The sequence below is a fragment of the Garra rufa genome, chromosome 8, assembly GCF_049309525.1.
Source record: "Garra rufa chromosome 8, GarRuf1.0, whole genome shotgun sequence".
Taxonomy (NCBI): Eukaryota; Metazoa; Chordata; class Actinopteri; order Cypriniformes; family Cyprinidae; genus Garra; species Garra rufa.
Window position 1 is genome coordinate 41,154,430 of NC_133368.1, and position 144,179 is coordinate 41,298,608.

At 36.3% G+C, this 144,179-nt stretch overlaps 7 protein-coding genes and 1 pseudogene across 9 annotated transcripts; 2 read left to right on the forward strand and 6 right to left on the reverse strand.

Moving 5' to 3' along the window:
* Nucleotides 1–932: 932 nt before the first annotated feature.
* On the reverse strand, nt 933–22,126 carry dnajc10 (DnaJ (Hsp40) homolog, subfamily C, member 10). Its single transcript, XM_073845835.1, has 23 exons — nt 22,031–22,126; nt 21,044–21,313; nt 20,802–20,967; nt 20,635–20,685; nt 19,283–19,365; nt 19,052–19,183; nt 18,869–18,962; nt 18,069–18,146; nt 17,905–17,948; nt 17,664–17,795; nt 15,185–15,274; nt 14,823–14,933; nt 14,227–14,341; nt 12,060–12,187; nt 11,689–11,805; nt 10,340–10,441; nt 10,094–10,249; nt 6,697–6,830; nt 6,557–6,610; nt 6,124–6,271; nt 3,580–3,702; nt 3,369–3,479; nt 933–1,772 (listed from the first exon to the last, which is right to left on the reverse strand). The coding sequence occupies exons 2-23, from the start codon at nt 21,242–21,244 to the stop codon at nt 1,761–1,763; spliced, it is 2,382 nt and encodes a 793-aa protein (XP_073701936.1). The 5' UTR covers nt 21,245–21,313; nt 22,031–22,126; the 3' UTR covers nt 933–1,760.
* Nucleotides 22,127–31,076: 8,950 nt separating this feature from the next.
* LOC141340184 (spermine oxidase-like) lies at nt 31,077–34,864 on the reverse strand. Its single transcript, XM_073845111.1, has 4 exons — nt 34,860–34,864; nt 33,530–34,732; nt 31,686–31,869; nt 31,077–31,196 (listed from the first exon to the last, which is right to left on the reverse strand). The coding sequence occupies exons 1-4, from the start codon at nt 34,862–34,864 to the stop codon at nt 31,077–31,079; spliced, it is 1,512 nt and encodes a 503-aa protein (XP_073701212.1).
* Nucleotides 34,865–47,206: 12,342 nt separating this feature from the next.
* Nucleotides 47,207–54,994, reverse strand: LOC141340186 (spermine oxidase-like; annotated as a pseudogene).
* Nucleotides 54,995–55,687: 693 nt separating this feature from the next.
* LOC141340659 (spermine oxidase-like) lies at nt 55,688–60,147 on the reverse strand. Of its 2 annotated transcripts, none has more exons than XM_073845714.1 (3): nt 58,781–60,147; nt 56,765–56,948; nt 55,688–56,617 (listed from the first exon to the last, which is right to left on the reverse strand). In XM_073845714.1, exons 1-3 carry the CDS (start codon nt 59,956–59,958, stop codon nt 56,498–56,500), a joined length of 1,482 nt encoding a protein of 493 aa, XP_073701815.1. In that variant the 5' UTR covers nt 59,959–60,147; the 3' UTR covers nt 55,688–56,497. The 2 variants fall into 2 exon arrangements, with proteins under 2 accessions (XP_073701815.1, XP_073701816.1); XM_073845715.1 differs by lacking the exon at nt 55,688–56,617 and adding an exon at nt 58,110–58,194 and having other exon boundaries at nt 56,811–56,948.
* Nucleotides 60,148–62,368: 2,221 nt separating this feature from the next.
* Nucleotides 62,369–90,282, reverse strand: vil1 (villin 1). Of its 2 annotated transcripts, none has more exons than XM_073845336.1 (20): nt 90,130–90,282; nt 79,402–79,507; nt 79,219–79,293; nt 78,944–79,140; nt 76,671–76,779; nt 75,801–75,911; nt 74,847–75,049; nt 74,701–74,779; nt 72,202–72,300; nt 71,050–71,203; nt 69,335–69,435; nt 69,118–69,255; nt 67,657–67,815; nt 67,021–67,200; nt 66,782–66,927; nt 64,490–64,634; nt 64,219–64,407; nt 64,070–64,138; nt 63,711–63,875; nt 62,369–63,062 (listed from the first exon to the last, which is right to left on the reverse strand). In XM_073845336.1, the coding sequence occupies exons 2-20, from the start codon at nt 79,477–79,479 to the stop codon at nt 62,949–62,951; spliced, it is 2,511 nt and encodes an 836-aa protein (XP_073701437.1). In that variant the 5' UTR covers nt 79,480–79,507; nt 90,130–90,282; the 3' UTR covers nt 62,369–62,948. The 2 variants fall into 2 exon arrangements, with proteins under 2 accessions (XP_073701437.1, XP_073701438.1); XM_073845337.1 differs by lacking the exon at nt 90,130–90,282 and adding an exon at nt 85,253–85,389.
* Nucleotides 90,283–91,919: 1,637 nt separating this feature from the next.
* Nucleotides 91,920–107,567, reverse strand: itgb2 (integrin, beta 2). Its single transcript, XM_073845767.1, has 16 exons — nt 107,163–107,567; nt 106,244–106,301; nt 104,136–104,227; nt 102,396–102,588; nt 102,106–102,276; nt 101,755–101,996; nt 100,277–100,432; nt 98,820–98,915; nt 98,567–98,656; nt 98,322–98,456; nt 98,001–98,188; nt 96,064–96,296; nt 95,758–95,974; nt 93,879–94,084; nt 92,840–93,003; nt 91,920–92,719 (listed from the first exon to the last, which is right to left on the reverse strand). Exons 2-16 carry the CDS (start codon nt 106,296–106,298, stop codon nt 92,654–92,656), a joined length of 2,304 nt encoding a protein of 767 aa, XP_073701868.1. The 5' UTR covers nt 106,299–106,301; nt 107,163–107,567; the 3' UTR covers nt 91,920–92,653.
* A 6,100-nt stretch (nt 107,568–113,667) lies between these two features.
* On the forward strand, nt 113,668–116,392 carry LOC141340187 (inactive all-trans-retinol 13,14-reductase-like). The gene is made up of 11 exons (XM_073845112.1): nt 113,668–113,827; nt 113,909–114,091; nt 114,185–114,426; nt 114,511–114,706; nt 114,776–114,973; nt 115,085–115,204; nt 115,316–115,454; nt 115,532–115,641; nt 115,728–115,894; nt 115,998–116,148; nt 116,238–116,392. The coding sequence occupies exons 1-11, from the start codon at nt 113,668–113,670 to the stop codon at nt 116,390–116,392; spliced, it is 1,821 nt and encodes a 606-aa protein (XP_073701213.1).
* Nucleotides 116,393–118,842: 2,450 nt separating this feature from the next.
* Nucleotides 118,843–121,811, forward strand: LOC141340268 (inactive all-trans-retinol 13,14-reductase-like). The gene is made up of 11 exons (XM_073845188.1): nt 118,843–119,002; nt 119,085–119,267; nt 119,364–119,605; nt 119,689–119,884; nt 119,958–120,155; nt 120,514–120,633; nt 120,749–120,887; nt 120,965–121,074; nt 121,161–121,327; nt 121,424–121,580; nt 121,666–121,811. Exons 1-11 carry the CDS (start codon nt 118,843–118,845, stop codon nt 121,809–121,811), a joined length of 1,818 nt encoding a protein of 605 aa, XP_073701289.1.
* Nucleotides 121,812–144,179: the final 22,368 nt, after the last annotated feature.

The following is a 144,179-nucleotide window of genomic DNA, read 5'->3' on the forward strand; positions in this document are numbered from 1 at the left end:
TTTTCAGCAGTCATTACTTCTGTATTAATATAAATTTTTCTAGAAATTTTGTTACATTTTTCTGATTGTTTGATAAATTCAGAAGAACACACACACACACACACACACACACACACACACACACACACACACACACACACACACACATATATATATATGAATGTTTTACTGTCATGATTGATTAACCTAGTATACATTTCTAATAATTTAGTTTTTACAAATGAACTTTTCAACCCTGATAATAAGAAGAAATTTTTCTTAAACACCAAATAAGCATATTAGAATGACTTCTGAAGGATCATGTGACACTGGAATAAGGGCTACTGAAAATGTAGATTTGCCATAACATGAATAAATTACATTTTAAAATATGTTCAAATAGAAAATAGTTCTTTTAAATTGTAATAATATTTCAAAATATTATTGTTTTTGATCAGATAAATGCAGCCTTGGTGAGCAGAAGAGTTTCCTTTTTAAACAACATTAAAACATCTTAATTATTTAAATAATAATAAAAATTACAAAGGTACTTTTGAATTGCTGTCAATAGAGAAAGATAATTTTTAGCTGTATTATACTTATTTTATGTAAACTAAATTATGCTAACAAGCCAAACATTGACCCCTTCCTGTTTCATATACAATTTATATACAAATAATCTATTTAAATAAATCATAAAAAGGAAAATGTGCAAAAACAAGGGGTCATGTTCTTACAAATTATGTTCTAACCTTATAAGCTGACCCACTTCACATACAACTTAAAATAATCATTTGAAAACTATTTATAGTCAATTTTTTAAGGATTACTTTAAATTGTATGTGTGGTTTATAGCACTTGTCATTGAACCCTGTATAAATATATAATAAATTCCATATTGTGACAACTTGAAAGTCAATAACAAAATATCAGAAAGCACTCTTCAGCATAAACAGGATTTGTGTCAAGTTTAATAGCTGTTGTTTCTACAAAACAATAATGAAAATCCACCACATTGACTGCCAACATGTAATTTCACAGGCTAATGAGGACTTGAAGCCATTGATGTTAAATCACTGCCTCCTAGTGGCCACCTGGAGAACATTCACATCTTTAAAACAGAAATATCAGTAAACAAATAAAAAAACAAAGAAAACATTCTACAACGAATCTCTGTGAGCAAATATAGCTGTTGGAAACTAAAACCGTTAAAAGAGAACAAATAAAACGTAACAAAAACAAGTTCAACTACAGATTTCATCTATAGCCAGTAGTTTTATGCTTCTAAAATAATTTGGTTTGATAACAAACATGATAGTTTTGGCAACTTTGAAGCACAAAAATAAAAATCTTCAAAAATGGTTTCCCGAAATGCAAATGTACCAAGTAAAATACAATTCCTTTGTATTTAACCGGAGCATTTAATCACAGAAATAATGGAGCAGCTGTGAGAAAATACATCATTATTTAGGGTCATAAATACACTGTGTGAGGAAATGAAGACACTACTTGACAGTACGTTCATAGATTACAGAAAGTCATAAATAATTGCACTGTGGTGACCTCTTCTGCATCAGTAACACATTCAGAGGTGTTCATTGAGTCCTGTTTCCTCCTCTAAAGCAGTCGAGGTGAGGCCGCTCCTTCCTACAGTCCATTTGGCAGTAAACAAACTCAAACAAATCTCTCACGCTCATCAAAATGAGTTTTTGAGTGTGCGTTTTCTCCCATCGCTCTCACCGCTTCACATACAACAGCTTCGGTGTATCGCAAGAGGTGTCCTATAGTTCATCCTGTATGGATGTAAACAAAGAAATGCTATTAACAAAAATGCTTTCAATTAGGCCTGTTGATTAATTTTATGTCCAATTAGGATTCTGGCTTCTAACAAATATATATATATATATATAAAAAAAAAAAATTGTTTGCAAGTTTGTTACATTTAATGTAAACCAAGCTGCTCTAAGCTGGATTTACAGTAAAGGCAGCAAACTTAATATATTAATTAATCTCATCTTTTACATTTATATTTTAATAGTTTTTTTGTAGTAGAACTATATTTAAAGTTCAAGAAAAAAGATTTTTTAAGATATTTTCCAATATTGTGCATTTATTGTAGACATTTTCACAAAAAAAGCTGATTTTAGCATCTATTATAATAATATGAACCATTATTACAAATTAAGTACCAATAATAATTGATAATTAAGCATCAACTGAGCACACTAGAATGATTTCTGAAGTATCATGTGACAGTGAAGACTAAACAAAAAAAATATGCAGAAAAATTCAGTATTTCCTTTCCAGATGTTAATCACATTTTAATATATACACTACCTGTCAAAGGTTTTTGGACAGTAAGATTTTACAATGTTTTTTAACATCTTTTCTGCTCATCAGGCCTGTATTTATTTGATCCAAAATACAGCAAAAGCAGTAATACTGTAAAATATTTTTACTATTTAAAATAACGGTTTTCTATTTGAATATATTTTAAAAATGTAATTTATTGCTGAGATCAAAGCTACATTTTCAGCATTATTACTCCGGTCTTCAGTGTGACATGATCCTTCAGAAATCATTCTAATGTGCTGATTTGCAGTTCAAGAAACATTTATTATTATTATTATTATTATTATTATTAATAATTAAAACTGTTGAAAAGATTTTTATCAGGATTCTTTGATAAATAGAAAGATCCAAAGATCGGCATTTATCTTAAATAAAAAGCTTTTATAACATTATACACTATACCATTCAAAAGCTTGGAGTCAGTATAATTATTTTTATTAATTTAATTTGAAAAAGAAATGATAGAAATTAATGCTTTATTCAGCAAGGATGCTTTAAATTGATCAAAAGTGATGATAAAGACATTTATAATGTTACAAAATATTTCTATTTCAGATAAATGCTGTTCTCTTGAACTTTGTATTCATCAAAAAAGCCTGAAAAAATTCTACTCAGCTGTTTTCAACACAATAATAGTAAATGTTTTTGAGCAGCAGATCAGAATAATTAGAATGATTTCTGATGGATCATGTGACTGGAGTAATGATGCTAAAAATTCAGCTTTCAACACAGGAATAAATTACTTTTTAAAATATATTCAAATAGAAAACAGTTATTTTAAATAGTAAAAATACTTCACAAATTACTACTTTTGCTGTATTTTGTATCAAAATAAACGCAGGCTTGGTGAGCAGAAAAAGAAACATCTTTAAAAAAAAATAAAAATGTAAATCTTACGGTCCAAAAACTTTTGAGTAGTAGTGTATATAAAAAATGGAAAACAGTCATTTTAAATGTAATAATACCTTAAAATATTACAGCTTTACTGTCATTTTAATGGTGCCTTGGTTAGCAAAAAAGACCTCTTTCAAACTTACTTTAAATTTGGATGACTTTCCCTGTAACGCTAGCTGTTGGAGTCGCTGTCTGAGAATATCTGCGATGACTGTAGCGTCTCTACTGTTAATATGTTCTCCTCCTTGATCACGCTAGATCAGGTTGGGACATTAAGGTATCAGTTAGAATCGTTACAGAGGAACAATAATATGAGCAGCTGGAAAAATATGATTGGCAGCTCGTATGTCGTACCCGTGTGGTGCCCAGGCTGGGGTAAAACCGGACACTGGGGTAAGCTTTGATCCCGGCATTCTGGCAGGTCTGGTAGTGTTCTTGACAGTCTACTTTGCCAGCTCGCACTGTTCCCTTCATCATCTGCAGGAAAAGGAACAGATGACTGATGCTGCTGAATTATTCATGATCACAGCACTTGCACTGACTAAAACCAGTCGGGAACCAGTGCAAATATTCATGTGCTGCTTTTTTATTACAACTGCATTACAAATTGCATGTTTAACCTGATGAACATTGGATCATTCTCAAATCATGCTGGAGAAGATGATCACGAGTCAGAATAAGTTTTTTTTTTATTTTCAATCCTAGACGGCATAAAACAAAACAACGCTCCTTCAGGATCATGGTTATACATAAAAACAACATCAGACTACAAGACCGGACATAACACAGATTAAAAATGAGACGAAACAGATTACTAAAATGTAAATAAAAACTAGAAGTATAAATTAAATAACTAAGATAAGAACAGATAAGATTACACAGATACACAGGACTACAAAAATGCGTATGTGCAAACAAGTACAGACTATTTTCCAAGTATTTTGCCAATTATTTTGTCCATAGGGATTGGGGAACCATAAACCAAAATCATCAACTGTGAGGTGAAACACATTACAAACTTTCACAAGAAGCAAAACGTGTTTGAAAATTGGACAAAAAAAACAACTGTGTACTTCAAGAACATGAAGCACTGCGATTGATATACACTACTTGTCAAAAGTTTTTGAACAGTAAGATTTTTGTTTTTAAGTTTCTTCCGCTCACCAAGTTTGCGTTTATTTGATCCAAAGCAAAGCAAAAACAAAAGTTTGAAATATTTTTACTATTTAAAATAACTGTTTTCTTTGAATATATTTTAAAATGGAATTCATTCCTATGATTTCAAAGCTGAATTTTTACTATCGTTACTCAAGTCACATGCTCCCTCAGAAATCATTGTAATATTCTGATTTGCTGTTAAAAAATCATTATTATTATTATTATTATTATGTTGAAAACAGCTGAGTAAAATATTTAAGTTTCTTTGATGAATAGAAAGTTAGAAGAACTGCATTTATCTGAAATATAAATCTTTTGTAACATCATAATTGTCATTATCATCACTTTTGTTTTGATCAATTTAAATCATCCTTGCTACATAAAAATATACATTTATATCATTTCTTTCCAAAAAATAAAAATAAATACTGACTCCAAGCTTTTGAATAGTATAGTGCAGGGATCCTCAAATCTTACCCTGGAGGTCCAATGCACTGCAGAGTTTAGCTCTAACCCTAAGCAAACACACCTGAGAATGCTAATCAAGGTCTTCAGGATCATTAGAGAATCACAGGTAGGTGAGTTTCATCAGGGTTGGAGCTAAACTCTGCAGCGCATTGGACCTCCAGGGTAAGATTTGAGGAGCCCTGGTATAGTGTATAATAGTATAGTGTAGTATATAAAAAAAGTTTCTTGAACAGCAAATCAGCATATGTGACCCTGGACCACAAAACCAGTCATAAGGTACAGTTTACAAAACTGAGATATATACATCATATGAAAGCTCAATAAATAAGCTTTCTATTGATGTATGGTTTGTTAGGATAGGACAATATTTGGCTGAGATACATCTATTTGAAAATCTGAAATCTAAGGGTGCAAAAAATCAAAATACTGAGAAAAACACCTTTAAAGTTGTCCAAATTAAGTTCATAACAATGCATATTACTAATCAAAAATTACATTTGGATAGGTTTACAGTAGGAATTTTACAAAAAATCTTTATGGAACATGATCTTTACTTAATTTCCCAATAATTTTGACCCATACAATGTATTTTTGGCTATTGCTACAAATATACCCCAGCGACTTAAGACTGGTTTTGTGGTCCAGGGTCACATATTAGAATGATGTCTGAAGGAACATGTGACACTAAAGACTGGAGTAATGATGCTGAAAATTTTGCTTTAATTAAAATATAATCAAATAGAAAACTTATTTTAAATATTAAATAGTAATATTACTGTTTTGCTGTACTTTGGATAAAATAAATGCAGGCTTGGTAAGCAGAAAATCCTACTGTGCAAAACTTTAGTGTATTCTCTTTTTTTATTGATATTAGGAGCCACTATTATGTAATTTTATGAGTAGGAGGTTACATAAATGTTTTGTCAGGATTTGTTTGCCACAATCCTCCAAATGGTGTTTTTTCTTTGCAGAATCATAGGTAATGTAGTTTTCCACCAGATATTCTGCTATTTAACATGATTATTTATAGCAGACTGATAGTAAAACTGCTTGGCAGCACTGAAAAGGAAACAAGGTATGTGATTGGGTGAAGCACTGCATACACTCCTCTCATTGCTCCAGGTGTTAAAAGAGCATTTGCAGCTATATTTGCATTTCCTGAAGGTAATGCCAATGCTTGCAAAGCAGCAAAAACCTTTGAGAAAATAAAGTTAGAAACATTGCCAACATCAGCTGATGTCTTTACAAATTTGTCCTAATGAACATTCTTACCCTGGCAAGAACTTCAAACTCAGGGGCAAACTGCTGGCATGGGCCACACCATGGGGCGTAGAAATCCAACACCCAGTGATCCTTCCCTCCTAAAACCTTTCTCTTAAAGTCCTCAGGCGACAGATCCACTGAGGCACGAGGGAGAGAGCTATGAACAGATGAGTCCCAGGGTTACAGGGTACAACATGTAAAACAGCTCTGCCTACATAAACTGCATCCTAAAGAAATGAAACCAAAACTGACTGATTTGTAACACTACAGGTGGGAAGAGTTTGACAATTTAACAACACAACACAACTTTCCACACAAGTCTCATCTTTTAGTCAAGTCTCTTGTGTGTTTTGTCTGAAGGGAGCTATTTGCATGATGCAAATACATTAATCTATTATTAAAACATTTCAAATAATACTTTGTGAGAATTATTTTAGCTTACCTCAAGGCCCAAGACTTGAGTGAAAAGGCATCTCGGTGCCATCCATTGTAGCTTCTGTTAACAATACAAAGAGAAATACAAAACTTGTTGAACCAGTGTAGATCATTTTGTATGTGGTACAGAATGCAAGGCATACTAACTGGTATTGGTCTCTGCGGTTGCTGTTCTGAGGAAACAGGCGGATCTCTGGGTAAGCACGCACATTCTCGCCCTGGCAGAACGAGTGGTGTTTCTGGCAGTCAACCGTCCCCACATTTACAATCCCACTCAGCATCTAGAACAGTCACAGAAAGTGTCACGATCATGACATTTCTGCAAGCAATTAAGTGTCTACTGATAAATTATTTAACTGTCTTTTCTTCTCCTGAAGTATAAGCTTAATACAGATTCACAAAGAAATTGGAAACATTTAAAGGGAACCCTGGGTATTAAAGGGGGGTTACTCCACCCCATAATGAAAATTTTAGAAAATTTTGTCATCAATCACTTACCCTCATGTCGTTCCAAACCTGTAAAAGCTTTGTTCATTATCGGAACACAATTTAAGATATTTTGGATGAAAACTGGGAGCTTTGTGACTGTCCCATTGGCTGCTTTCTGGGCCTTGATAGTGTTATTTATTTGGTAGTCCATGGGTCATTTATGGACTGCGCTGCGTCCGAAATTGCATGCTTCCCTTCTATATAGTATGTGAAAAACAGTATGCGAGGCGAGTACTGTGTCCGAATTCGACGTCATATTCGAAAAATGGCGGCAAGTGGAGACGCGGCAGATGTAGTACGTCCGAATTCCATTCATACTACCCATATTTATACTATATAGAACGTACTTTTTAACGGTCAGGAAGTATGTTTACATTTAAATGTAGTACCTACTGAAGCAGTATGCGATTTCGGACGCAGCACGGGTTTATCAAAAATATCTTAAATTGTTCCGAAGACGAACAAAGCTTTCACAGGTTTGGAACGACATGGGGGTAAGTGATCGATGACAAAATTTTAATTTTGGGGTGGAGCAAACCTTTAAGACTTATATGACTTAATATAATGTAAATGATGTCTCTTACTGACATATGTAGTAGAAAACCCATGGAAGATTTATGCATGTATTACGTATTTTAAAAATCTAAAAACATCGTTTTATACATATTTTTGGAGTTTTTGTGCCTTTATTTTGATCACGTCAAATGGTTGCACTTGGCAAGTCATGACCTGTTACTATTTTTAGTACAGCAACACAACTCAGAAAATAAAACACTGATGGTGTGGCTTTTGGTTGTAATTTTCATTCAAAGGGCAACAAGAGAATCAATGCAAGTCTTCACTGCTTTTCCTAGCAATAAGAAGAGGAGAAATGAATGGTAAGATGCCTGCGGACGAATAAAACCTAAAGACCCATGTCTTTGTTTTCTCCACTTTAGCCCTAATGCCTTTGAGGCTTTTAGAAGACCACAGCTACTGAAAAAGAGCTTACAAATGGCAGAGACAAGAAATGCTAGATGCCATCCTGGCAGGATGTAAACATCTTGACACTTGTCATGACGCTGCAACCCCTGAAGGAAGTTTCTCAGCACAGATTCAGGGTTTCTGCAGATATGAACAAGTGAAATTTAAGACTTTTTAAGACCTTTTTAATACCACCTTATATGAAATTTAAGACCGAACCTGTAATGGAAATAGATATTATATTACATGCATACATGTAATATTTAATGTGTTTAATGTAAAAAGTAAACACAATTTCATGGCTGTCATAAATTAAATTTATTACTACGATATACAGTGAACTTTTCATATCAGCAGATACTATTCCACACAAAATATCCCCATAAAAGTACCACTAGAAATATCTGATGTAAAAAAAAAAATATATTTTCATCAGTGCTCTATTAGCTTTTACATCTTAAATCTGCATATTTGATTTACCTTTATAAAGGCCTTTTTTTTTTTTACTTTTGAAATGTATGCATTACCTTTGAAATTTATTTTATGAATTTATCAATAAATTCTAAATGGCTGTTAGCAGTGAGATTACATAATTTACACTGCAAAATTAAAAGTGAGATTAATGTTTTAAATACATTTATTGATTTATAAATATATACATTAGAAATGTTGGGTGTGGAGGCATACTTTTAAACACCCTAAACTACCAGCAGGTGGCGGTAAGTCACTTCATGAGCGAGTTATTTCAACTGATTCGAGCAAAACGCTGAATTATAGCAAAACGTTGCTAGGAGAATGCTTCTGCTAATGTTGCATATTGTCTAATTGACTAACTACTTTTTTATTGAGCTAAAATTAATGCAACATTTGTAATTGTGAGAATTTTCAGCAAAAAAGCTCACTTGGTATATTACTGAACTATTTCATGTTACTATACATTTGAAATTTTTACCTCAGGGTGTTTCTTTAGAGTGCTGTTACATTCATTTGTTTTAAAGTATGTCACAAATAGACCAGGAATACACTATCCATTATCAATTTCTGTTTACGTTGAATGTATTAAAATATGAATCTTTCTTGCCTTTCGATGCTTCGCTAGTGGTTTTTGTCACTTAAGTTTTAATCAGGCGGTTTGTTCGGTCGGGCAAGTAAAAAAAAAAAAACATTTTAAAAGTATTTCGAAGGCTGGCGGTCAGCTAGCTCGACCTATATTTATTATTATTATTGATAACATTATATACAGAAAAAGGTCGTTTGACCTGTATTCTGCTACTGCGATTCTGAAGACGCAGTAACTTCCACAGAGGGAGAAAAAAATCTAGTTGTTAGCAACTGGCCTTAGCCAAGCCCTATATTCAGCTTTTTCAAGCTAAGTGTCGCTAAACTTGCAGTTCCCCATAGCTAAAAAGTTAAATCCATTTTACTTCTGCGGTACAATCCGAGAGAGACTCGCGGCAATAACAGAAAGCTGATTGGCTATTGCATGCTGGTCTCATTTGTAGTTTAAATACAGCAAATTATATTTGGAATTGTGAAATAAAGAACTACAACACCACGAAAACAACAAAAAGAGAATTTAAATGAGCATTAGAGGTAGCGTTACATGGACATCTGAAAAATAAGACCTGTGTAAAATTATTTAAGACCTAGAACAGCGAATTTAAGACTTTTTAAGGCCTAAAATTTAGATTTTTGAATTTTAGACTTTTTAAGACTTTTTAAGACCCCGCGGAAACCCTGAGATTTCACTCGATATATCTGGTGGCATTTAGACTCCTTGTGAAAAAAAATCAATGGTACGATATTTGGCTTAAGCCTACGCTCATATCCATCATATCTGTATTTTATTTAACAAGTTGTGTTGGGGTAGAAATAGCAACAGGTAGCGCAAGTAGCCCACTGAGTGCAACTATTTGACTTTATCCAAATAATGGCACCCCCATAGTCCAAAATATAAAACAATGTTGATTTTTTCAAAAACACAAATCTTTCATGGGTTTTCTACTACATATTTTAGTAGGTAATAACAAGGAAAAAAGGTGCTTCTTTAGCATTGAGATGGAGTGTCAGTGTAATATATAAGAGCAGATACCCGTGCCATTCTCCTCCACTCTGGCAGCAGGGCTTGGCAGGGGCCACACCACGGAGCGTAGAAATCCACCATCCACGTGTCTGAGGACTTGCGTCTCTTTACCAGCTCCTGAAATGACTCTGGGGTCATAGTCACCACCACAGGGTTCACCAGGTCCTACCGAAGACATATAATCCATTACATCTAAACAGGTACATAATTGATACTGTATAGATTATGAATATGTGTAACTAATTTGTGCCTCACCTCTATAAACTCCAGAATGCCATCTGCGGAGTGATGGCCTTCATACTCATGGATGCTGGACTTGTTGAAGATTACTGTTGTTGGATATGCATGGATGTTGTACTGAAAAAGGGAAAGTATTTTATAATATTAATAGTGATGTTAATATATAACAATTTTAATATAATCAAATAAGAATTATAATTAGTTTATCAATTATTATTATCATAATATCATAAACATTTTTTATAATTTTTGCTGCAGAAATGACACATTTCGCCTAAGCAATATGAAGAGAAAGAAAGATTACAAATGCTGTGGGGTTTCCTGTGGCATAAGGTTATGATACTTCTGTACAAAGATCCGTACACAGTTACAAGTAATTACTGTAAGAGTAAAAATAATACATTATTATTTATTATCAGTCAATTATTTTAACAATTTTAATACTACACGATAATTATAAAATATAATCATTATTATTACAATATGATTATATTATTATAAAAATCAATTATCATTATTTTGTTAATTTTGCTGTCAGAAATGACACCACTTTTAAGCCATGTAATGAGAATGAGAAGTTTTTGAACAAAGATTTTTCATGTTTTTTTTTTTAAAAAGAAGTCTCTTTTGCTCACCAAACCTGCATTTGTTTGATCCAAAGTACAGCAAAACCAGTAAAATTTTGAAATATTTTTACCATTTATAATAACTGTTTTCTATTTGAATAATATTTAAAATGTAATTTATTCATGTGATCAAAGCTACATTTTTAGCATCATTACTCCAGTCTTCAGCATCACACGTTATTTCAGGAATAATTCTAATATGCTGATTTGCTGTTCAAGAAACATTTATTATTATTATTATTATTATCAATATTTAAAACAGTTGATGAATAGAAAGATCCAAAGATCAGCATTTATCTGAAATAAAAAGCTATATACATTATACTATCCAAAAGCTTGGGGGTATTAGATATTAGAGAATATTAGAATGATTTCTGAACGATCATGTGACGGGAGTAATGATGCTTAAAATTTCTGTTTTTGCTGTACTTTGGATCAAATAAATGCTTCTTTAAAAAAAAAAACAAAAAAAAAACTTTTGACTGGTAGTGTAAGTCAGATGCTGTGGTTTCCTGTGGCAAAGATTCAGAAGGTGTTACGATGATTCTATAAACAGCTCTGGTAACTAAGACAGGAAGCTAATGAGGATCTGAATCCTATTAAGAACACACTCTACAGGAAACCACATTCAAATGCTAAATATTAAAGCATATAATACCATCAGCTTCAAATCTTAGTCATCATGCCCAATCAACTGTCAATTCAGCCACATTTGAGCTAGAGTGAATATCTCAGTACCATATTGCAGAGCCTCTCATGCACGGTACAATCCAGAGTCCCAAATTTCAGCTGTCCAAAGAGCTGGATGGAAGCTTTTCTCAGCTCAGGGAGAAGAGCTCGACATGGCGGACACCACTGCAGAACAAAATAATTACCCATAGTGATTTTTAAAGAAACCACAGATGCAAATTGTCATTTTAATTACTGTGGCAGTAATGTTCACTGTGCTTGCCTCCGCAGATCATTTCTCACCCAAATGAGCTTGATGAATCAACCATTGGCAGGAAGTTACCATGGCAATGTAAGTACGTGCTCAGCAGATAATCATTAGGGTTCAAATAGAGGCTTCAGCAGAGGTTTAAGAGAAAGATTTAGATGAAATGACTCACTGGAGCAAAGAAATCAACCAGCCAGGCCTCTTTCTCATGGCTGGGGAAGTTCTCAGGCCTCAGTGTGGTGACATGGGCATTGACACTCTCTTTTGCAAAAGCCACAACATTGTACAGGGCATCCTTACCTGGAGATTGAACACAAAATAACCGGCATCAGAATGCATTTTAGACCAATACCAAACAATTTCACCATTTTAGATTTTGTAGTGTTACTGGCCAACCCAAAAATTTCTTTAACCCTGATGCAGGTTTCATACAGAGAAACTTGAAAAGCCATTTTTGACCATTCAAGGTGTGAAGGACTACATTTGACCTTTACTTACAGTGGTGGCCAAAATTATTAGAACACTACTATTTTCACCAGCTAAAACATGGTTTTAAGTCAGTTATTTCTATCTTTTGTTGTAGTGTGTTAGTATGAAATATCAGTTTACATTTCCAAACATTAATTTTCCCATTAATTTTAATAATGGAGTTTGATTTTTGTTTGCACAAGGAGTCTGACAACAGCCAGTGCTCCACACAGAGATCTGATCACAGAAACAGAACTAACACAGACTAAATCCAGAAGAACTGTGGCAACGTCTCCAAGATGCTTCAAGAGACCTACCTGCAAAGCTACCTGAAAAACTAAAGCAGCAAAAGCTGCTTTAAATGCCAAGGTTGCTCACACCAAATGTTGATTAAATTTAGTTAATAGAAGTTAATTGAAAGAAAATCTATTTTTGACAGTATTCTCATTTTACAGCATTTTAACACAAGTGCCTAAAACTTTTAACAGTACTGTAGCTTTGCAGGTAGGTTTCTGGAAGCATCTTAGAGACATTGCCACAGTTCGTCTGGATTTAGTCTGTCTCAGTTTGTTGTTTCTTCATGTAATTCCAAACAGAATGGATGATAATGAAATACGATCATTTTGTGAAGCACTGGCTGTTGTCATACCCCTTGTACAAACAAAAATCTCACTTGATTATTTAAATAAATGGGAAAATGAATGTTTGGGAATGTAAACTGATATTTCCTACTAACACACTACAACAAAAGATAGAAATAACTAAAAATCATTGTTTTAGCTGGTGAAAATACTACTGTAGTTTGGGTTCAGAAATACTCATTGAGAAATTATGCAATAAATTTATCAAAAGTGACAGTAAAAACATTTATAATGTTACAAGACGTTACACTTCATAATGAACTGCAATTATACAGCATTTATTAATCTTTGTTAATGTTAATTTCAACATTTACTAATACGTTATTAAAATCTTGTTAACATTATTTAATGCAGTGTGAACTAACATGAACAAACAATGAACAAAAGTATTTTCGTTAACTAACGTTAATGAAGATTAGTAAATACAATAACAAATCTATTGCTCATGGTTAGTTCATGTTAGTTAGTACATTAATTATTGTGTAACTAATGAACCTTATTGTAAAGTGTTACCGAAATTTTGTAATTCTTGTCACCAGTGTCAATATTACAAAAAAAAAGTACAACACTATTCAAAAGTTTTCTCTTTCTACTAACCTAAATTTAAAAAAAAAGGAAAAAGAAAAACCTCAAGCTCACTGACAAGTAAAGTCAATTATTTAAAGCAGAATAGGAAACTTATTACAAGCAATAGGCCAAAAAACTACAGTAGAACAAAAAGAAATGCTACACACATTGGATAAAGTAATCAAATTTATAAAAACTAAAAGAAAACTAAATTAAATGTAGATTTCTTATTAAAGTTACAAAAGTGATTTAGTCAAGAGCAGTGAGAGATTTTCTCTATTTTGCTATTTTGTTGTCTGATTAACATGAATGAAAGACAGCAGGCATATTAGACTGCTGTCACTTTAAGAGCTGCCCGGATCCAATATACTGTTACACGTTTTCCTTCTCAGCTGTTTGCTTTCACTTAAAATCTAAGTGTTTATGCGGATACTTGCAAAGATGGGCATTTTGACACATAAGTGTGTATTTAACTGTTAATGGCCTATAAAGCGTCAAAAACAACGCAGTTCAGTACTCCTGCACTCTATGAGAAATTATTTGCATTTCAATGGCTTTTCAAAGGCAAAATCTCTACTGGTTGACAATTTTCTACAGGTTAGAAATCATGTCCACAGGTATATTGCCCACCCCTAAGTCTTACTAAAGCTCTTCCAAACTCACCATGGTGAATCTCAAAATCATGAGTTCCAACTCCTTTAAAAACAGCCACGCAGGGCTTCTGTATATATAGAGAAGCACACAGCTCTGAATCTGACACGCAGTCCACCTTTCCCACCTGTGCAAACAGATAAACGCAATTAAGCCAACACAACAGCACAATACACCAGAAGTCATATGGCCTATGTGCTTGGTAAAACAAGATTATAAATGCAAAAGTTGTCGTTTTACACACTTGTCATGTTGGCCTCAAAAAACAGGCAAAAGCACTATGAAATTACAATAAAGCAGTCCATACAACTTTACAAAAGTTGTCTGAAGCCATAAGAAAACTTTGTGTCAGAAACAAAGTAAATCTTATATCTTACAGCTTCAAAATATCTGGAATATTGCACACAAATCATATAAACTACTTTTATGGTGCTTTTTCAGCTTGAAATGGTAACTAGCAGCATGACTACTCAAAATGCCTCCTTTAGTGTTTTATTGGAAAGTCAGGCTTAAGGGTTTGGAACAACATGAGGGTGAGTAAATTAAATCCTTTTTTATATTTTGAGTGAACTAAAAATCAGGGACATAAAAAAGTAAAAATCAAGAACCTGTATGTCAGAGTCCTTCAGAAGAGCTTTGAGTTTTTTATACTCATGTGATGCCAAATCATTGTGTCCAAAGGAGAAACTGATGAGCCATCTGTGATGAGCCAATTTATGCTGAAATGACAAAGTCAAAAAAAAAAAAAAAAAAAAACATACATCATTAAAAATAAGTAGGGTATCTTTCATGACATTTTCAAACATGATGCAATCATATTTCAGCCAGCATGTCAGTTACTGTGTAAACAGTGGTATTGCAGGTAGTGCTGGGTGCGGTACAGGACTGCGGTCGGTTCAGTGCTAACAAATTATTTTTGTGCAGCGTTTCCTTGTTCTTAAGTTCATGGTAAGGTCACTTGGACTCTTACCTCGAAGCTGCTCTTTGTAAGAATCTCCAGGTCAGGCAGATGCTGCAACACTTGTGCATATATTTCCTTAGTATCCAAACTCTGGATAAACTGCAAAAAAAAAATAAAAAATCTAAATTAAAACCAGCCCATTAAAGGAACACTCCACTTTTTTTGGAAATAGGCTCATTCTCCAACTCCCCCCGAGTTAATAAGTTGAGTTTTACCGTTTTGAAATCCATTCAGCAGTTCTCCTGTTCTGGCAATATCACTTTTAGCATAGCTTAGCATAGATCATTGAATCCTATTAGACCAATAGCTGTTTATAGACCAATAGCATCGAAGCAGGTGCAGTAATATCACGCAGCACAACGTGACCAACTGCATCCACAGGGAGCGTTCCTCATTGGAAGTTACCTAGCTGGGAACTAATTTCAGGCGCTGCGTGATATTACTGCGCCTGCTGCGTCCATATTACGGCAGCAAACTTCCTTTACTATTACGCGGGAATGGGAGTGTAGTTCCTAATCTTATCAGCCTAGAAAATTGAAGCTTTACATTTTCCGCCGGTTTTAGCACACGATATAACTGCAGAAGAGTTTAACTGAAGAAAAGTTTTAAATAAGACAAATACCGAAACTCGTTGGTCATTTTTGAACGTGATGCTATTGGTCTAATAGGATTCAATGATCTATGCTAAGCTATGCTAAAAGTGATATCACCAGAACAGGAGAACGGCTGAATGGATTTCAAAATGGTAAAAAAATCAACTTATTAACTCCGGGGGAGTTGGAGAATGAAAAAAAATAATAATAATAATACCTTTAAGATTGGCTCTATTTAAAAGAATAGCTCATCCCCCCAAAAATTTGCTAAGGATTTACTCAACCCTCAGGCCAACCAAAATGTAAATTTGTGAAAATTAACATTACATTACTTGCTCAGCAATGAATTTTCTGCAGTGAATGCGTGCCATCAGAATGAAAGTCCAAACAGCTGATAAAACAATTCACAAGTAATCCACAATAATTCACAAGTAATCCACATGACTCCAGTCCATCAGTTTAATGTCTTGTGAAGTGAAAAAGCTGTGTTTGTAAGAAACAAATCCATCAAAGGATTTTTAACTTTAAAGGAACACTCCACTTTTTTTGGAAATAGGCTCATTCTCCAACTCCCCCCGAGTTAATAAGTTGAGTTTTACCGTTTTGAAATCCATTCAGCCGTTCTCCCGTTCTGGCGATATCACTTTTAGCATAGCTTAGCATAAATCATTGAATCCTATTAGACCAATAGCATCGCGTTCAAAAATGTCCAACGAGTTTCCATATTTGTTGTATTTAAAACTTGACTCTTCTGTAGTTATATCGTGTACTAAGACCAGCGGAAATGTAAAGCTTCAATTTTCTAGGCTGATAAGATTAGGAACTACACTTCCATTCCGGCGTAATAGTCAAGGAAGTTTGCTGCCGTAATATGGCCGAAGCAGGAGCAGTAATACCACGCAGCACATGTGCAAATGCTAAACTAGCTGGGAACTCATTTCTGATAATACTCCGCCTGCTTCGGCCATATTACGGCAGCAAACTTCCTTGACTATTACGCCGGAATGGAAGTGTAGTTCCTAATCTTATCAGCCTAGAAACTCGCAGCTTTGCATTTCCACCGGTCTTAGTACACAATATAACTACAGAAGAGTCAAGTTTTAAATACAACAAATATGGAAACTCGTTGGTCATTTTTGAACGTGATGCTATTGGTCTAATAGGATTCAATGATCTATGCTAAGCTATGCTAAAAGTGATATCGCCAGAACAGGAGAACGGCTGAATGGATTTCAAAACGGTAAAACTCAACTTATTAACTCGGGGGGAGTTGGAGAATGAGTCTATTTCCAAAAAAAGTGGAGTGTTCCTTTAAACCACTCATTCTAACCATTAGTCCATAATCCATAACAAAACTTCCTCCAGTTAAAAAAAAATCAATTTTCTTTTGTCCTCTCACATCAAAATCCAGACATATTTGTTTAGAATGGTTTTTACTTGTAAACATGCTGAATCTAAGCATATTTCTCTCCTGATTCAGACAAGATGACTTTTTTCTTCTGCCGAAAGCAATATTATGGATAGAGGGCTCGTATTTAAGTTTGAAGAATGTCTAGTTTCAACGTCTTGATGGATTTCTTTATTTGAACATGCAGCTTTTAGCTATACAAGATGTTAATTGTTGGACTGGAGTGGTATAGATTACTTGTGGATTGTGATATTTTTATCAGCTGTTTGGACTCTCATTCTGACAGAACCCATTCACTATAGAGGATTCATTGGTAAGTGATGTAAAGCTAAATTTCTTCAAATCTATTTGCGAAGAAGACACAAATTCATTTACATCTTGAACGGCCTGACGGTGAGTACAATTTCAGCAAATTTTCACTTTCGGGTAAACTATTCCTTTAAGAACTATTACAACTGGACAGGATGCATTTTTTTAAGGCCCCTACCAATACAGTGCCTTTCTGAGCAAGAGAACTGCCAGGAGGAAAGAGTGCAGTAGTGCTAGTGGTGATCTCAAAGCTGTCACACAGATCTCCCTGTTTGGAGCAATCCATCCATCCTACATTGATCAGACCATCCTGTAGGGAGAAACAAGGAGAGGATAGGTTACAATGTTCATTCATGCTCACAATAACATCCGTTATTAAATCCTCCGGAATTTATTTTTGTGAAACATGATCTCCTTACCAACATTCCAGCAAGCTTCCGCCTTGTCTGAGGTTCCAGGCAATCTGAAAAAAAAAAAAATAATAATAATAATAATAATAATAAAATAAAAAGACTTTTTAGGGGAAAAACAAGTGTGATTTAGGGTTTTCATTTCTAACATTAAACTTCAGTAGTAATCTTACCTCCAGTGTCTGCACAGAAAGTTATCAACCAACCGATTCTGTCAGCAAACGCTCGTTCAATCTCACTGAAAATGTTCCCTAAAAAATTTAAATTCATTTTACATACAATTTTCATAAATCAAAGGCAGTACGATGTAAAACACTTTATAAAATTGCTATGTTATAAATTGCATTACTATAACAAGAATTGTGAGGAAACATGCTTAAACGTTTATGAAAATGTCAAAATGAATTGTTACACCAAATTACACAAAACAAAATTAACATACATTTATTAAAACAAACAATTTGAAAACAAATATAACCCAAACAGCTGGGCCCAAAGAATAAGTAATTAATTAATAAATACACCACTTTTCAGAATTCAAATTATAGGTAACACTTTACAATAAGGTGTCTTTTGGTAACATTAGTAGCAAACAAACAATGAACAATACATTTATTACACTATTTATTATTCTTTGTTAATGTTAGGTAATAAAATTACAGTTGTTTATTGTTAGTTTATGTTAGTTCACAGTGCATTAACTAATGTTAACAAACGCAACTTGTGATTTTAATAATGCATTAGTATATTTTGAAATTAACATTAAGATTAATAAATGCTGTAGAAGTATTATTAATTCTTAATTTGTGTTAGCTAATGAACCATATTGTCAAAAGCAACCAAATTATATTTTCATAATTTGAGTAAAGAGTTGGACTGAAATATTAGAATTAATTCTTATTAAGTTAGTACATCCACCTTTTGCTTTATTGACAGCAGCATTTAAGTTGTATAAACTCAAAAAATGCAATACCTTGCCATAGTTCTGTCACTTTGCTCTCCACAAACTGCATTGCAAATGTAGTAAGGCTCGATTTTGTTCTGTCACCATAGAATTTCTCTGGCTTCTGTTGGCGTGATTACATTTGTATTTTAGGTTGACTACAGATGATAAACATTTGCATTCATTATGCTGATAAAGGCAGAAAGTTCTCACCATTCCCGCTCTGAACACATAGAGGCTGGGGTAGCTGTTGATGCCTTTACTACGGCACAACATGCCATTATCACCGCAGTTCACAGCACCGATTCGAATCACACCGTCCATTTCCTTAGCAAACTCCCGCCACTGTGGGGTGCATCACACGTCAGTCAAATAGCCTATGGTAACTTTAACAATCCTACCATGTGTGAAGAGTAAATGACAGGAGAATAGAGTGTTACGTACCGTGGGGGCAAGATCGTGGCAGTGCGAGCAGCGCGGAAAATAGAAATTCACAAACCAGACCTCTCCAGAATTTACAGCTGCATCTGTGGATAAAGACAAAATGAGTGTCACAACACTTAACCATTGAGGAAAAAAAACAAAAAAACAAGTTAGACCTCATGTGAATACTACAAGATCAGCTAAAAACAGGCAATTGGTAGATTTAATGAAACCTGACTAGAAATGTTCATTTCTTGTTTCACCCCAAATGTAAAACAACTAAATAAATAAATAAAATATTTTTGTTTTAGGAAAACAGAGCCTGTATTTTTCTGCATTATTTTTAGAAGCATTGAGCTTGTTTCCCCATCCAACAAAAAAAAAAAAATCTAAAATATTTTTTACTATTAAAATAACTATTTTCTATTTGAATATATTTTAAAATCTAATTTATTCCTGTGATTTCAAAGCAGAATTTTTAGCATCATTACTCCACTCACACCATCCTTTATGAATCATTCTAATATTTTGATTCGCGGCTCAAAAAACATTTATTATTATGAAAAAAAGCTGAGTAGAATTTTTCAGGTTTCTTTGATAAATATAGAAAGTTCAGAAGAACAGTTTTTATCTGAAATAGAAATCTTTTGTAACATTATAAATGTCTTTATCAACACTTTTGAACAATTTAAAGCACCCTTGCTAAATAAAAGTATTAATTTCTATAATTTCTTTTCCAAAAAAAAAAAATTATACTGTCTCCAAGCTTTTGAATAGTATAGTGTATAATGTTACAAAGCTTTTTATTTCATATACATGTTGATCTTTGGGTCCTTTTTTATTTATCAAAGAATCCGGAAATGCACTCAACCGAAACACTGAAAATATATTCAAATAGAAACCAGTTATTTTAAATATTACAAATATTTCACAATATTACTGCTTTTACTGTATTTTGGATCAAATAGGTGCATATATATTAGAATTATTATTTAAATTATTTGAACTATTAGTGTACTTTTCTTTTGCTAAATTAACTGTCTCTGTAATAAAGTAAAATGTTTTTCTATTTTAATAATCATAATCTAATAGCAACCCAAAAAACATAAAATATAGCTAATGTCTCTATGCATAATTCGAAAAAGTCTTGACTTAAACATAACTTGGAAAATGCATATGTTTTCATGAAAACATTACAATGCAAAAATAGTAATAATAATAATAATTTAATTCATGCTAAATATAATGCATGTCTTTTGATTTCAGGGTGAAATATAACCTACACATATTAGTGAGATTCAATCCAGCATACAAAATGCTTCAGTTTGTCTAGAAATAATGCATAATCTGAGTGATATAAAATCATAACTTACCAAAGTCCCCTCTGTCTAGTGTAGTAATTTCTGGATCATCATCATAAATCCCTGTTACAAAAACACAGTTGCAAGGTTTTTCTCCAGTATAAAGACAAGTACAACTTGTCTTCCTACTTATTTTGTGTTGTATTGTATAATATCCACATAACAGAGAAATGAATTACCAAAATCATATCTGTAATAGTTCCAGCTTTCATATCTTCCTCCTTGCTGTTCATCCTGCAGGCCCTTCTCTCCATACTTGTCATATTTCTTCCTCAAGTCCTCATCCTTCAACACCTCGTAGGCCCGATTGATCGTCAAGAACTTCTCGTGGGCCGTCGCATCGTTCTAAGAAGACAATCGCAGCATTATCAGACCGTCACAAATGAAGGAAGACATACATGCCATCATAAAAGTTACTCACTGGGTTTTTATCTGGATGCATTGTGAGAGCAAGCTTTTTAAAAGCCTGTCGAATCTCACGAGTACTGGCCTCCCTTGAGATACCTAGCAGCTTGTAGTAATCTTCATCAGAGGAAATGGTAACAAAAAGCCATACTGCAATGAAAGCAAACAGAAACAACTTCCTAGAAGATCTCTGATGATTCTGGAACATCTCCATCATTGAAAGTTGTTAGTGCAGATGTTCAGCTTTTCAAGGTTGGAGTGTGATGATCATCTTCAATGAAGACACCTTGTAAGTGAAAACAAGAGAAGATATCTCAACTCGGGGGCTGTTGGAAATGAACACGTAGGTGTTTACAAAGGGCGGAGCTTATTTCTAATGCCATGATCTTTGATGTAAGTAACATCACTTTAATCATTTATGTATTTTCAAGAATTATCTTTATTCTTATATTCATTACTTATTTAAATTGTCAATATTATCTTAGTCACTTTAATAGCACATACTACAATATATACAGTATAAAGGAAACTCAACAAACAGTACAATTATGCAGATTTTTACCAACTTAAACTATATAACAATTACACTAGCAAACGTGTTTAGCCCTGATGAACACAAATATATAAAACACAGATTGCTAATATAATACCTTTTTCGCAAATAATCTGAAAAGCTTTAGTAACGTTAGTGAGTGTAAATTAATAAGATCAGATCGGGTTAGTTGTGCAAAGCTAAAAATGCAAACTAGTAACGTTACGAGACTCGTTGGTTTAGTATAACAGCTCAGTTTACATTTAGATCCAAAGTTACATACTTTGAATCCATTTGTGTTTGTTAGTGAATGTTAAATCTGAGATAGACACAAGCTGTTCGACCATCCGGCTAATTATTGCATTCCAGTCAAAAACTTTTGATTGAAATCCACAAGTTATTCACGGAGAGAAATGTAAGTAACGTTAGCTTTAGCAGATTTATTATGAAACTGTGTGTATATTGTCTCACCTTGTGTTAAGTATTCTTTATTACTCCTTCAGCTCTCCCCTAATTCATGATCTTGTTCCCCCGAATCACCGGTATCTGCAGCGGTGTGAAGCTAGCGGACGAAAGAAACAATAAACTCCCGGAAGTAAGCCTTTTTTCAAAATAAAAGTTTTACTTGTTGTTGAGCTTAACGTTTAAACGTTTGAACTTGGTTTTGCTGACAAATTTAAATTGTGTCTATGTATACATGTATTTACAAGACTTAAATTAAACTCTAAATCTTGAGTCAATAGAGAAAGGAGCCAACAGTGTCTAGCAAATGACGGAGAAATACTTTGAATCAATTGAATCAATTTGAATCAAACTTCGCAAAACGATTCACTGTTTCGAAGCGCTTGAAACGCCACTGGTGACGCCTGCTGGTGTGAACGGTGTAAATGCAACGAAAATGGGCTCAAACTCATTTTACAAGCCAATTGTGAATGTTTTATTCCTCGGCTGGGATTGTTTAGAGCCATTTGAAGCTGCATTTAAACTGCATTTTGAAAGTTCAAACTCGGGGGCTCCATAGAAGTCCATTGTATGGCGAGAAATCCTGAAATGTTTTCCTCAAAAGCAATTTTTTTCCGACTGAAGAAAGAAAAACATGAACATCTTGGATGACAAGGAGGTGAGCACATAATCTGATCTGTAAATTTTTGTTCTAAAAGTGAACTACTCCTTTAATTGCATTTGATAGATTTCACTTTGTTTGGTCAGAACTCCCGTTATGAAGTAGATTTTTGAGGTGCACTCTAGTCATAAATTAATCTATTATTTTCCCTACATAATTGGTAACACACACAAAAAAATTACAATATCTATTTAGGAGCCTGAGAGCTTTCCAGTGATATACAGTTATCAAAAACAGCCACGAACAGTAAATGAGGGAGAAAAAAAAAAAAAAAATCTGATGCTGCACAAAAACTAATAATGCATGAAAGCCATTGTTGTTACTAATCTTTCACATGTCCAAGACTGTGATAAAAGGTAAAAAAAAAATCCAGTCCACAATCACCTTTTATATTGAAAATAAGTCATTTTGTGTGTGTTTTTCTCCAAATCAGTGACACCATTTATGAACTTGGCAATTAAAGAGTCAAAATTGTTTGTGACTAATAATGCTCACCCTCTTGTCATCCAAGATGTTCTGGTTTTACTTTCTTCAGTCATAAAGAAATAGTTTTTTTAGGAAAATATTTCAGGATTTCCTGCCATATAGTGGACTTCTATGGTGCCCCCGAGTTTGAACTTCCAAAATGCAGTTTAAATGCAGCTTCGAAGGGCTCTAAACGATTCCAGCCAAGGAAGAAGAGTCTTAAGCGGTTTTTTTCTTTTTTACAATTTATATACTTTTTAATATCAACACACAGAGTACACACAGAGCTAGACAAGATGAGCATTTGAGGTTAAAAAGAATATAAATTATAATTTTTTTTTTTTTTTAGAAAATAACCAATAACCAATTTTTTTTTGCTGGATAAGACCCTTCTTTCCTCGGCTGTGATCGTTTAGAGCCCTTTGAAGCTGCATTTTGGACGTTCAAACTCAGGGGCACCATAGAAGTCCATTATATGGAGAGAAATCCTGAAATGTTTTCCTCAAAAAACAATTTCCTTACGACTGAAGAAAGAAAGACATGAACATCTTGGATGACAAGGGGTGAGTACATTATCTGTACATTTTTGTTCTGAAAGTGAACTACTCCTTTAACAACTCATTTAATATCACAAAGAAGCTTATATATAAAAGAACTTTAATTTGTTTAACCCTTGTGCATTGTTCGGGTTGTTGTTATGTTTGGGATGAAAACATCCACTAAATTAAACTGCTGTAAAAAAGTATCAGATAAATATTTTTTCAATTGTTTTTGCATAAATCTATTAATCAACCTCAGTTCTGATAAAAACTACTAAATGTTTTGAAAAAATGCAGGATTTTGACTCTTTAATTGCCAATTATGCCAATTATGTCACTGATTTGGAGAAAAACACACACAAAATGACTTATTTTTAATATAAAAGATAATTGTGGACTGTTTTTTTTACCTTTTATCACAGTTTTGGACATGTGAAGGATTAATAACAACAATGGCTTTCATGCATTATTAGTTTTTGTGCAGCATCAGATTTTCATTTTTTCTCCCTCATTTACTGTTCGTGGCTGTTTTTGGTAACTGTACACTTTTAACCCCTTAACTGTCACCGTCCCCTCTGTGGAACGTCCAAGTTTACTTCACCATTTTAAAAATAAATCCTAATCTAATCATAGCAAACTATATCACTGGAAAGGTCACAGGCTCCTAAATAGATACTGTACATTTTTTGTGTGTTACAAATTATGTAGGAAATATAATAGATTAATTTATGACTAGAGTGCACCTAAAAAATCTACTTCATAACAGTAGTCATAAACAGACATCCTTGTTTTCCCTATAACACTTTAGAAATTATAAGAAATTATATATCAGTTGAAAATTTAAAATCTCCAATCCATTTTAAAATCAGACATTGCATTAACATGGAAAATAGCCTACATGAAAAAAATGGGAGTGACAGTTAAAAGGGGTTAATGTCATGTGACCCTGTAATTTTGGTTTTTGGGAAGGTTACCATTTTGGAGTTTAATATTGTTTCAGAAATGAAAACAATTAAAGATTGATATTTAAACTTTATTTGGTTGGTTTAATGTTAAGTTAGCTTTAAGAAAAGAAATATGGCTGTTTGTAAAATGATATTTGATTATTAAATTAGCTTTTAAAAAAGGTAAATTATCTTTAAAATATGTGACCCTGGACCACAAAACCAGTCATAAGGGTCATTTCTGAAATCTATACATCATCTGAAACCATACATTGATGTATGGTTTGTTTATGGCTGAGATACAACTATTTGAAATTCTGGAATCTGAGGGTGCAAAAAATCTAAATACTGAGAAAATCATCTTTAAAGTTGTTCAAATGAAGTTCTTAGCAATGCATATTACTAATCCAAAATTAAGTTTTGATATTTATGGTAGGAGGTTTACAAAATATCCTCATGGAACATGATCTTGAAAAACTATCAAAAATTTGACTTTTTTCAAAGTCTCCTATTCTCAGCAAGGCTGCATTCAGATGATCAAAAATACAGAAAAACAGTAATAATGTGAACTATTTTTGCAATTTAAAATACCAGTTTTCTATTTTAATGTACTTTAAAATATAATTTATTTCTGTGATGGAAAGCTGAATTTTCAGCATCATTCCTCCATTCTTCAGTGTCACATAATCCTTCAGAAATCATTCTAATATGCTAAATTATTATCAATGTTGGAAACAGTTGTACTGCTTAATATTTTCTTGGAACCTGTGATACGTTGTTCAAAATTCTTTAATCAATAAAAAGTTAAAAACAACAGCATTTATTCAAAATATAAATCTTTTCTAAAAATATCAATTTAACACATCCTAAAAAGTATTAATTTCTAGAAGAATAAACATTTACTGACAAACTTTTGAATGGTAGTGTATACTGTCAGAAAAGATTTCTATTTTAAATAAATGCTGTTCTTTTAAAATTTTTATTCATCAAAGAATCCTGAAAAATCATTACAGGTTAAAAAAAAAAGAAAACAACTGTTTCTGTTGTGGCGAGGCGTCTGCCCGCCCCCCTAATTTTCATCACCACCCCGTCCCGTATTCGCCGCCCTTCTCCAGGCTCCCGACGGGAGTGGGTGTGTAGGGGAGAGGAGGGGCGTGTAATCGGCTCGGGCTGGCGGCGTGTGATGGGGACACCTGATGTAAATGAAGCCTCATCACCGCCGCTGTTTAAATCCCGAGCGCGCCTCTCCTCGGGAGACCGGTCTCTTTCCCCCGTGCATGCACGCTGGTGTCCTCGCGGGTCCAGGAGGGGGTGAAGAGGGAATCCCGCGCCACAAGAGTTTGGAGAGCCGCCGGACCCGCGGTCCGGTTGAGGCCGCCAGAAGCCGCCGCCCCAGCGCCGGACAGCTCGAGAGGGATGAGCCTGCCGGAGATGCCGCCGCCCTAGCACCCCGGCGCTAGTATGGAAAGCGCCCGCGGCCGCCGGACTCCGCCCCTCTCCTGGACCCTTCCCCTCTGAACACTACCGTTCCGTCACGCTGCCCCAGCACCCGAGGACACCAGATTCCCCTTTTATTTTGGACACTGTTTTACTTTATGGACTCACTTTCCCTTACTTTCTGTTTAATAAAAGCCTCTCCGAGGCCTGACGCCACACCCACTGTGTCTGTCGTGCGCCCCTCCCGCCACAGTGGTGGAGAATGCGGGCAAGGCGGGGCTTAGACAGCGCAGTGGGCAACACCTGATGACGTCATCCCCTCTCGCTCGCCAAAGCTCGTGAAGACCCGGACGGGGACGGAGAACTACGGAGACGGCCTCCCAGCCGCAAGAAGGGTAAGTGATGTTTCAGTTAGTCACTTATCCTGCGGTTGGTTGAGGCTGTCGACTAATACCGGTTTTTCTGTCCCTGTTCCGGTACGCGGCGAGAGGGAGCGTTGCCTTGGAGAGGAATCCCCGCCCACTCCGACCGCTGGAGCCTGGATGAGGAAGGTAGCACTCCTGCGTGGGCGGCGACCTTAGGACGGGGATGTCGCTTGGGGGGGGGAATGTGGCGAGGCGTCTGCCCGCCCCCCTAATTTTCATCACCACCCCGTCCCGTATTCGCCGCCCTTCTCCAGGCTCCCGACGGGAGTGGGTGTGTAGGGGAGAGGAGGGGCGTGTAATCGGCTCGGGCTGGCGGCGTGTGATGGGGACACCTGATGTAAATGAAGCCTCATCACCGCCGCTGTTTAAATCCCGAGCGCGCCTCTCCTCGGGAGACCGGTCTCTTTCCCCCGTGCATGCACGCTGGTGTCCTCGCGGGTCCAGGAGGGGGTGAAGAGGGAATCCCGCGCCACAAGAGTTTGGAGAGCCGCCGGACCCGCGGTCCGGTTGAGGCCGCCAGAAGCCGCCGCCCCAGCGCCGGACAGCTCGAGAGGGATGAGCCTGCCGGAGATGCCGCCGCCCTAGCACCCCGGCGCTAGTATGGAAAGCGCCCGCGGCCGCCGGACTCCGCCCCTCTCCTGGACCCTTCCCCTCTGAACACTACCGTTCCGTCACGCTGCCCCAGCACCCGAGGACACCAGATTCCCCTTTTATTTTGGACACTGTTTTACTTTATGGACTCACTTTCCCTTACTTTCTGTTTAATAAAAGCCTCTCCGAGGCCTGACGCCACACCCACTGTGTCTGTCGTGCGCCCCTCCCGCCACACTGTTGATGTATGATTTGTTATTTGACTGAGATACAACTATTTGAAAATCTGGAATCTGAGGGTGCAAAAAAATAACAGTATTAAAGTTGCCTAATTTTTCCTTATCTTGAGGACCCCATTAGTAAAACATGGCTCATCTTACCCCACTCTCCCCTGTGTTATTTCATAGTTTTGATGACTTTTCTAAAAAACAAAAAAACAAACGGAAAATATTAATAATAAGGAAAAAGAAAGAATGTCCAAATGTTTGATTGGCAGTAGTTTATTCATTTAAATGATCAAATATAGAGATTCCCAGATTAACAATTCATTTAACCCTCTGGTTGTGTCTGGGTCCGGGTCCACATTTTGGACTCAAACTTACTGACTTTGTTTACACAGTCAGTTAATTTTCGTAATTTTTGTTTTAATTTTACTTAGTCACAAACTGACCAGACTCCAAACTATTGCTTATAAATCTCTCATTATGTTATATTATTACCAAATATTCGATTAATTCTTTTTGTCAGCTTGTTTTCTTTCATTTTCATTTCATTGCATCTGATTAATCATAGGCCTCATTTATCTGAGATTAGGTACTTCATTTTTTGGAGTGAAAAATATTAAATATACTAATAATATTAAATATTAAACAACTAATTATTAAAAAATGCATTAATAATTTTGTACAAAGTTGCAAAAAGTCACACTGGGTCAAAAATGTCCGGACTCCAAAACTTTCCTTGTAAATTTCTTATTTTGCTATATTATCACCAAATATTGAATTCCTTTCTTTTTGTCAATTTGTTTTCTTTCATTTAGGACTGGTTTTGTGTTTCTATTTGCATCTGATTAATCGTAGGCCTCATTTATCTGAAAGTAGGCATAATTTTTTGAGTGAAAAAAGCAGTTTTATGAATAATTTTCACAATTTGAGATAAAAAAATTATGAAAATGTAGTGTAACTAGTGTTTCTCACACTAGTGTGCTTTAATGTTTAATCAGGAAGTTTTCTTTTAATTTATACAAAATTCCACAAAGTCACACTGCCAAAATGGGCGGCCTTCGAAAATGAATGGGGAAAAATTAAAGTAAGAAACAATTAGTATTCAGGAGCATGTTGTGCTCCTGAACACTCAAAACATTATGACAGTAGGTTTTGTGAGTAAAGGAAAAGATGTGAAAACATCTATAGTCTGTTGCAAATGGAGAGCAAACATTTGCAAATTTCATTTGTGAGTCATATGAATAAGTTCACAAAATGACCATTTGCAAGACACATAGAAATGCTAGTGTCAGTTCTTTTTATTTTCTGAAAAGGGGCACAAAGTAACACTTATGCTGTTCTCTGTTAGAAAGAACACATTAAGATTATTTACATTATAACATTTCATGGAACAACAAACCAAAACTCTTATATTTCAGTTACATATACTGTATCCTGCAAAGCGACACTGTCAAACAGAGACAATATCATGGAACAACAAAACTGACTATTGTGACAGAAAAAAAAAACACATTAGCATTGCCATATAGAGAACCACATCATTGTTTATTGAACTCATGCATGTGACTGACGCTAGCATTATGTGTCTTGCAAATGGTCATTTTGTGAACTTATTCACATGATTCACAAATAAATTTGGCAAATGTTTGCTCTCCATTTGCAACAGACTATAGATGTTTTTACATCTCTCAAAAACTATTAACATAATGTTTTGAGTTTTCAGGAGCAAAACAGGAGCAAAACATGCTTCTGAACACTAATTTTTCTCTTACTTTAATTTTTTCCCATTCACTTTCGATGGCCGACCGTTTTTGTCAAGTGTGACTATGGAATTTTGTACAAAATAAAAGCAATTAAAAGCAAACTTCCTGATTAAACATTAAAGCACACTAGTGTGAGAGACACTTTCAGATAAATCAGGCTTACAGTTAAACAGCTGCAAAACAAGTTGACAAAAAGATTGAATCCAATATTTGTTGAAAATCTAGCATAATGAGTGATTTATAAGCAATTGTTCGGAGTCTGGTCATTTTTGACCATGAACACCACAAGTGTGACAGGGATCCGAATACAACCAGAGGGTTTTAAATCAAGGCACCATGTCATAGCAAACAATTGCGAAACAAAATCAAAAGTCCTTTACATTTTACATTGATCAGTATTAAATTGTCATAAAGCATGCTAAATAATCCCTGAGAGCACTGTATGCATACTGCAGATTAAGAACCACACACATTAGCCATTTAATTAATCTGCTTCAGTAAATGCAACCATCTTCGATTTTTATAAAATATTATATGACATAGCTTGGTAATTAGGAAAGAATATTTCTCCATCTGTACTACACGTACTACATGGAGATGTTTAAGAAATTAACAAGACAGAGATATGCATGGTGTGACCAGCTGGATGTAAAAACTCAAGGCAGCTGTAAACTACCTATGTTTGAGTTTGGTGTGAGAGGAAGTCTAGAAATTGTTATCAATTTGAAAAATGTTATCTATATATCGAAACCAAAATATTTTCCTCTCTTTGGGACTGTACAGTCGTGGCCAAAAGTTTTGAGAATGACACAAATATTAGTTTTCACAAAGTTTGCTGCTAAACTGCTTTTAGATCTTTGTTTCAGTTGTTTCTGTGATGTACTGAAATGTAATTACAAGCACTTCATACGTTTCAAAGGCTTTTATCGACAATTACATGACATTTATGCAAAGAGTCAGTATTTGCTGTGTTGGCCCTTCTTTTTCAGGACCTCTGCAATTCGACTGGGCATGCTCTCAATCAACTTCTGGGCCAAATCCTGACTGATAGCAACCCATTCTTTCATAATCACTTCTTGGAGTTTGTCAGAATCAGTGGGTTTTTGTTTGTCCACCCGCCTCTTGAGGATTGACCACAAGTTTTAAGATTTGGGGAGTTTCCAGGCCATGGACCCAAAATTTCAACGTTTTGGTCCCTGAGCCACTTAGTTATCACTTTTGCCTTATGGCACGGTGCTCCATCGTGCTGGAAAATGCATTGTTCTTCACCAAACTGTTGTTGGATTGTTGGAAGAAGTTGCTGTTGGAGGGTGTTTTGGTACCATTCTTTATTCATGTCTGTGTTTTTGGGCAAATTTGTGAGTGAGCCCACTCCCTTGGATGAGAAGCAACCCCACACATGAATGGTCTCAGGATGCTTTACTGTTGGCATGACACAGGACTGATGGTAGCGCTCACCTTTTCTTCTCCGGACAAGCCTTTTTCCAGATGCCCCAAACAATCGGAAAGAGGCTTCATCGGAGAATATGACTTTGCCCCAGTCCTCAGCAGTCCATTCGCCATACTTTTTGCAGAAGATCAATCTGTCCCTGATGTTTTTTTTGGAGAGAAGTGGCTTCTTTGCTGCCCTTCTTGACACCAGGCCATCTTCCAAAAGTCTTGGCCTCACTGTGCGTGCAGATGCGCTCACACCTGCCTGCTGCCATTCCTGAGCAAGCTCTGCACTGGTGGCACTCCGATCCCGCAGCTGAATCCTCTTTAGGAGACCATCCTGGCGCTTGCTGGACTTTCTCGGACGCCCTGAAGCCTTCTTAACAATGCAGTGGAAAGTTTTTTTCGGGATTAAGTTAATTTTCATGGCAAAGAAGGACTATGCAATTCATCTGATCACTCTTCATAACATTCTGGAGTATATGCAAATTGCTATTATAAAAACTTAAGCAGCAACTTTTCCAATTTCCAATATTTATGTAATTCTCAAAACTTTTGGCCACGACTGTATGTGCCTAAACGGTGTAATAGCTTTTGAGACGTTCTGCTTCTCTGATCCCTGTGAGATACGCTCCATGGGTCGTGGTGTAAAAGTTCACATGCGTAGCTTCACCAGCAAACAACACCTGGAGTTGCTTCAAAAACAAAGAGAAAATCATTTTGTTATAAATTTCATCTCTGCTTGATTTTGTAAAATGCAGTCTTTTTCACTATTGCAATTTACATCAAAATATCAGTTATTGTTAAAACTAAGATAATAAAAATATATTTCATTAATTGAAATAAAGCTGAAATTAAAAAAAAGTGAATGAAAATTAAAAATGTCGCCTTGGCGGTACAATTACTAAAACTTAAATAATAAAAATAAAGCTAAATAGAATACATACATTGCTGTTCAAAAGTTTGGGATCGTAAGATTTTGAATGTTTTTTAAAGAAGTCTCTTATGCTCATCAAGGCTGCATTTATTTGATTATTTAAAATATCTGTATTTTTAATCAAACAAATGCAGCCTTCATGAGCAGAAAAGACGTTAAAAATCTCACTGATTTCAAACTTTTGAATGGCAATGTATTTAAATAATAATAAACAATTAAACACTTGTATAAGTTATTAACAGGTTACCCTCTTTCCAATGGATGCATCTTTAGGTGGAAGAGGTGACGCTAATGCCTTGTGTGCCGCCACTCCATCAACACCATCAGGAACAAACGTGTAGGAGCCACGGATGTGAGAATCAGAACCCCATCTGGAGATCAGCATCTTTGAGACCGCCGGCACTGACCAGCCTGTGAAAGACCTGAGCAACCTTCAATGGCAAGAACAGAGTTTGTCAGCATTTTGAGATTATTACTCTTATTATGTACCGATAACCATATATTTTAAATGAAATTATATAGCTTTCAACCTTCTTAAAATAGATTCATACAACATTTGAATAGTCTACAGTAGAATGTCAGAACAATCAGATCATTGCCCAAATGCTGCAGAGATGTTGGATTTAATGGTAATAGGTTCTTTGAGGTGAAAATTTATTATCACTTAGCATTAGTTGTTATTTGGACTCAATCCTTTCTAGAGACTGACACTCCCTATTAATGCATGTTTGGTTTTCACCCACTATTGTTCTTTGCTAATGAAATCATGTCATTATTTTTATATGCGGTCATAAATGTAAAGACTGTTGCTCTTAACACCAAACAATTGGGCAAACTGGGCTAAAGTTGCAGATGCTCCTGCTTAACAGGCTCCTATGATTTGCCATTTTTTGGAAGTCTGACATATCACCCATTTCACTCAGCACTTATTATTTATTGCTGAACACACCTTACATTATAATGCATATACTATAGGATATAGACAATGAAATAATACCAGATAATTGCAATGTACGTTTTTACACTATAGCCTACTCAATCTATATTAACCCCTAAATAATGGGTGGGATGATGGGTGTTCACATTATTAGATATATACAGGGTAAAATAATGTAAACACCTTTCTATAATAGTTTACTGACACCTTGGTTAAATATTTCATAACATTTATTTAATAAAGCCTGCACTTATTTAGTGGAGTACAGCAAAAACAGTAACATTTTAAAATATTTTTACTATTTAAAATAACTTTTCTATTTTAATATATTTTAAAATATAATTTATACCTGAGACTTCAAAGCTTAATTTTTAGCATCATTACTCCAGTCACATGATCTTTCAGAAATCATTTTAATATTCTGATTTGTTGCTGTTTTTTGAGCATTGTTGATTTTTTTCAGGTTTCTTTGATGAATAGAAAGTTCTGAAGAACAGGATTTATCTGAAATAGAAATATTTTGTATATTATAAATGTATTTATCATCAATTTGAAGCATCCTTGCTAAATAAAAGTACTAATTTCTAGCACCCCCCTCCTCAAAACAAAAAAAAACAAAAAAACATATTGACTCCAAGCTTTTGAATGGTATAGTGTATAATGTTACAAAAGCTTTTTTTTATTTCAGATAAATGCTGATTGGTGAATCTTTCCATTAATCAAAGAGTCCTGAAAACATTTACTCAACTGTTTTAAATATTTATAATAATAATAAATGTTTCTTGAGCAGCAAATCAGCATATTAGAGTGATTTCTGAAGGATCATGTGACACTGAGACTGGAGTAATGATGCGGAAAATGTAGCGTAGATCACAGGAATAAATTACACTTTAGAATATATTCAAATACAAAACAGCCATTTTAAATAGTAAAAATATTTCTAATATTTTACATTTTTTACTGTTTTGCTGTACTTTGAATAAAAATAAATGCAGGCTTGGTGAGCAGAAAATAATTCTTTAAAAACATTAAAACTTTTGAATGGTAGTGTATAGATTATATGGTTTATATGGTTTTTAGTGGATTAGTCTATTAAACAGCAATATTTGACCATGGTAAAATTATTATATATCATATAATTTATGATACCATACCTCAAACAGGTATCTCGGATTTCACTGTCCTGAAGTTTCTCCATATGCAGTGCTTCTCTACCTGTGATCCAGCCACACAGAGCCGTGGGATGACGGGCCACCGTATCAAAACCGGTGATCTTCTTAAACCACGTCGTCTTCCAGGCATCTCCTTCAGAGAGAGCCTCATAAACATCTTTATTTTCAGGCCCCTCTTTCCACAACATCTGAACCCCGGCACAGTCGGTTGGCCAGAAACTCTTCTCAAAATACAGGAAAATTTTATCTACTACCCCAAAGCCGAGATTCTTAATTGCGTTCAGTTTATTTACCGGTAAGCCTGGTGTGAACAAGGTTGTGGCTTTTTCTTTGAGAACCCCCAGAGATACAGTGACAATCACATGGTCTGCTTCAAAGCTCTGTCCATTTTCACAAATGACCTGGACAGGATACCTTTGGTCTTGACAATTGCCTTCTTTGGCCAAGTCCCATCGGATGCTCTTGACAGGTGAACTATACTTGATAGCTCCTGATGGCACATCTTTCAGGAGAACATCTAAGATTGCTCGATAGCCACCCGGTCCCAAAGTGTTAAAAAAATCCCCCTCTAAAGTAGTGTAATTGCTCATCTGAGAAGCAGACACCTCGTACAGGCTAGAGCAAGCTTCATCTGTGCATTCGTTCCTCTTGCACCATTCAAAAACTTGCCGACCATCTTCTGTCGCCGCTAGAGGAGATGTTCCAAAGGCATCATCTAGATAAGCACCCATAGTTAGATCTTGGTGCTCTGGGGCAAGTGCATCATGAGAAGCTTTGTCGGTGAGGTTGCTAAAGAGCGTATTCACCTGATCTACGATCGTATTGGGGACCGGCTTTCCATCTTCTTTGAAAAAGTAATCTTCAGAGGATTCAGAACTGGGCAGTCCCTCAGATAGCAGGTTCTTCTCTTTCGCTATCTTGAACAGGGGGTTTCCTATTTGTCCGTGGATCCAGTTTGCTCCAACTTCAATTACATTCTCGGTGAAGGGTTTAGTGGTGTTCGCTCGACCACCAATTCTGTCCTTTGCCTCAAGAACCAGGACATTTTTAAATCCTCCCTTCACCAATGTAGATGCAGCAGCCAACCCTGCAAAACCTGAACCTATAATCACAACTTTAGCACCTTCTCGTCCAGAACATGCACTCATTTTTGCTGCTTTGTTGAGCTGTTTAGAAAGAGAAAAGCTGGAAATAATGTATAAATGTAGCTTTAGAAACAAATACCAACTCTCGCACAGAACAGCGCAGGTGCTTGCACAGGTGATAAGAAAGTAGTGCACTATGCACTAAGAGGCTCTTTTATGTAGCCTACCCCATGCTTAGAAACCGGTAAAACCTGTAAAACATTTGTAGCCCACACATTTCATTATTTACATAATCTGGGTTATAGGACATCCAATAGCAGAAGAAGATTTGCATTCTATAGTAGCCTATGCAGCAAGACGTTCTCTCGTTGGCACTTTAAAGACTGCATGATGAAAAAAATGTTATGCTACCAAAACTACATGAACGAACATTGTTGTTTTCACACGGTAGTTGTGACAATATGAAGACAGCGACGTTAATGTTTTTAGCAAAGCTGAACTTCAAAATAAGTGAAAAAATAAAAAGAAATATATAAACATTTTTTAAAACAAACAAACTATAACTTTAATAAATTAAACAAATAAATTTACTCTTATAAAATAATACTCATACTTTTCTTATTTTTATGTAATATGTACATTCACTGTAGTATTTCTGTAGTGCAAAAGCGTTTGTGAATGGAAAAACAACTATTGAGTATGTGTTTGTGATTTGTCACATATGCAATCTGCCACAGGGATTTAAATGCTTTTTATGTAAAATTCCAAACGCAAGTCCTTCATAAAAGACATTATACTTTTTAACAAGCATAAGAAACGATTTTTAGCGATGTAAATGTTTTAGTGAACTGCGTGGAGATGGCGCTAATAATCTATCCTTGTCACCTGCGTGTCCTGAGGTAAGGTCAGGTGATTTCACTCTTATTAAATTAGGCTACTACATACTTAGAAACACTTTAAATAACTGTAACATCTCTAACCAGAAAAAACAACGCAAGCGTTAAATTAAATGAAAATAATACACCTTACACACGACGCCACAAAAGACTAAAATACACATCGCCTGTACTTACCTCAAAAACGCCATCTAAAGTTTGCTGCAGCCATTACAACCACCTCAAGGTTGGTATTTGCACTTGTTTGCACTGTTTCTCACGGATAAATCATCTTTAAATTTGTTCAAATTAAGTTCTTAGCAATGTATATTACTATTCAAAAATTAAGTTTTGATATATTTATGGTAGAAAGTTTACAAAATATCCTCATGAAACATAATCTTGAAAAACTATCAAAAATGTGGCTTTTTTAAAGAAGTTATGTAGCCTATGCTCGTCAAGGCTGTATTTATATGATCAAAAATACAGAAAAAACAGTGATACTGTGAAAAATTATTGCAAATTAAGAATATTGGTTTTCTATTTTAATGTACTTTAAAATAGAATTTTTTTCTAAGCTGAATTTTCAGCATCATTCCTCCAGTCTTCTGTGTCACATGATCCTTCAGAAATCGTTTTGATTTGCTAAATTGTTATCAATGTTGGAAACAGTTTTATTCAATAAAATTAACTTTTTTATTTAATAAAAAGTTAAAAAGAAACACCAATTAATCAAAATATAACTTTTTTCTAACAATATAAATTGAATAAATGTATTAATTTCTGGAAAAAAAAGAATAAACATTTACTGACCACAAACCTTTGAACTGTAGTGTATACCTTTAAAAAAATTATATTTTAAATAAATGCTGTTCTTTTTAACTTTTGATTCATCAAAGAATCCTGAAACATCATCACAGGTTAAAAAAACCCCGTTTCCATTGATGTATGATTTGTTAGGACAATATTTGGCTGAGATACAACTATTTGAAAATCTGGAATCTGAGGGTGCAAAAAATAACAATATTAAAGTTGTAGCGAAATGGAAGAGGTCCATTTCAGCTTTTCATTTTTTCTAATGGGCGGAAACAAACCAATGAGGAAATTGAATATAAAAGAGCGCTAGAAACGGAAGTGAGGGAGCGAGTAAAAACAAAACACGTGTAGGTTGTTATTGGAGTGGGACACACGCTACCTGAAGCTGAAGGTCGTAGGCTACTATTCTTTGCTGGAATCTCTGTGCATGCGCTGACTGGGTGCGATCGCCAAAGTGACGGAGAAATTGCTCTACTGCGTCTGCATGGTTCGTTCGCCTGCCTGGTGCAACATAATCCAGCCTGGTTTGCTCGCCTGCCTCAGGTACTAGTGATGATGTCCATCATCTTTTAACCTCACGTTAAGTCTCCAAACTCTTTCTCCGGCCCGGGATTTGCGGCCGCTACACAGACTGCTTCACGCAGCCCCCACCACACACACACATACACGCTCATTGCACACGCACACACCCTGGCGCGGATTAACGCACAGGCTTACATAGGCTGCAGCCTAGGGGCCTCACGTGTTCAGGGGGCCTCGGATTGGCCAGACAATTTTTTTTTTTTTTTATACTTAAGTGCGAACCAGGCACGGCACGGCGCAGGCAGGGACACCAGTTTGGATGGGCCAGACCAATTGTGAACGTTAAATTAAAAACGTTATCTAATCACTGTTTAACCTAATAAAAATTACTGACTAATATACTGTTAAATTATCTGTGACTATACATAATATACATTTTAATAGCTTGCTCTTTAAATATTTTGTTGCATTGTAAAAAAGTTTCGGTGCATAGGACGGACTTCGCGATCGCTCTCCGTGGTTCTGACCAAAGAAGAGTGCTTTGGAATCTCCATTAGGTATCATAAGCATCATTCCTGGGCTGCGGGGGGCACCAAAAAATCTGGGTCGTGAAAAATCATCACGACAGGCTACTAGTATAAATAACAAATAAAATATGTCTAAAGCATGTTGATATACAAAAGCAATATAAAGGTAATATAGGCCTAGACCAAATTAACGGAGAAAAGGTGATCTCCTGTGCGGCCCTCTCTCCAGTCTCCCTTCCCCACCAGTGATGCGCGGGTTGATCCAAAATGAGCGGGAGGCTGCGGTTACCCGCGGTTACGAGTCATCCAAAAATATTTCTAATGTTATTCGGGTCGCGGTCGGTCGGGTCGTTTGAAATAAAGATGCCAATTAACCCTTTGTAATTCATATTGTACTAGACACAATTTTCTTTGAAATACACAGACCTATTTAACTTTTGAATGTTAAGCGTTATTAACTGTTGAATAAAGCTGAGGCGGAACAAAATGCCCGATTCCCAACACGCTTAACTGAGCAATGCCATTGTACCATTTTATAGGCTACTTTTAAATGTATATAGCTCAGTAATGTTAGTTTTATGTATTTTCTGAGAGGGGGTGGGATTTTTGTTGGGAAAGACGGGTTAGAGACGATTAGACTGGATAAACACATGCAGCACCTTAATTCTTAAGAAAATGGTTTTCCTAATAAATATTTTGATTATGTCCAATGCTTCTCTTTCTTTTTGGAATTATTAGACACATGTCTTTTCAAATGCCTAGGTCTGTTTAATTTCCTTAATTATACAATTTCTAGCACTATTTTTAAACGTTTATTCAAGCAATAATATATAAATTATCTCAAATATATGCTTGTTTAAAACCAGGGATTGAAAACGAATTCAAAGGGTATTTTTCTTTACATTTCCAGAGAGCTAAACGAACGAAATTAAACATTACTTAATAAATGTAAAGCACTATAAATTCGTTTAAAACAACTATTAATATATGTAAAATAATATTATTTGAAAACTTCGTTTTGAAGTGCATTCGTTATGTTTGTATAAGAAAATTCGTTAACCTAGCCTATTAAGTTGATTTAATATTCTTTATAATTTTTTAGAAAAAGTTAAAAGTTAAGAAAAAAGGAGTTCGCTTGTAGTGTATATATATATATATATATATTTAGGGCTATAGGCTAATCTTTTTCTCAACTTTTATTACACTGTAGATCGAAATAAAATAATTCTTGATCATATTTAACATCGGAGAATCACTGACATAATTTAGAGTAGCCTACTTCGAAAACGAAACTATTTAAATCTGTATAAAGGAAAGACAAAATAAACCACAACAAGAAAAAATCTGTATTTTTCTTGTAATCAAGAACATTTCTTTTGACAAAATAGGGCTGGGTTGGAAAATATGTGACATCATTATGTTTTTTTAATTTAATCAATGTTGATTATGAAAGTGAGCATGCAGTGAGCATGCAGCATGAGAAAGATATGATACATCATGAGATGTGCAATATGTCTGGAGACATGGGTAAAACATTTTGACCACTTCATTAAGTTTTGTTTTGTAGTCTCTTTTTTAAAAGATTTTCGTTTTGTATGAATTGTATCTTAATTTTGATGTTTTATCAACCAATTGCCTGTGTTTAATAAATAACAAGCAAATATATAGCAGACAATGTAATAAGGCGCCGACACGATCAGTTGCATTGCATGTGAACTGGAGGGCGCCGAAACTCAGCTTGTGCCTCACAGATTTGAGAAATATAGGCTATCTATTATAGAAAGTTTGAAATGTCTACTTTTAAACGAAAATATTCAAAACTAAAATAAATAGGCTAGCCTTCTCTCTGAATATGTAATCATATGAAATGTGCGTTTCTCTCTGGCGTTCATGGCGAGACCACATCGTCAACTTCATTTAGCTCACACATAGATCAGCCTAGGGGCCCCTGACAACCTTAATCCGCCCCTGCACACACCCATACACAAACACTCGTTTGGATTATTTATTTTTCTTTGTGGTTGTTTTTTACATGTTTCTTTTTGTTGAAAACTGAACACTAAAAACTGAGTTTGAAAAAAAAAGAAAAGAACGAACTTTAAGACATTACAGTGAATCAAGGACTCTCATGGTTTTGTTGTTGATTGTGTGTGAAATCTTGAACTGAAATTGAACGGCAATCTACTTGCTGTCTGTTTACTTTAGTTTTTTTATTTTTCATGTGAAGAAAAGGAAAAAAGAAATAAACTCTGTGAAAATTTAACTTTGTAAAATTCTTTTTTGTGTGTGTTTGAAAAATGATTTCCTAAAATATATATATATTTTTTTTGACCAAACCCTTCAATCTCTGAATGTGTCATTTAAGCACTGTTCTATATTAATGTGGGTATTTGAAGGAATTTATTTTCATTTTTTTTGTGTAACCGTGGTTTGAGTTATCTTCGGGGAAATTGAACTTCATTATATGTAATTTTTTTTACTTGACAAGTTTTACTTGTCTGGCGCCCGAACAATTAAAAATTAAATTTATTTAGTCAAATTTGATTTGGGGGCAGCCACCGTTACATAAGTGGCGCCCAAACAGGGACCTGAAACTTAAACACTTAAACCTTGATGACCTGAAACTTAAACACTTAAACCTTGATGACTTGAAACTTAAATAAACCTTGACAATTTGAAACTTAAAATATTTAAGCACGTAAACCGTGACCACTTAAACTGGTCATTTGAACTTTGAATTTGAGTTTCCCTAAAGGATTACTTAAAGGTTACTTAAAGGTTGGTTGTCACTTGAAACTGCCTATATTATTTTTGTTTGTGAAAGTGTGGTGTGTGTGTGTATATATATATATATATATACATATACATACTGAACTGAAACTGTTTTTCTTCTTTACTGAAAGGTTTTGTGGGAAGATACTTTTTGTTTGTGAACTTGCACGTTGTTAAATATAGAATTGTGTTACCCCTTAGTTGTCTTGCTGCCAAACTGACCCAATTATGTGAAAGTTGTGGAAACAACCATTTGTGTTATTGAAATCTAATTATTGATTTGTGAAGTTAAGTGAATTGTAGTGTGAATTGGTGAATCGGACAATTGGACAGACATTTCACACTGAACTGTTAAGAGTATTCTGCTGCAATTTATTTTTTTCAAACATTTATACATTGTTTTTTTTTTCCCCCCCAACTTGCATTTCACTACATTTTTACACTGACTGACTACACATACACTGACAATCAAACATGGCTGCCACTCCTCTCTCTCCATCCACTTTCGTGGAGATGGAACCACCCGCACCAGATGTTGCTACCCCAGTCTGGCCTCCAGCACCCCGTCCTCTACTTTCTTCAACTGGACCTCTTCGTGCTCCTTTCCACTTCACTCCTACTCCAGCCAGCACCACTGACTTCCCAGGAACCCATGTGCGGTTTGCTACTTCACCACTAGCTGGCAGCACTCCTGTTCAACCCTTCACCTGGGAACAGGAACCGAATGGCGACTCCATGCGGATATGTACATCACCTGGGCCTTCATCTTTATCTTCAGTGGTACAGCAGGACTTGCCTGGCATCCTGTCAACTCCTGGAAAAGGAATGCATCAACTCACTCAAGTTAAAGGAAACTGGGACACGTTGACACAGCATATGCAAACCCATGAGAAAACCATTGGTGAACTTGCCAAAGAACTTAAAACCATGACTGCACATCACGACAGCCTGATTTCTAACCTTGCTGATAAACTCAAGCAAAACCAACAAGAAGTGCTCACCCACATTTCTGAAAGTAAGAAGCATGTGAAGGAAGAGACTGATCAACTCACTAAGTCACTTAAAGTCATGATTCCTGATGAACTTCACAAAGCTAAGACTACATATGTGTCTGAAGTGCGGTTCATGATTGACCAACTTCAAGTGGAGCTTCAGCAAGACATCAAAACCTACCTGGTAACCCATCAACGAAATTATGACCAGTTGTCAACAGAGCTCACCCAGTGCACCCAAACCACCAACACACTGGGTGAAACTGTAAAAAGCTTACAAACTGAACTTGAGAAAAGATTCGAAAAGCAAGAGAAACAAATGACTGACCTTCAGACAAGAGATTACTCACCTTTACCTCTCAATGCTCCAGTTTCATCTGTATCACCAGTGACTGCTCCTTTGCTTCATGCTCCTGTTGTAAAGAGTGATCATCTTAAGATTACATTTCCTACTTTTGGGAGACAGTCAGATGATGTGGACCCCTTGCTCTATCTAACTCGATGTCAGGATTTCTTGGCGTTACATCCTCTTACTAATGCTGACATCCTGGCCACTTTTCGCACTGTCCTTTACGGTACTGCCCGGGACTGGTGGGAAGTTGCACGATCTTCAATAACCACGTGGCAAGAGTTTGAAGCTGCTTTTCTCTCTGCTTTCCTCTCAGAGGATTATGAAGACGAGCTAGCTGAAAGGGTAAGGACAAGAACACAGGGAGAAAGAGAGAGCATTAGAGACTTTGCATTTACATACAGAGCTCTCTGCAAAAGGTGGAAGCCCACCTTGACGGACAGTGAGTTGGTGAAAATGATGTTGAAAAATATGAATCCCTACCTTGCAAGCCAGATTCGCAGTCGGGTGAACACAGTCGATGAACTTGTGAAATTGGGCCAACAGCTGGAAAAAGACTACGAACAACAACTGCAATATGAAAAACGTGTGAGTTCTAAGCAACCCCTATCCATGCCTCAAAGACCTATTCCCAACCGCCCGCCAGAGAAGCCCTTAGTGCAATGCTGGCGATGTAAAGGCCATCACTCACCTGGCAGCTGTCCTCACTTTGTCTCTTCTCAGTCCCAGTCACCTCAGTCCACCAGTCAACACCCTTCCTCCAATAGCAAGCGGACAACATTTCCATCTACTAAAGGTACTACTGGTCCACCTGGCAATCGCTCTGTGTCTGCCACCTTTCCCCACAAGTCACCAACAACTGATAAGAAACCACCACCTACTGCAATTGTTCCACAACAATTAGTGATACCACTTTGCATTGGTACCTGGAAGGGAAAAGCCATTGTTGATACTGGGGCTAGCTACACCCTTCTACATGAGAATCTCTGGAAGGAGCTCACTTCACAAAAACTCCATCCATGGACCCAGGGTCCGCTCTACCTAGCAAATGGGGAAGCAGAAATTCCTTTAGGTTGGATAAACATGCCAATCACCCTACATCAACAAGTATTCACCATACCTGCTGTTGTTCTATCAGCCAAAGCCCTGGCCTATGCAGTCGTATTAGGACTGGACTTCATCTTCTCCAGCGGGCTGCAGATCAATGTGGCAGATCAGAAGTATTCTTTTCAGTCCAATCCTAAAGAGTATTATCCTTTCCAGCCAACAAATGCCAGTGTACCAGTTATCAGTTCCCAACATCCAAGGGGAAAGATGGGAAATAAAAATCCCAACAGCCTCTCCTTACTATCTTCTGTTCCTCCTCCTCAACTTAACATGTTTCAACCAGCCTACCTGGATGAAAGGACACTAATTGACACTGCTGTACAGGATGCCCACTTACCTCCGGAAGGCAAGCAACAGCTACGGCAGATCCTCGAGTCAAACCCTCAAGTTTGTACCCTTCGTCCAGGACGTACTGAAGTTACAAAGCATCACATATATACTACCCACCAAGTACCTATAAAACAAAGACCGTACCGCACAACACCTGCCAAACAAGCCGTCATTACAGAGCAACTGGAAGAGATGTTGACTGCCGGAATCGTAGAACCATCACACTCTGGATGGGCCTCACCTGTTGTCTTGGTCCCTAAAAAAGACGGAAGCCTTAGGTTTTGTGTGGACTACAGAAAAGTTAATGCCATTACAGAGAACGATGCTTACCCATTACCCAACATCACTGAGATCTTGGAGTCACTATCTGGAGCGGCCATCTTTTCCACCATTGACCTAAACAGTGGCTACTGGCAAGTGAACATGGATCAAGAAAGTAAACCAAAGACTGCTTTCACAACTTCATCAGGACTGTTTCAGTTTAATGTTATGCCATTTGGGTTAAAAAATGCCCCAGCAACATTCCAAAGACTAATGGAGAACGTTCTAGGAGAATTGCGTGGAAACATCTGCTTTGTCTACATTGACGACATCATTATTTACTCACCATCTGTAGCCCAGCACTTCTCCGACCTCCAGGCTGTTCTTTACAAGCTGCAAATGGCTGGCCTCACCATTAATTTAAAAAAAAAGCAAGTTCTGTCTTCAGAAAATAACTTTTCTTGGACATGTTGTCAGCGTCCAAGGCATAGCTGCAGATCCAAGCAAAGTGGAGGCTATACATGAATACCCTGTTCCCACCAACATCAAGGAGGTCCAGCGCTTCCTGGGGTTAGCCGGGTGGTACCACCGGTTTGTACCAAACTTCTCCAGGATCGCTGAACCCATCAATGCACTGAAAAAAAAAGGATGTTCATTCCTCTGGTCACAACAATGTCAACAAGCCTTTGAACATTTAAAATGCTGTCTTACCTCTCCACCCATTCTTGGCCATCCTGACCTTCAACTGCCTTTTACCGTCTATACGGATGCCAGTAACACTGGTCTGGGTGCTGTGCTGACCCAGCGCAAGGAACAGGGATTGGAACAAGTTATTGCTTATGCCAGCAGAACCCTGAACAAAGCAGAGACCAATTACACAGCCACCGAAAAAGAGTGTTTGGCTGTAATTTGGGCCCTGGAAAAATGGCAGCACTACTTAGAGCACAAACTGTTCACTGTCATCACAGATCACTCAGCGTTACAATGGGTAATGTCTTCCACAAAAACCACAAGTCGCCTCATCCGGTGGGCCTTGCGACTACAGAGATTTGATTTCATCATTGAATATCGCAAAGGAAAACTAAATATGGCACCTGATGCTCTGTCTCGGATTCACGCCAGTTGTAACCTGTACACCAACCAACACCAACAGGAGAATGCTGAGTTTCCGATGTCTCCAGCCACAATCTGGGAAGAACAGCACAAAGACCCTGTCATCACCAACACACTTCAAGCCCTTGCCGAAAATGATTCCTCTCTAAAAGATCAGTATGAGATAGTGGAAGATAAACTCTATCACAAAACTCACCTGCCGAACAATCAAGTTCATTACAGAGTCTACATTCCTACCAGCCTTGTGTCATCCGTTCTACACCACTACCACTCTAATCCCTGGAGCGGTCATGTAGGTATTTATAAGACCTACAAGCGTATCCATGATGTTGCATTCTGGCCTGGAATGTGGAATGACATAAAACACCACGTTAAAAAATGTGTCAAATGCCAGACTCTTAAGGGAGAAAATCAGAAACCTGTGGGCAAACTACAACAAGTCACCACCACCCGTCCCAACGAAATGCTTGGAGTGGACATTATGGGGCCAATGCCACGCAGCACACAGCAAAATGAGTACCTCTTAGTCTTTGTAGATTACTACTCCCGGTGGGTGGAATTTTTCCCCATGCGCAACGCTAAAGCTGAGACGGTTGCATTACTTCTTCGGAAGGAAATTCTAACCCGTTGGGGAGTGCCAGACTTCATTCTGTCGGATAGAGGTACACAATTTGTGTCATCACTGTTCAGAGAACTCTGTCAAAAGTGGAGTATCAAACCTAAATTGACAACATCATACCATCCACAAACAAATATGACAGAGAGGGTTAATCGTACGCTCAAATGCATGATTTCTGCCTATGTGGACAACAATCATAAAAAATGGGACCAATACTTACCGGAACTCCGTTTCGCTATTAATTCAGCTGTCCAGGAAACGATTGGGATGACCCCTGCAGAGCTTCATTTAGGGAGGAAACTGCAAAGTCCCATGGACAAGGTGTTACATGGCAAGAATCTAACTCCAGTCTGCACATCTTACGATACAGTCCATCACCTAACTGAGCTTCAGACCAAAGCCATGGAATGCTGTAAAAAAGCACAAAAGAGACAGCTTCGGAATTATAATAAAAGAAGACGAGATGTCACATACAAGGAAAAGGATCGTGTGTGGATGAGAACCTTTCCCCAGTCTAGTGCACAACATCACTTCACTGCAAAATTGGCTCAAAAATGGAAAGGCCCTTACCGTGTCATAAAACAGGTGGGTCCATTGAACTATCGAATAGCGCTAGAGACCACTGGCGAAGATGTTCGCATAGTACATGTGTGCAACCTGAAACCATGCTTTCCCACGGCTGAAGAGCTAGAATGCCAGGAGAAGAAAAGGCTCTGCCAAATATTCAATGAATCTTCTGATGAAGAGGAATTCATGGGATTTTAATTATGATTCACATTTCCACAACCATAGGTTGTTTTCTCCAGGGAGGGAGAGTGTAGCGAAATGGAAGAGGTCCATTTCAGCTTTTCATTTTTTCTAATGGGCGGAAACAAACCAATGAGGAAATTGAATATAAAAGAGCGCTAGAAACGGAAGTGAGGGAGCGAGTAAAAACAAAACACGTGTAGGTTGTTATTGGAGTGGGACACACGCTACCTGAAGCTGAAGGTCGTAGGCTACTATTCTTTGCTGGAATCTCTGTGCATGCGCTGACTGGGTGCGATCGCCAAAGTGACGGAGAAATTGCTCTACTGCGTCTGCATGGTTCGTTCGCCTGCCTGGTGCAACATAATCCAGCCTGGTTTGCTCGCCTGCCTCAGGTACTAGTGATGATGTCCATCATCTTTTAACCTCACGTTAAGTCTCCAAACTCTTTCTCCGGCCCGGGATTTGCGGCCGCTACACAGACTGCTTCACGCAGCCCCCACCACACACACACATACACGCTCATTGCACACGCACACACCCATACACAAACACTCGTTTGGATTATTTATTTTTCTTTGTGGTTGTTTTTTACATGTTTCTTTTTGTTGAAAACTGAACACTAAAAACTGAGTTTGAAAAAAAAAGAAAAGAACGAACTTTAAGACATTACAGTGAATCAAGGACTCTCATGGTTTTGTTGTTGATTGTGTGTGAAATCTTGAACTGAAATTGAACGGCAATCTACTTGCTGTCTGTTTACTTTAGTTTTTTTATTTTTCATGTGAAGAAAAGGAAAAAAGAAATACAAACTCTGTGAAAATTTAACTTTGTAAAATTCTTTTTTGTGTGTGTTTGAAAAATGATTTCCTAAAATATATATATATTTTTTTTGACCAAACCCTTTAATCTCTGAATGTGTCATTTAAGCACTGTTCTATATTAATGTGGGTATTTGAAGGAATTTATTTTCATTTTTTTTGTGTAACCGTGGTTTGAGTTATCTTCGGGGAAATTGAACTTCATTATATGTAATTTTTTTTACTTGACAAGTTTTACTTGTCTGGCGCCCGAACAATTAAAAATTAAATTTATTTAGTCAAATTTGATTTGGGGGCAGCCACCGTTACAAAGTTGTCCTTTAAAGTTCTTAGCAATGCATATTACTAATCAAAAAATAAGTCTTGATATATTTATGGTAGGAAATTTACTAAATATCCTCATGATCTTTTTAATATCCTAATGCTTTTTGTCAAAATCGACAATTTTGACCCATACAATGTATTTTTGTCTCTTGCTACAAATATACCCGTGCTACTTAAGACTGGTTATAATAAGGAATAAGAAAGAATGTCCAAATGTTTAATTGCCAGTAGTTTATTCATTTAAATAATCAAATATAGAGGTTCCCAGATTAACAATTCATTTAAATCAAGTCACCGTGTCATAGCAAACAATTGCAAAACAAAGTCAAAAGCGCTTTACATTTTATGTTGATCAGTATTAAGTTGTCATAAATCATGCTAAATGTTCCCAGAGAGCATTGCATGCATACTGCAGATTAAGAACCACACCCATTTACTTTATTTAATTAATCTACTTCAGTAAATGCAATCATCTTCCATTTTTAGAAAATAGTATATGACATAGCTTGGTGATTAGAAAAGAATATTTCTTCATCTGTACTACACGTACTACATGGAGATGTTTAACAATTAACAGGACAGAGATATGCATGGTGTGACCAGCTGAATGTAAACACTCAAGGAGCTGTAAACTACCTATGGGTGGTTTAAATACCAAATTCGTTTAAGTTTGTAGGGTGTGAGAGGAAGTCTATAAAATGTTATATATTCTTAAAATGTTGTCTTTATGAAACCAAAGTATATATTTTTCTCTCTTTGGGACTGTATCTGCTTATGCAGTGTAATAGCTTTTGAGTCGTTCGGCTTCTCTGATCCCTGTGAGATACGCTCCATGGGTCGTGGTGTAGAAGTTCGCATGCGTAGCTTCACCAGCAAACAACACCTGGAGTTGCTTCAAATCAAAAAGAAAACCATTTTGTTATTAACTTTATCTCTGCTTGATTTTGTAAAATGCAATTTGCTGTGTCTTTTTCACTATTGCAATTTACATCAAAACATCAGTTATTGTTAAAACTGAAATAATAAAAATATATTTCATTATTTGAAATAAAGCTGAAATAAAATAAAAATGTAATAAAATATATAAAAAAATGTAAATGAAAATTAAAAATGTCACCTTGGCAGATAACTGCTATAAAATCAGTTTAAGCATTACAATTACTAAAACTTAAAAAAATAAAGTTAAATAGAATACATACATTGCTGTTCAAAAGTTTGGGATCAGTAAGATTTTTAATCTCATCACGGCTGCATTTTTTGATCAAAATACAGAAAAGTAATATTGTGAAATATTATTGCAATTTAAAATACCAGTTTTCTATTTTAATATACTTTAAAATATAATTTATTTCTGTGATGCAAATCTGAATTTTCATCAGTCATTACTCTAGTCTTCCATGTCACATGATCCTTCAGAAATCATTCTTATATGCTGATTTATTATCAATGTTGGACAAATTTGTGATGCTTCATATTTATTGGAATTCTTTGATAAATAAAAAGAATTCTTTGAAAAATAAAAAGTTAAGAAGAACCGCATTTGTTCAAAATAGAAATCTTTTGTAACAATATAAGTCTTTACAATCACTTTGTATCATTTTAACACATCCTTGCTGAATAAAAGTATTCATTTCTTTCAAAGAAAAAAAAGAAAGAAAAAATTCACTGACCCCAAACTTTGACAACAAGATTTCTGTTTTTAAATGAATGCTGTTCTTTTTAATGTTTTGTTCATCATAGAATCCTAAAAAATGTAAAGCACCACAGCTGTTTCCAACATTGATAATAAATCAGCATATCAGAATAATTTCTGAAGGATCATGTGATACAGAAGTCAAGTAATGATGCTGAAAATTCAGCTTTGCATCACAAGAATAAATTATATTTTAAAGTATTTTTAAACAGAAAGCCACTATTTTAAATTGCAGAAAATACTTTAAAAACATTCAAAATTACAAATAATTATAACAAACAAACACTTATACAAGTTATTAAGAGGTTACCCTCTTTCCACTGGATGCATCTTTAGGTGGAAGAGGTGACACTAATGCCTTTTGTGCTGCCACTCCATCAACACCATCAGGAACAAACGTGTAGGAGCCACAGATGTGAGAATCAGAACCCCATCTGGAGATCAGCATCTTTGAGACCGCCGGCACTGACCAGCCTGTGAAAGACCTGAGCAACCTTCAAAGGCAAGAACAGAGTTTGTCAGCATTTTGAGATGATTATTATAATTTACAGATAACCATATATTTTATATGAAATTTTATAGCTTCCAACCTTCTTAGAATAGATTCATACAACATTTGAATAGTCTACAGTAGAATGTCAGAACAATCAGATCATTGCCCAAATGCTGCAGAGATGTTGGATTTTATGGAAACAGGTTCTTCGAGGTGAAAATTTATTATCACTTTGTATCAGTAGTTCACTCTCAGTCATTCACACCGATGTTACATTGAGTGACGTATTAGGATCGTACTTGGGAGACCAATCACCTCTGAGCTAAAGAGAAAAGGCAAATGAACATTGGCGAGTGGAATTTGCATGCCTAGCCACTCCCCTGTATAAGATGGCCATCGCCTGAAGAAGAAAGAGAAGAAGACGAAGAAGAAGCCAGCTCCTCCTCAAAGCCGGTCCTTGCACTCCAGCAAAGATGCCCGAGTGCACTTTCCTGCCGCGGTCCTTCCCTGGGCAATCCAGCAAACTAAAAGAGCAAATTTCTAACCTCTGGATGCAGTAGTTTCCTGACTTTCATAGACAGACATGATTGCTTCCTCACGTGCCTGGGCCTAGAGCATGCCGGGGCGGCTTTTGTGGATGGTTCGTGCGTTCATTGTGAATGCATGACCATGGCTGCGTTAAGATCTTGCCTCTCTTTCGTGAGAAGGCTGCCCTCGTCCGGTACCCAGCCCAGTTCGGTGCGCCGTAAAGGCTCCTGGCGAAGGACGCAATCGAGTCGGTCCTTCAAGCCGAGATGAAATTTTACAGTGCCTATCATCGTACCCAAGAAGAGCGGTGGGACCTATCCTGGACCTACGAGCTCTGAATTGGCAAAACGCATCCTTTCATGCGTACACCACCAGGATGGGTTTGCAGCCATCGACCTGAAGGACCTTTAATGTCTCGATTTTACCTTGACACAGACCATTTCTTCAGTTTGCTTTCGAGGGTCAGGCTTATCAGTACAATCAGTATTTGGCCTGTCCCTGTCTCCCCGTGTCTTTACCAAACTCGCGGAGGGTGCTTTAGTCCCACTTTGGGAGCAGGGCATCCGCATCCTCAACTATCTCGACGACTGGCTTATAATAGCCACTCTCAAGGCTGAAGTACCCTTAGGACAGGTGTCGAAGCATGCAGTGGTCAACACAGATGCCTTCATGACCAGCTGGGGTGCCGTATGCAATGGGCAAGCAGCCTTGGGCTCCTGGACGGGACCTTGACTGCAGTGGCATATCAATTGCCTCGAGTTGCTAGCAGTATTCCTTGCTCTGCGCCGGTTTCTTCCGATGCTGCGGGCCAAACACGTGCTAGTCCGCATGGACAATACAATGACCGTAGCATACATCAGCCGTCAGGGTGCTTTACACTCCCATCATATGTTGCAACTCGCCAGGTATCTCCTCCTCTAGAGTCAGACGCGGCTCAAGTCCCTGCACGCTGTTCACTTTGCAGCCGACGCGCTCTCATGACAGCTCACCTTTCCTGGAGAATGGCGACTCCATCCCTAGGTGGCCAGCTCATCTGGAGTTGATTCAGGGAAGCTCAAATAGATCGGTTGCCTCCCTGGAATCCTCCCACTTCTACTCTCTGACCGAGGCTCCCCTCTGCAGAGACGTGCTGGCACACAGCTGGCACTGGGGTCTCCTCAAGTAAGCTTTTCCCCCAGTGAGCCTCCTTGCACAGACACTGTGCAAGATCAGGGAGGACAAGGAGCAGGTTCTGTTTGTTGCGCCTTACTGGCCCACCCGAACCTGGTTTGCTGACCTTATGCTCCTCGCGACAGCCCCTCCCTGAAAGGACCTTCTTTCTCAGGGAATGGGCACTATTTGGCACCCGGTAGACCTCACTGGCCTTCCCCAGGCCGTGGTAGACACTGTCACTCAGGTTAGAGCCCCCTCTATGGGGCAGGCCTATGCTCTGAGGTGGGGTCTGTTCATTGACTGGTGTTCCTCTAACCGAGAGGACCCACAGAGAGGCTCGGTTGGTGTGGGGCTTTCCTTCCTGCAGGAAAAGCTGGAGTGGAGGCTGTCCCTCTCCACTTTGAAAATGTATGTAGCAGCTAATGCTGCATATCACAATGCAGTGGACAGTCAATCCCTAGGGAAGCATAACCTGATCACCATGTTCCTGAGAGGTGCGAGAAGGATAAACCCTCCTAGTCCGCACCTCATTCCCTCTTGGGATCTCTCTGTGGTCCCTCTAGGTGCTTGGTTCAGTCGAGCTGAAATACCTGTCCCTTAAGACCTCTGGCGGGGGACCTTCAAGCACTCTCAGTCAACGAGATGTGTCTTGAATTTGGCCTGGCTGACTCTCACGTGACCTTGAGATCCAGGCCTGGATATGTACCCAAGGTTCCCACTACTCCCTTCTGGGACCAGATGGTGAACCTGCAATCTCTGCCCCCAGTGCTGTAGTGCTGCTGTGTCCCTTTCATGCCTTGCGTGTTTACGTGGACCGTACCCGGAGCTTCAGACACTCCAAGCAACTCTTTGTCTGCTTTGGGAGACAGCAGAAGGGGAATGCTGTCTCCAAACAGAGGTTGGCCCATTGGGTCGTTGATACCATCATCTTGGTGTACAAGTCCCAAGTTGAGCTGTACCCCCTAGGAGTTCGAGCTCACTCCACCCGGAGTGTTGCCTCCTCCTATGTGCTGATGCACGGCACCTCTCTAGCAGACACATGTAGAGCTGCGGGCTGGGCGACACCCAATACATTCGCAAGATTCTATAATCTCCACGTTGAGCCTGAGTCCTCCCATGTGCTAAGGTAACATCTAGGTAATTTGTGGGAGGCTGGCTCAGTGTCGGCTTGCTGCGCCATTCCTTACAGATCCGTGTGCTAAACCCCCTGTTGTTCCCCTGGTGTGAACTCTGGGTCCTCCATGCCCCACAGCCCGGACTAGGATGGAGCAGTCCGCGACTGTGCTTCGGTATGGGGTCTCCTTCGCCCCCTCCGGTTGTGCCATTATGTCTCAGTGTTCCACAGTAATTACCGTGTTTCCCCTTCATTGTCTTACTAGACCTTTATATTCTCCTGCATATCCACATGACTAGAATCTTGTCATTGTCTCTGCCCCCCAACAGTTGCTTTAGTACGTCTGGCACCCCTGGTGGGCCCATGTATCAGGCTTACAGGGCATTGGGCAGGTTACGTATTGAGTCCATTAGTTCTGACACGCTTGCCTGTCAGCATTTGTGCCTCAATTACATAACACAGTTCAGCATAACGTCGGAGTGAACGACTGAGGGGGAATGTCTAGGTTACATAACATTGCGTCATCATGCCACAATCCTGAACTACGCTGGCTGCCGGGCCAAGGCTCAGCTCCTCAGCAGAAACCTGAGTGAGTGTATGCACGCCACCGCCTTCAAGAAATGGGGGTTACACATGTAACATAGATCTTCTGTTATTTGGACTCAATCCTTCCTAGAGACTGACACTCCCTATGTATGTTTGGTTTTCACCCACAATTGATCTTCGCTGATGAAATCATGTCATTTTTTATTTATGTGGTCACTCAGCACTTATTATTTATTGCTGAACACACCTTACATTATAATGTATATACTATAGGATATAGACAATGAAATAATACCAGATAATTGCAATGTATGTTTTTACACTATAGCCTACTCAATCTATATTAACCCCTAAATAATGGGTGGGATGATGGGTGTTCACATTATTATATATATACAGGGCTTTGTCAAAATAATGTAAACACCATTCTATAATAGTTTACTGATACCTTGGTTAAATAGTTTTCATAACATTTATTTTGTTCACTAAAGTAGAATGCTTTATACGCTACCAGATTTGCTGCTGTTTTTTGAGCATTGTTGAATTTTTTCAGGTTTCTTTGATAAATAGAAAGTTCAGAAGAACAGCATTTCTCTGAAATAGAAATCTGTTGTAACATTATAAATGTCTTCATCATTACTTTTGGTCAATTTAAAGCATCCTTGCTAGATAAAAGTATTAATTTCTATCATTTCTTTTCCACCCACCAAAAACATACTGACTCTAAGCTTTTGAATGGTATAGTGTATAATGTTACAAAAGCTTTTTCATTTCAGATAAATGCTGATCGTTGAGTCTTTCTATACATCAAAGAGTCTTGAAAAAATGTACTCAACTGTTTTGAATATTTAGAATAGTAATAAAAGTTTTGTGAGCAGCAAATCAGCATATTAGAATGATTTCTGAAGGATCATGTGACACTGAAGACTGGAGTAATGATGCTGAAAATGTAGCTTAGATCACAGGAATAAATTACACTTTATTACACTAATTACACTTTTTTATATATTCAAGCCATTTTTAATAGTAAAAATATTTCACATTTTTACTGTTTTGTTGTACTTTGGATAAAAATAAATGCAGGCTTGGTGAGCAGAAGAGAATTCTTTAAAAAACATTAAAAATCTTAACTTTTGAATGGCAGTGTATAGATTATTTGGCGAGTCTATTAAACAGCAATATTTGACCATGGTAAAATTATTATATATCATATAATTTATGATACCATACCTCAAACAGGTATCTCGGATTTCACTGTCCTGAAGTTTCTCCATATACAGTGCTTCTCTACCTGTGATCCAGCCACACAGAGCCGTGGGATGACGGGCCACTGTATCAAAACCGGTGATCTTCTTAAACCACGTCTTCTTCCAGGCATCTCCTTCAGAGAGAGCCTCGTAAACATCTTTATTTTCAGGCCCCTCTTTCCACAACATCTGAACCCCGGCACAGTCGGTTGGCCAGAAACTCTTCTCAAAATACAGGAAAATTTTATCTACTATATCCCAAAGCCGAGATTCTTAATTGCGTTCAGCTTATTTACCGGTAAGCCTGGTGCGAACAAGGTTGTGGCTTTTTCTTTGAGAACCCCCAGAGATACAGTGACGATCACATGGTCTGCCTCAAAGCTCTGTCCATTTTCACAAACGACCTGGACAGGATACCTTTGGTCTTGACAACCTTTGGCCAAGTCCCATCGGATGCTCTTGACAGGTGAACTATACTTGATAGCTCCTGATGGCACATCTTTCAGGAGAACATCTAAGATTGCTCGATAGCCACCTGGCCCCAAAGTGGTAAAAAAATCCCCCTCTAAAGTAGTGTAATTGCTGATCTGAGATGCAGACACCTCGTACAGGCTAGAGCAAGCTTCATCTGTGCATTCGTTCCTCTTGCACCATTCAAAAACTTGCCGACCATCTTCTGTCACTGCTAGAGGAGATGTACCAAAGGCATCATCTAGATAAGCACCTAGAGTTAGATCCTGGTACTTTGGGGGAAGTTTATCATCATAAGCTTTTTCGGTGAGGTTGCTAAAGAGCAAATTCACCTGATCTACGATCTTTTCGGGGATTGGCTTCCCATCTTCTTTGAAAAAGTAATCTCTAGTGGATACAGAACTGGGCATTCCCTCAGATAGCAGGTTCTTCTCTTTCGCTATCTTGAACAGGGGGTTTCCTATTTGTCCGTGGATCCAGTTCGCTCCAACTTCGATGATATTCTTGGTGAAGGGTTTAGTGGTGTTCACTCGACCACCAATTCTGTCCTTCGCCTCAAGAACCAGGACATTTTTAAATCCTCCCTTCACTAATGTAGATGCAGCAGCCAACCCTGCAAAACCTGAACCTATAATCACAACTTTAGCACCGTCTCGTCCAGAACATGCACTCATTTTTGCTGCTTTGTTGAGCTGTTTAGAAAGAGAAAAGCTGGAAATAGTGTATAAATGTAGCTTTAAGAACCAATAGCAACTCTCACACAGAACAGCACAGGTGCGTGCACAGGTGATAAGAGAGTAGTGCACTATGCACTAAGAGGCTCTTTTATGTAGCCTACCCGTGCTTAGAAACCTGTTAAACCTGTAAAACCTTTGTAGCCCATACTTATCATTATTTACATAATCAGGTTATAGGACATCCAATGGCAGATGAAGATTTGCATTCTAGCCTATGCAGCATGGTGTTCTCTCATTAACTGCATGATGAAAAAATGTTATGCTACCAAAGCCTCCTCACACCGACAAGAAGCTGAGAATGACCTGATTTTAAAAATGGGATATTACTTTTAAAGATTAAAAAAAATACTACTGGGTGGATTTTATCATTGTAGGGTGGTTACTGTGTTACTAATCAAGTTTTGATATATTTATAGTTGGAATTTACAAAATATCCTCATGGAACATGATCTTGAAAAACAATGTGGCTTTTTTAAAGAAGTCTCCTATGCTCATCATGGCTGGATTTATATGATCAAAAATACAGAAAAAAATGTAATATTGTGAAATATTATTGCAATTTAAAATGTACTTTAAAATATAATTTATTTCTGTGATGCAAAGCTGAATTTTCAGCATCATTCCTCCAGTCTTCAGTGTCACATAATCCTTCAGAAATCATTCTGATTTGCCAAATTATTATCAATGTTGGAAACCAGCTGCTTAATATTTTCTTGGAACCTGTTATACTTTTTTCCAAATTCTTTAATCAATAAAAAGTTCAAAAGAACAGAATTTATTCAAAATATAAATCTTTTCTAACAGTGTAAGTCTTTACTATCACTTCTTACCAATTTAACACATACTTGCTGAATAAAAGATAAAAGAAGAAAAAAGAATAAACATTTACTGACCACAAACTTTTGAAAATATTTCTATTTTTAATAAACAATTTTCTTTTTGACGTTTCATTCATCAAAGAATCCTGAAAAATCATCACAGTTAAAAAAAGAAATCGAAAACACAACTGTTTCCATTGATGTATGATTTGTTAAAACAGTATTTGGCTGAGATACAACTATTTGAAAATCTGGAATCTGAGGGTGCAAAAAAATAACAATATTAAAGTTGTCCAAGTTCTTAGCAATGCATATTACTAATCAAAAATTAAGTCTTGATATATTTATGGTAGGAAATTTACAAAATATCCTCATGAAACATGATCTTTTTAATATCCTAATGTTTTTTGGAAAAAATGTAATTTAAGGCACTGTGTCATAGCAAACAATTTCGAAACAAAATCAAAAGCAGTTTACATTTTATGTTGATCAGTATTAAATTGTCATAAATCATGCTAAATGATCCCTGAGAGCATTGTATGCATACTGCAGATTAAGAACCACACACATTTACTTTATTTAATTAATCTACTTCAGTAAATGCAATCATCTTCTATTTTTAGAAAATAGTATATGACATAGCTTGGTGATTAGAAAATAATATTTCTCCATCTGTACTACACGTACTACATGGAGATGTTTAACAATTAACAGGACAGAGATATGCATGGTGTGACCAGCTGAATGTAAACACTCAAGGAGCTGTAAACTACCTATGGGTGGTTTAAATACCAAACTTGTTTAAGTTTGTAGGGTGTGAGAGGAAGTCTATAAAATGTTATCTTTACGAAACCAAATAATATATTTTCCTCTCTTTGGGACTGTATGTGCTTAATTGGTGTAATAGTTTATGAGTCTTTCTGCTTCTCTGATCCCTGTGAGATACGCTCCATGGGTCGTGGTGTAGAAGTTCACATGCGTAGCTTCACCAGCAAACAACACCTGGAGTTGCTTCAAAAACAAAGAGAAAACCATTTTGTTATTAATTTCATCTTTAAAAAACATTAAAAATCTCACTGATCCCAAACTTTTGAACAGCAGTGTATATAAAGATTAATGTAAACAATCAAACACTTGTATAAGTTATTAAGAGGTTACCCTCTTTCCTCTGGATTTATCTTTAGGTGGAAGAGGTGACGCTAATGCCTTGTGTGCCGCCACTCCATCAACACCATCAGGAACAAACGTGTAGGAGCCACGGACGTGAGAATCAGAACCCCATCTGGAGATCAGCATCTTTGAGACCGCCGGCACTGACCAGCCTGTGAAAGACCTGAGCAACCTTCAATGGCAAGAACAGAGTTTGTCAGCATTTTGAGATTATTACTATTATTTACAGATAACCATATATTTTATATGAAATTATATAGCTTCTAAACTTCTTAAAATAGATTCATGCAACATTTGAATAGTCTCAGAACAATCAGATCATTGCCCAATATTCTGCAGAGACGTTGGATTTTATGAAAACAGGTTCTTCGAGGTGAAAATTTATCACTTTGCATCAGTAGTTCTGTTATTTGGACTCAGTCCTTCCTAGAGACTGACACTCCCTATTAATGTGTGTTTGGTTTTCACCCACTTTTTTTCACTGATGAAATCATTCTTTTTATATGTGGTCATAAATGTAAAGACTCGTTCTTAACACCAAACAATTGGGCAAATTGGGCTAAAGTTACAGATGCTCCTGCTTAACAGGCTCCCATGATTTGCCATTTTTTGGAAGTCTGACATATCACCCATTTCACACAGTAGCACTTATTAATTACTGCTGAACACACCTCACAATGTATATACAGGTGCATCTCAAAAAATTGCAATATCATGAAAAAGTTAAATTTTTTATTGTAACTTATTTAAAAAATTAAACTTTCATATATTCTAGAATCTAGATTCATTACTTGTAAAGTAAAAATTTCTGAAGTTTTTTTTGTTTTATTTTGATAATTGGAGCGTACAGCTCATGAAAGTCAAAAATCCAGTATCTCAAAATATTAGAATATTTACATTTGAGTTTCATTAAATGACCATTCCTAAAGTATAAATTCCAGGTATCACTTGTTCTTTGAAACCACACTAATGGGGAAGACTGCTGACTTGGCAATGGTCCAGGGGACAATCACTGACACCCTCCACAAAGAGAGTAAGTCACAGAAGGTCTTTACTGAATGGGGTGGCTGTTTACAGAGTGCTGTATCAAAGCATATTAAAAGCAATGTTGATTGGAAGGAAGAAATTGGGTAGGCAAAGGTGCACAAGCAAAAGGGATGACCGCAAGCTTGAGAATACTGTTAAGTAAAGCTGATTAAAACACTTGGGAGAGCTTCACAAGGAGTAGAACGAAGCTGGAGTTAGCACATCAAGAGTCACCATGCTCAGACGACTTCAGGAAAAGCGCTACCAAGCCACTTCTGAAACAGAAACAACGTCAGAAGCATCTTACCTGGGCTAAGGAGAAAATGAACTGGACTGTTGCTCAGTGGTCCAAAGTCCTCTTTTCAGATATACTTTTGATTGCAGCTATGTACCTACCAGTCAAAAGTATTTGAAGAAAAGTTTTTAATGTTTTAATCAGTCTCTTCTGCTTACCAAAAACAGTACAATGTTTAAATATTTTTACTATTTAAAATAACTGTTTTCTATTTTAATCTATTTTAAAATTTGATTAATTCCTGTGATTTCCAAGCTTTTAGAATCATTACTCCAGTCACATGATCCATCAGAAATCATTTTAATATCCTGATTTGCTACTTCTGCGCATTGTTTAATTCTTTAATTAATAGAAACAACATTTACCTGAAATAGAAATCTTTTGTAACATTATCTCATTATCATCAATTTTGATTAATTTAAAGCATCCTTGCTAAATAAAAGTATTTATTTCCATAACCCATTTTAAAACCATTTTAAATAGTAAAAATATTTATTTTCTTTTTTTTTTTCTGTTTTTGCTGTACTTTGGATAAAAATAAATGCAGGCTTGGTGAGCAGAAGAGAATTGTTTAATAACATTAAAAATCTTACTGTTCAAAAACTTTTGAATGGTATTGTATAAATTATTTGGCGAGTCTATTAAACAGCAATATTTGAACATGGTAAATTATGATACCATACCTCAAACAGGTATCTCCAATTTCACTGTCCTGAAGTTTCTCCATATACAGTGCTTCTCTACCTGTGATCCAGCCACACAGAGCCGTGGGATGACGGGCCACCGTATCAAAACCGGTGATCTTCTTAAACCACGTCTTCTTCCAGGCATCTCCTTCAGAGAGAGCCTTGTTAACATCTTTATTTTCAGGCCCCTCTTTCCACACCATCTGAACCCCGGCACAGTTGTCTGGCCAGAAACTCTTCTCAAAATACAGGAAAATTTTATCTACTACCCCAAAGCCGAGATTCTTAATTGCGTTCAGCTTATTCTGCGGTAAGCCTGGTTCAAATAAAGATGTGGCTTGTTCTTTGAGAACCCCCAGAGATACAGTGACGATCACATGGTCTGCCTCAAAGCTCTGTCCATTTTCACAAACAACCTGAACTGGATACCTTTGGCCTTCTTTGGCCAAGTCCCATCGGATGCTCTTGACAGGTGCACTACACTTAATAGCTTCTGATGGCACATCTTTCAGGAGAACATCTAAGATTGCTCGATAGCCACCTGGCCCTAAAGTGTTAAAAAATCCTCCCTCTAAAGCAGTGTAATTGCTGATCTGAGATGCAGACACCTCATAGAGAGAAGAGCAAGCTTCATCTGTGCATTCAGTCCTCTTGCACCATTCAAAAACTTGCTGGCCGTCTTCTGTCGCCGCTAGAGGAGATGCACCAAAGGCATCATCCAGATAAGCACCCAGAGTTAGATCCTTGTGCTTTGGGGAAAGTTTATCATCAAAAGCTTTGTCGGTGAGCTTGCTGAAGCGGGAACTCACCTGATCTACGATCTTTTCGGGGACTGGCTTCCCATCTTCTTTGAAAAAGTAATCTCGAGAGGATACAGAACGGGGCAGGCACATGTTTATGGATGCAGAAGGTCCCTCAGATAGCAGGTTCTTCTCTTTTGCCATCTTGAACAGGGGGTTTCCTTTTTGTCCGTGGATCCAGTTCGCTCCAACTTCAATGATGTTCTCGGTGAAGGGTTTAGTGGTGTTTACTCGACCACCAACTCTGTCCTTAGCCTCAAGAACCAGGACATTTTTAAATCCTCCTTTCACCAATGCAGATGCAGCAGCCAACCCTGCAAAACCTGAACCTATAATCACAACTTTAGCATCTTCTGGTCCAGAACATGAACTCATTTTTGCTGCTTTGCTGAGCTGTTTAGAAAGAGAAAAGCTGGAAATAAATGTAGCTTTAAGAACAAATAGCAACTCTCGCACAGAACAGCACAGGTGCTTGCACAGGTGATAAGAGAGTAGTGCACTATGCACTAAGAGGCTCTTTTATGTAGCCTACCCGTGCTTAGAAACCTGTAAAAGCTGACCTTTGTAGCCCATACATACATTATTTACACAATCAGGCGGTCATAGGACATCCAATAGCAGATATAGATTTGCCTTCTATAGTAGCCTACGCAGCATGACGTTCTCTCGTTGGCACTTTTAAGGCTATATGATGAAAAAAATATGCTGACAAAAATTATGCTGCCAAATGAAACTACATGAACGAACATACGTTATTGTTTTTACGCTTCTTCCACGACAGTAGTGTCAATGTGAAGACAGCGACGTTAATGTTCTTGGCAAAGCTGAACTTCAAAATAATGGTCTGTTCAGACAAGAAATATATTAAAACATTTTAAAGCTGAAAACATTTAAAAAAATGACCAACTCCAAACAAACCAAACTATAACTAATAGTTGATAAAATGAACAAATAAATGTACTCATATAAAATAATACTCATACTCGTATTATTTTTATGTAGTATTTCGCTGTAGTATTTCTGTAGTGCTAAAGCGTTTATGAATGGGAAACAAGTTGCTGAGTAACGTTACGTGTGTGAGATGTGTAATATGCAAATCTGCCACAGAAATGTAAATGTTTTTTTTAAATGTAAAACCTCAAACGTAGGCTAAGTCCTTCATAATAGACATTTTAAAAGATATACTTTTTAGCAAGCATAAGAAACTTTTTTTTTTTTTTGATAAGTTAGATAAGTGTAAATATTTTAGTGAACTGCGTAGTTATGGCGTAAGATGGCGCTAGTAAACTATTCTTGGTCACATTGAGGTAAACGTGATTTCCCATGAACTTCATTAACTGTTTATTAAATTAGGCCCACTATAAACTTTGAAAACCTCTAAACAACTATAACATTTCCAAACAGAAAAACAACAAGAAAAACGTCAAATTAAAAGAAAATAATACACCAAACACACGACGCCACGCCACAAAATTGGAAAATACCTGGAAAATACACATCGCCTGTACTCACCTCATGAACGCCATCCAGTGTTGCCAGACGTACGATAATTATCGTATTTGTACCATAATTTCGACCTCTGTACGATGTACGATCAATAATACCACAATGTACGATAATTTCAGAATTTTGTGACACCATGGTCGTTGTAATTATAAGAGCTTCTATTCTCAAAGATCTAGCTGTGTGGATCCTACGTCTACCTTCATGATTGTGAGGAGACGTGAACGTGAACGTAAAACGCATGTCTTTCATCCAATCTTACGTCTTCTCAACCAATATCATCGTGGAGAATGGCTCTCTCTCACGAGCACAAGTTAACCTTCCTGTCGCACTTAGGTCATTTGTTTCAAAACTGAGGTTGTTAGTTTAACAATAAAGTATAGAAAATGAGTGCTGAAAAGGATAAATAGCTGTAACATCTAGATTAATAGCTGTATTTTGAACGTTTGACTCGGGTAAAATAATTAGTTTAGCATTGCAATAAGGTATAGAAAATGAGTGCTGAAAAGGATAAATAGCTGTTACATCTAGATAAATATCTTTATTTTGAACGTTTGACTCAAATACGATAATTTTCTCCCAAATACGATAATTTTGAGCTTCTGGTACGATACTTGGACATTTCCAATCTGGCAACACTGACGCCATCTAAAGTTTGCTGCAGCCATTACAACCACCTCAAGGCTAGTATTTGCACTTGTTTTGGCACTGTTTCTCTCGGATATATTTCTTTATGACTCATATGACATATTCATGTAACGTTATTATAGTTAGTATTTATGTGTTTTGCTGTGCTTCGAGGTGTGTGAGGTAATTCTGCCTGTTTAAAATGACTGGCTGTTTTCAAATGGGTCACGTCTCAGATTAAACTCTTTGTGTTAACTATATCCCTGCTGAAAGAACAGTTTAAACAAGTTTAAGATGGTTTGTTAGTCTTATCTATTCTCCCAGGCCATTCAGGCTGGATTTGCCGCTGTTAGAAACAAATTGAAGACCAGCAAACTAGCCTAGACTGGTTTAGAGGGGTGTTTCATTCTCCAAACATGACTTGAACATCTGATAGCTTTCCTAAGTAACTAGCTTGGCTTCATTTGACTATCACTCTCAAACTTTGATCTCTGTGCTGTTTAAATTAAAACTGTTTTGTAACAAGTATATTACGGTTTTGTTAGATTGAGATGCAAAGCGTTGCTTAGGGCCACAGAAAAGCTTTACAATACCATATTGAATTTGTGCAGAAGTTAATGTATAATATTTGCATTAGCAATGAGGCAACAAAAGATTTTCCATTACAGTGAGTCTTTTCCTGTTTATTGACTTTTCCATTAGACAGGTGGTGTGCCTCTTGTACGCAGTAAATGATTAATACCAATGGAAATTACACATTAGACAGTATACATTCATTTCCAAGTGTTGTTTATAATTAACCTCACATAGAAATTTTGTTGTTGAAATATATTAAAATTTATTGTAGTGTTTAAAGCCAGTGCCTGAAGGTTTCCCCTTGAGATGCATTAAGGAAAGATTACATTGGAAGTTTACCATGCAGCTTTAATACAAATCCCTGTGTAAAAAAGACAGATCTGCAAACTTAATTTTCCCATATTGCCTATATTTTCTGTTAAAAAAGGATACATATAATTAATTCTGCATTATAATATATGGCAATTTAAAATAAATCATTTTGCATGTGCAAAACAATACATTTAAATAGAGTAATTATATGTAAACATGTAAATCTAAAAACTCTAAAAGGAAATAATCCTGCAAAAGTGTTTTTGCATTGCACCACTACAATCATTCATACAGTTTAGCATTAGAGGATGTCTGTTTTGTAGAACAGGGATGCATTTGTGCCCATCCTAAAACAGGCCTCTTTCTTTCTTCAGGTTCAGCTGCTTCCAGGACGGCATAGAATAGAAATCCATCCGAGAAATCCCCATGATCAGGTTAAAGTCTTCGTTTGACAGATAGTCCTGCATCGATGAAGGAGGTGTGTGTTAGTTTTTCAATGGATGAATCTCTATTAAACATGTTCAGGTCATATTTGACCCCAAAATCAAAGTATGAAAATAAAGTGTGCCTATAGTAAAACTATTAAGATTTTTAAATGTGTGTGTGTGTGTGTGTGTGTGATCATATATATATATATATATACACTACCAGTCAAAAGTATTTGAACAGTAAGATTTTTAATGTTTATTTATGTCTCTTCTGCTCACCAAGCCTGCATTTATTTGATCCCGAGTACAGCAAAAACTTTCAAATATTTTTACTAATTAAAAAAATCTTTTCTAGTTGAATATATTTTAAAATGTAATTTATTCCTGTGATCAGCGCACAATTTTCAACATCATTACTTCAGTTTCAGTGTCACATGATAAACATAATAAATGTTTTTTGAACAGCAAATCAGAATATTAGAATGATTTCTGAAGGACCATGTGACTGATGTAATGATGCTAAAAATTCAGATTTGAATCACAGTTATAAATCAAATTTAAATATATTCAAATAGAAAACAGTTATTTTTAAATAGTAAAGATGTTTTTTTTTTTTATGAAAATATAAAGAAATATATAAAGGTAAATTTAAGTAAATATGTCTGTAGATCAAGAGGGTACCTCTTTTCTTGTGGGGTCAACCCCGTCCGGTAGGTCTTCTGTCAGAATGTTCACCAGCTTCTCTGGAGGGAAGGTTTCTGTGACGGGGCGGGGTAAGTTAACCACTTGTCCCGCTTGAGTTGAATTACTTGAGTTGGTTTGGTTTGAGGTTGGTGGGGTAAGATCCTGTGCAAAAGACATTCTCAGTTTCACTTGTTACTGTACATATATGCATTTAGAATGTGCTTTTGCCTAAAACTCTAAAGACCATTTAAAATATACTGTACATTTTATCCGTTCATACATTCCCTATGCAACTGAACCCATGTCCTTGACACATTGCTAGTGAAATGCTATCATTTGAAGAATGAATAACCTACCACAGTAATTTTGATGAGATCAACTTCAGTTCCAAGCTCTGATTTAAGCTGGTCATAGGATTTCCCACCCTAAAAGAGAATAAAAAACATTCATCACCTGTGTTGTATGCGTGTGATGTAAATTATCATGCCGAATGTCATCTACTTACACTCCACTTTTGTGGGTCCCAGGCTTGGAACCAGCCTGTAAAAGTGGGCGGCTCAAACCCTTGCTTCACCACTAGAATAGGCGTATCCAGGTCACGCCCTGCAGGGTGCGATTTCAGATATTCCTGTGCTGTAACCACTGCATCCTTCTTTTCCTTGTCATTGGCGCCTTTGCCAATCCACAGGTACACCTGATAGAACATATTCATATTGTGATTTCTAGTGACCTGGAAAGGATACGATGCGAAAAAAGAAAACCATCCTGATATTTACCTGATCCCAGATGTCAAGCAACATCACGTCATCCTCATCCAGGTCATCTTGGTTAAAGTTAGTAATCTCTGTTGCTATAAAGCGACCTGTCTGGTTGGAGCACTCAAACAACCGGGGCGTGATATTGGAGTTCTCATCTTGAAGTCTGAGAACAGAAGAAACGTATAGACCAATAATAGGTTTGTAAACATTCGGAATGCATGCACATCATGTTTGCACAAACATTATATTGATTAGATGTTATTTTCAAAATGTTCTCTGCTTGTTACAAGAGCTTGTCACCCAGCGATAAGCACTGTTATTCAATGAAATTGACTTTAGATAGTGGCATAGTCTTGCAGATCCGAAACATGGATGATGTTTATTATGATCAAAGCTGGTGGCAGAAAACTCAGTATTTTTGAGTTAAATCAAGTTATGAAGTCTGAATTTACAAAATATAAGCTTGAATTTGTGAGAAAAAAACAGTTAATAGTAATAGGTTTAAATAGTATTTCATGCTGTAACTGTAGGGCTAATACAATACGTCCGCTATGAACATCATATGTGAATATTATGGTTTAAAACAAATTTATGCTTTAAAAATAGACTAATCATTGCAGTTTTCATCCATAGTCTGTCTATGTGTCTGTGTTTAACTTCAAATGGTGTCTTTGATGACAATATTCTATACAAATTATTTGCATTCCGATTTTGACATCAAAGGCACAAACATATTTTTTCTCTTATTCCATGGATTTTACCTGTTTACCTTCACTAGGCTGTGTCCTAAAATATACACCATGTGCAAAAGGCTGTGTCTATTATATATAAAGCTATGGAATAGGACTGGGAATAAATATATTAATATTATAAAAATAAAATATTAGTCGATTCTCATTTTTATGTAACAATATCAATTTATAAATCCCTAGAATCGGACTAGCCTGTTTTCAGTTAATGAACAGAACCTGTAGTGCACCTCCCATTCAATAAATAGCAATAAGCTTTGTGATTTGTTTTGTTTGATATGAAACAAAGTTGCAGATTTCAAATTTTGACCATTTTATTCAAATGTTCAAACAATAAATGCGGTTTTGGTGCTGTTTAATGTGGAGTTACATCGCTGTAGCACCTCAGTTTAAGAGAAGTCTTTTCTGCTTTAATGCCAGTTACAGCACATAATAAACATGATTGAACATTGTAAGGTATGTTAAAAGAAAGAGTACAACCTACTGGAATCTGATTCCTGTGTCATTTAATTGCTTAATCAGCGTTTCAACCGTAGAAGGACATCAATATAACAGCTTGTTAACAATATGTCATGTAACATCACATTTACCTCAGAAAAAACATGTTAATCGGCTACAAAAATGAACCCTAGATATGAGTATTTTGCTAAATATATGCACCATATAAGTTATTCATAAAAAATTGTATGGTTCTTGAATATTTATTTTATGTTTGAATAAATGTGTCACGTTTTTGTAACCTATACATATATATAAAAGCACCATTTAGATATTTATGTATAAAAAAGTAACTGGAGTAGAAATATAATTATATAATTGTAAAGTTAGTATTATAGTTTTTATTATAAAACTCAGTGTAATTGTCTACAAATCAGTCAATTTTAACCTTTAATATTATAGCAATGTAGTACCAGCTGACTCTCTTGTATATTTTACAGCATTAGTTTAGAGATTTTTTTCCCTTTTACTGTACCTGAAATATACCCAAAATAACTGATATCAAATTGAATTGATTTGCAAGCTTGTGAATCAAAATTGAATCAAATCATGAAAATTTATGTTAAAAACACAGTCCTATGGAAGTCAATGGCTACCAGAAACTGTTTAGTTATCATCATTCTTCAAAATCTTTTTTTTTTTTTTCTTGGGAAAAAACTATCCTTTTAAAGCATTATAGACCATGAACCAAACCAACAAGATATGAGATAAATTACAACATCACAACCTTTTATCTGAAGAAAGACTTAGAAAGTAGGAACAAAAAGCAATGACATTGAAATGAAGAAGAAATATAAAATTATTAATTTAAAGGCGTATTCAATTTCCATATAGAGAAATTGAATAGAATTTTTTTCTTTACGGAACCTGACTGTTGCACTGTATTTTATTTATTTTTTTATTATCTACAGTATATACACCATTTCGAAATGTTTATGAGGTTATATTTAAGTTAAGATGCAGCCTTTGAATGTATCTGCTCTTTGTAGCCAACAAGGCAGCTCGACAAATTTTAAATCATTTTTTTTCTTTTGCAGTGTGCAATGTGCAAATATTACTTTACCTTTTGCTGCTGGCATACTGCGACTTTCCACCAAGGTTTACCCAGAAGTCAGCCGGTTCCTGACCCTCTGCAATAACATTCTTCTCCCTCTTGGAGATTATGTCGGCCAGTGTTTTGGCCATCTCTCTCTCATCTCCACTGCAGCCCTGCACAGTGTTATTCAAGGCAAGTATTTAGAACAGACAGATAAGAAGTCTTCAGAAATATGCCAGATTTTGACAGCATTTGAAACTACCAACCTTGCCGTACCACAGGTAGCAGCATCTTTCTGTGCTGAGCACAAACACATCATTGGAGTTTAAACAAGATGAGCGTGGAGGCACCTCAATGGCACGTGTGTTGAACTCATTCGTTCCATGGACTTGAAACAGTCTTATTGATGGCTGAGAATGGGAGGAGCCTTCTCTGGAACTTCCTTCCTGTCGTTTACAAAAACAAAGGTGGTGAGTGCATGCACTGCAAGGCTTCAAGGTAAAGTCATTTCTGCACCATTAGCGGCACCGTACGGAATTGTTTCCAAAACACTCAATTGTTTTCAAGGTGCCACACATTTCACAGTTTTCTTGCCAGGCTATGAAAAGCTTACTTAGATTGACCTTGCAAATTAAACTTGGTTAGATGAAGGTATGTTTATAGCGAAAAAGTACACCTCAAAAGTAAAACCTTTGTATTTTAACTACTCCTTAAAGATGCATATTAGTATTTTAAGGTATTAATATGCACACTCAGTTTTATAATAGCCGTCCTTTATGAAGTGATTGGGGACTAAGTTGTATGAAATTACAGGAAGTGTTTTTGTGTTTCTGTTTCCATTATTAAAACAAAAGACTTGTCTAACACTGCTTCTAGAGAGAGAAACAGGCTGACAGACCTACCAAATAAACAACCATTTTGCCCTTGAAAATGGCCATTAGGTGCATAGGCTCCTTTCCCATTGGAACGCGGACCTGCACTGGTTCTCCATTGTACTTTTGGTCCAGGATCACAGCCTGATATGCAGAAGCTGTCAGCTCCGCTGTACTTGCATGGCGGCCCTAAAATGCAATCAGCATTTAGAATTGAACTGAGAATGCCTTTTAAATTCCAGTTAAATTCCTGACTTCAAATTGAATTTCAAATTTGAATGTAAGAAAGTAGAATTAAAAATGATTTGAATTTCAAAGAAATTTTATTTTTAACTATGAAAGCACTAGGAATACTGTAGAGTAATGGCTGCTGAAAATTCAGCTTTGAAATCACAGAAATTAATAAAATTTTAAAATATATCAAAATAGAAAACAGCTATTTTACCTTATAATAACTCTTCTGTTATTATTGATCAAATAAATGCAGCTACAGTGCCTTGCGAAATTATTTATACCCCTTCATTTTTTTCACATTTTGTTATGTTGCTGCCTTATGTTAAACTACTTTAAATTACTTTTTTTTCCCACATCAATCTACACTCCCTACTCCATAATGGCAAAGCAAAAAATAGGTTTTTAACATTTGTGCAAATTTATTAAAAATAAATAACTGAAAAGATCCCGTTGCATAAGTATTCATACCCTTTTCTGGGACACTCGAAATTTAGCTCAGGAGCATTCATATTGCTTCTAGATGTTCCTACACTTTGAGTGGAGTTAAACTGTGGCAAATTCATTTGAATGAGTATGATTTAGAAAGGCACACACCTCTCAGGAAAGGTCTAACAGCTAAAAATGCATATCAGAGCAAAAACCAAGTCCTGAGGTCAAGATAACTGCCTGTAGATCTCAGTGACAGACTTGCGTTAAAGCAGTGATCTAGGGAAGAGTTCAGAAAAAAATCTGCTGCATTGAAGGTTCACAGAAGCATTATCCATAATGGAAGACGATTGGAACAACTAGGACTCTAGAAAATGTCTGCCAGCCCCCATCCAAGCTTGAGAGGTGAAAAGGTGAGGCAAAGAATGGCAGATAATTGCCAAATGCAGATGTGCAAAGCTTGTCACATCATACCTAAAAAGACTTGAAGCTGTAAAGGTGCTTCAACTATGTACTGAGTTAAGGGTATGAATACTTATGCAATGTACTTATTTCAGTGTTTTATTTTTAATAAATTTGCACAAAAGTTAAAAACCTATTAGTTGCTTTGCCATTATGGAGTAGGGAGTGTAGATTGATGTGGGAAAAAAGTAATTTAAAGTAGTTTAACGGCAGCAACATAACAAAATGTGAAAAAAAATGAAGGGATATGAATAATTTCGCAAGGCACTGTATGGTGAGCAAGACTTCTTTTAAAGACATTAAAAAATCTTTGTACTTAGAGTAAATTACAATGTGCAATGATTAAATGAGAATGGAAGAGACACTTACTTGCCACATGTACAAAATGTAGTGTAGTTTGTTGTTGACTTCATATTTGTAAAGTATGAGGTAGCAATCCCCACCGTAGAAGTGGCCAAGCCACTTCCTCTCCACGGGGGCGAGCTCATTGTCCTCTATCCTCCATACCTGAGGGATAAACACAATCGTGTAATGAGTTTTGTTTCACTGAGATGAATGTAAAGCAATGAAAGGTCATTTCACTGACCTCGACTTCGCCCGTCCCATCATCCACCATTTTGTGCTGTGCAGCTAAGTCAGGTCTGGCATGCATCGAGGTGGCGTCGAACTTGACTTGCTCGACCTTGGCTACAGAAAGCAGAAATCATAACATGGTAGAGTCAGAATCATGTAGCATAAGATGGTTTTCTAAGATGTGTTTATACAGGGTGCATTCTTGTGTTTTGTAAATGCTTTTATTGTTAGGCCTGTGTTCAATGAGCAAACAGACGTCAGTGTTTTTTATTTGGGTCTCACCACCCATTTGTGGTTTTAACACAATTACATATCCTGTGCGAATGCGGCCTTTTTTTTAAATAGATGATCTTCTGCATAGTTCCGTCATTTCAGCAGTGCTGGGAAGTGTTAAAATAGCGATGCTGCTAACGTTTTTCAGTAGTGTGACAATATTAATCGCCTTTTTCTGATCACTGTTGTTTTTCAGTGAGATAAGATTTTTCATTTTAATTTTCATTTCATGTTTTCATTTTTAGATTTTCTGTTTTAATTGCAGTGAAATTATTAGGTTCTTTTGTGTTTTTGTAATAAAAAAAATATTTACTTCAATTTTAGTGTTTAGTTATTATACTAATGTCACAAAAATATCTAAGTAAATTTTATTTCTGTAATTTTTTTTAAATTTTTAAACTTTTTTTCAGTTTTAGTTGTTGTTAAATATACTGTAACAGCTCTGCTATTTATAACCAGAGCTGGGTAGATTACTTACAAATTGTGATTTTTTGCTAATTCTAAATTACATGACAAAAATTGTACTTAATAATGTAATCCTTTACATTACGCATTTTAGGTAATATCGTTAGATTACTTTTAGGTTACGTTTCATTTACTTACAGTAACTTGTTTGTAACATTGATTTAAATAGGATAATCTTGTACCATATTAATATAAAAATGTGAAGAGAAAGAAAATATTTTCCATTTGTTGTTATTAACAACACAATTAACATTAAACATATTGTGTCAAGGTTTACAAAACTGGTGTTTGTAATGGAACTTTAGGGGGTTTATGGGTTAAAGCTAATACTAATTAAATCATAAAAATATAATTGAATATTTAAAATCAATCAAAAAAAAACATACTAAAAAATTAAATATTATATTTGTCTACCTGCTTGTCATGTGACTATAATGTGTACATGAAAACATGATAGTTAATTATTCAAACATTTATTTTAAAATCTCAGGGGTACTTCAAGTAAATATATTAGGGGAAAGAGGATCAGGTTTGTTAATTTGTGCATTTTAATGAGACAAAATATAATATGTAATCCATAAAAAAGTAACCGTAGTCTGATTATGAGTATTTTAAAAAGTAATTTACTCTAATTACAAGTACTTGATTTTTGGTATCTGATTACATAATCCAGATTACATGTAATCAGTTACTACCCAGATGCAAAAATGCATAACAGTATTGTGCATGCAGTGTAAGAAATCAAATGCTCTCTTTTTAAATGATGTCCTCACTCTCATATATTGTGGTCAAAAGATGGCTTAATTCTAGTGAATCATTTTGTTCATGTAAAGGAACTGATTCAAAAAGTGATTCACTGATTCGAATCCTTACATGGTATTTTAGTGTTCAGTTATATAAATAAGGATCTGTTTTCTTATCTCCTGGACTCATTTTTACAAGTGCTTAAGTCCTTTAGTGTCAGTCTTTATTTAGGCAAACCATATTCACCTATTTTTCCTGGACTATGAGTGGAACCCATTCCGACCGTCTGTCCCTTGTCCGTCCACTTCTGGAAGAGTTGCTTGAACACTGATGATTCTGCTCCTTCGCTTACTGTCTCTACATAGGTGGATGTAGGATATCCTTTTGCCTTTATGTAGGCCTAGAACAATAAAACAGGAAGTGAAATTACAGTATTTCTTTAAAAATAATTTTAATATGCAATTACATTGGGTGCAATTAGAAATATTGGGCCTCAATCAGTATCATTGTCACAGAAATTGTTCAGATGCTATTTTTTTGGAAATCCAGAATTTCTGACATTTTTTGTTACTTCAAAATAGTAACTTAAAGACTTGTAAGATCAATTAGTTGATAATAAATTACAATTTAATTTTGTAAAATGAAAACTTTCAATTTTCATTTTCAATTTCAAATCACTGCAGTTTCCAGTTGAAATGAACACTAGAGGCAGTAAAACTCAGACCATTTCACACAAGTATGATTTACACAGAGTTTTGATTAATAAAGCCAAATTTTCACACAATTACTTGCAGAATATTATGTTATGACTTCAAAATAATTTTAACATCCTGTGCAATTTGATAAACTATACCTTTGAACATTGTCGTCACACATACAGCTTTATTTGCATGAGTTTTCTAATTCAATAGGTTTGCTTGGTAGCTTACACGACACGGCATTCAATCGGCGTTCAACAAAACAGCTCAAATCCGCATAAGGACGTTAAAATATCAAGGCTGCATCAATGAATGCATTTTTATTTCACTTTTGCATTTGTTAACACTATCGGGTAGGTTTAGGGTTGGGGGGATATTTCCAACACGATAGAGCATTAACCTTTAGCAACACTTTCCGAACAGCCAAAATACATACCTCAAGCAGCGGAATAAAAACGCAGAAATACATGCCTGCACCAATATAACCACGTTTCTTTTAGCCCCACTATCTGGATATTTCACTTTGAAACTGCCACGCAACATGCAGTAAGGTATGTAATTACGTTGTTGCTGAAATGTGTGTGTATATATAGACACTTATTTTCATGAGCATGGGTTGCACAGTTGGTGAATGAGGCCTCTTGTGAAAATCATACTTTATTTAGTGCTTCATTGGCATTAGCAAGGAGTCCAGACTCACCTCTGCTTTCTTTAGAGATTCGGCTCTCTCAGTTTTTGATGCCTTTTTGCCCTTCCAGATAAAGATCTTTATTCCGCCTTGATCCAGCAGATAGCAGTCCTGTCACAGGGATCAGATGTCAGTTGGTGTAGTTTCCCTACATTTTTACATTACAGCTAATGATTGTGCAAAACTGGCAAGTACTTCTGTAGGCAGTGTCTTTTTGTTTTTGAGAGCCTTTATACAAACAGCAATGCATCTTGTATGTCAAAATGAAGCTTACACACTTCACACGCATTTGAATAGCCATTTAAAATGCACACAGCTTGCTTGCTTCCTTTCTGAGTGCCTTTTTTGTTGCACTTCTCCATTTCAAGTCAACATTTTGTCATTTTCAAGACAAGACTTGACTCTTTTAGCTGTTTAACCCTTGTGCGTTAAAAAAAAATGTTACACATGGGTGCAAAATGGACAAAAATGGACATCTGTTCTATCCATAGATACCAAACATTTTCAGAATTTTAACCCTTTAAATGCTGGTTTGTTTACATAATGCCACAGGTGTTTTGAAAAAAATGAAAAATTGTAGTTTATTTCCATATACTAAATGCGAAGCAGATTTTTTTTCTTTGCTTATTAGCTTCTTGGGTGTGTCAGTGAAGAACAACAACATTAATTTTGAGGCATTAATATTTTTTATGTAGTGTCAGATAAAAAAAAAACTAACACTTGTCAAAAATCTGTCATAGAAATGCTATATATTAATATTGTTTTCCACTTTTACCAACTGTTGTTATTTTATCAGCATCTCTTCTATTCATAATTATCAAACATTCATTCATTTTCAGAATTGTAATGCTTTAAAAGCTGGTTTCTTTACATAATGTTCACTGTCAGTGAGCAACACTAGCTCCAGAGCTTCCTCTGCTGAGTAACGTCTCTTCATCTTGCAAGCAATGAAATGACCAAGCCCTCAAGCACCAAATATGTATAGTTTTGGCTGTGCGAACACTCAAACTTTGTATAAAATCTACCAGACTACACAATCAGCATTTTCTTGTGGTCAAAACAAAACAGTGTGTTTAGGGACTTCTGAACTTCTACATCAAATTCATGCTCACCTTTTATCTCTGTACAAAAACAATAACAAATGAAAAAGTGCTATCAAGGATTAATATGTGCATTTGGGTGAAAAAGAAAAATCCTCAAAGCTCATTATCCTTCTTTGATCGTATTCAGAGTTTTCAAATTGCCCTATGACCCTGCCAAGGGTGTGACTCAAATACATGGAGTGGGATTTTTGATTGCCAGTACAATATAACTTCTTTCAAACTAATTACACCCATAACATTTTCAGTAAACACATGCAAACCACACTCTGACATCCTTACCAACATACCTACACAATAATAGCTGCATTATTTTTCCAATTGACTCTATAACAGGCCGTAATATGCATAAAAAACACAAAAAAACAAGTATTTCTTTTTTATATTATAAAAAATGGCACAATCTAGTAAAAATTGTTAAAAATATAAAATTTGAAGCCTTGCCGATAGATTGAATGCCTATTAGCAAACATTGCATCATTTTATAGTCAAATGGCCCTGGGTTAAAAAATTGCAGTTTTAATGGGTTTCAATGTGGACAGTTTTGTCCTCCTGAGTGTGAGTATTTTTTGTACGGAGGGTAAAATTGATTTTTTTGAAGGAAATGAGGGTGAAATATTAAAATTTCAATAAAAATACACACCTGAGCCAAGATTTATGCAGTTGGCATTAACACAGGCACACTTAAAACAAAAAACAAAACTAAAATGGACAAAAATGTCCATAAGGTCACACAAGGGTTAAATACAGTATATTGTGCACAATTTATTAGTGCATGTTATTCATTTGTCATTAGCTTTAATCAAAATACATTTGAAACAACTTTCTTTTGGTGTTAAAGTAACAAGCTTCTCTTTCTTTTCAGCCTATTTCCTCCAACTATTCAGCTCCATCCTTAGCTTTAACATTCACTTTTGACAATCCACTCAATTCCTGATTAATAAAATTAAATATCACAATACAATTCTCTCATCGAACTTCCTTTTTGTTTTAAAGTTAAAGTATGTTCAACTACAGAAGCATTTTATGAAGACTTTTTTATACAATATTCTTTTATATTTGCATCGCAATCGCATGACCAGGTCAAACTGTGTTCGTGAGCATAGTATTCACTATGTAGGCGTACAAATTATGCTGATGCTACCTCTTATCATGAGTTAACTCTTTTATGAGCCTAACATGATTTCATCATTTGCGATCAATGAACTGCACCTGTGCACTTTGACATAGGTGACATTTGACAGTATATATATATATATATATATATATATATATATATATATATATATATATATATATATATATATAATATATATATCACTGGAGCCTATGCTATTATCATGGCCTTTAATCAGAATTGCTTTATCCTCTGTGGTGTTTAGTTTGGGTGAGTGGTCGGAGTTTGTCATACCTCAGTTTTCAGTAGTTCCTGTGTGAGAGGTTTTACAGCCACTTCCTGTACTACAAGGTTCCCCTGAGCATCTGAAATACTTTAAGATACTTGTATTAGTTGGAGTGCTAAAAAAAAAAAAAAAAGAAAGTTTGAATTTAACTCACTGAAAGAGTTTAATGGCAGTCTTGAGTTTCTCATCCACAATATTATCTGCGATAGCATCTTTGATATTCCTTTTCTCTCCCAGTGCCTGAAACATTATTTTCATTGCTTCCTCTGAAGATTTCTCATCATCTCCCTCCACTACAGCCACTTGTGCTCGTCCACCCCTTTCTCGATCACGGATGTCCTTCGCTAGGTTCATTCCCTATGAAAACAAAAGACTTTAGTAAACTTACTGTGCATATCTACAAATATACACCCTGCACTTGTAAAAATAAAGGTGCTTTAAAAGGTTCTTCACATCGATGCCATAGAAAAACCATTTTTGGTTCCACAAAGAACCATTCTTTCAAAGGTTCTTTATGGAAACATTTAGACAAAAAAGGTTCTTCTATGGCATCATGAAGCACCTTTTAAGAGTGGGAGAATCAAAAAAGTCAGAGTTTATGTGACTAAATAGGGGTATTTTTGCATTGCAAAATTAATTCTAATGTTTTACCCTTAACCTCTCCATTCAGTTACTCTTGGGTCCATTAGTGGGATAAAAAGTTGTAATTGCAAAAAAATAAGGTCAGAATTGCAAGATAAAAAAGCAAATGCGAGTTTGTATCTCACATTTCTGACTTTTTTTCTTGCAATTCTGACTTTTTCTCAAAATTGTCAGACATAAACAAGCAATTATGTCTTTTCTTTCTCAGAATTGTGTGATATAAACTTAATTATGAGATAAATTCTACAATTCTCACTTTTTTTTCTTTTTGTTTTTGCAAATGCAAGTTTATATCTCACAATTCTGAAAAAAGTCAGAATTGCTATTTTGTATTATAAACTATAATCAGAACAACATTTGGGAATAATCAAAAGTAAAACATGGAAAAATCACAGCAATAAAAGTGAGAGTTTATGTGACTAAATATGGGTATTTTTGCATTGCAAAATTAATTCTAATGCTTTACCCTTAACCTCTCCATTCGGTTACTCTTGGGTCCATTCCACTGAATAATCAGGCTCCCCAGGTCCAGCAGGAACACATCACCTTGATTAAAGCTGTTCCAGCTCATTTCCACCTGAACATAAAGGGATTGAACCTCATTATTTAAATTTTTTGGGGGAACATCAGTTTACAAATAGCTCCATATCCATTTCAGTCTGGGATAAGACACACGGGCAGATTTACTAACAGCTTGCGCCCATGTAAGTATCTTTTGATGTTAAAATAGTACTGTCAGGATTTACTAAATATGTGCAGTGAAGAATTGCCATGAAAAGCCATAGACATAGTTATTTCCCTTTCAGATGCAAAATTCATGGGAGGAGAGAGTATTAAAATGAATTCCACAATTTACAAATGTCAAATAGTTCGTGTTTGTCAAATTACTGGTATTTGCGCCATTATTTAACGGGCAAAAAAAAAAAAACATGTCTTAAAGCAGGCGCTAATTTACGCAGCTCTTGGTAGGTTGTGCTGGTCATTATGGAAATTATCTGACTGCGTCTTTGTTCTTGCTAGTAAATCACACAGAATTTTCACCTCTCATCTGCGCTTTTATGGAATTGTTCTCTAACGCTAATTCCCCCCGTAAATCTGGCCCATAGTCTTTAAAGAAAAGACAATGGTTCATCCTAAAATAAAAAGTAAATCACTCAAAAGTAGCTTAAAATGTGTTTAAAATTAACATGGACTGGATGATTTTTAATGGTTTTATGTAGTTTACACATTAAAAAAAGGAGTTGTGAAATGTCACCTGGGTTATTTACGTCGCTGGTTTTGTTTTGTTTTGTAGTGGGTTTGTGAGTTCCTCTGTTGTGACTGAGGCTACTCTTACCTCTCCTGCAACCACATGCTTGTTTCCCTTCACATGCAGCAGTCTGCGAATGTTGTACGTGTTGGTCTCCACTTGTTTCATCCCAGATGCGACTCCACCTTTTTTGTATCTGGAATAAAGAGATTAACATTGTTGTCAAATGTTACTCATGTTTACTTGCTCAAATTTAAATACTGCTTGTGAAATGAAAAGAAGAAGTCTGTTTTTGTAAACTTCCACATTTCTGACTAAGAGAAGCATTGTAAAGTCATATGCTTCTTACAGCATCTTAAAATGAAGAAGCTCAGTGGTGGAAATTATGATTAAAGGAAAGTCCAAAGAGTCAGAGTGTTTATGAGCTCCCCTGATGATTTATTTATAAGTGATTGCTGCTCTCAATAATGTCAAGGTCATATTTTACTACAAAAAAGCAAAAAATAAAAAATTTACATTGTGTTTTTCATAAAATAGAAACAATATTTTTACCTACACCATATTACATGTAGACCATTTTTCACTCCATACATTCTCATTACAATGTATGAAAGTCTGTTTTAATTTTTTTCTGTTCTTTTCTCTAGCGAGTTTTGCAGTGTCACAATTCAGACTTTTTTGTCAGAATTTTGAGATATAAACTTTTTGGGAAACTTTTTGAGATATTTAAAGATATTTTTTTTCTCAGAATTGCAATTGTGTGGAATAAAGTCAGACTAAAAAGGGAGTCAGACTTTTTCTTATAATTCTGAGATAAACTTAAAGTCGAGATATAAACAAGCAATTCAGACTCTTTTCTCATTATTTTCTCATTATTGTGTAGAGTTTTAAAGTCAGAAAAGCGGGATAAAAACCTTTTCTCAGAATTGTGCGATATAAACTCGCAATTGAAATTCATAAAGTCAGAATTGCGAGAAATAAATAAGTAAGGGATAATGTACAGGCAGCCTTCCGCGAAACAATATAGTACCACGTGACTAACATTCAAACTATGTACGTAAGTAAGACAATTTAAATAGATTAATGTCGAAATTTTGCATTGTTAATTGTGGTTGTCCAGTGTTTGTCACAAGATGGCGCCAAACGGTAATCTTTGTTGGCACGGAGGGATTTTAAACATACAAGTAGTACCGGCTATGCGTTATTACTTTGGAGCGGTGATTATTTGAAAAGAACGAACCTGCAAATGTCTCAACTGACCAATCAGAATCAAGCATTCCAAAGAGCCGTGTAATAAGCAGTTATAACTTATTCTCAGAATTGCGTGATATAAACTCAAAATCTGCAATTTATAAAGTCAGAATTGCGGGATAAAAACTCAAAATTCTGACTTTTCTTTTGCAATTCTGACTTTTTCTCAGAATTATGAGATAAACTCGCAATTGCAATTCATAAAGTCAGAATTGAGAATTGCGAGATATAAATAATCAATTATGACTTTTTTCTCAATTGCGTGATATAAACTCGCAATTACGATTTATAAAGTCAGATTTGCAAGATAAAAACTCACAATTCTGACTTTTTTCTTGCAATGCTGACCTCTTCTCAGAATTATGAGATAAACTCACAATTACAAGTTATAAAGTCAGAATAGCGGGATAAAAACTTGTAATTGCAAGAAAATTGCAAGATAAAAAAGCAAATGCAAGTTAGTATCTTGCAATTTTGACTTTTTCTCAGAATTGTGAGATATAAACTCGCAATTGTGATTTATAAAGTCAGAATTACGAGATATAAACTTGCAATTCTGACTTTTTCTCAGAATTGTGAAATATAAACTCGTAATTGCGAGTCATGAAGTCCAATTCTGAGGGGGAAAAAGACTGATATGTTCTTAGAATTGCTAGTTTATATCTGACAATATTGACTTAATAACTTGCAATTGCATGTTATAAAATCAGATTTGCAAAATACAAACTCGCAATTCTGAGAAAAATGTCATATAGTGAGATATAAACTCACAATTGTGAAAAAAAAATGAATTTAGTGAGTTTATATCTCTTGATTCAGACTTTAATTCTCAGAATTTCAAATGTATGTCTCTGAATTGCGAAATCTTGAAATGCTGAGTTTTTTCTTGCAAGTGTGAATTTATATCACGCAATGCTTACTTTATAACTTGCAAATGCAAGTTTATATCTCACAATTCTGAGAAAAGTCAGAATTGCTAGTTTGTATTATAAACTATAATCAGAACAACATTTGGGAATAATCAAAAGTAAAACATGGAAAAATCGCAGCAATAAGGATATGCTAAATTGTCATGTAATAAAATGCTAATCAGTCAGGAGATGGCTTACATGATGCCCTGTTTGAAGTATCCTTGGAAGGTGGGGCTCTCGTGGCCCTGGGTCTCACGATGCTGCACAGCAGCACCCCCTAGGTGTTCATCCATCTGCGTGGTGTATATCGCTGCTGCTCCTTGCTCATCCTGGGAAGTATTTTTGCCCAACCAATAATGGATGTCATAGGTGTAGTTGTTGCTGGTCTTGTGAGTCTAAAAATAAGATGTTTTCCTTTAGCGCCTAGTTTAAATGCACTTGAGTCGATTAGGTCACTAACTGCTGATACTTACGTAGAGTATTATATAGCTGTCTCCCTCAAAGAATTGTCCGTATGTTGTAGATGGACAGGGCACGAGCTCCATATTCTGAACAATAAATTAAAAAGAAGATTTAGTTCAGTGATTTGCTTAAGATGTCAGTATCTCAGATATTGAATGCATTGATTTGAAGTAGTAGTAGTCATTCCTACTCACCTCCACTCTCCATATCTGAAGTCCTGGTGTGGTTTTATTGAGGACTTTGGGAACGTTGGTCTTGACATCCTGTGGCATGGTGCCAGCTTAAGTCTCAGGGAAATACCTGGAAGAGCAAAAGAGGGAGGGTTGGATAGAAATGACTTGAGTTCAATGATCCAGATTGTTTTCTTTGAACTACAAAGCATATATATCCTGTGTATGAGCTATTCTTAAATATGATTGTGCATCTAATTTCCCTTTGATACACAACCACACACAAACTAATGTTGTATCGTTACTTTATTCTTCATCTGACCTTGCTAAGAAAACATGTAAAAATAGTAGAGAAACAGTTAATTTTTTCTTAAACATGCTCTATTTGATATTACAATACATAAACTTGGAATTAAATGGATTGATCAGGTTAATAATTACTATTTTTTAATTAATAATGAAATCTGTTCATCCCATGAAGCTATAAAATGGCTTTAGAAGACCTGTTTTTGTCATTTTTGGACTTTTGGAAACTGAGCACTATTAAACTGCATGAACTTTTTTTTTTAAATATATTGTTTAATGATTTCCTTCCTGTTAGGTGTAGCCTAAAAAAGTCAGTGCACTTCAGTTCATGCATTAGTAAACCCAGAAACTAAAGCTACAGTTGAAGCCTTACTTACAGAAGAAAGATAGTCAGCCACCTCTGGGAAAGGAAGTGAAAGCTTTGTGTCAGATATCTGATGCAAATCTGTAGTAAAAATACTATGTCTCTGTATCTAGAGCAGTTATCACTGTGTGACTGAGGGTGTCATCAAGCCCCACAATCCTTCACTTTATCTACTGTACCAAGCACATAGTTCAAACTGCGAATAATTGTTTGCTTAAGCAGTATATCTGTCTTACTTTTCATAAACGTCCTTACAACTTGATAAATTTACTTGAAAAAGACTATCATGTATTAGGATTGTTTCTTTTGTTTATTTTCTTTAGGCACTTTTTAATGGAGGTTTATTTCTTTCGTTTTCTATATATGACATTGGACCAATTCACAAGGTCATAAGGGTCATTTTTTGAAATTGAGATTTATACATCGCCTGACAGTTGAATAAATAAGCTTTCCATTGATGTATGGTTTGTTAGGACAATATTTGGCCGAGATACAACTATTTGAAAATCAGGAATCTGAGGGTGCAAAAAAAATCTGAATATTGAGAAAATCACCTTTAAAGTTGATAAATGAAGTTTTTAGCCATGCATATTACTAATCAAAAATTAAATTTGTATATATTTACAGTAGGTAATTTACAAAATATCTTCATGGAAGATTGGTCTTTACTTAACATCCTAATGATTTTTGGCACAAAAGAAAAATCTGTCAGCTTGACCCATACAATGTATTTTTGGCTATTGCTACAAATACACTCGTGCTACGTAAGACTGGTTTTGTGGTCCAGGGTCACATTTTTAGAATTGTTTAGCTAGATTTATGCATTAAATCTACAGGGGAAAAAAGCTAAGTTCAACATATATAGTAGTTTTATAAAAGTGCTTAATTGTTAGGAAAATAATATCAAAATTTAAACATCTTCCTAAAAATAAGCTTCATTTTCTTCATGCAAAATAATTATATTAATGAATTCTATTTTACTAAATTTCAAATTCAAGATAAAATCTTTGAAAACAAGTCTAAATATCTTATGCAAGTTTGGTTCTCGAATGTTTGTGTCACAACCCCGTCTGTCATTGGTTTCTCCCATTGTCTTCCCCTGCCATTCTGTGTTCATTTGGTTTAGCCCTGTGTTTAGCCATTATCTGTTTCACCTGTCCTTGTAATCATTAGTCATCTGTGTCACCTGTGTTTGATAATGAGTTACCCTTTATAAGTCTGTCTTTGAGTTTAGTCTTTTGTCGGTCTTTAACGTTATCTGGATGTGTGTGAAAGCCCTCTGTGTTCCTGCCTGTTCCTGCCTTGTTCATCTTGGAGAATTCTATTAAATTTACTGTTGATTGTTAATCTCGTCTATCGTCTCGTCTCGTCCTGCACACCCGCGTGACAGAAAGACCGACCCAAAAAAAATTCACGGCGTCTTCCCCTGCGTTTATTTTCCGTTTTTTTTGTATCAGTGTTTAGTTTATTTTTTTTTCCCCCGTCATGAATGATCCCGCCGTCCTCATCCTCCTCCTGAAGCAGGGGAACCGCTCTCTCGAGGACCACACCAGAGACTTTATATTCCTCGCCCCGTTTACGCACTACCCGGACAGTTGCCTATGCACGTTCTACCGCGTGGGACTTAATGATAACATCCAGAGGCAGCTGTCCGGGGAGGGTCCTCGAGAGAGCCTCGCCGACTACATCGAGTGGGTGCTGGTGTCCAGCAGAGCTTCGTTGACCGCGAAGGATGACACCAGCCCCACTCCAGACCCAGAACCCAGCCCAACATCACCCCGACAAGCGGAGTTGCAGCCCGAGCCCACCGACGATGGAGAGCCCGAGCCGAGAGCGACAGAGCCAGAGCCGGACCCATCGGACCAGGTGCGAGAGCCGACTGCTACATCCGCGACGGTGGAGTGTGACGTGGAGCAAGAGAGGGCTACAGAGAGCCCTGCCCACTGCACCACCACTGGGGGTGAGAATGAGCAACACTCTGGGGACTTAATAGACTTTTCCACAGAACCACTGACCTGCCTGAACTTCCCACCCACCCGCCCTCTTCTGCCTATGCCTGAGTCTCCGCTGGTCCCGTCCAGCCATCCTGAGTCTCCGCTGGTCCCGTCCAGCCATCCTGAATCTCCGCTGGTCCCGTCCAGCCGTCCTGAATCTCCGCTGGTTCCGTCCAGTCGTCCAGAGTCATCGCTGATTTCGCCCAGCCTTCCAGAATCTCCGCTATCACCTGTCAGTCCCCCTGCTCACCCTCAGTCATCCACCTGTGCAGTGGGCTCGCCGCGGGACTACCAGCTTCCATCGGCGTCTCGGCTGGAGGATTCCTCAGCTCCGCCTCCAGCCTCCGAGTCCTGGACTCCGCCTCGGCCCTTCGACCCCGCGGTTCCACCACGGCTCTCGACGCCCTCCTCTCCACCGTCGCCCGTCGATCCACCAGCTCCACCGGGCTCCATCGTCTTTCCGGCTCCGCCCTGGTCAGTCGTCACCCCATCGGCTCCTCAGGACTCTGCTCCTCCGGCTGTGCCTCGTCGCGCCGTCCCACCGGCTCCTTGGGACTCCTCCTTCCTGCGGGCACAGCCTCCATCCTCTGTCGCTCCGGCTCCGCCGCGGATCTCCGGGACTCCGCTTCCGCCTCGGGCGCCAGAGCCTGCTCCACCTTGGCCCTCCGGATCCTCGGCGTCACCCCGGATCATCGGCTCTCCGTCTCCGCCTCGGGCTCCTCCGCCATCTGCTCCGCCTCTGTCGGTCGGCCCCATGGAGTCGGCACGCCTTCCTCCACCATGGCTCCTCCCTCCGTCGGCTCCACCGTGGGCCGTCATCATGGCTGTGGTCTGGGTCAGTTCCTCCTGCTTCAGGCCCCTCCTGTTTCCCCCCTGGCTCCTCCCACCTTCGTCGCCCCCCTGGACTCTGTTGACTTTGTTTGTTGTCCCCCTCCAGGGGTACCGTCCTCCGCCCAAGCCTCCTCCCTTATGTACTCTGTTCTTCCGCCCCTCTCGTTTTCTCCACGGCGCGAGGACGCGCCTTTCCGGAGGGGGGCGTGATGTCACAACCCCGTCTGTCATTGGTTTCTCCCATTGTCTTCCCCTGCCATTCTGTGTTCATTTGGTTTAGCCCTGTGTTTAGCCATTATCTGTTTCACCTGTCCTTGTAATCATTAGTCATCTGTGTCACCTGTGTTTGATAATGAGTTACCCTTTATAAGTCTGTCTTTGAGTTTAGTCTTTTGTCGGTCTTTAACGTTATCTGGATGTGTGTGAAAGCCCTCTGTGTTCCTGCCTGTTCCTGCCTTGTTCATCTTGGAGAATTCTATTAAATTTACTGTTGATTGTTAATCTCGTCTATCGTCTCGTCTCGTCCTGCACACCCGCGTGACAGTTTGTGTCTTTTTTAATGGATGTTTAAATATTTTACTCACAAACAAAAAGACAAAACTGTTTTTTTTTGCACTGAACTAGCTATTGATTATTTGCATTTAATCAGTACAGATTTAATTAAAGAATTAAACCATAAAGATTTCAATAACTTTTTACATTACTAATCCATTTTCATTAATTATTATATAAATATTCTCTATATTTGCTCAGGTAACAGACTATTGTTATGTTCTTAAGGAAGTTGTACATAGTTTATGATAGTCAGGGGACTATAAAAATTTGATTATATTGCGTTTGCTTTGTCTTTGTTGTGTGCAAACCAACCATCTGCTGCAAACTTTAGTGTCTCTGTTTCAAAACCATGACTTCTCAATTATTTCACATCATCTCTATCCTCACATCCACATCCTGGTTACACTGATTTAAGAAACTTGCCATTGCATAGTTACTATCATCCAATTTGTGGTATTGTTTTTAACAAATTAGGCAGGAAGCCAGTATCAAATCATGTGGGGTCATCGCACCTGATAATAACTCTTACATGAAATGTTATGGTAATGGCATTTCAGTCAATGTGACACTTATTCATCTTCGCATTGTGGTTTATTTATATACATGTGGTCATTATTAAAAAAAAAAGTCTTTTTCTTCTCACATCAAAATAATTACACCAAAATCTATTTGTTTATAAGTAGTCGAGCAAATAATATACACACATACAATAAACACCCCCCTATATATATACACATCTACACACGCCCTAGAGGCTCATTTTCTGTTTGCATATCCCAAATTTATGAGCTTCCTTATCAACATCTTTTTATGTTTGCCTGGTACCTTCCAGCATAGATGTTGATATGGTGTGATAATACAGATGACTCAGTCTCTCTTGTTTGATTGGATGGTTGCGTTTTATTAGGGGGTTGTATTGAGCAGATTGTGCTGACCCTTAAGTCACTGCTCACAAACCCTCTGCTCAGTGCAAAGGTTCATATTTCCAAACTAAATCCTAGAAGTTACGTTGTTAGGGCAATAATGTCTTAAAGGCTCTGCTTTGCTGTTACAGTCACAATGACATTTCACAAATTATCTGCCCTCCAGAATGACTACATGCCGCGTGTCAGAGCAAACAGTAAAGTGTGCAGAGTTTTTATGCAACCGCCCAGTGTTTGATCAGGCGTGACAGTGCTGTGTTCATGTCTCATCTCCACCACCTTCCCTATAACCTTGATTAATATTCTTCCGGTAAGCTGTTTATCATGGGCAATACAACCTTCTGTTTCAGACCAAAACATATTATGCAATGCAGGCTTATTACAATGTAAAATAGAAAAATAGCACATTGTCAAGTTATTCGAACATGAAGACTCCATATAAAATTTTGGTCACTAGTCAATAATCTAGACACTGACTTAATTTGGTATGAACTAATAAGAGCAAACAAGCTTAAAAACCAAACAGATATTTCCAGATGCACTGTATACTGATAATATCAAGCGAAAGACATTTAGTTTAGAAGGACATTTTATCCTAGAAGAGACACTCGGAAATGCTGTTTTTGCTGGGGGGTTTTTGCCACTGATGATAGAAGTGTAATTAAAAATATTAATTCATTCTAAATATTTAGACACAACCGCTTCCTAAATAAAAAATGTATTTAATTCTTGAATTTCAAATAAGAAACCTTGCTGTATCATGCATTTCATTTACAACTGGGTTTTTCTTTTTTTCTTATTTTACAGGGTCAACTTTTACAGTCTGCTTGGCTAATGAATCACTTTAATGAGCATCAAAGTCTTTTTCTGCGATGGAAAGAGCGAGAGTAAGAGGAACTCACCTGCCACTGGAGGAATCGAGAAAGAGGCAGCCAGGTAAAGGTGCTGCTGGTTCACAGACAGTGGTGGAGACTGTGTAACTCACTCTCTCTCTCTGCTTTACAACCCTTGCACTTTTATCTCTCTCTGCGTTCATTCATTCAGGGCCATATATGGAAAGCGCAGGTGATATGCATACAGGTGTGTCATATCTGTGGTTACAAGCATAAGTCGTTCACCTCGCCCCCTCCCCACTTAGATGAGCAATAGAGCGAAACAAATATGTTTGTTTACCTCTCCACCCCCAGCCCATCTGGTGCCGCTAGGGATGTAACGATATCAAAATCGCACGTTACGATAATATCACAATATGAAGTCCACGATACGATATTATTGCAATATTTGAAACAAAAAGACTAATGAAGATCTTAGAAAAAAAATACATTTTGTACATTTTAAAGTGAAATAAATATAACTAATGCACTGTGTGAGTTTAAAATGAACAGCTCCAATCCTTTTAAGGCAGAAAAAAGTCAGTGAATTGACTTGTACCAGAACTTTAAAGGGGACTCAACTCTCTTTTCATTTGTGGTATACTGTCTCAATCTAAATAACATTCATTCTGGTGTTTTAGGAACCCAAACTAATTAGAAAATAATAATAAGAACAATGTTATATTATTGTTTTTCCTATGACAGTAATAGCCAAATGTTGCAAAACAATTGTACTGTAAAAATATAGCTGCTAGCAGCCATTGCGGGGCCAAGCCCATTATGGCCATTTTGGGCATACAGTATATGAACGTTGGATTTTATTTGGATACTTTTAAACAATGTGTAGTTCCCATGGTTAAACACTTGTTACACATTGAATTTGTTGAAAATCTTCAAAGCAATAGCCTTTTAATTTACATAGCACAATGTGCGACACCAGACTCGAACCCATGACTTGAAAGGTTTGGAGCCAGTGGCTTAGCAGAGTGCGCCACTTAGTTGACACACATTCAACCGGCTGCAGAAGAGAAGTTTAGGAGTGAGAATAAGCTCACAAAAGCATGACTTGGGATTTTAGACAGATAAGCATGCTAAGCTAACTTAATAATAAAGTAGTTTACGGTTAACCTGATAGCTGAAGAGACACATTAGAATGAATAACAACCGGTTAGAACAGTAAACAATTAGGAGGCTAAACTAACTAGCATAAATCGTCAAGCATAGGCACGGTCTTTTTTGGGGAGGTATTTCATGGGAGCAGTAGAAAATATACAAAATCTGTTTAGTCATTTCTGTGCGGCTCGGTCCAAAGATCATATGACCTGATTTTGGACAAAATTGAACAAAATTTATAGGTAGAGTAGCAAAAAAAAAAAAAAAAACGTTTTTCATTTAATTCAATATGGCAGACACACTAATGGAAAATTACAAATGAGACATCGTCAGAATTGGCATAACCCAGGGAATCAAAGGACATAAAAATATCAAAATTTGGACAGTATTTTCATCAAAAGTTATGTGTTTTTGCAAGAATCGTTATATCTCTGGAACATTAGGTGGCACTCTTTTAAAACTTCTAAGGGTGCCTTCAGGACATGGTGTTGATGACCCATACCGATTTTTGTGCAGATATGTCAAATGGTTGAAAAGATATCGCAATTTATGACGAATTTCAAAATAGCGGACACAGGTTCAGCTAATCCTGGCAAAATTGGCATGACACCAATATTGTGATTTTCTGACCAACTATTCAAAAGTTATAAGCAAAAAAGTGCATTTTTCGGTATCTCACGACCCATAGGTGGCGCTGTTCCTAACTTTGGCATGGACCCTCAGATCATGGTGTTGATGAAGTGTATTAAGTTTTGTTTTGATTTAACAAAGTTTGGCCGAGATACAGCCTCTGAACCAATTTTGGGTTAAGCTCATTAGGTTCACGACATAACTTTTGAACAAAGATGAATAAAAAAATCTGTTCAGACACATCTGTTCAGCTCAGTCCAAAGATCATCTGAGCCAATTTTAAGAAGAATTGAATTAATTTTGAAGGAGGAGTAGCGAAAAAACAGAATACTGTACTTTTCAAACTGGCCGCTACTGTAATGGGTGGAGTCTTAATGTAAGCTATTGAATGTGCTCAGCATGAGGAGAGGAATCAGGTGTACTAAGTTCCATTTTTCTAGAATTAGGGGTTCAAGAGTTATTACCATTTAAATGTTGAATTTTTGAACTAGTGGTGGCGCTATAGAGTTGGTTCTAGAGTCTCTAAATTTGGTCAGATCACAATTCATGACCATCACTACAAGTGTGCCAAATTTCATAATTGTCCTATGTTCCGTTTATAGGGTTGCCATAGACTGCCATTGGACAAAAATAATAAGAATAGTGAAATCTAGTGAAATGCTGTAATCATCTACCGCGAAAGTAAAACATAACTGGTGGCATTTGCATTCCCAAACGTGCGCTAAACTCAAAGCACATGCAATAAATAAGTTCACTACATTCACTGTGAACTGAGCCGTTCTGAGGCACGGAAAACACTGGATCATGAGTTGATCGCCTGAGCCAAGAGCGTGCTTTGCTTTGAAACGCCGCGAAAGTAAACTTGATTAGGGGATTAAGCCACATTCTGCTTTCGGTTTTAGTTCATTTGACAAGTACTGTGCCAAAGCATAATGGCCCAAAACACAACTTTAAAGACCTTTTATGTTAGAATAAGAAGTTTAAATAAATATAAATATATAAATATATCCTCCACCTTCCCCAGCTCCACCTGTATAGATCTGCTACGGGTTATTTTATTTTATTTTATTTTATTTTATTTTTGACCACTGAATTCCTTTTCCATTTTTCACTCTTGAATATTTAATGACCATAACAGGAAAAATTATATGCACTATTTAATTTTTCATTATTTTGTAACATTTTCCAGCTCTGGGATTTATTGGCTTTAAATTAAACTTTAAAATACAATTTTTTAATTTTCTATTTCTTTTACCTAATTGTTAACATATTTAAAAAATTATTAATGATATAAAATAATATTTCTAGGTATTATAGAATCTATAGGGAATTCCATATATTTTGCCAGTTTTTTTTTCCAGGAATCTTTGCTTATACCTGAAGACATTTCTTAAATTACCCAAGTGCAGTGTCTATTTCTTTGCTTAAGCATGAGGAATTGTGTTCCAGGAAGAATTAAGATATTTTTAGAAATTCATGAATTATGCATTCCCTTTAGCTCTGCATACTGTATCTCATATCTGATCTGAAACAAATATACACATAAGGAGAAGGAGAGAATCAAAAGCCAGAGGTCATATCTAACTACAATATAATGGCAGTTAGTAAGATTACATAAGCTTATTTCGTCATAAACCTGGTTGGCTCACCTAAAAATAAAAATGCTGTCATGTTGTTCCAAGCATGTATGATTTCTTATGCAGACCTCGAAGATATATTGATAAATGTCTTTTTTCACACAGTGTTTTGATCCCAGTTGTGATTATAAACTGTTGAAACTTTCATAAAAATATCCCCTTTTGAGTTCTGCAGATGAGTAAAAGTCATACAGGTTTGGAACAACATAAGGGTGAATAAATGATGGCAGGATATTTAAGTGAATTATCCTTTTAAACTAAAGACCGTTTGTGTCATGGACTATTCTGAAAAGCTACAATACTTCTTTAAGCCTAAATTCAAAGAGTGCGAAAATACTCTGTAATCTGGGCTGGAATGTATTACTGGTTAACTCCTTCACTTCTGTGGTATTACAACTAATACAGGTCAAAAGTTTGGACAGGGAGTGATGATAAAGACATTTCTAGTGATGATAAAGGCATTTATAATTTATAATGTTACAAAAGATTTCTATTTCAGATAAATGCTGTTCTTCTGAACTTTATATTCATCAAAGAAACCTAAAAAAATCTGCTGTTTTCAACATAATAATAATTTTTTGAGCAGCAAATCAAAAAAATTAAATGATTTCTTAAGATCATGTGACTGGAGTAATGATGCTAAAAAAAATCCTTTAAATACTAAAAATATTTCAAAATTTTAATGTTTTTTTCTGTACTTTGGATCAAATAAATGCAGGCTTGGTGAATTTGAATTTCTGTACAAAATGAAAAGTTCTAAATGCGAAGTTCATAAAAAAGCAATTTATCATATATATTATAATAACTTAAAACTAGAAGATACAATGAAAGAGTTTTGATTTGTACATTTTTGGCTGCATTATTCCATTTGTGATTTCATAGTTTTTAATGTTTTTTACTATAATAATGAAATGTGGAAATCGTAATAAAAAAATAATATGTGGGTGTGTCCAAACTTTCACTGGTTTTCTGTTATGAATTAGTTTAATTTAAAGTTAAAGCTTGATTGGTGAACCTCAGTGTATTTTCTTTATGCATTCATGTAGCCTATAGCATGAATGCCAACCATCCTTTCTGAGGTTTTTGGCAAGTGAAGTAGAAAGTACCCGGGCACCAATGAGCTGGTCAAATCTTTTGAGAGTTAAACAGACCATCAAAAGTGGGTTGGTGATTATTAGTGAGATGTAGTGTAGTCCCCCCTGTTTGCCATGCTCTCTTTGACCCCTTGCAACCAACAGTAGAGTCTTTGTGAATGACATTGTGAAGGATGCATGGAAAACAAGTCAAATTGCTCTCAAAATTGCTCTGGATTTACTCATTTATTACTTACAAGACCCTCCCTTAACCTGCAACACACATTCCACCATAAAATGGCACCACAATAGGGCTTGCACAAGCTCTTACATTAGATAAAGCATGAGGTTTACATTACATGATTAGAACTCCATCAGAAATCTCTGAAATTAATAGTTGTTCTGTTTTTACAGTTTAAAGCGATTCTATGCATTGCCAGGGAATGTTTCCTACCTTCGTTAGGCCGTGTGTTTCTGTCCTAGGCAGCCGAATGTTGGGCTCCGCTCCTATCTTTTCACTTCCAGATTGTCTCTAGGTGAACTTCAGCCTCCAGAATGCAGCCGCTCCCCTCTCCTTCCTCGAACTCATTAACCAGCCGTTGGCGCCCAGGGAGAAAGCAGTCAGCCACCAGGGCTTTAGTTCTAACTCAACCCCTTCTCTTACATAACCAGGACACACGTTAACACGGTGTTAGTTCAGCTCCATGAACCTGCTTTTGTGAATGTGCCACAGAGTGTGTTAGGCCTCATTGGAGGTTGGGCTTCATCATGCTGTGCCAAATCTAAAAAATGTACAGGTAAACCGAGGTATGACCGCAACAAAGCAGGTTCGAATGTTTAAATAACAACATGTTTAAAATGCCTTCATCTGGTATTTTCTTGAGGGCAGATGTAAAGGTCTACTACCCAATTTGAGCACCATGGGATCTAAAAATGCATAACTTTGGGTTCAGGTTTATAATTAAAGGGGAATTTTTTTTTTTTGGAGATCCATATTTTCACACTGAGGACAACTTATATGCAACTAATAAAAGTTTCAAACGCTCACTGATGCTCCAGAAGGAAACACGATGCATTAAGAGCCGGGGTGGAAAACTTTTGAACAGAATGAAGATGTGTACATTTTTCTAATTTTGCCTAAATATACATTTTTTTTTTTTTCATTTAGAACTGCCCTTCGGAAGCTAGAGAAGATACTTATGTTTCCCAGAAGACAAAATAAGTAAAATTTACTCTGATCTTAAAATTTAAAAAGTTTTCAGTGAGCATTTGAACCTTCTGTAATAGCTGAATATGAGTCCCTCAGTTGTCCACAGTGTGAAAAGATTTATCTTAAAATCATACAGTGATTGTTGGAAAGGGATTAAATACACAAAAATGCTGAAAAACAATGTCAGTAATTAACGGTATTGTCTCATTTATTTTAATATTTGGAATATTATTTATTTATATATTTTTAAAGTGAAGTCTCTTATGGTCACCAAGATTTATTTGAATACAATGTTTTAATACATTTTATAATTTATTTTAAAGTGTAATTTATGCTTGCAATGCAACATTATATGTTGAAGATAAATTTCTTATTATTTTCAACAATAAAAATGGTTGTGTTACATACTATTTGTGACTCTAGACCACAAAACCAGACATAAGGCTAATTTTTTTAGATTTATACATCATCTGAAAGCTATATAAATAAGGTTTACCTTGATGCATGGTTTGTTAGGATATGACAATATTTGGCTGAGATACAATTATTTTAAAAATCTGGAAACTTGAGGGTGCAAAAAAATCTAAATACTGTGAAAATCGCCTTTAAACTTGTCCAAATGATTTCTTAGCAATGCATATTACTAATCAAAAATAAAAATTTTATATATTTATGGTAGAAAATGTACTAAATATCTTCATGAAACTTGATCTATACTTAATATCATAATTTTTGGCATAGAAAAAAAAATTATCATTTTGACTCATTCAATGTATTGTTGGCTATTGCTAAAATATACCCGTGCTATTAAAGACTGGTTTTGTGGACCAGGGTCACATTTTACTCTAATAATTTATATAAAAATGTTACGATATCAAAAATATAAAATCCATTAATTCTGTAATTTGCATTTATTTTATGTTTCTCTTATTTCAAATTTCTGAATTTTAGAAATCAAAATGCAATCTTACTTATTATTTACAGTTTTAAAAAGGTTTTGTGCTTAATTAATTAAAATCACAAGGCAGTTCCTGCAAAGTACAGTTGTAATTCCAACTTTATTCATATTTAAGACATAGAGCCCTTATATGCAGTACAAACAGACATATTGTATAACCTATGTTGGATGTTATGAACATTGAAAGACCAACAGGCAGGTTACAATGCAAAGCTAAGCAAATGTTTAAGTTGCAAGTCTGTTATCTTCATAATGTGGAAAGCCAATGTGTTACAAATGCACAACTTCAGAGACATAGCAATGTTTACGGCAATTAAATTGCCAAATCCTTTGCAAGAGTAACTCCACACATGAAACTCAGAAACGGTACCATTGGGGGTTCTTGTTTATCATGAAGCAATATACAAATTTAGTGACAAATGTATTTAGAAATGAATTCCAGCTGGGGCTTATATAAAAGTAAAGTTTGCACTCTTTAAATTGATACATTTAAAGCTCAACAAGTATACAATTAGATTTCTTTGTATATATTTTTGTGTATACAAAAATAAAACTATGGTGACCACTTTTTATACATTACACAAAACATAAAAAAGCCATTTTAATGTTAAACTGTTAAATACATTTAATGATGTTAAACCAAAACCACCAGTGTAAAAATCTCAAAAGAATTTGCGAACATTCATGCTTCTCTAAGGTTGCAAAAAATCTTATTGGACATTAAGAAAAGTTAAAGCTCCTTATTTTATTGAATGAAATCATATGTATCCACCATGTGCTTCATATGTTCAGCACCAACAAGTTTTCTTACTAATCTCCAGAAAATGTTGGGTTTTGAATTGTGGTTGTAGCATTCTGGAATAACGGGTTGGTACCCTGTAGAAAGAGGAAAACATGATCTGCTTAATAAAAAGTCAAGCATGAATACTGAACAGTTTTAGGCAGATTGGCTGAATATGAACTGTAGGGGTATTATGTATAAAGAAAACAGCTTACAGAGCTTCTTTCATGTTTTCTGTCTTTTTCAAATCTCTTCCATTCTCTAAGGTCGCTCGCATACAGAACTCCTTTGACGATGAGGAGGATCAGAAGACCAATCAACGCCACAGCTGCCAGAGAACCTCCTACGATTGCTGCTATGTTTGGCCCCTCAGGACATTCTAACACAAGAAACAAAAAGGTAGAAAGCTTGATGCTTTTTAAAACTGGAACATTTGTCCAAAAATGACAATTCTGCCATTATTTACTCACCCTCATGTTGTTGCAAACCTCTTTACTGTTATTTATGCTGCCTAGCTCCAAAAAAACATTATAAAAAAGCCTATTATGACTACTTTTGAAGCTTTTATTCACTATAAGCTACTGTTTTGTTGTAAAGTTGAAGTCAAAGTCAAAAAGAAATTTTGTGTAAAAGATGTTTTTTAGCATTTTTGTGGATCTGAACCCTTTCCAACAATGACTGTATGATTTGAGATCCATCTTTTCACACTGAGGACAAGTGAGGGACTCATACGCTGAAAAACCAAATAATTTATGGGACCTGAAGGATTTTTCTGAAGAATAACTGGCAGTTTAACTGTTCAGGACAAACAAGGGACTCATGAATAACTATCACTAAAAAAAAAAAAAAAAAAATGCACAGCTATGGATCTTTCACGTAACAACACAGTATTATGAATCAAACGTATGTAAACTTTTGAACAGGGTAATCTTTATAAATTCAACTGTTATTTTCTCTTGTGCACTATATGTAAACATCTTTTATGTGAAATATCTTACGCAGGCCAGTACTAAATAAAAAATAACATGCCTTTTGTATGAACCCTCTCATTTGGTAAAATAATTAACATTTTGCAAGGTGTATGTAAACTTTTGACCTCAACTGTGTAAAGATTATACAAAAAAAAAAAATCTACTTCTGTGTTTCAAACAAAAAAAGTAACTGCAGGGTTCAACTTTAGACTGACATGAGAGTAAACGATGTCAGAACCCAAGTAACTAGTACATGTTTTAGTATTTCAGATGTTGTGTCTACCTCTGTCTTTGAGGACATTCACAAAGTAGTTGTCAAATCCTAGAAGTTCCGTCATTGTAAATATCATCCAGCAGCCCTCTTTATCTTTGACTCGACAGTCACTTCTGATCAATTTTTCAACCGTTTTAAGCTGCAGATGTTTACAGGCTGCAGAGCAGTTCTTCTCAAATGGACCTGTCCCAAAGGCCATACATTCAACACAGCTCCTGCAACAGGTCAAGAATTGTTAAGTCATTTTTAAACACATATATAAAATATAAAACATTTTATTTAAAGGGGTCCTAATATGCTCTTTTACAAAGTCTTTATTTTGTTTTGGGGGTGCACTAGATTATGCTCTCATGCTTAGTGGTTCAAACGCATTATTTTTCACATAATTTACATTATTACAATAGCTTTCTCCCCAGGATGGCACAAATGGCTCGATTAGTTCCCGGTTTGATGAAGGTCCGCCTTCCGAAAAACAAAATGTGTTGTGATTGGTTAGTAGCAGCACTGCATTGCAATTGGCGAAAAGCATAGACGGTGTTTCAGTCCTGCCACGCCCCTTCCCAAGCAGCTAGTTCTGTGTACAACTGTGCAAGCTAGATTAAAGTGATTCTTACATTTTAAATATGGATATATTTCTTACAAAAACACATCAGATCGCTAAAGAGGCTTTTACTGACCCCTCCGGAGCCATGTGAGGCAGATAGAGAGAAACACTTGTCTATGCCGTTCTAAAGCTTAGGAGTGCCAGGATTATTTTTAATATAACTCTGATTGCATTCGTTTAAAAGAAGGAAGTTATATACACCTAGGATGCACTGAGGGTGAGTAAATAATACACTACAGTAGTGTTGGTCCTATCGTCAGCCTGCGAGACCGCCAATACATGATTTCTCAATTATTGTGCCCCCACATAAGGCTAATAAAGCTATCTACACTGTATGATGAATAAATCTCTTACCACACACTGCACACGTCTACGCCGTGGCTCTGATGGAGCAACCATTGATCGCCACTTTAGACAATGCTTGTGTTTACATCAACCACAGCTCCGCATGTGTTTCGACCCTCTATACCACACCCATCAATGGAACGGCTCCAGCATGGCAACCGAAGCAGTTCGCAGACACTTTAGTTAATGCTCGTATTTATACGAGCCGCCCTTCAGCTCGCTGAAGCATCCTAGAAATGGCTGTCCATGCTACATCGCTAAAGTTAGGTGAATCCCCCACCTCGCCCCTCCCCACCCGCCAACGATTTGAATTTCCATAGTCGGGATTTATTTGAATGATATTCTAATGGACCGTGTTGTGACATCATAGCATCCTAAAAAAAACAAATGCTGTAGTCCAAAGAAGCTGTTTGTTGTAGCTCTTGAAAAAGAATTAAAAAAAAACTAAATATCTCCCTTTGGAGTGGACTTTGAGATTTTGCAGATGTTTTTATGCCTAAACATACACACCACACACTGGCTAAAATTCAAAAGGTGAAAAAGCATAATAGGACCCGTTTAACATTTTAGGCAGCGGCTACTTGCACTAAGTGAAAATAACAGTATTTTCTTAGCGATATGCTATTTACACTAAGTGCAACCAGAGATATGTTCTATTTATACTATGTAAAAATAGCAGTATTTTCTGATAGATATTTGCACCTGAGTACAGCAGTGCAGTATGCAATAGTGACATATTAAGTGTAAATAATGATTTTTGTTAAAATTCTGAAAGGGTGGTGACTTATTGGGACAATAAAACCCTTCCTGCACCTACCACTAAGCCTAACCCTAACCGATAAACACCTGTGAGGCAATTTTATACTTTTCAATTATTTCCTTGGTTTTATTGAAAATAAATGCCTTTACGATCTAATATGTGATCAAATTTTTTCTTACCCTGACTCTTCACACGGACGTTGGCAATTAGAACATGTTTTGCAGTAGGGTCCCTTGTATCCTCTCTCACATTCACAATGGTTACATACACATTTCCCACGGTTAAAACAAACACTTCCATCGGTCTTGCAAGCCTCATCGGATTTTGCGCAGCGACACGATGAACCCTCGTAGCCTGGATCACACTCACATTTACCACACTTGCATTTGCCATGACCTGTAAAATGACATCACATTGCACTTAAGAACTGATTTTAAAAAATGAACCATAAAGCATGTTAAATATGAGCTTTTTACATAAATCACCTGCACACTGTTTATTTTCAAATTTTTCACAGTGCTCATCGTCGCATTCACAAAATTCGCCGTAGAAATTGCCACCACTATCCGTATTATGACACTGACACCTTCCGCACAGACAATCTCCTTTGCCTTCGCATTCGGTCCCGTTGTCCTTTCGGCACTGTGCTTTTAATGAAGCTTCGTCCTTTTGGCCTAGTTTGCACTCACAGCGCTGTCCTAAAAAACCTGCATCACACCTGTGGACGTAGAGAAGTTGCTTATGACACTACAGATATATGCAGATACTCCTGCAATAGGTCAAGAATATTATAAAACATCTCATTAAATATATAGATTTTTTTCTGTTGTATTGATAGATTGCTTATGTTACATGTAAATTATAGATCAGAAATTTTATATACACTTACCAAAAGTTTTTGAACAGTAAGATTTTAATGTTTTTAAAGATACAATACAGCAAAAACAGTACAATTTTAAAATATTTTCACTATTTAAAATAACTGCTTTCTATTTTAATATATTTATTAAAATGTATTACTGTGATTTCTAGCATCATTACTCCAGTCACATGATCCTTCAGAAATCATTCTGAAATGCTGACTTGCTGCTCAAAAGACATTTATTAATATTATTAGTATGAAAACAGCTGAGTAGATTTTTTTCAGGTTTCTTTGATGAATTTATCTGAAATAGAAATTTTTTGTAACATTATAAATGTCATCACTTCTGATCAATTTCAAGAATCCTTGAAATTATACTAACTTCAAGCTTTTAAAGGGTATAGTGTATATTGTGACAAAAGCTTTTTATTTCAGATAAATGCTGATCTTTCTATTCATCAAAAAATCCTGAAAAAAAATAAAAATGTTTTTTTGATCTGAAATCAGCATATTAAAATGATTTCTGAAGGATCATGTGACACTGAAAACTGAAGTAATGATGCTGAAAATTTAGCTTTGATCACAGGAATAAACTGTATTATATTATAAAACATTATATTACATTATATTGTATTATAAAATATATTCAAATAGAAAGCAGTTATTTTAATTAGTAAAAATATTTCACAATTTTACTGCTTTTGCTGTATTTTAGATCAAGTAAATGCAGGCTTGGTGAGCAGAAACATTAACATTAAAATGCTAGAAAAACAGAAACATTAAAAATCTTATTGTTCAAAAGCATTTGATTGATAGTGTATATATGTATTTGTATATATATATATATATATATATATATATATATAAATATATATATTACATATATGGTATGTGGTGGTGTTCTGAAATGAGGAGGTCCTTTAATTTTATTTAATTTAAAATAAAATTTAATTTAGAAAATATGTCCCAGTCACATTTTCTTGGTTAAATAAACATTACTTACACTATCAGTCTATTCTATTTTATATTACATTTACAATGTAATCAATGTTCTATTTATTAAAACCAAATATGAACTTTAAGTCATATTTTGATGTACCAAATGCAGTTATATTATATCTTATATTATATTATATAAGTGTGTAAGTTGTTTACTTATTTTAATTTTTTTTTAAATTAAAGTCTTCCCATTAACGTTTGCTCAATTACCCACCGAACACTGTTAAAACTCAATGCGCTCAGGGGAGGCGAGAGAGACATTGATTCCTGCTGTAACTTTACCTGCTGGTGTCGCTGTTGGGCAATGTTTCTTTATAAAAAATGAGTGATTTATACACTTTTTAATGTTATATTTTGTAATATTGGCATTGTTTTATTTTTGTACTGCCTCACTTGCCTCCTCAGAGGAAACCCCCTGATATAAAAATAAATTTTAGTTATGTTTTTTTTATAGGTATGACCCAGACATGTTGTCTGAATTTCCCAGGGAAGCTGGCATTTTAAGTCAGTAAAAAATTATGAAAAAGAAAGCAATTAGAGTAACTGATGTTTTTCTCTTACTTGCAGCCGCCACAGACGACTCTACCATTTCTCCCACAGTGAGGATGAGGCTCTTTGTTATCATCACATTCACACTCGCATCGAGTCGCAATATTCACCTTCAGCTTTTCACTAAAGCCCAATGGCCCGATGTGGAAGCTCTGACTGGCAATGCATTTTGCTACCGTTACTGTCACCTGAAAAATCACCTGAAAAGATTATAGTAAGAGTAAGGTTATTTGCACAGTGTAAAGTCATATAATATTGCATTTGCTAAAATTTTCTAAAATGCAAACCCGAGATTTGCATCTGCACTTGATCAATTGAACTAATCTTACTCACCTCTTTACCAATGTTCACATTATCACATTTCCCCCTGTCACTGAGTTTATCTCCACCTTCACACTTTGACTTGTATTTCACAGATATGAAGTCTGGGAGGGCTTCATGAGCCATGATCACTTCAGAGGTCAAGTTCTGTTCAAACCCCATAGGACATTAATAAGGGTGTTAAACAGAAAAGATCCATATTGCAGTTTTTTACTTTAAAAAAATGTTTGTGCAAAGTGGAAATTCCATGCACTCACATTGTATGCATCCACAATTAGTTTGACAACATTGCTTGAATCTTCAGAGAGCACTCCTACTGCAGATTTAGGGATCAGTTTGCTCAGCTCCTGTTAAGGAAACAAGTCAAGTACACCATAGTACTTCAGCTACTAAGAATATTAATGTGAAATGTGTGTAAATGAAATAAAGCAAAAGGTGAAGTGAAATGATAATCATAGCTTTTTTACAGATCATTTATTTGCATAGTTTAGCTAAGCATGTTGTACTTACTGTGTACACAGTTTCCATTTTTTTGGTGACTGCAAAAATGGGTTGTATGTTTTGCTCTTCCAGTTTGCGAGCAATTTGTCCAACAGATGGGTAGTCCTAAAAACATGAACTGTATTACAGTTTTGATATTTTCACATGATGTGTAATCAAGGTACTGATAGCATCTAATAAATAAACTATTTTGCTTATGTACAACTTTAGGGCTACAAATTTGAAGAAATTCCTCAAGCCTGTAAAATTTTGTTTATGATAGTTGTCCCTGAGTTCCTTGTTTGTCCTGAACAGTTAAACTGCCCGCTGTTATTCAGAAAAATATTTCAGGTTCCACAAATTAGTTGGTTTTTCAGCATTTTTGTGTATTTGAACCCTTTTCAACAATAACTGTATGATTTTGAGATCAATCTTTTCACACTGAGGGCAACTGAGGGACTCATATGCAACTATTATGTCGCCTCTGGCTTGCTTAGTTGGGGACACTTTCCAGCGATATCATATACTATGGTGATTTCCGGATTTCTAATTGATTGTTTACAATAATGCGTTACTTACACACTATTGTGCTGTTTTAATACTGTTCAGTGCTTTGACACAATCCGTATTGTTAAAAGCGCTATATATATAAAGGTGACTTGACTTGACTTGACTATTACAGAAGGTTCAAAAGCTCACTGATGCTCCAATAAGAGCCAGGGGTGTAAACTTTTGAACAGAATGATGTGTACATTTTTTCTTATTTTGGCTAAATATCAGATTTTTTAAAAATGTAGTACTGCCCTTTAGAAGCTACAGAAGATACTTATATGTTTCCCAGATGACAAAATAAGTTAAAGTTACCCTGATCTTCAAATTCAAGTTTTTTTTCACCCCCTGTCTCTTAATGCATTGTTTTGAACAGGGTCACTATTATTTTCTCTTGTGGACTATATGTAAACGTCTTTCATGTGAAATATCTTATTCAGGTCAGTACTAAATAAAAAATAATATGCATTATGTATGATCCCTCTTATTTTAGTAAAATATTTAACATTTTGCAGATTTTGCAATGTGTACTATATGCAAAATCTTTCAGTTAATGTTTATTTAAAGTAGTGATTTTTTTATGGTTTTAGTTCAAGTTAACAATAGCCAACCTATGACTTCCCTAGTTTAGTGCAAATGCTTCTAATATGAATATTCTAAACATTTGATATATGACACATAAATATACCCCCGGTTTCACAGACTAAACTTAAGCCTAGTCCTAGACTAAAATGTAAGTCTGAGCTGTTTCAACTGAAAGAAATTTGCACTGACTGATCTAAAAAATATATCGGTGCCTTTGTTTTGTCTCAAGATGCACAACAGTAATGTTTTTTTCTAAGCAAAAATGACTTAAATATTCTAATTGAACTATCTGCTAATCCTAGCTTAGTCTAAGCCCTGTCTGTGATACCGGGCCATAAAGTATTAAATCATACCCAGAGGTTGCTCTTGCTGTACTTGTTGTTGACCAGCTGACAGGTTTCTTGGTTTGGTTCCAGAATGGCAGCAAGTTTTCCATCCCCTGCCATGTGGAAGCCATCATCGGTGGCCAACACCAGCAGCCGAGTGCTGTTTCCCCAACCGATCTCTTTCTGCATAGGTAACACATTTTGCTTTATATATATTTTCATGATAAAGAACATCATATCTCCTAATTAGGACCCAAAATAGCTAGGCTTAAAAATTATGTTTTGTGTCCATGTAACACGCTTACAGGGTCACAAAAAGTGTCCATGTAAGCATGGCTATAGTGTGGCTGATGTGATCTGTTAAAGGGATAGATCACCCAAAAAATGAAAATTTTATGTTTATCTGCTTACCCCCAGGGCATCCAAGATGTGAGGTGACTTTGTTTCTTCAGTAGAACACAAACAAAGATTTTTAACTCAACCGTTGCAGTCTGTTAGTCATATAATGGCATTGAATGGGCACCAAACCTTTAAAAGTAAAAAAAAACATGCACAGACAAAACCAAATTAAACCCTGCAGCTCGTGACAATACTGTACATTAATGTCCTAAGACACGAAACAATCATTTTTTGCGAGAAACTGAACAGTATTTATATCATTTTTTACCTCTGATACACAGCAATGTCCAACTGTCCTAAATGCATGCTCAGCATCCGGCACGTTACATTTATACAAGCTCTGGCGTAGTATACGCAAACACCGGAAGCGATCTGTCGCGTGTGTATGACACTCATTGTTTACACAGTGCACAGAGATTGTGGGTATAGTGGCTATTCAAAATACTTGCGCTTATCCTGATTGTTCAAACCGATTTAAAAGCTAAAAGATTACGTTTGCTTGTGCGAACTCATCCGGGACTGTTGACTTTTCACCGATTCCCAACTTCTGAGCCTGATCGCTTGAAGTTGGTTGCTTGCTCTTCGGCTGGATATCAACACACCCATAAACTTAGTAAAATTGTGGAGGGACTGCAGCAATCATTTTCCCCTTCCAGCGTTTGCGTATACCACGCCAGAGCGCGTACACAGGTAATGCGTCGGATGCTGAGCACACGCTCAGGACAGTTGGACGTTGCTATCAATCAGGGGTAAATAATGATATAAATACTGTTCAGTTTCTCGCAAAAAAAAAAAAACAATCATTTCAATGTATCGTCATGAGCCACAGGGTGTAATTTGGATTTGTCTGTGCATGTTTTTTTTTTACTTTCAAAGGTTTAGTGCCCATTGACTGCCATTATATGACTAACAGACTGCAACGGTTTGAGTTAGAAATCTTTGTTTGTGTTCTACTGAAGAAACAAAGTCACATACATCTTGGATGCCCTGGGGGTAAGCAGATAAACATCCAATTTTCATTTTTGGGTGAACTATCCCTTTAATATGGCTGCCAAAATAAATTTTTGCAATTTATGCATGTAGTGTGAAACATATCTAAGTCTCACCATGCAGACTGCGACTTGCATGATGGCATCCAGGCTTCCCTCTGGGGGGTCTAGGTTTCCGGATATATGCTGCTGGGCTACCATATTTTTGAACCTGTCCCCATCGGTTGTCAATGGAAGCACATGCTGAAAGCCAAATGCTGGCTGACACGGTTCTTTTTTATCCGAGCACGGCCGTTGGAGCTTCGCTTCATTGGTGTCGGTGTATGGAAGAAGTGTTTTGTCAACGAATGAACCAAAGCCTGCATCAGCAAGGTTGGTTCATGAAGCCATTGCCATAATCTTTTAACTCTGAATATGTATAATATTATAATATACATTTAGTCTAAATCATTTTTTAAATACCATTACCTATCCTGGCATGGCCGGTGATTCCACTGAGCTCAGAAAGTAAATTTTTTCCCAGATTTTTTACATTCTCCAAATCATCTTTCATGGAGTATGACAGATCCATTAGGTAGTAGAGATCTATTGGATAGCCTTGTGCCCTTTTAAAATGTAGATCAAAAGTGTAGGGCATCCCTAAGGAAAGAACACAAATTTAGTCATCCCGGTTCTCTAAAAGTCAAGTTTAAACTTAAATTAAAAAGGAAAGTTGTTTTGGTTGAGCAATACAGTAGATTTGTAAGAATGTAACATACCTGGTCTAAGATCCAGTTGTATTTCTTGTGGTTGGATTTGCACTGGATTTAAACCAGCACTTAGGGGCTTGTTTGCTGTTTTTGTAAAATCGTTTTTCGGATTTATTATGTCAGTGGGTTTACATCCTCTTTTAACAAGCAAAGCAACTGTGTTACAACGTACTGCTTCCTGCTCCCCGGCCTTGGTGAAATTCTGTGGTTTAAATTGGGACAGAGAGCATGATGTGAAGGAGATGTGATGCGCCAGTCATTATGTTTTTCTTTACTTGAAAAAGGTGTTGAGAATTCGACAAACCAACAGTGGATATTCCATTTCGATACTGCAATATTACAAATCGTATAGCTGACGTTGAATAGTAAAACTCTCAAGCTCCAATTAAATTCTCTTACAATAATGACACTTTTAGACTTTTTTTTCTTGCAATCAATAAAATTGTATTTAAAAGCTACTTAGTTGATACTATTAGCACTTGTGAAGAAATATTGATTGCTGGAGTTATCAAGCAAGATATTACTGAGCATAACTTTGTTTTTCATCTTTGAAATTATAATCATTTGTTAATTTTTAATTGTTGAGCCATATTTATCATTTTTTTCTATGCTAGTGTTGTATTTTCTGAAAAACGTGCACTAAACAGCATGTAAAAACAAACCGGCCACTTAAAATATCACCTTAGTCATTTTAGTGATTCTTAGTCCGAATTAGAGCTTCCCTTGACTAAAGATTTTTCTGGTCATTCATTTTAAGCATTAGTCGACTATTAGTACCATGTTTAATAAACCATATAAATCATAATAATGAGCCTTTAATTACCTGCATAGCCTAATACGAGCTCAAGCGCACTTAAAAAAGCTTGGCACTGGCAGATATAATAATTATGAATGTTTCAGGGAAAAACAGCAAGGAGACTGCATTTATGTTTTAATAATTTATTGATAAACTAGTGTTTTCTTTGTTTTCGCTTAAGAGATGAAGTTAGCCACATTGATTCGTCATCATGCATGTTTCATACAGATTTCATAATCTAAGAATATTTGTTTTCTATTTGAATTGGTTCATTTAAAAGTAGACATTTCACTCTCTATAGGTAGCCTTTATTTTTCATGTCTGTAAGACAAGTATACACAGTTTTGCGGTCAAGTTCACAGAGACATCCTGTTTGTTTTCATTATTTTACAAAAGCAATGTTTCACTGTTATTCAAAGTGCATACAAATAAACAAGTAAATAAAGAGTCTTTCCAGATTGTGCAAGTGACTGCACCAGAGCCACCATCTGTCATGCAGTGAACGAAAATATTCAGCTTCCACAATCAGACACTTGAATAGCACACATTGATTGAGCTGCCATGTAAAGTCGCTACTACTTACATATTTCAGATGAAAAGCTATATTTGAGGTCGATGTATGATAGGTAAGCGTTTGGATGTTCTGCCCAATGTACTATATTACCACATAGACCAGCCGTTAACGTCACAGACTTGAGTGATTTCGCCACTTCCTGTGAAATTTTTTTCTGCAACTAAGCGACTTCTCGTCAGTAAAAAGTTAGTCAACTATGCTATGCCGCATGTCAAATTCTAGCTATGTGAGAGACTAGGGATCGAAATTGTCTATTATATTAGCATGGACCGAGTTCAGATATTTTCTGAAGGCCAATTATATGATGTTTCACAGATTCCCAACCACTGAAAATCGATTTCACTGATACTAACAACACAAGACATTAAAAAGCACTTACCAAATCTTTACACCAGGCACAGCCCGGTCCAGACTTGATGCAGTCTCCACATGTGTTTACAGAGGCTTTTAAACATTGTTCCTCCGTGTAGACTGCAACAAACAGTTTAAACTTCAGTTATGTCTTGAAACAGTTTGTTTTGTTTGCATTATTCAGCATCATGGACATTTGTTCTGTTATTTAATAATGTAATTAAAAGACACATTAGCAGTCAAAAGTTTTTGAACAGTAAGATATTTAATGTCTTTTAAAGAAGTTTCTTCTGCTCACCAAGCCTGCAATTATTTGATCCAAAATACAATTGTATTTAAAACAAATGTTTTCTATTGTAATATATTTTTATAATGTAATTTATTCCTGTGATTTCAAAGCTAATTTTTTTGCATCATTACTCCAATCACATGATCCTTCAGATATCATTCTAATATTCATATTTCCTGCTCGGAAAAAAAAAACAACAAAAAAAAAACATTTATTATTATTATGTTTAAAACAGCTGAGTAGAATTTTTTCAGGTTTCTTTGATTAATAGAAAGTTCAGAAGAACAGCATTTATCTGAAATAGAAATCTTTTGTAAAATTATACGTCTTTATCACCACGTTTGATCAATTTAAAGCATCCTTGCTAAATAATAGTATTATTTTATATAATTTATTAAGATATTATACAATTATACTGACTCCAAGATTTTGAATGGTATAGTGTATAATGCTACAAAAGCTTTTTTATTTCAGATAAATGCTGATGTTTGGATACTTCTGCTCATCAAAGTTTTTTATATTTATAATAATAATAAATGTTTCTTGAACAGCAAATCAGCATATTAGAATGATTTCTGAAGGATCATGTGACACTGAAAACTGGAGTAATGATGCTGAAAATTTTGCTTTGATCACAGGAATAAATTACATTTTAGCATATATTTAAATAGAAAGCAGTTCATTTAAATAGTAAAATTCATCAGAATTTTACTGTTTTTGCTGTACTTTGGATCAAAGTATTGCAGGCTTGGTGAGCAGAAGAGACTTCTTTAAAAAACATTAAAATTCTTACTGTTCAAAAACTTTTGACTGGTAGTATATAAATACAAAACGCATTTATTTGAGAGGCACATGCTTTTGTTCCAAAACCTAGTGCACTCTGTTGGAATATATGTTAAAATGTAATTTATTCTTGTGATGCACAGCTGAATTTTCAGCACCTATTACTCCAGTTTTCAGTGTCACAATGATTCTTCATAATTTCTAATTTCCAAACCCGTAAGACTTTCGTTCGTCTTTGAAACACAAATTAAGATATTTTTGATGAAATCCAAGAGCTCTCTGACCCTCCATAGTCAGCAAGGATCCTACCACGTTCAAGGACCAGAAGGGTACCAAGAACGTCAACAATTTGTTTATTTTTTTAATTTATGTTGTTTGCACACAAAAAGTGTTCTCATAGCTTCATAAACTTTTTAGCTCACATGGACTATTTTGTTGATGTGCTTGGTACCTTTTTGCACCCTGTCCGTGGTAGGACCCTTGCTGTCTACACTATTAAAAATAAAAATGCTTCACGATGCCATAGAAGAACCTTTTTTGTCTAAATGATTACATAAAGAACCTTTGACATCCAAAGAACCTTTCTGTTACTCAAAAGGTTCTTTGTGGTGAAAGAAGGTTCTTCAGATTATAAAAAGGTAAGAAAGAACTGAATGGTTCTTTGTGGATCCAAAAATGGTTCTTCTATGGCATTGCTCTAAATCGCTTTAAAAAACAACAACAATAAAATAAAAACTTTTGACTGGTAGTGCATAAATACAAAATGCAATTATTTAAGAGGCACAGGCTTTTGTTCCAATTTGTTCCAATTGGAATATATGTTAAAATGTAATTTATTCTTGTGATGCAAAGCTGAATTTTCAGCACCTATTTCTCCAGTTTTCAATGTCACATGATCCTTCAGAAATCATTCTAATATACTTGTGTCTTAAATACAATCAAAAAGCTGTGTTCCTCTGAAACTGCTTTCCAATTGGCTTCCAATTTTGTTTATTGTGCAAACTGCACACACAGAATTTGGAGATATCATAGGCAGCAAAAGCAGCTGTATGCAATATACATACCCTGGCTTCCCACCAATAACAGGAGAAGGCCCCTCAGACACACTGCCTGAAGCATTTCCTAGTGTAAAACAGTATTCTTTATTATCACAGTTCCTCGTATTTCAGCTTCCTAAACAACTATTGAAAATGGCAGGAAATGAGCTTGCCATTGCCATCTGTTTAATAACCTTTCCTATACACGTGTAGGTTTGCAGCAGCTTTGCAAATAGAAAAGTGTGAAAAAATGCAGATGATGTTTTAGCAGAAGTGATGTGGGTGACACATCTCAGAGAAGTAACTGCCATACACGGTCAACTGACCTGCTTTCTTGACATTTTATTGGTTCATGGTGGTTTTATCGCATCACCCAATGAAACATGGCTTAGTTTCCCACGCAGTGCGCTACATTTACGCTGTCGATTCTACAGCGAGGTGTTGCTTACAGGAACATACAGAAATGCTGGTTTTATGACGCATAATGCACTACTTTTATCATACTTTATAACTGTATAAATTACTGTTCATTTTGCTGTATGATAAAGCAGTTCAGAAATTTTGTTCAAAATTTAGTTTGTGTTCATAATAAATTCTAATCTGTTGGAATTCATTTAATATATTCCCTTTAGTTGTAAATGTAGTTATTTGTCTCCAACATCTACCATAGTCCTCCATGAATCATCATCCTTACTGTATGAAGTGAGAAAATAAAGTCATCCTAGAGTTTACTGAATAATGTTAATCAGTATTAACATTTGATTCATTCTTGATAATACTCAATGTGAGTAACGGTTAAGCAAATAGAAACTATGCAACTGTTTCTTAAAGCTACAGTTACTATTATCAAAACTACAAAATATATGAAAAAATGAACAAAGAATTAGTCATGCTCAAAATGCAAAAAGCAAACTGCAAAATTAAGCATCAAACAGGCCTTACTTACTGTTGTCGAAATGCAACGCCCTAGAGAGATTAAGCCGTCATGAGATGTTTTTTGGTTTCCTCAAACAGAACACAGAAAGTAAGTTAGCAAACTGCTGCACCCATGACAGGAAAGAAGAGAGGAAGTAGAGTGATATAAGTCCTGAGAAAATATGGGCGTTGGGGTAAGGAGGAGATGAGATGATGCAAATCAACCATACGTATTCAACTAGAGTTTGATCTAAACTAGAGTTTTGAATGAAAGTTTCTACAATAGGAAATGTTACTGAGCGCCTTAGTAAGATATTGTAGCATTTTGGTACTAGTTCTCAGTCGCTTTATTAAAGAACTGAAGAGGGTTACTGTTTTGTCGGTAACCTACGCTGCTACGCACAGAACAAAACAAAAAATAACAACACTCGTTGCTCTCTGCTTTCACTTTCCCAACTAAATTTGAGCTCTCCCTATCCGTCCCTCCCTCATATGCTGGACCATCCCCTGCCCCTTAAAGTGAAAGAGACTAACAGCTATTGCTAAGTGAATATTGCTGAACATCATGACATTAACAAATGTCCTTCATGATTTGTTAACAACATCACAACATGTTAGGCATGGTTTTTTGATGTCAGAAACTGTCATAACTTACATTTTCATGACCATTTACTGCCTTTTCTTTTGACATTTACAGTTAAATGACTCTTTACTGGCATATGGTTCCATGAAGAACCTTTAACATCCATGGAAACTCCAAGGTTCTTTGGAAAATGTTTCTTCAGATTTTTTAAATCTAAAAGCTGTTCTTTGGTTCTTTAGGTTCTTCTTTGGCATCACTGCAAAAAAACCCTTTTCAGAATGAGATTGTACTTCTGCTTTAGCTTATTAGGAAACTCTACTGCAAGAATTGTTGTCTTTTGTATGACAAATGGCTTGTGATGTTCCTCATTTCTAAGATGCTTTTAATAAAAAGCATTTGCAAAGTCATTAGTCTGAACAACTATGATAACATGCGTTGTTGGTGCGTAGGCCAATAGTGAGTGCCACATGCGGTTCTTCTCAAACTATAGTATGTGGAGTGCCCCCAGGTGGTATTAAACTCTGGAAATTCATCATAATGAGAAATATACATTTAATAAATATATATTTGATTTGTCTTGTTTTTTTTTAATGTTTTATTCCTTAGGCACAATTTTAAGTTTAATAATTGAATAAAAGGCATATGAAATATGCGAAAGCATGTTCTATTTAAAGGCATAGTTTACCCAAAAATAAAAATTCTGTCATTAATTGCTTACACTTATTTCGTTCCAAACCCGTAAGACCTTCGTTCATCTTGAGAAAATGACCGATTGTTTCACTAGATAAGACCCTTCTTCCTCGGCTGAAAGCCGTTTGAAGCTGCACTGAATCTACATTTTGGATTTCTAATTTCCAAATCCGTAAGACTTTCGTTCGTCTTTGAAACACAAATTAAGATATTTTTGATGAAATCCGAGAGCTCTCTGACCCTCCATAGTGAGCAAGGGTCCTACCACGTTCAAGGACCAGAAAGGTACCAAGAACATCAACAATTTAATTTATGTTGTTTTAGTTTGTTTGCACACAAAAAGTGTTCTCATAGCTTCAAAAACTTTTTAGCTCACATGAACTATTTTGTTGATGTGCTTGGTACCTTTTTGCACCCTGTTCATGGTAGGTCTACACTATTAAAAATAAAGGTGCTTCATGATGCCATAGAAGAACTTTTTTTGTCTAAGTGGTTCCATAAAGAAACTTTAACATCCAAAGAACCTTTCTGTTTCTCAAAAGGTACTTTGTGGTAAGAGGGAAGATAAGGAGAGATGGTTCTTCAAAGAACCTTTGACTAAATGGTTTATGGTGGAACCAAAAATGGTTCTTCTATGGCATCGCTTTGAAGAACCTTTTAAAGCATCTTTATTTTTAAGAGTGTATGGAGGGTCAGAGAGCTCTCGAATTTCATCAAAAATATCTTAATTTGTGTTCCGAAGACGAACGAAGGTCTTACGGATTTGGAAAATTAGAAATTATGTTTTTTTAGAAAAACATTTTCGGATTTCTCTACATATAGTGGACTTCAATGATGCCTGCAAGTTTAAACTTCCAAAATGCAGATTCAGTGCAGCTTCAAAGGGCTCCCAGCTGAGGAAGAAGGGTCTTATCTAGTGAAACGATCGGTCATTTTCTGAAAAAATTACAATTTATATACTTTTTCAGAATAAGAATGAGCTTTATTGCCAGGTATGTTTACACATACTAGGAATTTGTTTTAGTGACAGAAGCTCCAAAGTGCTACAGAATGACCGTGACAAGACGATACATATTATAAAAAGAACAATATACAAGTATACAAGACAGACAATGTGCAAAAATAGCAAAGACATTTGAATGGAAGTAAGTATGTGCTTTAAATAAATAACGGAAAAATGAATAAAGAGTGTATAGTGTTGTATGTTCCACGATCAAGTGTTCATGAGATGGATTGCCTGAAGAAAGAAACTGTTTCGGTGTCTGGTCGTTCTAGTGCTCAGTGCTCTGTAGCGCCGACCAGATGGTAACAGTTCAAAAAGCGAGTGTGCTGGATGTGAGGGGTCCAGAGTAATTTTGGCAGCCCTTTTTCGTACTCTGGATAAGTACAGATCTTGAGGGGTAGGGAGGGTTGTACCAATGATTCGTTCAGCAGTCCGGACTATTCGACGTAGTTTTCTGAGATCAGAATTGGTAGCTGAGCTGAACCAGATGGTAATTGAAGTGCAGAGGACGGATTCAATGATGGCAGAGTAAAACTGTTTCAGCAGTTCCTGTGGCAGGTTGAGCTTCCTCAGCTGGCGGAGGAAGTACAGCCTCTGCTGGGCTTTTTTAGCAATGGAGTCTATGTGAATGTCCCACTTCAGGTCCTGTGAGATGGTGTTGCCTTTTTAACCTCAAATGCTTGTCTTGTCTAGCTCTGTGTGAACTCTGGGTCAAGACAGTTAGGGTATGTCGAAAAACTTCCATCTCATTTTCTTCTCTAACTTCAAAATCGTTAGGGAAATTTAATCGAGTTTAAATTTCCAAAATGCAGATTCAGTGCAGCTTCAAACTGCCAGCTGAGAAAGAAGGGTCTGATCTAGCGAAACGATCGGTCATTTTACTTTTTAACCTCAAATGCTCATCTTGTCTAGCTCTGCATGAACTCTGCGTATTCTGGGTCAAGACAGTTAGGGTATGCCGAAAAACTCCCATCTCATTTTCTTCTCCAACTTCAAAATCATCCTACATCACTGTTTTACCTTTTTTTGTAAAGGGTGTTTGATCTTCTTTGCACGTTTAGTTTGTAAACACTGGGTCGGTACTTCTACAGTGACGTAGGACAATTTTTTGAGATGTAGATGAGCGATGTAGATGAGCATTTGAGGTTGAAAAGTATATAAATTGTCAATTTGTTTAAAAAATGGCAGATTGTTTCGCTAGATAAGACCCTTTTTCTTCAGCTGGAATTGTTTAGAGCCCTTTGAAACTGCATTTAAACTGCATTTTAGAAGTTTAAACTCAGGGGCACCATAGACGTCCACTATATGGAGAGAAATCCTGAAATGTTTTCATCAAAAAAACAATTTCTTATCGACTGAAGATAGAAACACATGAACATCTTTGATGACAATGGGGGTGAGTAAATTATCTGTAAATTTTTGTTCTGGAATTAACTTCTCTTTTAAAATGGATTTCAAAAGTGTTTAAAGTAATGTTTGAATTGTTTTTTTTTTGCAATTTTGTTCAAGATGCTGCTCTGGTAGGATCCTTCCACAGATCTGAAAAGGGCTCATGGATAAACTCGTGAGAGTCTCAGCATTGGGATTTATCCTCACTGGATGGATACTGAAAGAATATTGTCAATAACCAAAACATAGTGCTTGTTGTAAAATGTCATTAAGTTTATGCTTAAAGAGACTGTGGTGGATTTTTGATGAAGAACCACTTTGTTAATGTATTCATCTTAGGGGGTAATAATTCTCAGCAAGTGAACAAAAGAAAGACATTACACTTACTGAATGCTTACTTCCTGTGGTGGGTCACACCCAGAGCAGCACCACAGTTGTTAAACTTTAAATCATCCTACTCTATATCACTTTCTGTCTGCTTACGTGGTGGTTAGAAAATGATGATTATCAGCTTCTCAACAAGGAAGTTAAACCACTAAGAGGGAAGTAGCTTGTGCTGTTTTTTTCTAAATATATTTTAAAAAAGTGGGTGGAGGGCGACTGACACAGACGCTAGTCATTTATCATCTTTTCCAACATTATACTTTTAGAACTTTATTTTAACATTTTATTTTAAAATGTTTTGACTAAACCATACAAGTGTGATTTGAAATCAGTTACAAAATTTGTGTTCAAGGGAAGTGTGTAATTTCTGGGCTTCCTAAGGCACCAACCAGTTTGACAAACAACAGTAGACAAGAGAGTGTTTAAAAGTTTGCTGGCAATAGTTATTATCTTTGCAATTCTGTTTGATGCCATCAAGAACACTGAATATTTCACACCTCACTTTTTTAAAAGCTATGTACTTCACTAATCTACAGCAATTTTTTTCAGATTTTTTACACTACCCTGACCACACTTTGTCCTAATTGAGATTTGCACTGTTATTGACCTCAGATTGACCTTGTTATCTGAAAAGCTGTAAAAAAAGATTAATGTTTTATTCCAGTGTATTATGGCATACATACATTGGACTGACATTTCACCAATGTCAAAAATGAAAAGGCTGTATAATTTAACAAATGACATTTAAAATGAAGTTTTTGTCATTATTTTTGCCGTTTAAATATACAAAAATGCACCTATTGAAACAGCCACATGCTGTATGTTGGGAAAGCCAACCATTTTGGGACATGCATACTATTTTTACTGCACATGTTTTAGGGAGATTTAACTTTTTATCTGACTAACAGGGTATTTCTGAACATTTCTAAATTGCTGTGGAAGTAGCGCCATCTACTGAGAAGTGTGGGCATGGCAGAATTTTTTTTTGTTTGTTTTTTTTGTTTTAATGTTTATTAAAGAAGTCTCTTCTGGTCACCAAGCCTGCATTTATTTGTTCCAATGTACAGCAAAAAATTCCAATTTTAGAACTGTTTTCTATTTGAATATTTTAAAATGTAATGTATTCCTGTGATTTTAAAGTTAAATTTTTAGCATCGTTACTTCAGTCACATGATCTTTCAAAAATCATTCTAATACTCTGATTTGCTGTTAAAAAAACTTTATTATTATTATTATTATGTTGAAAACAACTGAGTAGATGTTTTCAGGTTTCTTTGATGAAAAGAAAGTCGAGAAAAACAGCATTTATCTGAAATAGAAATCTTTTGTAGCATAAGAAACAAATTATACTGACTCGAAGCTTTTGAATGGTATACTGTATAATGTTACAAAAGCTTTTTATTTCAGATAAATTCTGATTTAGATCTTTCTATTCATCAAAGAATAATAAATGTTTCTTGAACAGCAAATCAGCATATTAGAATGATTTCTGAAGGATCATGTGACACTGAAGACTGGAGTAATGATGTTGAAAATTTTGCTTTGATAGAATAAATTGCATTTTAAAATATATTCAATTAGAAAAGAGTTAAGGTAGATAAAATTACTTTTCTGGATTACATTTTAATGGTTTTAATGATTTCAATAACCAAAATCATCTCCAATTAATAGATTTTATTAAAAATAAAATGTTAAGTAAAATTGTTGATTTTTTTTGGTGGGAAATTAGTTGTTTAGATTAATCGATAAATTAGTGGCAGCCCTACAGCACAAACATATTTGCTCTCTTCAGTGTTGATAATCTGTGTATAAAAGAGTATGCTTCACAAGCATTATGATACTTTTCTTGCAAAATCAGCTCTGTATCATTTCTCAGACAATTAAAATTGAAACAAAACTTAAATCAATCAACTAACTGATTTATCATCCAAACCAATATACAATAATTGATCCAAGTATAGCTGAAGTGATAGTAAAGAGACTGCATGGGTTAGTTTTCGTTGCTTGACTGTCTGGAACAAAAAAATGAGGAAAACATTTCTCCAAATCAATACAAATTGATTTGATTATTTCACCATATTCCCACATTTCATTAAAAAAGGAATTCTCAACTCTGGGCCACAAAATCCATTTAGTTTAGCTCCAACCTTGATGAAACTCACCTGCCTGTGACTTTCTAGGGTTCCTAAAGACCTTGATGAACTTGTTCAGGTGTGTTTGATTAGGGTTGGAGCTGAACTCTGCAGGAAAGTGGATCTCTGATGGATCAGTCTGCTAACCTCATTGGGTCAAGTCACACCAATAGTAGTCAAGCAAGTTAATTCTCTCCACCCACAATTTAGACTAATTAATACGGCCTTAACTCATTCACCAGCTCTCTTGGTGGTAGTCTCTGTTTAGAGCAGCTCCTTGAGTTTTCAGCACTTTAGTACAGGTGATTCTCCCAGCGATCGCTCCTGAAACATTGCAACATACTAGAAATTGAAGATGCGGTGGTTTCTGCTTTTCTTAGAATGGCTTGTGGACTGGGCTCGTGGTACATACTGGAATCTGTTCGGCAGGAGAAGTGGCCTTTGCAAGGGGACCATCAGTCCTCTAGGCCCACTAGTTATAGATCGAAACCAAAAAGACCCAGTTCTTCGAAATGGTACGTAACATTTATTTTTGAAGTGTTGTAGTGAAAGAGACAAATATCTACTGCTACCTAACAGTACTTCTTGCCTTACAGCATTTGATAAATTTGAAGTACCCCAAAACTTGGACGTCATTGTGATTGGTAGCGGTATCGGTGGTTTAACAACAGCAGCAGTTTTAGCCAAACTAGGAAAGAAAGTCCTGGTGCTGGAGCAAGATAAACAGGCCGGAGGCCTGTGTAAGACCTTTACTGAAAAAGGCTTTGAGTTTGACTATGGTAAAAAGCCCTCAGTGACATTCATTGTGCTGTCTAATGAACAAAAGCTAAATATCTGACTTCTGTAGTTGACTCTGTGAATGTTTTTGTCAGGCTTCCATTATTTGGGACAACTTCATGAGAACAGCTTTCTGAGGGTTGCATTGGATCTGATCACTGATGGCCAGGTGCATTTTGCTGAGCAGGGTTCCCATGTGGACACGGTTGTTATTGGTACAGGAGCTCAATGTAAAGAATACACCATCTACAATGGTAAGGAACAGATGGAGGCTCATCTTAAGAAGCAGTTTCCCAATGATACTAAAGCAGTGGAGGAGCTCTTCAAAATCATGAAGGTATTTGTTGAATTCTCCAAAGCTTGTATTTATCAGAACATAAGTGTATGGCCTTCAGTGTCCTGTAAATTGTCTCTTCCTTAGATCTGTTCTGAGAAGATCCATCTGCTGTGTATGCTGAAGATGTTTCCGCTCTGGTTTGCTCGCTTCATCCTGTGGAGTGGAATCGCTGATTCAATATCCCCAATTTTCAGATACTCCCGCACTAGTACAACTGATATGGTCAAGTCTCTTACCAGCAACCAGGACCTCCTCACAGTGTTTTCTCAAATATTTCATGGTAAGAGTAGAACACACATGTCTGTTCAATGCACGTTTAGTGTTTTAACTAGAATACTGTTTCTCCAAGGTGTCCCACCCAAAAAGTCAAGTTGCATGATCGACGCCCTCTTCCTGCACCATTTCAAGCGTGGTGTGTACTATCCTGAAGGCGGTGCCAGTGAGATCCCTTATCACATCATTCTGGTTTTGGAGAAAAATGGAGGGAAGGTCCTAGTCAATGCTCCTGTGTCCAGCATTCTAGTTGAGGGAAAACAAAATGCATGTGGTGAGTTACTGTATATGAGCTGGGGCTGTTACAATGTCATCTTTTATTTATGGGCTTCACTAGTTGCAGATGCATAAAATGATGGGTATGTAATCAGTCTTTTTTGACCAGGAGTGATTGTGAAAACTGGTGGTAAAGATTTTGAAGTTCGGGCTCCTGTGATCATTTCTAGTGCTGGCATGTTCACCACCTTCAAGAAGCTTCTGCCTCCAGAGATCCAGGCAAATCCAGGTAAGTGGCTAAATGCATTCAATATGTGCGGTACAAGGTATTGCAATAACTCTTAAGTTCTGTGTTGCTGGGTAGCTTTTTTGGGGTAATGCTTACATCTGCTTCTCCTAGAGGCCCAAACCTATCTGAATACTCTAAAACCAGGCAAAGGATTTTTCGAGGTGTTTGCAGGCTTTAATGCAACTACGGAGGAACTAGGCATTTCTTCAATGAGCATGCGACTTTACAAGAGCAACAACATGGATGAAATGTAGGTGTGCACTTGCATCAGTCACTTTTCTGTTTTAAAAGTGCATCTATATTCACTAACCATTTGCTTTGCTTTAGGATGGATGAGTACTTCGATTCAGACAAGGATGTTGCACCTGACCATATCCCTATGATGTACGTTTCCTTCCCCTCTGCTAAGGATCCCTCTTCAAGCAGTCGTTTCCCAGGTTAAATTTCACACTCCATTGTACATCCAAAACCATCAAAGTGAACGATCTGACTAAACTGTATTTATGGGTGGTTCGTGTTTTAGGGCAGTCACGTATGGTGATCCACACTATGGTCAATCCAAAGTGGTTTGAACAGTGGAAGAACATCAGTGAGACTGAAAGGGGTGAAGACTATGAAAAATACAAGATGAGGTTTGCTAATCATCTATTTGACTGGGTTTGTGTCCACTACCCAAAGCTGAAAGAGAAGGTAAACTTTGGTTATGCGTGCTGCTTAAAAGAGTGTAGCAAAGCGTAATCCCATTTATTTTTGTGACCCCCCCCCTCCCCCCTTTTTTTGTTTTGTTTTTTAGTTGGCCATGTTGCATGCACTCACTCCCATTAGCATGCATGGGGTGGGGGCTACATATGGGCCAATGGCAGAGCACAGTCTGGAGCGATACCAGCCCCTAAACATTGCCATGACCAGGTGCAACACACCTGTCAAGAATCTCTACCTGACAGGTGATACTCCATTACAAGTATAAGTTTCAATCAAATTATGTGGTCCAAATATAAAGTTTCCTATATGAAGGCATTTTGTTTCACCTCAGGACAAGACATTTTCTCCGCTGGTTATGCTGGTGCTCTACATGGTGGACTTCTCTGTGCTTCAACTGTTATGGATCGTTGTCTGTATATCGACATCCTGCTCCAACAAAAGAAACTAAAAGAGAAGGTGGTCAAGAAACTAGAGTCTTATTTTTAGTGACAACTGATTGCTTGCTCTGAGTAAAAACCAAAATGCTGTTAAAGATGAGCTCAAGTACAAAGTTTGATCAAAAGGTATCTCTTGCTGTACGTTTGTCTTTTTTTGCTGTATGTTTGTGTGCTGCACATTCTTTAAAAATGTACAAATGCCCAAACAGCCAGTTTTGCCATTTTGTGTGCAACATGTGATCAATAAATGGACTGCATTACTACTGCCTCAATTATTCTTTTTGGCTCCAAATGCATTACTATTTGTATATGTCATACCAAGGCAACAGAAATATTTGCAAAGCAATTTCCCCAGCACACAAGGAAAAAATAATATCCTGATGCACTGTCTCAGTGACGGATGTTAAACAAGTCTTTTAAGTGACTGATTCAAAGGCTATCCCGTAATGCAAATGCCTAGGAGTCAATAAATCTATCAATACACAAGCCAGAATGAGTCGTGGGGAATAAACGGGTGTCAAAGTGAACAAACCATTCCAGTCACTCCAATGCTTCTACTGGGCTTCCCCAAAAGAAATAATTTTAAGTAGACTCTAGAATGTGTTTCACCCATAATATTTCTTCTTTTACCTGATAATATTGTCGATTTGCTGTAGGCGACAATATTATGCTCACAAACTGCGTTGAGTAGCCAAGCACCGTTCGCGCATGCGCGACTATCCAACGCTGTGAGTATAGGCTTGTAGACGCGAGCTAAAGTACTGAAGTAAATAAAGTTAACAGGACAAAGTCAAACCAAAAATAATTTCCGAGGTTTTGGCAATCGAGAGACTTTACATCTTTAAGTCAGACGCAAATCTTTTTGTTTTAATTCTGGTTTATGTACGAATTCAGTATGAATTGTTGTATTGTGAGGGAAACTTTGAGTGCAACAAGAGATAAGTGAACACAAGAGCATCTGTACAAACAATAAACCTAATAGACCTATACAGTGGTGATGGTGGCCGAAATGATTAAAACACTAGTATTTTCACCAGCTAAAAATGTTTTTAAGTACGTTATTTCTATCTGTTGCTGTGGTGTGTCAGTAGAAAATCAAGTTTACATTTCCAAACATTCACTTTGCCAATAATTGTAATAATCCAGTGAGATTTTTGTTTGCACAAGGAGAAAACAGCCAATGCTCCACACAGAGATCTCATCATCATCCAGTCTGTCTGGAATGACATGAAGAAACAAAACAAAATGAGACAGACTAAATCCAGAAGAACTGTGGGAACGTCTCCAAGATGCTTCAAGAAACCTACCTGCAAAGCTACAGTACTGTTAAAAGTTTTAAGCACTTGTGTAAAAATGCTGTAAAAATGCGGATGCTGTCAAAAATAATGTCATGAATAGATTTTCTGTTATCAATTCACTTTTATTAACTACAATAAATCAACATTTGGTGTAACCATCCTTTGTGTTTGATAAGATCAGATCTCTGTGTGGAGCACTGGCTGTTGTCAGACTTCTTGCACGAACAAAAATCTCACTGGATTATTACAATTAATGGCAAAATGAATGTTTGGAAAATGTAAACTCCTACTGACACATACACTCTTAAAAATAAATCACATCCATGAAACCTTTAAATTGCAGAAAAAGGTTCTTTATAGTCAAAAAAGACAATGCAGACAATGATCGACCTGTGAAATTTGCATTTACACATATGCACATTTGCACGACAAATCGCACAGCACAAACATATTTGCTTGATAATCAGCATAGAGTTACGATACTTGCAAAGTCAGCTGATTCATTTCTCAAACAATTCAGTGGTGGTAGTTTATCACTTTACAAACACTCTTCTCCTTCAAGTAAATCAATAAACTAACTGATTTATCATCCAAAACAATTTACTATAATTGATGCAAGTATAGATGAAGTGATATTAAAGAGACTGCATGGGTTAGTGTTTGTTGCTTGACTGTCTGCAACTCTCTGAGAAAAAATGAGGAAAACATTACTCCAAATCAATACAACTGGTCAAGCTGATTTGTTTACTTCACCATATTCCCACATTTTATGCAAAACAAATGTATCATTATGAAAGGAATTCTCAACTCCGGGCCACAAGATCCATTTTCCTGCAGGGTTTAGCTCCAACCTTGATGAAACTCACCTGCCTGTGACTTTCTAGGGTTCCTAAAGACCTTGATGAACTTGTTCAGGTGTGTTTGATTAGGGTTGGAGCTGAACTCTGCAGGAAAGTGGATCTCTGATGGATCAATCTGCTGACCTCATTGGGTCAAGTCACACCAATAGTAGTCGAGCAAGTTAATTCTCTCCACCCACAATTTAGACTAATAAATAAGGCCTTAACTCAATCACCAGTTTTAAACTCTTGGTTGTAGTCTCTGGGAAGAGAATAGTTTTCAACACCTTATTAAAGGTGAATTTTCCAGCAGTCACTCCTGAAAGTGAAAACACCAGCTGATCTTACTTTAGCAATTGAAGATGTGGTGGATTCTGCTTTTCTTAGAATGGCTTGTGGACTGGGCTCGTGGTACATACTGGTATCTGTTTGGCAGGACAGTTGGCCTTTGCAAGGGGACCATCAGTCCTCTAGGCCCACTAGTTGTAGACCAAAGCAAAAAAGACAGACTTCTTCGGAAAGGTTTGTAAACTTTTCATTTTTAAAGTGTTGTAATGCAAGTGACCAATATCTACTTCTAGCTAACATTACTTCTTGTTTACAGAGTTTGATGAAATTGAAGTACCCAAAAACTTGGACGTTGTTGTGATTGGTAGTGGTATTGGTGGTTTGACAGCAGCAGCAATTTTAGCCAAACTAGGAAAGAAAGTCCTGGTGCTGGAGCAAGATAAACAGGCCGGAGGCCTGTGTAAGACCTTCACTGAAAAAGGCTTTGAGTTTGACTATGGTAAGATGCCCTCAATGGCATTCATTGTGCTGTGTAAATGCTCAAAATATAGATGTCTTTACTTCTATTGTTTACTCTGTGGATGTTTTTTGTCAGGTTTCCATTATTTGGGGCAACTTCATGAGAACAGCTTCCTGAAGGTTGCATTGGATCTGATCACTGATGGCCAGGTGCATTTTGCTGAGCAGGGTTCCCATGTGGACACGGTTGTTATTGGTACAGGAGCTCAACGTAAAGAATACACCATCTACAATGGTAAGAAGCAAATGGAGGCTCATCTTAAGAAGCAGTTTCCCAATGATACTAAAGCAGTGGAGGAGCTCTTCAAAATCATGAAGGTAATTGTTGAATGATCGAAAGCTTGTATTTATCATGCATTAGTGTATGTCCTTCAGTGTCCTGTAAATTGTATTTTTCTTAGGTTTGTTCTAAGAAGATCCATCTGCTGTGTATGCTGAAGATGTTTCCGCTCTGGTTTGCTCGCTTCATCCTGTGGAGTGGAATCGCTGATTTAATATCACCAATTTTCAGATACTCCCGCACTAGTACAACTGATGTAGTAAAGTCTCTTACCAGCAACCAGGACCTCCTCACAGTGTTTTCTCAACTATTTTATGGTAACCCCCATTCCCAACTTAGTTTGCATTCAGTACATTTGTGTGTTTTAACTGGATTTACGGCTTCTACAAGGTGTCCCACCCAAAAAGTCAAGTTGCATGATCGACGCCCTCTTCCTGCACCATTCCAAGCGTGGTGTGTACTATCCTGAAGGCGGTGCCAGTGAGATCCCTTACCACATCATTCAGGTTTTGGAGAAGAATGAAGGCAAGGTCCTAGTCAATGCTCCTGTGTCCAGCATTCTAGTTGATGAAATACAAAATGCATGTGGTGAGTTGCTGTATATGAGCTGGGGCTGTTACAGTGTTGTCTGTTGAAAGTTTATATATGGGCCGTTCTACAATTCTAAAATTATGGTTTTAACTTGTTAAAATGATTTGAGATTTGTTGCGTCTTGTAAATTTTTTCAATGGTGACAAAAGGGAACATGTTTCAGTCATGACCGTTACAGTAGCAACAATTTATAGATGCTTTTACCCAGCTCACAGATTCTAATCAGCACATGGTTAGCTAGCACAGTTTTACACCTATAAAAACGAAATGTTATGGAGTAACACCCAAAACACTAGTTCTGTAGAATGGCTGATATATTGGGTTCCACTCTCAAATCAGTGTTCTCTTTGACCAGGAGTGACTGTTAAGACGGGTGGTAAAGATGTTGAAATACGGGCTCCTGTGACCATTTCTAGTGCTGGCATGTTTGCCACCTTCAAGAATCTTCTGCCTCCAGAGATCCAGGCAAATTCGGGTAAGTGATCAAATGTCTTTGATAAGTGGTGTACAAGATATCGCAGTAACTATGAACAAGTTCTGTATTGCTGGGTAGATTTGTCTGAGGTAACGCGTACATCTGCTTCTCCCAGAGGCCTGTGACTATCTGAATACTCTGAAACCAGGCAAAGGATTTTTCCAGGTGTTTGCTGGCTTTAATGCAACTATGGAAGAACTGGGCATCTCTTCAACAAATATGCGACTCTATAAGAGCAACAACATGGATGAAATGTAGATGTGCAAGTCTATCAATCGCGCTTTGTGTAAAATTGTTTATTCTCTGTAGCAACTTAATTTTATTTATTTAGGATGGAGGAGTACTTCAATTCAGACAAGGATGTTGCACCTGACAACATCCCTATGATGTACGTTTCCTTCCCCTCTACTAGAGATCCCACTTCATGCACACGTTTCCCAGGTTAAACTTCACACTCTCTTGCGCATTCTAAATGATCAATGTAAATGATCCGACTGAAGTGTCTTTATGGGTGGTTCGTGTTTTAGGGCAGTCACGTATGGTGATCCACACTATGGTCAATCCAAAGTGGTTTGAACAGTGGAAGGACATCAGTGAGACTGAAAGTGGTGAAGACTATGAAAAATACAAGATGAGGTTTGCTAATAATCTCTTTGACTGGGCTTGCGTCCACTTCCCAAAGCTAAAGGAGAAGGTAAACTTTGGTTGTGAGTGCTGCTTAAATGACCGCAGCAAAGCTGTGTAATTTTTTTATTTTTATTTTTTTATTTTTTTTTAAACCTTTTTGCAGTTGGCAATGTTGCATGCAGTCACTCCCATTACCATGCATAGACTGGGGGCCTCATATGCGTCCATGCCGCCTGCAGAGCACAGTCTGGAGCGATACCAGCCTCTGAACATTGCCATGACCAGGTGCAACACGCCTGTCAAGAACCTCTACCTGACAGGTAATCCTCCATTTAGAAGTTTCAATATAAAGGATGTGGTCCAGATATAAAGTTTCATATATGAAGGTTTTTTTTTTCACCTCAGGGCAAGACGTTTTCTCCGCTGGTTACTCTGGGGCTCTACATGGTGGACTTCTCTGTGCTTCAACTGTTATGGATCAGTGGCTGTATGTTGACCTCCTGCTCCAACAAAAGAAACTAAAGGGGAAGATGGTGAAGAAACTAGAGTGAGAGTATATGAGGGATAATACGTTTGCACTACAGCTGTATTGTTTTGCTGTACATTTTTGTCCTCTGCTGCAACTCCTCTGAATAAAGATGTAAATATGCACAATGGATTACTGGTAATGGCATTTATAGTTGAAAATGCATCATGCTGCCAGTACTAGGTTTTGTCTTGTGTAGTGAGACCTGACAACACAAGTGGTTGTCCCAAAAGTAACTCCAAATGGTGGCAAAATGTAGCATATCTAGTTATTTGCAGTACTTTGAGATCCTACTGTAGTCCATATTTGAAGTGGATCCCAACCTTTCAAAGTTGTCCCAAAACAATTTTTTGTTGTAGATCCACTTCAAATGCTGACTACTGTAGGTGGGTGTACACCATTCACTTAACTTTTCAATTTGGCTTGGACTTGTTGTTTAACTGTTCATGGTTTGTCACTAGATGGCAGCATTACTGTGCTGCATCTGCTGGTTTATTCAGTTTCTGAAGCATCTTTAGCCCTACTACAGTGCTGGTCAAAGATAACATGGCAAAATGCAGGTTTATGCTCAAATGTATCGAAGCGTATTACATTAGAGTAGCTTTAGATTATACTGAGACATTTTGCGTCATTCTCATTTATCACTTTATTGATTTGGGAATATGTTGTGAAATGGCTTTCATTTGTGTTAAGTAGCTTGACAGCTAGGAAGCTAGAGAAAATTTCACAGATGTGTTAAACCATATGGTCTGAAATGGCTGTGTAGATATTTGCTAGTGTTTATTTTTAGAAGCAGTTTCTCTTGAAACTAGAGGGAATTACACTGCTTTATCATGCTTTCAGCTAGAAAAGGAAAATCCAAGACTAGTGACAATTGGTCTTTAAGTTTCACCAAGTTATAACTTCAATACATGCTCTTGGTTGAACGGTTCTGATGCAGAAGTGACTTTTTTCAAAGACAAACCCTCAAAACCCAAATCATTTGTGACCCTGGACCATGAAACCAGTCATTTGTTGTTGTGTGTGTGTTTTTTTTTTTTTTTTTTTTTTTTTTTTAAATTGTGATTTCTACATCTGAAAGATGAATAAGCTTAGGATAGGACAATATTTGGCTCAGATACAACTATTTGAAAATCTGGAATCCGAGGGTGCAAAAAAATCTATATCTTGAGAAAATTTAATTTCCTCATGATTGGCATAAAAGAGAAATTGATCATTTTCACCCATATAATGTATTGTTGTTGGCTATTTCTACAAACTATTTCAGAGTCCAGGGTCTCTCATCCTTTTTGTTTTAAGGATTTTCCATGATCGGCATCAACCGAAATCTTGCAGTATTGTGTGGAAAATACTTTTGGTGGAGCTAAAGACTTGTTCCTGAGTCTCTAATACTGTTCTATGAACGGCGCTGTGATTATAAAAGCCAGTTATTCGCGTGTGTGTTTGGATGTGTTCATAATCAAAATACTAGCGTACTACATTTTAAATACTTTGTAGTGTACAGGGATTTTTACTTCTGGGTTAATTTATAAAGATTGTTATAAAAAAAAATGTGACCATAACCACAAAACTAGTCATAAGGGTACATGAGCTTTCCATTGATGTAAAGTTTCTTTAGACAAAGTAGGACAATATTTGGCTGGAGTCTGAGAGTGCAAAAAAAAAAAAATCACATTTAAAGTTGTCCAAATGAAGTTCTTGGCAATACATATTACTAATCAAAACTAAGGTTTTGAGATATAAATGGTAAGCTATTTACAAAATATCTTCATGGAATATGATCTTTACCTAATATCCTAATGATTTTTGGCATTAAATTTTTTTATTATCATTTTCACCCATACACTGTATTTTTGGCTATTGCTACAAATATAACCGTGCTACTTATGACTGGTTTTGTGGTACAGGGTCACAAATGTGTAAGAATCTAACTTCTGTTGATCACAGAGCTTGTTTTCTGCAAAAATCTGAAAGCCATGCTAAAACCAAACCTGGCCAACAAAAATACGTCATCACTGCAGCACACTGTTGGTCTTCCAGTTATTCTTTTTTTATGCGGAAATTTGCACAGTATACACGAACTGCAGAAGTAAAATGTTAGTATGCTATTCTGGATGTAGCTTAAATTTCTGGTCTATGTAGTGACAGAATTTTCTGCATTCTTGTTCACATTGTGAATCTAGTTGCCTGCATTGCATTGTGATATACAGTGTAAAATACTGCACATCATGCACTGCATGTATACTGCAGAAAATGGAATGCATCTCTTGCCAGTCTAATTTCCATTTTTGCATTCTTTATTGTCAGTCGCTCTTTCTGTTGCCATCTTTGTTCAGTGTGCTGAGAACGGATCACTGCAGTAGTATGTATGAGTGCAGCAGCAGGATGGTGTGCAGGGGCGAACAGAGCTATTAAAAGCTGCTGCTGCTGTATAAATAGCCCAAGCGTATAAACGGCGACTCCGACAGTATTAGATGCTGCGGCCAGCTCCCTGCAGGAAGCTGTTGATGTAAGCGAGCATGCAATCCATCTCAACCAGAGGTGAATAGAGCCTTCTGCACAAATCCAATTTTAATATTTAATAAAAACACTGCAGTATAACTGAACGTTGTTATTCATGCTCTTTATTACCAGGATTGGCTTCCGCTGCTATTTGAAGAAGCCGCGTGGATGCCAGTCGTGGGTTTCGGTGGAAATTTGGGCTCTGATTTTGCTTGCTCTATGCAGATGGTGGCTGTTCCCTGTAGCTACTGAAGGGGATATAAATAGCAGCAGTTTCTGCCTCATCCCTCAGTGAGTCTCTCTCCACACACACAATACAAACACACTCTGAGAGTGTCTCTTTCTGTCTCCTTCATACATATTCTCACCTCTTGCTCATCAGTTTGACTTAAAAGCTTAAAATATTCTTTCTTTACTGCATCTCGGCCTCTCAATCTCTTCCCATAGGAATGAGGAATCACAATGGAGACATTGTTTATGTCTTATTTGTTTCCCCTAGGCAGATATGGGAATAAATGGAGAGCCAGAGGCCACACAAGGTGATGCAGGTGGGCTTTATCATGTTAAATACGTTCTCTTATCCTAGTAATAAATGATTCCACCCATAGTAACCCAAGTAAACACTGTGTCTCTGTGGTGTTATCAACAGATTGCTCTGTTTGTTTGAATATCCCAAAAAGCCCCACATTGCAGCATCTTTGGTGAGTGTCGAAAAGGACTGTTTATCCAACCTAAGGCAGTGTTCAGGAAACCTGTTTCATTATTTTTGCAATAATGTAAGAAATGAAGGTTCTTTATTGGCATCTATGTTTCCATGAAGAACCTATAACATCCATAGAATGTTTTCATGGCACGGAAGGTTCTTTTTAAGAACGTTTAACTGAGAGATTCTTTGAAGAACCAAAAATTGTTTCTCTATGGCTGTCATAACAGTTCTCTTGTTTCATATTTCACACAAGTTGAAATTTTTGAATTTAGAATAATTCTGAACATGACCCATTGCATTCCTTTATTTTTATTTATTTATTTGTTTGTTTTGAATTTTTTGTAATTTGGTTTTACACAAATTGATTTTAATTATTTGAAAGTACATACACTACCTTTTTGTCTTAAAGAAGTCTCTTTTGCTCACCAAGTCTGCATTTATTTGATCTAAAGTTCAGCAAAAAGAGTAAAAATTTGAAATATTTTTACTATTTAAAAGAACTGGTTTTAATCTGAAAATATTTTACAATGTCATTTATTCCTGTGATCAAATCTTTATTTTCAGCATCATTACTCCAGTCATAAGTGTCACATGATCCTTCAGAAATCATTCTAATATGCTGATTTATTTAACTTTTTAAAATAGTTGAGTGCAGGATTCTATGATAGAAAGATGCAGTTCAGTATTTATCTGAAATAATAAGCTTTTGTAACTTATACACTATACTATTCAAAATCTTGGAGTCAGAATAATACTTTTATTTAGCAAGGATGCTTTAAATTGATCAAAAGTGATGATAAAGACATTATTAATGTTACAAAATATTTCTATTTCAGATCAATTCTGTTCTTCTGAACTATCTGTTCATCCAGGAAACCTGAAAAAAATCTACTCAGCTGTTTTCAACGTAATGATAATAATAATGAATGTTTTTCAGCAGCAAATCAGAATATAAAGAAAGATTTCTGAAGGATCATGTGGCTAAAGTAATGATGCTAAAAATTCAGCTTTGAAATCACAGGAATAAATTACTTTTTTAAAATATATTCAAATAGAAAGCAGTTATATTAAATAGTAAAAATATTTCAAAATTTTACAGTTTCTGCTATATTTTGGATCAAATAAATGTAGGCTTGATGAGCAGAAGAGACTTCATTAAAAATCTAACTGTTCAAAAACTTTTGACTGGTAGTGTATATATTTAAATATTATGAAAACTGTTTTATGTGATATTTAGCTAGCTGATATTGTTGCACTACAGTCCTGGTCCACTTAGCAGCCGCTTTTTTTTTTTGGAATGGAGTACAAAGGAATTTATTTATTTATTTTTGGCTACAGAAATCTTTACTCCCATAGATGTGCATCTCGGACATTGATTGGAAAAGCTTCTTCAAAGGCTCTGTCAGTGCAACACACAGCTGCTGGATTGATCTGTTGATATGTGCACAAGCACTACAGGATCTGGTCGAAATGCTCCTATAGTGCATCTTTAGTCCTTTATATTTCATTAGAATTTATGCAGTTTATGAACTTATTTTCCTCCATATTGGACAACGCCGCATGATATGCATTTTGGCACGAGGCACAGTCTTCAAAAGCTTTCAGTTGGCTGTTTTGCCATTTAAAGACAATTTCAAATATGAAGAGGAGTCCAAATGTCTGAGACCACTAGTGGAGATGCTTTTGCATTTTGCATCTTGCATCAAATTTAATAGAAACGCTTTCATTACAAATTATCCAGAAGGTTTGAGTAAAATGTTATTTGATTAGTTTCTTTGTTTTACAATTATTCTTTTGTATTCAAGGCCTGTATCCTGTTCAAGCAAGCTTTGTCAATTACATATTCAAAGTTTGTCCTGACTAACTTCTAGTTAACTTAGCAGCGCATGATCTGAGTTCAGCTCAAATCATATGTTGTATGAAGGCTGTGATTAAAACCCAACATTCACAGAGTGAAAATTTTCTCGGCTGAAATTTGGATCCAACTGTTCTACATTTTGCGATAATTGACAACATTTCACTGTTCATTCCACCCCCTGCTGGGCTTATTATTCTCAGCTTCCAGAATGATTTAGCACAAGCCTGCCTACTTGTTTTGACTTGAACAGGAATAGAAATGCATGTAGGATACTGGTTTGTGCGGCTATTATCTTTTTTTTTTAACCAGCAAAGCAAAGACTTATATAACATACTGTTTCTCTTTTAATCTTTTTGTTGTGGTATATTAATTCATATTAATTAACTTTAACTGTATCATAAAAAAAGACAAAATACAGCATGTGAAAACTGTATTTTTGTTTAGAAATGATAGTAATGCATGTGGATTACAGTAGACAACATTCGAAGTGGATCAAAAAAGTTCATCAAAGTTGACCTAAGATAAGAACGGGTATTCTTTTTGGTTTTAGGACAAATTTGATGAATGGTTTTGATCCACTTCGAATGTTGACTACTGTATATACAGTTTAGAAGTTAATGTTTTAAATTCGTTATGCTTTTGAGACTTATTTTTACAAAATAGTTGATGGTTTAGGATGTTGTGTTGTGTTATGCATGTCATATTGATGATTCATATTCATCTTATTTTTTCTCATCAATCATTTATGAACAAACAAAGAATTGATTCACATCTACACTACCAATCTTGTTTTTGAACAAGTCTCTTCTGCTCACCAAGCCTGCATTTTTTTGAATCAAAGTACAGCAAAACAAGTACAATTTTGAAATATTTTTACTATTTAAAATAACTGCTTTCTATTTGAATATATTTTAAAATGTAATAAATTCCTGTGAACAAACCTAAATTTTCAGCATCATTACTCTTGTCTTCAGTGTCACATGATCCTTCAGAAATCATTCTGATTTGCTGTTCAAGAAACATTTTTATAATTATTATTATCAATATTTAAAATGTAAGTATTTTTTTCAGGATTCTTTTGATGAATAGAAAGATCCAAAAATCAGAATTTATCTGGAATAAAAAGCTTTTGTAACATTATAAAGTATACCATTCAAAAGCTTCAAAAGTCTGTGAAAAGAATTTAGGGAAAGAAATAATAGAAATTAATATTTTTATTTAGTAATGATGCTTTAAATAGATCAAAAGTCATGATAAAGACATTTATAAAGTTACAAAAGATTTCTGTTTCAGATAAATGCTGTTCTTCTGAACTTTCTATTCAAAGAAACTTGAAAAAAATTCTACTTAGCTGTTTTAAACTTAATATTAATACTAATAATAAATGTTTTTTGAGCACCAGAATATTAGAATGATTTCTGGGATCATGTAAACGGTGTAAAAATGCTAAAAATTAAACTTTGATATCACAGGATAAATTACATTTAAAAATATATTCAAATAGAAGTTATTTTAAATAGTAAAAATATTTTAAAATTTTACTGTTTCTGTTGTACTTTGGATCAAATAAATGCAGGCTTGATGATCAGAAGAGACTTCTTTAAAAAACATAAAAAAACTTATATAATATAGTATGCATGGGTAATTATAGTATGCATGGGTTTATTCTGAATGACTTATTTCTATGTTCAATGTTCTCTACAAATATTGTTAGTTTACTGTTAATATATAACAGTATTATTTTCTAATATTTTTAGGGTTCATTTTAAAGGAATATTCAAAACATTGGTGAGCATTACATCACTTGCTAACCAATGCATCTTCTGTAGTGAATGGGTGCTGTCAGAAAGAGTCCAAACAGCTGATAACAATGTGAGAGTTTATGTGTTAGTTTATTGTTAATATATAACAGTATTATTTTCTTATATTTTTTAGGGTTAGATTTAAAGGAATATTCAAAACATTGGTGAGCATTACACAACCAATGGATCTTCTGGAGTGAATGGGTGCCGTCAGAATGAGAGTCCAAACAGCTGATAAAAACATCACAGTAATCCACACGACTTCAGTCCATCATTTAACATCATGTGAAGTGAAAAGCTGCTTTCCTAACAAACAAACCCACCATTAAGGATGTTTTTTAACTTTAAACCGTTGCTTCCAGCTAAAATCCTATCTCCAGTACAAAACTTGTATGTGAGTCTAATTCAGGAGAGAAATATGCACAGAAAAAACATATGTCAGTGTTTTTTTTATGTGAGATTTTATGTGTTAGTTTATTGTTAATATATAACAGTATTATTTTCTATATTTTTAGGGTTCATTTTAAAGGAATATTCAAAACATTGGTGAGCATTACATCACTTGCTAACCAATGCATCTTCAGCAGTGAATGGGTGCCGTCAGAATGAGAGTCCAAACAGCTGATAACAACATCACAATAATCCACAAATAATCCACACGACTTCAGTCCATCATTTAACATCATGTGAAGTAAAAAGCTGCATTCGTAACAAACAAATCCACCATTAAGGATTTTTTTTTTAACTTTAAACCGTTGCTTGCTAAAATCCTTTCTCCAGTAAAAAACTTGCATGTGAGTCTGAATCAGGAGAGAAATATGCACAGATCTAAATAGATCGTGAGAGAGCAGGGGATGGACTTTTTGACTGGAGGAAGCATTATTATAGGCTCATACAATGGTTTAATGTTAAACACGTGGCCTTTCACTTCACAAGACATTAAGTGATGGATTGGAGACATGTGGATTACTTGGGGATTACTGTGATGTTTTTATCAGCTGTTTGGATCTACATCTTGGTTGGGCTGAAAGTGAGTACATATTGAGCAAATTTTCATTTTGGGTAAACTGCTCCTTTCTGGGAAGGATTTGGGTGAAGTTTTGTGTCGGTCAAGGCCTAAGAGCTATGTAATGAAATCTCCTTCTCACTGTGTCCGTAACACACTAGTGTTTATCACCACATTGTTTTGGAGTGAATCAGACAGGGTGATTCTGCATGGTAATTAGTAGTTTATTATCCAACTGTGCATACAGTGTGCCCCTTCTCGGAAATCTTTTGCAGTTAGGGGGAGGAATAAGTCTTGAAAGCGTGAAATGGTCTACACTCCATCACCGCCCGCTCATGATTGTTTTTCCATTTTAATGGACTGCTCCAAACTTTACCTTGGAGAGTGTCCCTGCTGCACTGGAGTCCTTTGTGTTGGCTCACCGCCGTTGTCTCTGGAACATTCTTCGTATGGACCATCCTGTCTGCAGGCAGTGTGCGTGTTTGTGAGCAATTCATCTTTCTGAATTGACTCTGTCCCATTATTCCCATTCCAATTCCACACCCTGAGCGTCTCTCAGCAAACAATCACGACATTCCGTCAGGTGCACGCTTAGCTTGGGAATTCACATTAAATTGCTCATGGGTCATTAACACGCACAGGACTTTGTACAAATTTGTAGTAACCAGGATTAGTTTCATAGATATGTAGAAATGTGAAGGTTTTTCTCTTTTCAAATAAACAGTGAAGACAGATTTGCTGGTTCATTCCCAGACGACTTTACAAAAATGTCTGTGTATTTGGATTGATGCTGCTCCCGAAGTGCAGTTGTTTTGAACAGACTGATGGAAAAAAAAAAAAAAAAGCAGTGTACATAGTGTCCCCATCCTTGGGCTATGTTGGTAAGACACTGAGGTGCATTCAGTAGTAGCTGAGACATTGTGAACTGCATTGTGAGGACTTCCTGTGCTGCTCACAGGGGCTGAGATGGATAGACCACTTGTAGAAAAATGAATGTGAGACATTGAAATGCTGAAGATGGTGGCTAAAGAAAAGGAAGATTCAAGGCAGAACTTTCATGGTGTAATGTAATGCATGCACAATTTTGTTTGATTTGAAGTAGCTAAAATTATGATTTTTTTTATCAGGTTTTATTTAAAATATGTTAAAGATTTTGGCCTTTTCAAGACATAAATGAATGAGTAAACAAACAAAAGAATGAATGAATGAGCAAACAAACGTTCCTTCCTTCATTTCTTTCTTTATTACTTATTTCATTCCTTCCTTCATTCCAACCCAACATTTAAAGTTCATTTTTACAAGTATTTTTTTTTTCTTTTTGGAATTTCTTTTATTTTTGTATTCCTAAATGTTGAAATGCCTTAATAATGTTTTTTTTTTTTTATTACAAACACACTACTTTTCACTTCACAAGACATTAATTGATGGACTGAAGTGGTGTGGATTGCTTGTGAATTATTGTGATGTTTTTATCAGCTGTTTGGACTCTCATTCTGACGGCACCCATTCACTACAGAGTCTCCAAATCTGTTTTGATGAAGAAACAAACTTATCCACATTTTGGATGTACTAAGGGGGGATTTTCAGCAGATTTTCATTTTTGGATGAACAATTCTTTTAATATCAGGGTTTGTACAAGGTCCTTAAAGTATTCGGAAAAACTTACATTTGACTTTTGGAAATTTAAGGCCTTGAAAACCCTTGAAAGTAGCAATATTCCTGAAGAGGTACTTGGAAAGAGCTTGAATTACTGAAAGACATCTATGAAGCTTATTTTTCAATAAGTACATACAGTATCTTTTTCATGCAAAATTCATGTATTTCAAAAAACATACTTTTTTTACATTTAGAAAGCTAAGTCAGTAGCAGTTCTGACAGCTCGCTGATTAAATGGTAGAACGTTTTCACTGAAGACGCGAAAAGAGGAACAAATGAACCAAATCAATTGAGTAATTTATGCTGGAACTGCTTTGATTAATTCAAACTTGTGACTTTGATCACTTATTTCAAGCAATTCACTAGCAAAAGCCAGATCAATTTAAAAGAGGTATGCATTTTCGAATTTTGACATTGTTTGTTAATTTTAAATGGAGCTTTTCGAACCTCCGAATGATTCACTGTTTTGAAGTGCTCCAGTCGGATCACATATCACAAATTACTTGTTTCAGATCAGGATGTCAAATCATGTATTGCAAATAATTTTAATTTAGATCAGGACTTTGGAGCTGGTTTGTGAATCATTTGACTTAGATCGGAATGGGTTCGTGAATCATTGCGCAAATTGAATGATTCAAATCAAATGAAATGATTTGCGATACATAAAGTTCCGATCTAAGTCAAATTATTTGCCATCTGCGCTTCGAGTCCTAATCTGAAATGATGGCTCACAAATCATTATTTAGATTGTAACTTCGGAGCATGGATCGTGAATCATTTGATTTAGATCAGGACTTTGGAGGAGGTTCACAAATCTTTTGCTTTAGATTGGAACTTTGGAGTGCGGATCTTGAATCATTTGATTAAGATTGGGACTTCGGAGCGGGTTCACAAATCATTTGACTTAAATCGGAATGGGTTCGGGAATCATTGTGCAAATTGAATGATTCAAATCAAATGATTCGCGATACGCGTTTTGAAGTCCCGATCTAAATCAAATGATTCGCCATACGTGAAGTTCTGATCTAAGTCAAATTATTTGCACTCTGTGCTCCGAGTCCTGATCTGAAATTATGGTTCACAAATCATTATTCAGATTGGTACTTCGGAGCGTGGATCATCATTCATTTGATTTAGATCAGAACTTTGGAGCAGGTTCACAAATCTTTAGATTGGAACTTCGGAACGCAGATCATGTATCATTTGATTCAGATCGGGAATTTTGGATCGGTTTCGCAAATCATTTGACTTAGATCGGGACTTCAAAATGCCTTTTTGCAAATCATTTGATTTAGATCGGGACTTCAGAGTGGGTTCGTGAATCATTTGACTTAGATCAGGACTTTAAATCACATATTGTGATTCATTTGATTTAGATCGGGACTTCGGAGTGGTTTTGTGAAGCATCGCCCACTGAAGCTAAGCAGGGTTGAGCCTGGTCAGTACCTGGATGGGAGACCTCCTGGGAAAACTAGGTTGCTGCTGGAAGAGGTGCTAGTGAGGCCAGCAGGGGGTGCTCACCCTGTGGTCTGTGTGGGTCCTAGCACCCCAGTATAGTGACGGGGACACTGTACTGCCAAAAAGCACCGTCCTTCGGATGAGACGCTAAACCGAGGTCCTGACTCTCTGTGGTCATTAAAAATCCCAGGTGTGACCTCGGCATCCTGGCCAAATTTGCCCATTGGCCTCTGACCATCATGGCCATTGAATCATCCCCATATTCTGATTGGCTTCATTACTCTGTCTCCTCTCCACCAGTAAGCTGGTGTGTGGTGGGCGTTCTGGCGCACTATGGCTGCCGTCGCATCATCCAGGTGGATGCTGCACACTGGTGGTGGATGAGGAGATACCCCTGACACTGTAAAGCGCTTTGAGTGTCTAGAAAAGCGCTATATAAATGTAACGAATTATTATTATTATTATTATTATTTGACTTAGAACAGAACAGGTTTGTGAATCATTTTGTGAACTGAATGATTCAAATCAAATGATTTGCTATACACGATTTAAAGTCCCGATCTAAATCAAATTGATTAAAATATGTAAAGTCCCGATCTAAGTCAAATGATTTGCAATCCACGCTCCGAATCTTGATCTAAAATGATGGTTCGCAAATCATTATTCAGATGAGGACTTCAGAACATGGATTGTGAATCATTTCATTTAGATCATAACTTTGGAGCAGGTTCGCAAATCTTTTGCTTTAGATCTGAACTTCGGAGTGTGGATCGTGAATCATTTGATTCAGATTGGGACTTAGGTGCGGGGTCCCAAATCATTTGATTCAGTTCGGGACTTAGAAGCGTGTATGACAAATCATTTGTTTCCAGAATTTCAGAGTGGTTTCACGAATCAAAGAAAGAAGAAAGTATACACAAATACAAGTTGCTTAAGAAAATTAGATCGGAATGGGTTTATGAATGATTCAGATCAAACGATTTGTGATTCATGATTTGAAGTCCCGATCTAAATCGAATGATTTTCGTTCTGGGCTCCAAGTCCTGATCTGAAATGATGGTTCACAAATCGTTATTCAGATTGAGACTCTAAAGCATTGATGGTGAATCATTTGATTTAAATCGGAATTTTGGAGCAGGTTCACAAATCTTTTGCTTTAGATTGGAACTTGAATCATTTCGCAAATTGAATGATTCAGATCAAATGATTTGTAATACACGATTTGAAGTCCTGATCTAAATCGAATGATTTGTGATCTGCGCTCCGAGTCTTGCTGATCTGAAAGAGTGGTTGGCAAATCATTATTTGGATCGGGACTTCAAATCGCGTATTGCAAATCATTTAATTTAGATTGGGATTTTAGAGCAGGTTCGCGAATCATTTGACTTAGATCGGAACAGGTTTGTGAATCATTTTGTGAATTAAAAGCGAAATGAGTCAAAGCAAATGAGTCCTGATCTGAAACGATGTTTTGCGGATCATTAAATTCAGAATGGGACTTTGGTTAGGGTTCGCAAATCATTTGATTCAGTTCGAGACTTCCGAGCGTGTATGACAAATCACTTGTTTCCAGGATTTCGGAGTGGTTTCGCAGATCTTTTTTTTTTTTTTTCAAAAAAAAAAAAAAAGTTTAACAGTAGAAAACGTCAAACAAGTAATATACAAAAAAAGTCCCTTAAGAAAATTAACTGTGGTTTTACTATAGTAAAAGTGTAGTATACTTTGTAATATTTTGCATGTGCTTCACTTTGTTTTTGACATTTTGTTTTGTTAGTATATTTTTATTTACTTTTTTTTAGAATTTGAAAGAGAAGATTAAGTGAGATCTCTGAAGTCCTTGAAAATCAAAAAAGTAGTGCTTGAAAAATCCTTGAAAGTTCTGAAATTTCATTTTACAGTATTTGTAGGAACCCTGTAATATGCTTCTTATTGCCTTGAGCGAAACTGTACTTATTATCTTTCAAAACCATTTGCAGTTCCTGTGATTCATTCTTTACAAAGTTAATACAGCAAGCACTTTTGATAAACACTTTGTTTCCAGGAAGACTGATAAAACCCTGTCTGTCCTTACTTCCAGAAGCTGTGTTAAGCCAGCCAATCAGATTAGAGCTTGCCAGATGCACCAGACTGTCACTGAAGGACTGTAGGCGGCTCTGCTGTCTAAGGCTGAGACTAATATGACAGCGCCCACGATGACAAACCAAACACAAGCCACCCTAGCTCCAAACAGACAAAGAAAAATCCCGTACAGAAGTGACATCCACAAGAACTCATGAGCGCTGAAGCCGCTAAGCTCACCTGGAAAGTGGTGCTGCTAAACTAGGTCACATACAAGGTTTGAAAGTTTGAAATGGACTTTTTGGCAGAATTGGGAGAGAGGGAGGGAGAGGATAGAAACATTCCATTCTTTTTCAGGACCTGGTTAGGTAAGATTCACACTTGAATTTGAACTGTGACATGTACAGACGGACTGGGACTAAAAAGCCCAGGTCTAATAAAAAAACATTGACTCGTGGATCAAAGAAAACTAAAAATTTATTCGGCTGTTTTCAAAATAAATAATAATAATAAATGTTTTTGAGCAGCAAAACAGAATATTAGAATGATTTCTGAAGAATCGTATGACCGGAGTAATGATGCTAAAAATTCAGCTTAGAAATCACAGGAATAAATCACACTTGAAAATATATTCAAATAGAAAACAGTTATTTTAAATAGTAATTTTACAGTTTTTTTTTTTTTGTACTTTGGATTAAATAAATGCAGGCTTGGTGAGCAGAAGAGATTTCTTTAAAAAACATCTAAATTCTTACTGTCCAAAAACTATTGACTGGTACACTGCTGTTCAAAAATTTGGGATCAGTAAGATATTTTATGCTTTTTTTGCTCACGCAAAGCTGCATTTATTCATCAAAAACACAGAAAAAAGCTGTAATTTTGTAAAATATTATTGCAATTTAAAATAACGGTTTTCCAATTTAATATACTTCAAAATATAATTTATTCCTAAGATGCAAAGCTGAATTTTCATCAGCCATTACTCCAGTCTTTAGTGTCACATGATCCTTTGGAAATCATTGTAATATGCTGATTTTATTATGAATTTTGGACTATTTTTTTTTTTAAACCTGTGATACTTTTTTCAGGATTCAGTAAAAAAGTAAAAAAAAAAACATTTTCATTCAGCAACAGTGTTTTAAAAAAATGATAGTAAAGACTTACATTGTTAGAAAAGTTTTCTATTTTGAATAAATGCTTCTTTTCAACTTTTTTTTTTCATCAAAGAGTCCTGAAAAAATGTTTCACAGGTTCTAAAAAAATATTAAGCAGCACAATTGCTATAATAAATCAGCTTATCAGAAGAATTTCTATTTGAACCTGAAGACTGGAGTAATGGCTGATGACAATTCAGCTTGCATCAGAGGAATAAATTATATTTTAAAGTGTATTAAAATAGAAAAACTGTTATTTTAAATTGTAATAATATTTTACAATTTTACTGTGTTTTTGATCAAATAGATGCAGCCTTTATGAGCTTAAGAAACATTTTTTAAAAACATTAAAAATCTCACTAATCCCAAACTTTTGAATGGCAGTGTATATAGTGCCTAATGTTTATGTAGTTAATTTAAAAAACTCTTAAATTTTGTTTTGTATTAGATTTTTTTTAACTGGTACATTTCTAACGCGTAATTAATTTTATATTTATATGCACAATTTTATTTATTTTATTAATAACAAAGAATCACTATCCCCACAATCTAATATGCTAAGCATAATTTTTGTAAAAAATAAAATAAAATAAAAAGAATTTAAATGTTGACATCCCAGTCATGCTTAGTCAGGGGTGCAAAAGCACTCTGTGCTCTTTAAATGAAATGCTTGCCTGACAGAGCGCAGGAAAAAAAAAAATCTGTTCCATTTTTTCTTTCCCTTGTCTCTTGTTTCATGTCCCTTGGGTGCTTGTTACTGGCGAAGAGATAAACCCCTATCAGAGAGTTTTAATTGGATCAATTTAATTACTGAGAGCAGCTTCATGTGATGCACAGCATATTTATTGGCACTAAAGTACATTTGTACCTCACAGCAATATATATGTATTGCTCTTACAGTGTTTCAGAAGAACAGTTGGAGATATCTTTAGACCAGTGCTCTTCTGTACAGATCTCAAATCAGAATATTGAAATGATTCCTGAAGGACCATAGTGACTGGATTAATGATGCTAAAAATGTACAGGAATAAATAACATTTTAAAATATATTCAAATAGAAAACAGTTATTTTAAATAGTAAAAATATTTCTAAATTTTACTGTTTATATATTATATATACTATATAATACTGAAATGCACCAATGCTGATCTGCTGGATCTGTTACCACTTCTTGTTCATAATTTGTAAAAAAAAAAAAGGTATGTGAGAACATGACTAAAGATATATCTCAGCTTTTGAATGACATCCTTTCACTCTCCAGAGGGACTCAGATAATAATGTGAGCATGTAAAAATGGATTTAAACTCTCAATAGGCAGCTTTGGCCCTGGTTTTATGCTGGAAAGCTATACTGAAAAATCTCTCTTCAGTACATTTCAGTGCTCTCTCATTTCCTCTTAATGCCCATCTGTCTCTTGCTGTCTATCTCTCTCTTTTCTCAGGATGTTTGCGGTCCAGCAGTGATTGGCATTGCTAGTGGGTGTGTAATCCCTCTTTAAAATCCTTTTTACAGTGTGTGTTTTGATTTATGGAGAGGTCAGCTGTAGTGTAAAGCAGGGCCTTTTATACCTCCTCTTCCTGTAGTTTAGCCTGGGCTTGCAATGCTTTGAACGGCATGAGGAGTAGGAGTGGCTGACGGTGCAGCCAAAGATCTGCATTAAATGGAATGGTTTTCTTTGAGGCGGGTCCAAGTGGTGTTTATAGTGTTTTCTTTTATTGAAGTATGTTGCCTTTGGTTCTTATAAATGTCTTGATGTGAAAAGCTTCCAAACTCAGTTGATGAGGGTGTTGATTAAGAAAAAAAAAACTGTAATATGTAACAGAGAGGTGCAGAAAAGACTTTGGTTGGTTTAAAGTTGAAATGTCTTAAAGGATTAGTTCACTTCCAGAATAAAAGATTCCTGATAATTTACTCACCCCCATCTCATCCAAGATGTTCATATCTTTCTTTCTTCATTCAAAAAGAAATGTATGTTTTTGAGGTAAACATTTCAGGATTTTTTTTCATACAGTGGACTTCAAAGTCAGCCGATAGGTTGAAGGTCAAACTTTCAATGCAGCTTCAAAGAGCTCTACACGATCCAAGCCAGCCAGTCTTATCTGGCAAAACTATCTGTCCTTTTCTAAAAAAAAAAAAAAATGTACATACAGTTGAGGTCAAAAGTTTACACACACCTTGCAAAATCTGCAACATGTTAATTATTTTATCAAAATCCACAGCTGTGTTTTTTTGTTTAGTGATAGTTGTTCATGAGTCCCTTGTTTGTCCTGAACAGTTAAACTGCCCGCTGTTCTTCAGAAAAATCCTTTAGGTCTCATAAATTCTTTGGTTTTTCAGCATTTTTGTAGCCTGGAAAAATCCAGACCCTAATCTATTAAGATTAAGGGTCTGGGATCGAGCAATGAAAACTGCCTAACTCGAGGGGCGGCACCAAGCATGCATTTGAAACTCTAACTGCACGCAAATGGATAACGCCACGACCAATCACAACAATACACGCTTAGCTACCAGCAGAGCTAAATGATGTTTCATTAACAAAGTTCGGGAGAAGCGCGTCAGATGCTTAGCGTAAACATCACAAGTCAATCAGCGCCATAGGTTTAAATACAGCTGACTCACCTCAATTCACTCTATGGTTTATCAGTAAACCTCCACCACCCCATCTCATCACTCCGAGTTCTCGCTACTCCTATTGGGGGGTAACGTACTCTGGGTTCGGGCCACTCCCGAGCTCGGAGCCCTTCACCGGACAGCACGCCAAACAGGCACTACTATTCTCCGGCTAATTATATGTAAGCGTGAACTCGTGAACTGATAGATTAAACTCTTGCCGTATCCAGTCGGCAAAACAGCAAAAACGTCCTTCTTGCAAAGGAACGATTCGAGTTTTCTGTTCCTCTTATATATGGAAAGCCAAGTCTAACTCGTTCATTGTAGCGGCCAAAGCCGTTTCAACTGTTGTTCATCTGTAGCGACAGCGATCTTTCAAAGTTTACTATATGATTCGGACGTCGCAGTGCTGTCATCATCAGCTTAGCTCGCCTCTGGCCCGCCTACATCAGATACACCGATTTGATTGGTTCCCACAATTGCTTACGTATTGCAGTAACCTGCATCATTGCTCGATGCCAGAGTGTCTTGCAGAGACAATTCAAATTGTGCTCTCGCGAGACCTCTGGATTGCCAGGGTAGCATTTTTGTACAGTATATTTGAACCCTTTCCAACAATGACTGTATGATTTTGAGATCCATCTTTTCACACTGAGGACAACTGAGGAACCGTTACAGTTATATGCAGCTATTACAGAAGGTTCAAACGCTCACTGATGCTCCAGAAGGAAAAACGATGCATTAAGAGCCAGGGGTGAAAACTTTTGAATAGAATGAAGATGTGTAGATTTTTCTTATTTTGCCTAAATATCGTATTTTTTCATTTAGTACTGCCCTTCAGAAGCTACAGATACTTACATGTTTCCTAGAGAACAAAATTAGTTAAATTTACTCTGATCTACAAATTCAAAAAGTTTTCACCCCGGCTCTTTTTGCTTTGTGTTTCCTTCTGAAGCATCAGTGAGCATTTGAACCTTCTGTAATAGTTGCATATGAGTCCCTCAGTTGTCCTTAGTGTGAAAAGATGGATCTCAAAATCATACAGTCAAACGGCCTTTACACAATAAGGTAAAACAATGAGGTCAGACTACTTTTTCTACCCTACCTTTTTGAACTAGAGTACACAAAGTACTAACCACGTGTTAGCCAACGTGATTATTAAAAATTGTCCATTTTTGAAAATGACCGATCGTTTCGCTAGTGTAGAGCCCTTTGAAGCTGCATTGAAACTTCAACCTTCTACCCATTGGCTCCCTAAAGTCCACTATATGGAGAAAAATCCTGGAATGTTTTCCTCAAAAATCTTCATTTTGATTCGTCTGAAGAAAAAAGACATGAACATCTTGGATGGCATGGGGGTGAGTAAATTATCAGGATATTTTTATTATGAAAGTGAACTAATCCTTTAAGCAACTAAATATGGTCAATTTTGGTTAATTCTGTCTTCTGAAATGTCTGCAAGGACTGCTTGCCGGACTGAACGGTGCGTCAGTGCGGCAAATGCCTTCTTGCTGACTCAGCAGCGTCCTTCCCTCACGGCCACATGTGGGACTGGCTCCATGTGTGTAATTGCATCTGCTCAAGCACATCAGAATATTGCTAGTAAACACACTTTTGTTTGGTGTTTACAACGCCACCGTATCGCTCTGAATAGAGGGATTTGAAATCTGTGCTGCATAACACATCTCAGGACAAAGATGCCAGCAGTCAGCAGCGCTTTGAATCATGCATGTGCTAGAGTCGTCTACGCCGCATTTCATGCATGGACACTGCCCCGGTGCGTCCTTCCCACCGCTTATGCCGATGTGTTCTGACAGATGACATTTTGCTAGTGAAAGGGAAAGCATGTTTGTCTCATTATGAGCTCAGAAAAAAGCAGTCTAGACAGTGTGAAAGTCATTTCTGTCTAATATAGGTCATATCGTTTGCCTTCTCAATGCACACAGCTCTTATGATTAACATGCATTTAAAAAAAGCCAATGTTTTGTTGACACTGATGTCATTTGACAAGTTTGCAGATGTTGTCTTGGTAGCACGATAAACTGGACTGGAATTTTAAATCATTACAAAAAATCATTTATTTTTTCCCCACAACTGTTATTAGAAATTTTGCTTGAGGCAGAAAAGCACTGCGTGAGTTGCAGTCTACAGTCAGAACCAATCTGCAGATTTTGGGCAACTGTAGATGTATTTCACTATAAATGACAGCATGTGATAGGCTCCATCTAGTCTAAGGATATCAAACATGTCTTGAGCTGATTTTCGAACACTTGTTGTTTTTATTCACCTTAAATCATGACTTGTATTGGGTTTGTGTGGCTTGTGTAGCTTACTTGTAAATCTAGCAGAAAAATGTCCCCATTTCTTAACATAGGATACGTCACCACTAGGGGTAACAGTGTGGAGCACTTTGAAATCTACCAACCGTTATGCAGTCCATGTGTTTTTGTCTCCTAGCAATGAGGCGCATGTTTCTGTGTGTTTGTGTTCGGAACGACTTGAAAGTCTGATAGTGTCTGAACCTCTTTCCTTTAGTTTGCAATGCCCAGTTTTTCTCTGGAACTGTTTACAAAGTCTGCAAGTGTATGATGCTCAGTGTTTTAAAGTATATTCAAATTATGAAGGTTGTGTGTGTGTTCCAGGCTTTAGATGATCTTCAGATCAAGCCTCAGAAAATACATCCATTAGATGTATGATTAAAAAAAAATACATTAATGAGAACTGGCTTCACAATGTTTAACATAAAAAATGCTTAAAGGGGTCATCCGGTGCCACATGCACTTTTACAAGCAGTTTGAACTGAATTGTGTGTTGGGGGAGTGTGTACACAACCACCCTAGAATGACAAAGATCCGCCCAGTGGTTTTCTTTTAATTTAGTAAAATAATTTGCCTCTTCTCATATCGAGCCGTTCTCAGATGCCTGTCGTTGTGGCGTAACACTGACAGAGGCCGCTCCTGTGATAGTTGATAGACAGTAGTGTTTAAGCATAGACCCGCCCTGAATGAAGTAAACTGACAGCACTGAGGGAATGTGACCGCTGATCTATCTAAATGGGTTCATGTTTACACGAATCATTTCTCACCATACTGCTTTATAAAGGAGGGTCAGTATAAAGCTTAGCTTTGTAACGCTAGATGGTTTAAAATGGTGTCTGTTAATGATTAAGATGTAACCTTAACGCAATACCTGCAAAAGTGTTTACAGCCCGCAACTGCACACGAGTAAAGACTATAACACTCACATTTATGTATTTCAATATAAGGACGGGGTAAGTTATGTTAACCGATGACTTTTTTGCTCTTGTTCAATCAGCTATGCCTCAGTAAACACACCGCGTTCTTCTCTTTACCACAGTAAACACAGTAAACACATCGCGTTCGTATCTCTCAGTACTCTACCTTGCCAGTACGTTACATATAAAGATAAATCAAAGTGACATTAAGTTTACTAACCATTCAGACACGTCCAGTATAAGCCGTAATTGCCGAACTTCTTTGCGGGGGTCATCTTGTTTCGGTTCCAACTCCGGTTTTTAAATTAAATTTTAAATGGATGGGGTTGTACAGTGTCTTCAAAGCCCCCCAAGTGCCATTTTCCCCCAAACTATACAACTATACCCCCAACTGTTGTCTAGGCAACACCCCGTGTGCTATGTAATGACACGCCCCACAGAACTGAGGGGCGGGGTGAGCAGAGGTTCATATCATTTAAAGGGCCAGGTACTGATTTCGCTTGCTGAGAACAGAGGCAGTGTTTTTTTACACTACCACAGAGAATTTTTAATCAAAGTATATTACAAACTTTTCATTTGGACCCTAAAGCATCATATTAACTTGTGGAAAATGGGCATTGGATGACCCCTTTAATAGAAAATAAGGGTATATCTTTAACAGTTTGATGTATTATAACAAGGTATATGTATTCATCACTATTAAATTTGATATATAGAGTTGAATGAAGCAGAATGTTCAATGGTCAGCATTACTTTCTGCCAGCTAGTATAAAATGCTGTATTTATTTTACAAAATGCTTTAGTGTATTGATCTAAATTAGTCATGAAATTTAAAGGAGACCTATTATGCAGCTTTTCACACTATGTAATATAAGTCGTAGGTTTCCCCAGAATGTGTCTATGAAGGTTCAACTCAAGATAATTTATTATAGAATTTTGAAAACGCCTATTTTAAGTGGAAGCAGAAACATGCTTTTTTTTTGTGACTGCATCTTTAAATGCAAATGAGCTGCTGCTCCTCGCCCCCTTTTTCAGAATAGAGGTGTGCCTTTCGGCTCATACCAGATACTCTGCTAAAAACATTTGTTTGGGTTTGATTATTATGTCTATTGTGCTGAAAGCATGCGTTTTAAACCATATTAGTTTAAATTCTAATATACATTTTTCTAAGCGAACACATCCGAAGCTTGTGCACAGAAAGTGGCTGTCACGTGGCATGTGAGCTCTAAACTAAGTTCTCTTTCATGTCTTATTGCGCTTAATCTGTCACATACATACGAGTTTGTGTTAAAAACATGCAGGAGTTACAAAAACAGTCAGTTATGTCTTTAAAGGTAAACAGCTGGGAAAGAAATTGCATGTTTCTATTAAATCTGTGTGGCAGCAGTGTAATATAGGCTACAGTAAATATATCAATAAATTCATTGTTTTCTTGTTTCCTCTGAGGCTGGGACTCTAAATAGTGTTCTGTGCTCATCTGTGCAGCCAACAACAGAGCAGTTAGCATGCTTTGCTCGAACTTTTACCATGGTGTTAGAACTAGTACACCATTGTCGCTTGCTATAACAAAATGGCGGCACCATGAGTGGAAACGTGCAGATTAAGATGTGGTAATATTGTATTATTCATTACAGGGGAAGCGAAATATGAGCAGAGAACAGTTTAACAAAACAACGTTACTAGGTTGTTCTTTTTTACGGGGTTGGTAGATGCACCGCAGGCCAGAGTTTAACAACACTTAATCATGGAAAAAAGTCAGATTTTCATGATATGTCACCTTTAAATGATATCATATAATTATACCGAGTCATACTGAATACACTAATACCCATCTTTCCAAGGTCAAGAGTGTGATTCCACCCACTGCCAATTAATCCAATAATATGTCAACACACCCAGGTTGCCAGTTGGTGGAAAACACAGTGTGTTGCACCCATGGAAGCCAACAATCTAAAAAGCCTAGGCATCCGGCTAAAAAGCTCTATGACCAGAGGCTTATTAATACGTGGATAAATCAACTCACAGTGTTAGGCTTTGCATTTTCAAATGCATTTGTTCCTGTTGCGTGTCCTCAATCTGGCAACCCACGTGAGTGTTGAGTCTTGGGAAGAGGAGGAAAGAAAAACAACCCTCTCCAACATTTCGAATTTGGACTGCAGTACCCATTTCAACTGCTATCTTTTAAAATTACATGGTGCACCTTGAACATTTCTGCATTGCAATGAAGTTATAAATTTGATAAATTCATGCATTCCATAACTGAACCCATGACCTTGGTCTTGCAAGCATCATGCTCTACAGTTTGAGCTACTGCATGAAGGCATAACCTTAGTTTGAACTGTTCTGA

What these genes read in the sequence shown, in the direction of transcription:
- dnajc10 (XM_073845835.1), bottom strand. Translation starts at nt 21,244, where the DNA reads ATGATGGAGATGTTCCAGAATCATCAGAGATCTTCTAGGAAGTTGTTT. An exon ending in CTCAAGTCTTGGGCCTTGAG is followed by an intron (nt 6,272 to 6,556) that starts GTAAGCTAAAAT and finishes ATCTGTTCATAG; the next exon opens with CTCTCTCCCTCGTGCCTCAG. An exon ending in CCAGCCTGGGCACCACACGG is followed by an intron (nt 3,480 to 3,579) that starts GTACGACATACG and finishes AACCTGATCTAG; the next exon opens with CGTGATCAAGGAGGAGAACA.
- LOC141340184 (XM_073845111.1), bottom strand. An exon ending in ATCCGAGATACCTGTTTGAG is followed by an intron (nt 31,870 to 33,529) that starts GTATGGTATCAT and finishes TTGCCATTGAAG; the next exon opens with GTTGCTCAGGTCTTTCACAG. An exon ending in ATGCATCCATTGGAAAGAGG is followed by an intron (nt 31,197 to 31,685) that starts GTAACCTGTTAA and finishes TTGTTTTTGAAG; the next exon opens with CAACTCCAGGTGTTGTTTGC.
- LOC141340659 (XM_073845714.1), bottom strand. Translation starts at nt 59,958, where the DNA reads ATGAGTTCATGTTCTGGACCAGAAGATGCTAAAGTTGTGATTATAGGT. An exon ending in ATTGGAGATACCTGTTTGAG is followed by an intron (nt 56,949 to 58,780) that starts GTATGGTATCAT and finishes TTGCCATTGAAG; the next exon opens with GTTGCTCAGGTCTTTCACAG. An exon ending in ATAAATCCAGAGGAAAGAGG is followed by an intron (nt 56,618 to 56,764) that starts GTAACCTCTTAA and finishes TTGTTTTTGAAG; the next exon opens with CAACTCCAGGTGTTGTTTGC.
- vil1 (XM_073845336.1), bottom strand. Translation starts at nt 79,479, where the DNA reads ATGCCACAGGATGTCAAGACCAACGTTCCCAAAGTCCTCAATAAAACC. An exon ending in GCTACCTGTGGTACGGCAAG is followed by an intron (nt 66,928 to 67,020) that starts GTTGGTAGTTTC and finishes AACACTGTGCAG; the next exon opens with GGCTGCAGTGGAGATGAGAG. An exon ending in GGGACCCACAAAAGTGGAGT is followed by an intron (nt 64,139 to 64,218) that starts GTAAGTAGATGA and finishes ATTCTCTTTTAG; the next exon opens with GGTGGGAAATCCTATGACCA.
- itgb2 (XM_073845767.1), bottom strand. Translation starts at nt 106,298, where the DNA reads ATGCTTCAGGCAGTGTGTCTGAGGGGCCTTCTCCTGTTATTGGTGGGA. An exon ending in CACCGGCCATGCCAGGATAG is followed by an intron (nt 101,997 to 102,105) that starts GTAATGGTATTT and finishes TTGCTGATGCAG; the next exon opens with GCTTTGGTTCATTCGTTGAC. An exon ending in TAATTGTGGATGCATACAAT is followed by an intron (nt 98,457 to 98,566) that starts GTGAGTGCATGG and finishes GGGTTTGAACAG; the next exon opens with AACTTGACCTCTGAAGTGAT.
- LOC141340187 (XM_073845112.1), top strand. Translation starts at nt 113,668, where the DNA reads ATGCGGTGGTTTCTGCTTTTCTTAGAATGGCTTGTGGACTGGGCTCGT. An exon ending in AGCTCTTCAAAATCATGAAG is followed by an intron (nt 114,427 to 114,510) that starts GTATTTGTTGAA and finishes TCTCTTCCTTAG; the next exon opens with ATCTGTTCTGAGAAGATCCA. An exon ending in ACCCAAAGCTGAAAGAGAAG is followed by an intron (nt 115,895 to 115,997) that starts GTAAACTTTGGT and finishes TTTGTTTTTTAG; the next exon opens with TTGGCCATGTTGCATGCACT.
- LOC141340268 (XM_073845188.1), top strand. Translation starts at nt 118,843, where the DNA reads ATGTGGTGGATTCTGCTTTTCTTAGAATGGCTTGTGGACTGGGCTCGT. An exon ending in GTTTTCTCAACTATTTTATG is followed by an intron (nt 119,885 to 119,957) that starts GTAACCCCCATT and finishes GGCTTCTACAAG; the next exon opens with GTGTCCCACCCAAAAAGTCA. An exon ending in TCCCAAAGCTAAAGGAGAAG is followed by an intron (nt 121,328 to 121,423) that starts GTAAACTTTGGT and finishes ACCTTTTTGCAG; the next exon opens with TTGGCAATGTTGCATGCAGT.